We start from the raw sequence: 144,179 nt of genomic DNA, 5'->3' as shown, positions 1-144,179 counted from the left end.
AGTCAAAGGACCTGGGTATCAAGTGTTATAGTCAACAGTTGGTCCTAGACAATAAATAACCATACAAATAAATTTGGAATTAGTCTGCTACAAATAGTTTCCTTAGGTCACCTTTGGATTAAATCACTATGGTCAATACAGAACAATGCATGAAAGATATACTGGCCCCAACATTTATCAATTGGTACAAGAGAACACTACCTGAAACCAATAAGTCTCCATAAAGTCCATGAGACTTTCTTGTTTAATATACAATTTAACAATCACAATTTATAAAATACAGTTATATACAGAAGGTTTCAATATCAATATCGTGCACAGAAAAGAGTGAGAATAAGTGCTCATGTGATTGATCAAAGGGATCAATGAAGAAGAGTGAAAGATGATATATATACAAAAATGAGCCTGCCCTAACTCAAATGCTTGCAAAAAATGTAACTCTTTTTCACTGGCACATGAATGAAAAGTCCTCCCGTATTTCTTAATTTGCCCGATTGGCAAAGGAAAAGGGGGAAGGGGGGAAGGGGAAATTGCAGGTGCAGGCTCCAAGGGAAATATGTCGACGTTTCGACCCAGAACGAAATTGGCGGGTAATTGGATTCCTCAAATACGGGTCTTCATCAGGACGGGGCGGGGAAAGGGGGCGAAGGGTTTCTCAATGTGCACGACAATAATTTAACCCCAAGGTCGGTGGGCACCCTTGTATGCTGTGCCACCCGTGCGTCGTTGATCCGCACCCAAATGATTTCTCACTGTGCTGTGATTTAATTGCATTTGTAAAGCGCTGCTGTTACCAAAAAAGTATCCTGGCGCTAGGGTGAAGTGCCTACTGATGGACACTAGGAGAATGATTTATATCCTAAATTCAAACCTAATTGGTAAAAAGCCATTTTTTTAAGGCCTTTCTGAATGCCATCAAGTTGGTCAAATGTCTTAGATGCGGAGGGAGGGAGTTCCAGGCTATGGCTGCATTAGCAATAAAGCTTCTGCCGCCCCAATTGGCTTTCTTCGTCCGGGGTGTAACAACCAATTTGGCATCCGAAGACCGGAGTGTTCTTTTAGGTGAGTACCATTGAAAGTGTTGTTTTAGGAATTTTGGTCGTATTCCATGCAATGCTTTGAAGACCAGACACAAGGCCTTAAACTTGGTACGCTTCCTCATCGGAAGCCAGTGTAGCCTTCTGATTTCACCTGTGATTGATGCATATTTAGGCGTTCCGGAAAGAAGTCTGGTGGCTGCGTTCTGGAGAATCTGTAATTTATTCATTAGGCCTTCTTGTAACTTGAGGTAGAGGCTGTTACAATAGTCTAATTTAGACATCACTAATGCAGTTACTACCATTTGTTGTGCTTCTTTAGGAATTAGTGGCATGATTTTTTTGCAGGCTTTTTTCGAGCTACGGAAGCCGATTTATTTGCTACCGCTGTGGCTGTCTCAGCCAATGAATTCCCTGCAACGTGAACGCCATCACGCTGATGACTCAGTGAGTGTGTCACGTGAGTCTTTGGTAGTTCTTTTTGTAAAAGAGCTATTTGTTCCCAAAGCAGTTTTTGCTTTATTGTTGCACCTGTGTCATCTTTGTAACCGTTTTGAATCCATGTCTGCAAATCGTTGTTGTATGATTTGACGCAGTAATATGAATCGGACACTATAAGTGTCGGGAATTCGCGATCCGCATTATCTAGCGCCATTTTCAATGCTATTATTTCAGTCTGTTGTTCTGAATTAGTTTCTACTGAGTGTGTTTTTGTTAATAGAGGTCTTAGTTTACCTCCGCGCCACACTTCTTTTGTAATCTCACATGTTGGGTTGTATGCTTGCTCTCCCCAAACGGAGGGTTGAGCATGTCCGTCTGTATAGATTACACAAGCGTATTGTCGTAAGGGCAGAATGTCGATAGGCAGAGGGAATGTTCTTTCATATTCTAGATTTTTCAATTCCTTTAGTTCTGGATCAAAGTAGTAGTATACTTTGTCCGTTGTGATTGAATTCACCCATTGTATCCATTCCGGATTCAATGTTGTTGTTGGTAAATTACAAGGTGTTGTTAATGCCTCAAAGGCTGATTCTGCTGTTCTGACTATGATACGTCTACCGTCCGCTTGATCTTTTTCTCTAGCTATTGCGGTTTGAACTGCATGAACCATGTTTTCTTTAATGCTGAATTTCTTTTCAGCTTCTGTGTACAAGTGTGATTTGAATGCAATTGGTACCTTTTCTCCCTCATTAGAGGTCAGGTATGTGAATCCGCATCTTCCTGGGATGACTCGAATCACAAGATTGCGTGTGTTATCACGTGTTTCTAATTTTGTTTTAATTAACATGTCTGTTTGTAAGGATCTCAAAATTTCTGTGTGTATTTGAGTCCAATTGGTTCTTTTAAAATCTGGTTTTATTAGATCATAAAGGGGTTTGACCCTTTCTGCGTAATTTGCAATGTATGTTCTTCCGAAATTTAGGAAGCCTAGAATTGACTGTAGGTTTTTTAGTGTTCTAGGTGCTTGGAGTACCGCACATTTCTCTAGGAAATTGTCAGCCAGGCTTTTGCCTTCACTTGATAATTCGTATCCTAAGAACAGGACTGTTAGATGGGCAATTCTGGATTTTTTTAAGTTGAATTTGTAACCCTCTGCTGCGAACCCAAGTATTATGGTGTTCACTCTCTTCAAGTGAGTATCCAAGTCATCATCTGTTAAGTATATGTCGTCGACATAAGATAATGCTTCGTCATCATATGTTTGTAGTAATTCTGTTACTCTCGCTGAGAATACCCCTGGGCTATTCTTGTACCCCTGGGCTAACCGACAGAATTGTTTTTGAGTGCCATTTATTGAGAATGCAGACAAATATCTGCTCTCTGGTGCTATGTTTTGACAAAAGAATCCATTAGAGATGTCTAATGTTGTTTTGTATTTTTTGCGCACTATGTTATTCATTAGTGCAGCACTATGCGAGTTTTGCACTGCAAACGTTTTGCAACATGAGTTAATGTGTCGGTAATCCAAAACTAGACGATATGAATTGTCTGGTTTGGAGACCGGAAACAAAGGGTTGTTCATTTGTGAGGTGCAAGTTTCAATCACCCCCTGGTATTCTAGTTGATCTAGGATTTCTTTTACCTGTTTTTTAGCTTCTTGCTTAATTGGGTACTGTCTTTGTGCAGTAGGTTGTGATTTTAACTGGATTTTGTGAGGAGGAGAGTCCTCATCCCATCCTACATGATTTTTATATAAAGCAGGAGCTTGAGCTACTGCCCACTTTCTGGCAAGTGTGTATTTTTTATGAATTGGGATATGATTTGAGAAGGCAGGCATAATTATTTCTTCGCCATGAGGGCACTCCCTGACAAACTCTGGTGGCCAGTCTTTTTCAGCTAGAAGGATGTCATAGCCCTTGGAGAGATTATCCCAAAATAGTCCCCTTATTTTTCTAGTCTTATCCCCTTCTATACGTAAAGTTATTTCATATATTTTGTGAGGTTTGCTAACTCTGGTGTCTGCAGTTTCCACTTGAAGATATTCATTCGTGTCCACTGTCTCCAGATGATTCATAAGGACTTTGCGAGCTATGCTCACTTCTGCTGCGCTGTCTAGCATTGTCTGAGCCCATTCTCCGTTTTTCAGTTGTGTCCTCAGTATTCTCAGCATTGTTAACTACCTTGATACTGGCTACCTTCTTTTTTGGAAATTGTAATTTCTTTTTTAGATGAGCAGGTTCCTTGTCTTTGGACTTGGTGTGCTCTTCTCTTTGTTCTGATCGTCCTCTTCTTTCCGATTTCTGCGAGGAAGTCTGAAAAGATTGAGAGGGACGTGTATCAATGTCTTGATATCTATCAGGCTTCTTTATATTATCCCTATTTCTAAGGTTATATCTTTTCCCAGAGGGGTCACTTTGGGGTGACCTGTGTCTTTGGTTTGGAGATTTTTCTCTCCGCCTAGGAGACCTTCCTCTGGACTGGAATTTCTTTTCTTTAGGATTGGATTGTTTGTTTCCATCCCAGCTCTTTTTTTGTGATGTTGAATTATTATTAAAAAATATTTTTTCGGGACTTTCAATCAGTTGTGGTTTTACTGGTATTCCACCTAAACTATCTCTACCTAGTTCCTCATAGGATTTTTCTATAATTCTGGCAATTTCAGCTGGTTGGTCTGCTATATCTGTCTCCTTTAACCTCTGGCGGATCGCCACATTTGCTGCTTCTCCCTTTATGTTGGCTAATAATATAGCCGAGACCTGCTTGAAGTCTTTTAGTAATTTCATACCAAGAGTTAAAGCGGGTTCTGGACCGTATTCGTCTTGAATTTGTTTTAGCACATCTGGTATTACCGAAATGGATGGAACACCGTGCGTTTTTGTGTAGATGGAAGCAAAGACTGTACCCCAAGTGTCACAGTCCTCCACGTGTGGTGCGATTCCCATTGGAAGACAGATAGTCAGAATCCTGTGTTTTTCTAACGGGGTGGTGTCTGGAAACACCGCCTCTATTTGGGTGATTTTTTGTGCTAACCAGAATGGTATTTGTTCCCGTTTAGCTGGTACCTTACCTAGGCAGGATTGTATGTTCTGTGGTGTAATTTTATTTGTGTTCCCCTGATGAGGGGTCAGCTGTGGAATTTTAATTGCTGGTTGAATTGTTGAAGTCCGCATCACATATTGGACTAATTGTCTATGTAGTTTTATTAATTGTTTTAGCTGTGTTAAAAGGTTTGCTGCAGACATCCCATCGATGTCTGGATGTGGTGTGTATCCGGCTAGAACCGGCCACGTTGCTCCTGGTCTACCTAGTGGACCGAGCCTGGTGATGTGATTATTATGTTTTAGGGCGCCATTAAATAAGAGCAGATGCTCTTGAAATTTAAGTGGTACTTCCACCTCCTCGAAAGGAGTGTGCTCATTAGGAGGGTCCTCTGTTTTGTAATAGTGGAAGTACTTTGTTACAGCATTTGCTGCTGGAAAATGTATCCATGAATAATATACCTCTGTCTGCCGATATTCGTGTGCCTCAATCACGAATATGACTGTGCCACCTCTAGGTGTCAGTCCATTTTCTATAAGTTTTAAAGTTATAGATTTCCTCTTGATGACCGGGATTAGTATTATATCCGGGTCTGTGTCTAGCAGTGCATTATCAGCTGCTGCGAGTTCAGTTGCTATCCTAACTGTCTCTCTTTCTTCATCACTGTCTACCATTTTACCGACAGGAAGGTTATTTAGTTTGTTTGCAGATCAGGTTTCTTATGGAAACAAAGATTAGATGCACAATATTTTGGAACAGTGTATCCTTCAACGTTGACTAAACCAAGGACCATACATAGGAGTTTCCTCCTGCGAGGTCTGGCGGATATTACCTTTTACCCACTCCAGACGTCTTTGGAGTATTATGGGAAAAAAGGGGTCTGAGTGAAAAAGCACGACTGAGTTACTCTAAATGTCTTACGTTAGTTTTATCGCCCTTCCAAACGCGTTGGGCGCCATGTAGTGTAGTTCCTATTATCCCAATAGGCTCTGCGCATTGGAATAATACCTTCAATAGTATAGGCCTAGACCAGACGTTAACTAGGTCTACTACTGTCGATATTAGACTTAAAGTTTTGGGTTTTGCCAGCTAGCTCAGAGTTCACTAGAAACTTTCTCGAATAGGCAAGGAGGAGTTGAACCTCCCTGGATAGACAAGAAGGGATTTAGTTTCTGACAACCATAGAACATGACAACTTTGCTCTCCCCTAATCAAGAGTGTATCTCTAGAGTCGTGTGAAAACAAAAGACGACTTATTTTACTCAGTCAGTACGTGCATTCTTAGTCTCACCAGATTGTAGAGAAAAGGAAGAGACGGGCGTGTTCAATAAAAGATGTTATTTATTGATCAGTCTCTTTTCTCATACAAGAGAAATGGATCGATATTATTGCAATATTTATGGTTAAGTAAAGTGCATACAATAAAAGCAGAAGTATAAAATAATACTGTAAAAACATTGGTATGGTTTCTAAGCCATATGAAGGTTTAAAATGAATAAAATGAATACATACACATTTACATTTGACTAATCGTACTCAACTGGTGTTTCTAACTACGCCTACCCCGTGTACCTGACCTAAGCCTAATACGTGGGCGGGAGTAGAAAGTTACAGTTTAAGTTAAGTTTGTTTTGCCAAGTGACTGACTAAAGAATTCTCTGCAAGGGGTTATTCAGTTCTGTACCTGGAATCTAGGATGAATGAGGGATGGTATCTCTCGTCTCTGGTCTCGATATTCCAGGCTGCCTGCGAGGGCTACCCGGAAGCGCCGGAGCTGGATTTCTCGGCAGGAGAAAGCAGCGTCTCGTTCTCAGCGCGTCAGGAAGGCGGGGCTGCGCCAGCGGGGTCTGCTCTGCTCTGGGCTTCGGCAAGTCTGGCTGCTCCAATCTCGTCACCACCGCGTGTGTTTGCATAGGGCAATATCGGTAATATTTATACCTTTAAGGTGCCGAGATTGACGTAAGGATGGACATAGATACGTCAATAAGGATGTCATACGACCTGGTCGTTAGCACATTCTTTTGCTGAAGTTCTCGGTGAAATCAAAACAATGGCCGCAGGGTTTTTCCCAGGTCTGTCATAGGTTTGATTTGTTTTGAGAACTCCGTATGCCTTATCAGGGGCTGGAGGAATATCGCTTGTCTAATTAGATGGCAAGCGTTATGACCTAATCAGATAACACGTTCCTGTGCCGTAGTGTGGCTTTATCAGATAACGGTTCCTGCATCATGGGGGTTTTCTGCCTCATGGGATGGCTGCTAGTTAACTTGTTAACCAGAATAGGGTCAGGAATAGGGGGATCGATACAGAACCTATAGGAATACATCACAGAACGAGGTAGAGGATGCCACTGAGTTCACCTGGTCCTTGAAACTAAGAGTGTCATCGATCCAAATTCCCAGGTTTTTCACCTTCCTGGTCGGAACTGGCAGTAGTCCTAGTGAGTTCGGCCAGCAGTCGGGTGTCCAGAAAGCTGGGTTGTTCCCAAATAGCACAACCTTGGTCTTATTGGAATTTAACTTCAAGCAGTTTTGTGCATCCAGTTTCCTATTCCGTACATGCAGTCATGAAATTTGGCCGCAGTGTCTTGTGGTCTTTCTGGTTGAATGGTTACGACGATTTGGGTGTCATCAGCGTATGATGTTAAATTAAAACCGTAGGATTCAATGAGGGGTGCAAGAGAGGACACATAAACGGTAAAGAGTGTCGGGCTCAATGAAGACCCCTGCAGGACTCCACATGGTAGTGAGAAGGTATCCGCCTCAAATTTGTCTAGTTTAACAGTTTAGGTTCTTTCCAAGAGAAAGGATTTTAGAAGTTTTTGGGCATTGCCCTTAACTCCTATCTCATATCTATGACCCGTTTGATTTCACAAAAGAACTGACACAGATGGAGTGATGATAGTATCTACTAGCTGTAGGGCCCATGGGTTGCTTCTCATTCCGACTAGCAAAAGATGATCTGGTTTTGTTCCTATTCTTACTCTATGTGTGTAGGTTGGGAGGCCTAATTATGGTAGTATATATATATACATATATTTATTACACTCCAAGTTTAGCAAATTAGGTTACGAAGGTGTCCTGGAGTACAGTGCATTTCATTAAAGTTAGATCCTGAGAGAAGGATGGAGAAAAAGGTATCATGCATCTAAGTACTTGCCTGAATGTAATGAGGGAAGCATGAATGTTTCCTGGCTAGATAAGAAAATGAAATGTAGGGTTTCCAAAGGTTCAACATCACTGAGTACTCCAGGTCTCTCCATTAGCAGAATGTTTCTCATGAGCAAATAACGTGTGTATTCAGTTGAATCAATTAGACTTATATGAGTGAAATGTCATTATTTGAATATGTATCCGGATATTTGCATATAATCAAGTAGAACAATATTATTTCATACATGTTATCCAACAGTATAAAGTTGATCTAGACCTTAGGCCTCAATTTTTATTTTCCTCGTGAATTCTCCTTGGCTTTCAGTGAAATGATTGATTAAATGAAAAATGGTTTTGTGCACGGTAGTGGTGATCTCACCCCTCTGTAGGCAATGGAATGTCAACTTGTTGATAGAGAGAATATTCGAAGACTGAACTGCTTTAGTTAGCTACATCATGCTAAAAGGGCCATTCTGAGGGATAAAAATTAGGTTTTCTCATATATACCGGAGTGTTAGACATGTATATTGTGTTAGCATGATGTATCTATATCCTCTGTATTTCACATGTATATAACATAATCCACATATGATTTAGTTGGTAGGAAAAGGGTTATCCTTCTTCAGTTTGTCCCATTAATGGAGTAGGCCGGGAAATAGACAGACGCCATCTTGCTGTGATCACGTGTTACTCTCCAGCAGCTGTCAGTTCCCAGTTCATGCGAGTGTTTGAGAGCAGATGAAAGTAAACTGTTCTCCTACTCTCCGGAGACTCAAGGTTGAATCTGGCTTTAGGTGTGATAAGCACATTCCTGGAGGCTCCGTGCCTACACTCCCGGGTACCAAGACGAAAGGGAGTCACCCTTCCTGGCCTCCCCAGTAATAGATAGCTATGCCTCTGTTCCTATCCTAGCTGTGCCATATATGGTCCCTTCCTGGAGCTAAGGCGCCAAGTGGTGCTTTTCCATTCACGGTGACATCATATGTTGATCTGAAAGTATATCTGTTCTGTTCTGACTGTAAGTCTTCAGTTTTCTCCGCGCACCGGATGCATGAGGGCAGAGAGGCTCCCCTATAGAGTATTTTGCTTAATAAATGATTGAACCTTCTTCACTGCCAACTGACTGATTATTCAGTAATGAAATGTGGGCTGTTGGTGGTAGGTAAAGCCCTTTATGTTATTTTTGCAGTACTTCACATGTGTGGTGACAAACACTTTGGAATCCTACCCCCCTACCAGTCCTGGTGGCGGGGGTAGAATTCCACCCTTCTGGAGGGAGAAGACATGTGCGCACTTACCTAACCGTTAATAGATTAAAAGAGCCCCAGCATCACAAAATGGATGCTGCAGTCACAGACACGAGTCTGACCTCCTGCTGCTGGACGAAACTCTGGCAGGGGAGGCCTGCATAATAGGTTTCCTGTCACAGGGAGGTGTAACCATCTCCCCAGACAGGCTTTAGTGTATTGGGGCTGGGTGGGTGCATTCAGTGAATGCTTTTCAGACAGTGCTGGGGGCACACATGGTGTCCCTGTGTATAACCCAGTTCAAACCGGTATCAGGGGCACTCAGCCCTTGCTCTCGCGCGAAACTGGACAAAGGGAAAGGGGTGTAACCACTTCCCCCCTGGATCCACCCACAGGTGGGTCCCTAGAGTAAGTCCAACCCCTACATATAATATAAGTATAGGAACCCAGTCCCTAGGGCTTTAGATTACCCTGGACGAAATTCTGCATGCAACAGATATCCTGGAACATCGACATTCTATTTCGACTAGAAGACGGAAGAATCTCCCTTGGGGTCAATGAGTGACTCCCCTGTTCAAACAGGCACCAAAGAAGCATCTTGCCCATCTGCATTTCCAAGGATTTGCGACACTGGACACGGACTTCCAAACATCTCAGAGGCCGACACGAGAACCCAGCAAAGTTGAGACTCACAGCCATCACGAGAGACGTGGGACCGGAACTCCTGGACACTGGGCACATTTGCAAGTGCATCGACTTCCTGAGCTTTCCCAAAGTTGTGAATTGGGCTACTCGTAGTCCAAGCCCCGTGCACCAAAATTGTGGGCCTACCGTCCACGAGTGTTCCGTGGGCCAGCTTCTAGCATTTTCGCTCGAGGCTCCTTTGTGATCCCTGGTCCGTCGACTGGTGGGTTCCGACAAAGGTAACTCTTCTGTTTCCTGGGCTTTCCTGGTTGCTCCAGACGTGCCCTGACTCCCTTATAAAGGGTGAGTCCCTCAGACCTTGCTAGTCTGCACCGAAGCCAATCTCTGCTTTCTGCGTGGGTTGCTGTTGCCAAGGCTTGTTGGAATCTGACACTGCAGCACTCGACATCCTTCGTGGGACAGCTGGAATCCAGCTCCCGGTCATCGTCGACGACTCCTGGTCCTCGTGGCTGAAGAGTCAAGTTTCACCTTCTTCACCTGAAATCACCCGACATTGGTTGGGCATCATCTCCTCGCCTTCCTGGTCACTTTCTAGTGACCCGGACTCTGTCCCCTCTGTTTTCAGGTTCTTCATGACTCCGATCCAGGCTTGGATCTATCCGGACACTTTCGACTTGGTCGCCTGCAGCACTTTTCCGCAGCTCGCCATTGAAAATGATGACGAAACCCAACACCAAAAGACACCTATGCACCTGGCTTCCATGGGTGAGGTAACTCGAATACTCCGGTGCTCCTGTGGGTATTGACTCTAGAGCTGCCTAGTTCTAAAGGGGTTTGCTCCAAGTCCTCTTCTAAGTGTCCTTCCTTTGTAATTATCCAACCACAACTATCCCAATAGAAGTAAATGGTGATTCGTGTCTGTGTTTAGACACTGCACGCATCCCCCGTGGGACCCCTGTGTCACTACCTTTGGTGGTTCCTGGTGGCCCCAGCAGTTCTACAGGCTCTAGGCCCTGTATCTATGTCAGTCAAGGTTCTTATACCACTTTCTTAGTATATGGTTTGTGAGGCCCCTAGGGCTAAACATATACTGTGCTAATTTACGGTTTGCTCAATAAGTTTAACTGATGTACTTTTGCCTCTAGCCTCATAAAGAGACTAGAGGGATGTGTTTAGAATAAATACATATGTTTTATATATATACATGGTGTGGTTCTCCGTTCCTTTGGTCATTCACGAGATTATAGAATGGTAAAACAAACTGCTTTACATTCCTTCAAGACTTAGCCTGAAGGCTGCTCTCCACAGCTACCACTATTATTATTATTGTCGGATTTGTAATGCGCATGGCTGCCCCAGCAACGGGCGTCCCAGTGCAACCAAAGACTCAAGGCTGTTACATGTTGAAGGGGATTTAGGCCGGGAAAAGCCAGGTCTTTATGGCTTTGCGAAAGGCAAGATGATTCTGAGTCCCTCTGGTTGAGGCAGGAAGTGAATACCATAGTCTGGCCGCAAGCACTCTAAAAGAGCAGCCACCAGCTCTGGCTCTTAAAAATCGGGGAACACACTCCAGCCCTTGATCAGCTGAGCGTAAAGAACGTTGAGGAACATAGAGAGCTAATAGGTCAGCCAATCCCGAAGGTGCTTGCTGAGTTATAATCCTGTGGGCCACACATAGTATCTTGAACTAAACTCTTTTCCCCACTGGCAACCAATGGAGTTTGGGTAGAAATGTAGACCCAGAACAGGATTTAGGGAGTGCCAATGAGAATACGGGCTGCTGTTTCTGTATTCTCTGCAAACGTCGAGTGCTGAACTTATTGGCGCCTAAATAAGGAGAGTTGCCGTAGTCCAATCTAGATAAGATTGTAGCCAGCACAATGGTCTGACGAATTTTAGAATCAAAGAAGCCAAGTAGAGGTTTTAGTCCTCGCAGGCACCAAAACAGGTCCATGCTACTGACTTTGATTGGGTATCAAAGGAGAGACCACTGTCAAACCAAACACCGAGATTCTTAACTGCCTCTTTCAGCGCGGGTGCTTGTTTTAGTTGATCTGGCCTTTATTGCTCAGACCACATATCGTGGTCCCTCCCAAACAGTAGAATTTCAGACTTACTGGCATTCAGCTGTAAATAGTTTGAAGCCATCCAGTCCGCAATCACCATCAAGTCCTCCTTAAATTTCACACGGTTGTGGTTACATTTATTTGAAAAGGCGATAACCAATTGGGTGTTGTCGGCGTACGACACCAAGGACAACCCTCTACTTTTAGCCACCGCAGCTAGAGGTTGAATATATACGTTAAAAAGTAAGGGGCTCAAAACTGAGCCTTGTGGCACCCCCTGTTGCAAGGCATAAACCAGAGAGCGAAAAGGGGGCACCATGATCTGGAAAGATCTACCCTCCAAAAAGAAACGCAGCCAGGCCAAGGCCGATCCCCTAATTCCTATTTCCTGGAGGCAATTTAAAAGTATCACGTGGGAGACAGTGTCGAAGGTGGAACTTAAGTCCAAAAGAACCAAGGCTGCAGAGTTTTCGACATCAAGTTTACCACAGATTTCTTCCGTCACTGCCAACAGAGCTGATTCGGCACTGTGGCGGGACCTGAAACCGTTTTGCGAGGAGTCTACCATATACTTTCTCTCAATAAACTCAGTAAGGATGGTATTTTCGTGAGATTCTACTGTTTTAGCAAGAAAGGGCAGTTGAGAAATAGGACGATAGTTACCCAGCTCTGCTGGGTCCAGGGACGGTTTCTTCAGAAGGGGTATGACTTTGGCGCGCTTCCACGCAGATGGTACGGACGCAGTGATTAGAGATAGATTGACCAAATCCCCGCTCACTGGCGCAATAGGAGTGTCATACAGACGGAAGTGAGCAGGTGTCAAAGGGTCAGCTGGGGAGCCTGATTTAATTTTCAGACAGAGGGACTGAAAATCAGAGAGGGACAGTAAGGGGAAAGATGAGAGGAGACCGACCCCAGTGGATCCAGTATTCCGGTGCCTTTCCATAGGGGTCGTGATGCCAGTGGCCAGAAGGAGACTCTTATATATCTTCTTCAACTTGTTCACAAAATAACGGGCCAAGTCATCACACTGAGGATTAGAGATGATAGCAGAGTCCACCTTCAACCCCGAGCTCTTCATAACCTTGAGCAGGGTGAAGATGGTTTTAGAGGGGTTATTACTCGCCGAGATTTTTTCCGCTATAAACTCTGCTCTGGCTCTCCGGGCCAGGTTATGATAGAGTGCGCCTCCAGGCGCGCTGCAGTTGTTTGCAGTGGTGTTTAGCTTTCTATATAGGTTGTCTTTAAACCTACCATCAATAAGGGTCGTTTGGACTGGTGCAAGGTGCCCACTAGAATAGTGGACAGCATATGCCAGGCCAACTTCTCACACCCCTCACATGTTCATAATACACAATGGGCTCCACCCAATGGGGAAGGTGTTCACCCTTTTGTCCACTCTTGGTCCACTTTGCCTCTTTTGTTTATGGAGCTGCGTGGGCTCCACCTGGACACAGTGCTGAATGCCCAAAGACAAGACAATACATCAGCATTAAATAATGCCGTGCCCGCCACCCTGACGTGACAAAGCTTCCTTGTGCCTCCAGAGTGAGTAAGTGCTCATCAAGCACATGCACAGCTGCATTCCCTCGAGTTTCAGATAATTAGTGCCTGCATCTGAGATCCATTATGAAAGCAGCTTGGTAGAGTTTACTGTCTGTTAATAGTTAGTGACGTAACCCCCATTGTGCTACTTAACACCAGCTACCTCTGACTACAATGAGCATGGCACTGACAAAGTGAGATGCTATTGAACACCCTAATTTTCCACAATACACATCTGCCTGAGCTCTCCAAGTCACTTACTGGGCTGCAGCCGAACATCAAGTAGATAATATGGTCTGAGACAGTCTGGAAGGTCACCATTACCTTCCTCCTCTGTCTTCCTCGTCACAGTCACCCAGGATCACTATGTGTTTGGGGTAAAGCATTCACCCATAGTATAATTCCCCACCCAACATGGCAGCCTGCCTGGAAATACCTGTCACCTTACCTATAAGGGTGGGGCAACGCCAGACAATATCCTGTTTTTCTCTGTGTCCTGGCTGGAACACCCATCGAAGTACACTACTGACATTTGGATGCGGTAGTGAGTATGTTTTGTGTTCTTTGTTTTGTGGGACTGCTATAGCGTCTAAATGTTTTCCTTTTTTGTATCTGTGTTTCTGGACCACCGCTCCTGCACTTAGCGATTGGGAGCAGCAGTGTGTTGTGCTCGTTTTCACCTATACTCCTACGCTGGGCAACTGGGAGCGGTGGTAGTGTGTTGTTTTGTCTTAGGGCCACTCCTGCGCTTTAGCGGTCAGAAATGGGAGTCACTGCTTTATTTGTGTGTCTCAACTCCTGCGCCGAGTGATGGGGGTTGGGGGCTAGAGGGCATGTGTTACATGGCCTGTGCTGGCTGCCACTATTTGTTTTGGCTTACCTGGGTGATGGTGTCATCTTTGCTGGGTTTAGGGCTTGTGCCTGCTGGCTCTCCAATGTGGCTATTTTCCTTGGGAAGTTATGAGCTCTGGATTTTCGTCTTTGATCTGCCGAGTAACATGGTCAGTGCGGGTTGCTTGATAATGGTGTCTCTCGATGGTATTTGAAGAAGTTGTTCTTCCTCCACCTCAGCAGTTGATTTCTTGTTTGCAGCCATGGAGGGTTAACACTCTGAGAAGCGTAAGCATCATTCTTCTGGGTCTGAGTCAGATCCTGCTTCCTCCCATCAGCCTGTAGGCATGGATCCTGATACCTTTCAGCCCATGATCAATAAGGTGGTGGAATCTGGTTTGTGGCCCAGGAGGGCCCCATGCCTAATGTTCCTGGGGTTTCTTCCCCACCTGACCAGAGAATTGAAGGAGGTGATGACCCACTTAAAGGACATTTTGGCCTTTCCAACTGTGGGTCCTCTGGATGAGGAAGACGATTTTTTCTCTCAATACCTCTGGTAGGAGCCTGATGCTCTTCTCATCTATAAGGCCATCCGGGTCTTTTATCCAGGGAATGGTTCGATGTCGAGAAGACTGGATTCCCTTGGTTCCTCGCAAATAAGTACTGTCTTCATAATTTTCTGGCTGAGTTCCCCCCACAGGTGAAGGTGGACTCTCTGATGACAGTTCTGGTTTCAAGTGGTGTCATCATCTCGGAGAACGCCTCGCCTGGCAAATCTGCTTGCTGGTTCAGAAGGCGTCTGGATGTTTATGCCCTGTACCGCATTTCAAGACCATGAATACCTATTTGCCTTACTCGAAATTTAAGATGGTGAGTATGCAAAACATTCCGCCCCTTATTTCTCCTGGGGCCCTTCTGACATCCTCAGACCTTTTGGATGCTTATTTCCATATCTCTATGCATCCTCTTTTCCAGAGGTATTTGCGGCATTATTTCCAATTTTGTGTTCTCCCCTTTGGTTTGGCCTACGCCCCTAGGGTGTTCAGTGAGTATGTTTTGTGTTCTTTGTTTTGTGGGACTGCTATAGCGTCTAAATGTTTTCCTTTTTTGTATCTGTTTTTCTGGACCACCGCTCCTGCACTTAGCGATTGGGAGCAGCAGTGTGTTGTGCTCTTTTTCACCTCTACTCCTACGCTGGGCAACTGGGAGCGGTGGTAGTGTGTTGTTTTGTCTTAGGGCCACTCCTGCGCTTTAGCGGTCAGAAATGGGAGTCACTGCTTTATTTGTGTGTCTCAACTCCTGCGCCGAGTGATGGGGGTTGGGGGCTAGAGGGCATGTGTTACATGGCCTGTGCTGGCTGCCACTCATTGTTTTGGCTTACCTGGGTGATGGTGTCATCTTTGCTGGGTTTAGGGCTTGCGCCTGCTGGCTCTCCAATGTGGCTATTTTTCTTGGGAAGTTATGAGCTCTGGATTTTCGTCTTTGATCTGCCGAGTAACAGGGTCAGGTTCAGAAGGCGTCTGGAGGTTTATGCCCTGTCCCGCATTTCAAGACCATGAATACCTATTTGCCTTACTCGAAATTTAAGATGGTGAGTATGCAAAACATTCCGCCCCTTATTTCTCCTGGGGCCCTTCTGACATCCTCAGACCTTTTGGATGCTTATTTCCATATCTCTATGCATCCTCTTTTCCAGAGGTATTTGCGGCATTATTTCCAATTTTGTGTTCTCCCCTTTGGTTTGGCCTACGCCCCTAGGGTGTTCACGAAGGTCCTGGCTCCCCTCGTGGGTCTGTTGCATGCACCAGGGGTTTCCCTACCTGGATGACTGGCTAACAGGGCCGGACTGACTACCGGGCAGTTTGGAATGCTGCCGAGCTGGGGGCTGATTTCTCAGAGGTGGGGGCTGATTTAGTTCATGGAAACCTGCGTGTGCTTTGAAATAATTAATGCAAAACGAATTTCGTTTAGCACACGCAGGTCTCCATGAACGAAATCACCCCCCAGCTCAGCAGCATTCCAAACTGCCCGGTAGCCTTGCTGGCTAATTTCTTCCTCATCTTTCCTTAAGTCTCTGGAGGATGTGGCATTAGTGCTGATTTGCCTGGAGTTCCATGGGCTCCTTATGAATGTTAGCAGGTCCCACCTCATCCCGTCTCAGGAACTTCAGTTCTTCTGCACTCTCTTCAATGTACGGTTAGTGATGGTGTTTCTTCTGCTGGCTCGCCAGCTTCTGCTCAGGTCCCTCCTATCTGCTCAGTCGGCGTCTGCCAGGGACTGGTTACTGGTTTCCTTTTCCTGGTTCCTTGGGCTCCCAGGCACCTCTTCCATCTGGTGTATCACCTTCTGTCTCACTGGAAGCCAAGGTCTCAGGATTAGGATACCACAGTTCCAGTGACTTCCCCATTTCGCTCCACCTGCAGTGGTATTTGTTTCCAGTGAACCTGGCAAAGTGGGTGCCCTTGGATTATCCTGTACCCTGTTCCCTGACAAACAATGCAAGCATTTGGGTTTGGGGGCCACCCTTGCACTCCTATATTCTCAGGGTCCTTGGACTCCTGCGGAGAGCTGGATATCTTCGAATTGAAAATAACTGGCTGCAGCATTCCAAGCTCTTCTGCACATTGCCCCTCTTCTCGAGGAAAAGTGGATTCGAGTCCAAACAGACAATCTGGTGGCACAAGCCGCTTTAAATAATTTGGGGGGACTTGTTCTCCGCTTTTGACTCTCCTAACCAATCAGATTGGTGCTTGGGCGGAAACCAGCCTGTTTGGTCTGATGACGATCTATCATCTGTGGAGGGAACATTGGCGTGCAGATCAGCTGGGTTGCCTTCTCCCTTCCTTGTTTCTCTGTACCTGTCTCCTTGGGTTTTTCGGGAGATATTAGAGGGGTTCGGGAGACCTTGGTTGGATCTCTTTACTTTTGCTCAGGAAGCTCTTCTGTTGAGATTTTGCACCCTTCTTCTTTGCAGGGAGGCATGGGGATGGACATCCTGAGTTTCCATTTACCTCTGGATCTTCTTTTTACCTTTCCACTTCTCATCAGGTTGTTGTTGAAGATCACAAGGGAAGGGGTGGTGGTACTGTTGGCCGTCCTGTTTTGGCCTCACCAGCCTTGGTATCCCCTCCTGCTCAGTTTGGCCATTGTTCCTCCTTATAGGTTTCTGCGGTCCCCATTCTCTGCTCCGCTTTCCTCACCTGTCTCACTAGGTGCTCAATCAGCTAGCGTTGGGGTTTGGATATTGAAAGGCAAGGGCGAGTCACTTTGGGTGTTCTTCGGAGGTGGCACTTTCCATTCGGAATTCTAGGAAAGTCAGTACTCTGCGGCACTGGAAGAATTTCTCTGGTTGGTATTCTTCGAGAGGGTTTGTCCCTGACTCTTGTGAGGTTCTTTTCTTGAGTTCCTCCTGAATGGTTTCTTAATGAGACTATTGGTTTCTACACTCGGTAGCCAGTGGGCATCCATTATGACTATCAGGGGGGCCTCTCTCCCCTCTTTTGAGTCCTTGGCTTCTCGCCTTCTTCACAGTTTCTTTCTTCGGTGGCCAGTGTTGGCTTCTCCTGTGCCCCAGTGGGATCTCCCTCTGGTCCTTCAGGCCTTGAAAGACTCCCTGTTTCAGCCCCTCCCTTCTGTGTCTCTGGAATGTCTGGCTCTGAAGGTGTGCTTCCTGGTGACTTTCACCTCAGGGAGGCATTTGTGGGAGATTAGCGCCTTGCTTTGTCAACCCTCCCTTCTTGCACTTTTTTCCTGACAAAGTGGTCCTTTGTCCTGACCTGGCCTTTCTTCCCATGGTGTCTTCTCCACCAGGGTTGTGGCTTCCTTCCGGGCTTCTTTTAAGGACGTCTCCTTGAAGGATCTTCGTGCGGCTGCACCTTGGTTCTCCCCTCATGTCTTCATCTCCCATTATAAATTGCGGAAGGGGAGGTGTTTTCTAGGGATTTTGGCTCCATTGTTCTTGCTGCTGTTCACCTATTGTGCTTGCCAGCGAATACATTTTCTTGGCATCCTTGTGATTGTTGGTTTTCTTTTTGTTTCGTCTGTCACTTGGGTATACACACCTGGGTGACTGTTACGAGGAAGACGGAGTTGGAAGGTAATGACTCAATTACTTACTGGTAATTTTCATTACTCGAGTCATAGTTTTCCTTGTCACAGTCATGTTCCCTCCCTCCCACCCTTTGGAGTTGGGGGATGAACAAAATTGAAAACTGGTCTTTCTGGTCACTACTCTGTGAGTATTACAGGATACGGTCTGGGGTTACCCCACCTTTATCGGTAGGTGACAGGTACTTACTGTCAGGCTGCCATGTTGGGTGCTTGATCTACCAATCTCAGATCGCTTCTCCGATGCAAATTTTGCACTTCAACTGTGATTCATTTTGAGATTATTTTTGTGTTGCCAATGAGGTACTAATCCATCATAATGTCAAAATGGCACTTAGTCGGATTCTTAGAATGCTTGCTTCATTAAAATGAATATGATAGGGATTTGGTTTGTGAATCCTTGTGAAATAAATTTGGACTTTCAATATACAGTTTGTACATTTCAAATAGGTGTTTATTTTCGCAAAGCCTTTGGTATTTCAAATTGCAGTCTTTTCAACTATAAACCATTCATACAATCATTAATTTTTGCAGGGTCACTGCCAGCTAACCTGCTACCTTGATATGAAAGCCTTCCAAAAACATTCTTTGCTGCTCACAAACAAATATTTTTTTGTGGTTCAAATTACAAGTAAATGTTTACTATGGTGGTTGATATTTTATATACATTCCAAATATAATTCAGAACTTTGCAGGTGATCCACAGGATTTTTAACAAAGTAACTATATTTTTCTGAATTCAGCCCTACAATTAAGGGTATTTTTGGTACGCAGGAGTGATTTGTCGGGTGTTTGCGATTGCCAACAAGTTTTTCGGAGCCGTTCAGGAGCGCCAGGCGATTTGATAGCTGGCCTCAAGGTCCCAGAAGATTTTGTGGTCGTCAACACATTTTTCGGTGCACCAGCAACTTTTGGTTGGATGTTTTCTGATGTACGTGACCGCAAACACACTGGACCTACAGCAGCTGCAATCTGGGGAAGATTCTCTCCTTGAGAAGCATCTGAAATCTTCCTGAAATGACAATTTGGAGTTAAAAACCTCCTTAAATGGACATTTGGGATTGTTTTTTTGTGAGCAGTTAAAAAAAATAAAACATAGTCTCCATCTTCCTGTCCAGCAGGCTCCCCCCAGTGTCCATCTCCTGGTCACTTTTCATTTCGATTTAGAGCTGGAAGGATGACTCTGTGTGTGTGCTGCTTCTACCATTGTATTTAAGGACTTCGGGGCATATTTACAATAAGTGGCGCATCCCTGCATATCAGCAGGGATGCGCCACTTATTGTGCGCCATGCCTCCGCCACCATGGATGCGCCGCATTTACAATGCGGCGCACCATGGGGCAAAAACGGCATAGATGCGTGACGCATCTGTGCCGTAAAAGTGACGCATTGCTGGAGTTTTGTCGCAAGCGTGACGCAGCTCCAGCAATGCTCTGGGGGGCCCTATCTTGTTAATGCTGCGTCAATCCTTACGCCTGCTTCAAGCAGGCGCAGGGTTTTGACGCAGCATGGGCCCCAAAGTGACTGAGTGAAATCTTGTAGATTTCACTCAGCCACTTTTAGAAGGCGTTCCTGCGCCGGAACGCCCCTCCCTGCGCAGGAACGCCTCCTTCTGGCGCAGGGCTTTACAACGTGACGCATCTCCCAGATGCATCACGTTGTAAATACCCCGCACCATATCGCATCTTTTGCGCCGCCGCTGCGTCACAAAAGTGATGCAACGTCGGCGTAAAAGACACGCAAGGGGCTTGTAAATCTGCCCCTTTGTATTTGAGATTTCACAAGTAAGGGCCTAATTACGATGCCAGGTGGACTTAGGTCCGCCCAACATTGTTTAGGCACTGGGACCGACCAACCTCCTGTCGGTGGTCCCGACCGAGCAATTAGGATGTGACTGAACACTGGTCAGTCGTACTCGTATTCTTTACATTGGGAGTATGCAATTCGATTGGAATGCATTCTCTCATTGGAAACTGGTGAGGTGCAGTTAATCACCTCAAGGTGCCTGCCACAGTGTGCAGTAACCAACTAGGGGGGCACCATAGGTGCCCCTACGGCCACCATCTGGAGTCCTTACACCAATGGGGGCCCCTAAAGTCAACTTTAGCCATCCTTTCTGAGTCAGAAAGGCCGGCACAGAAAGGCTGTAGGAATCCGACTTCGTAATCCCTCGGGCAGAGCTACCCTTGGGATTACTGAACTCATTCTGACAGGCGGACGGGCTCACCGAGCCCGTCGGAAGCCAGTTGGAATGACCGTCAGATTCCTTTCCGACCTACACCATCCTAATGGGTCGGTCAGAAAGAAATCCGACCTGCTGGTTACAATGCAGTAGGAACAGCTCTGACCGATGGTTGGAGCCGTTTCCTAAAGCAATATAATTTGCCCCTTAGTTGAAAAACTGGTGTTTGTTTGATTGGGGCCACGCTCCTGCATTTATTTGTATTTTTAATTGATTTTTCAAATGTATTGGTGTGGATGGTCTGTAGTTTCAGTAGGGGCCTAGTTATTTCTTTGCAAGTAATTTTTCTTCTTTTATAAAGGAAACATTTTGCATAGTTCACTACATTTTCTCTATGTTTTTTAATAAATGTGTAATATTGATTTAATCCTCTATGTGGTCTAGTCTGCCAATGGGCCTTGCAGCCAGTAGGCCAAGTGCTAATCATGGGTGCATGAAACAACTATTTTTGTGGTGTCCGTTGAATTTAAACATAATTTATGCCATGGATGGCATTGGATTAAAATGCAAAATGTGTTTGTTTTTTTGTGGTATTTTTAGTTTTTTTCCTGCAAGCAGTGTATAGGTGGGGTAATGCCTTTGGAGTATGTGTTGCTGAATTATTGCTTTGTTCTCTGTGTTACCAACCATGCCTCCTTTGCGTGGCCAGTGTGTAAGTGTGTTTGCCATAAGCCACCGCTTTTCTTTGCTCCCATGTGGCCAGGGGCCATTTTGTATAGACAGTGTCCATGGACCTGCATGTGTTCTTTGTTTTCCAGGTCTCCTGTTTGTAGTTGCTTGTGACCATGTGGCTGGCAGCCATTTTGTGTGGGCTGCAAGTGTGCTTTTGCCACAGGCCTGCATGCATTCTTTGTTGTGGCCGTGTCTCCTTGCTTGCTGTTTGAACATGTGATTGATGGCCATTTTGTGTAGGCAGCCAGTGCGCTTTTGCCATAAGCCTGCATGTGGTCTTTGTTGAGCAGGCCTCCTGCTTTTTTGTCATTACCATGTGGATGGTGGCCATTTTGCGTAGGCAGTCTGTGTGCTTTTGCCATAGGCTTCCGTGTGTTCTTTGTTGTGGCCATGCTTTCTTACTGGTTGTTTTTCTGACCATGTGACTGGTGGCCATTTTGTGGAAGCAGACTGCGTGCTTTTGCCCCAGGCCTGCATGCAGTCTTTGTTTTGGCCTTGCCTCCTTGCTTGCTGTTTGAGCATGTGGTTGGTGGCCATTTCGTGTAGACAGCCAGTGCGCCATTGCCATACACTTGCATGTGGTCTTTGTTTGCCAGGCCTCGTGCTTATTGTTGTGCCAATGTGTATGGCGGCAATTTTATGTAACCGGCCAATGTGCTTTGCCATTGGCCTGCATGTGTTCTTTGTTCTTGCCATGCCTTCCTACTAGTGGTTTTTCTGACCGTGTGGCTGGCAGCCATTTTCTGTAGGCAGTCTGTGCGCTTTTGCCATAGGCCTGCATGTGTTCTTTGTTGTGGCCATGCCTTCCTACTGGTTGTTATTCTGACCATGTGGCTGGTGGCCATTTTGCATAGGCAGTCTGTGTGCTTTTGCCATAGGCCTGCATATGTTCTTTGTTTGTGGCCATACCTTCTTGCTGGTTGTTGTTTTTTAGCATGTATTTTTTCTTCTTTTGTTAAAGAAAAATCTTGCAAAGTTTACTACATTTCTCCATGTTTTTGAAACAAATTGATATATTCTTTTAATTCACTATATGGCGTAGTCTGCCAATCGAATGGGCCTTCCAGCCAGTAGGACCAGTGCTAGCCATGGGTGCATGTAAAACAACTGTCTCTGTGGTGCCTGTTAAATTGAAACATCCTTTAGGCCATGGATGGCTTTGGATTAAAATACAAAAAGTGTTTTTTGTGTTATTTCTCTTTTTTTCTACAAACAGTGTATAGGTGGGGTAATGCCTTTAGAGGATGTGTGTTGTTGTAAACATTTTTAGCCCTGTTGATTTTCGTTTTTTTGGCATTGTTGAATTATTCAATGCTGTGTTCTTTCTGTCTTAACATGCCTCCTGTGTGTGTTTGCCATAGGCCAACATTTGCCTTTGTTTCCCATGCCATGTGGCCAGGGGCCATTTTGTATAGTTAGTGCCTCTAGGCCTGCATGTGTTCTTTGTTTTCCAGGAGTCCTGCTTCTTGTTGCCATGTGGCAGGCAGCTTGTTTGCAAAGGGAGTCAGTGTTCATTAGCCATGGGCCTGCATATGTTCTTTGTTTGTGCCCATTCCTTTTTCCTGGTTGTTGTTGTGACCATGTGGCTGTAGGCCATTTTGTCTAGCCAGCCAGTGGGCCCTTCCCCATAGGCCTGCATGTGTTCTTCTTAGTTTGTTCCCCATGCCTTCTTGCTTGTTGTTGTGACCATGTGGATGGTGGCCATTTTGTGTAGCTAGCCAGTGTGATTTTGCCACAGGCCTGCATGTGTTTTCTTTGTTCCCAATGCCTTCTTGTTTAGTGTTGTTGTGGTTGTTGATGACCATGTGGCAATGGCAGGCAGCAATTTTGTGTGACCAGCCAGTGTGGCCCTTTGCCATATACTTGCATGGATGGTTGGGCAATGAAATAGCAGTTTAATAAATGATTATTATATCTTTGAGAATAATTTCACTTATTTATATTTTTTATTTTATTTTTTTAAGTTTTATTTTATTAAGTTTTTTTTTATTTGTTAATGTTTATATTTTTTATTTTTGTAGTTTTGTTTGTAATTGTTTAATTGTTATTTTTTTATATTACTGTTATTTTTAGATTTTTTTGATAATTTTTTTAACCATTTTCATATTATCTGGCATCAATGAATCAATGCCATGTCTACTATAGGTGCATAGTAGCATTCATAGTCTAAGGATTATTCCATTGTCATTTTTCAGCTGCACCTTCCTGAGTGCCACATCCCACATGATGCACGTAAAGCAAACGGTAACACATGTATGTTGTTTTTGTTCTTTCTTATGCTTCCTGAGTGCACACCAGTAAAAGATTATCTTGGTGTGGTTTTCAGTTGAACAATTGGCTATAATGTGTTGCTAATTATGTATAATAACTTAAGTAGCCAGTGACCAGACACTTAATTATAATATTTGTTTGAACTACTAAATAAACTGCAACAATGCCACATTTCACTGATGTTCGTATTGCTTCTTTGCTTTTAGATCCACAAGAGAAAACATCACCCACCGTGCAGCCAGACAAAAGGCCTGTGCACAATGTGACGTATGACCCACACATCACAGCCAACTCTCCAACTTGTGAAGCTAAGTGCCACTGCTAACAGACAGCTTCAAAATGGTCCCAAAGAAAGGTGCTATCAAGAAATTGGTCAGTGAGAAGAAGAAGGAGCTTACCACCACTAGTATGTCAACAAAGACATTTTTCAGGAAAAAATAACTGGCTTCCACACTGGCCTCCGGGAACAAGCTGTAAGTAGCACCCCCACATCAGTGGACCCACCCCAACCTAGGCCCAAGCCCCTGTCTGTCACAGAGGCAGCCAGTCTAATCAAAGCAACACCAATGAGCTATGATGTTGAAATTGACATCTCTTTTGCAGAGTAGTACTCAATTGTTGCAGAAAACTCAGAGCAGTGAACAACAACAGCCTGTGTTTAGTGCACTGCATCAACATCATTGTACAGCACTTTCTCTAAAAAGAAGACCAAGTAAGCAACTTACTGTACACCTGCAGAATAATCTACACTCATTTCAGCCATTTATTCAAAGCCCAGAAACAGCTGAGGGTCATTCATCGTGATAATAGAATACCAGTCAAAGCAGTCATACGGGAGGTAATTTGACTTATTACATGTTTGAACGTCTGTTTGAGCAGTACAGACTAATAAATGAATATCTCATGCAAAAAGGGGAATCAACTACGAAAGGCATTATCATCATCAAATCCCTGACAGTGATGCTGACTTCATTTGAGGTGTTCACATGGGAAGCCAGAAAGGAGCACTGTACCATGGGCCAAGCTATACCGTTGCTGCACATGCTACAGGAACAGCAAAGGGAGGTGTCTGCAACGTACGCAGGCCCAGAGGGAAAAACGATGCATATGAGTTGGTAAGGAGTTTAGGGCCATATGTATCAAGGTACACATTTGCGATTCTGAAATAGCGATTTTTTAGAAATCGCTTTTTTAGAATCGCAAATTTGGATGTATGTACAAATTCGCAATTTTTTTGTGATTTCCTAGTATTCCTTAATTGAGAATAGCAAATTGTGAATCACAATTAAGGAATACTTTCCCATTCATTTCTATGGGCCAGGAGGCCCATTGGAATGAAAGGGAATTTATTCTCAATTTGCGATTCGCAATTTGAGAATCGCAAATTGAGAATAATTTGAAGGGTGCAGGGTTGTCCAAAGGACACACTGTTGCACCCCTGAAATAAGCATGGGTGCACATGTGGCGCACACACATGCCCTAAGGGCATGTTTGTGCGTCACATGGCATTTTTAAAAATGCAAAAATGTGCATTTTTCAAGGAATTCGCAAATTACCACCAAGTGGTGGTAATTTGCAATTCCTTAAGGACAATTAGCATTTTTTTTTGTTTCATACATTGTATTTAAGGAATCGCAAAATGTACGATTCTTTAAATGCAATTGCAAAATTTGTGATTCCTTGTTTTGCACCAGATTTCCCTTAATACTTACCATTTGGCAAATTCGCATTCGCAAACGCAGAAATTCTGCAAATTTCGGTGTTTGCGAACGCGAATTTGCTTGATACATATGGCCCAAAGTCTTTTGCTTATCTGTTAATGCAAGTGTGCAAAGAGACATTGTGTCATCCAAACATTACATCTGTGCCTCAATTGTTGCTCCACGGTATAAAGCATTACTGTCCACTTTCATTACTTTTTCAGACAGGGATGTTGCAAAATACAAAACAAGGATAGCTGAGCAAGCCAGTGAGCTAGAAAAAGAACAGCCGGGAATTAGAGGCCTACTTCTCCAGGGCACAAGTTCTGCAGGGCAGCCTTCATGTTCAGACCCTGAGGGCAGTGCTGTTGGATCAGAGCAGCCAAAACCAACAACAAGAACACCAGCAAGAACAGGAGCATCAGCCCCAAAATAATGGTTTCTACTGGCAGGGCTAAAGTCTAATGCAGAGGCAAAAGCAAAAGAGGTCAAGCAAGGTCGAGCACCAGTGACCATTGAGCGGATGTTCTAGGCCTAGCCGCATGACCCAACAGAGGTCTACCTTGATTGAAACCCATTGGTGTATAGGTATGGGAAGAGGCGCCAATGGCCTGTGCTCTTCAGGTTGGCAATAAACTATCTGGCTTGCTGGGTAGTCAGTGTCCTCACTGAGCGCGTTTTCAGTGTTGCTGGCACCGTTGTATCAGTGGGAAGGACCTGTCTGTGGCCCCAAAACCTTGAGAGATTAACCGTGATTAAAATGAATCAGCACTTTATGCCACCAGAATACTCCATACTTGAAGTATGACAGGAGGAAGATGAGGAAGACTTGATCATGGAAGTAGTGTGTTAGATGACCTACTTCAGGGCAAACCACCTGAGTTTGAGGATGAGCTCAACTTCCCTGACTACTAGGCCTGGGCCAACAACCATAGAACATTCTCTATCTATCACTAATCTGCTTTGATGCATCCCCAAACATATATATGGGAACTTTATTTAATTTTATTTGTTTGTGTCTGGTTGACTAATTCAGCCCCACCATCTTATACTTAGACACATTTTACTGCTGGATTGGAGTTGCAAAGGTGTGCAGAAAAGATGCTCCCCCACCCATTTCCCTCAAGGACATTGGAGATACAAACAAATCTGTGCCAGCCTCCAACCCTGGGCAGTGACTATCTATCCTTCACTAGTTTATTATTTCCCTAGCTGGACTAGCCCACATATTTGATTTAGAATGGCCACTGCCTGTTTTGTGAACAATAGATCAGCAATGTACCACGGTGACCACGCCTAAATTAGAAGAACAGGTAAATGGCATGCATTGAAAGCTGAGTGATTGTTGTTTGCATGTGTGTTGACATGATTCATGTGATGGCAGACAGTGACACTGTGTGTTTGTTTATCTGTAACTATTACACTTAAATGTGTTTGTGATGATTTACAATGTTGGTGGCCTACCAATGGCTAAGCAATTTTTCCCTGAAGGTGATTGTTTCCTTCCCATTTGAGAGTTAGCGAGATTTGTTCACCTGGTCCATTCCACTCCACACTGCTTTGTTTTCTGCTGTATACTCCTCAAAGGGTCAGACCCGACAAGTCCCTTTAGAATAGATAACACAAATACAAATCTAGCCTACACAAAAATGATTCAATGTTTCTCTTGTTGTGCATCAACAGTATTGTACTACAGGTCAATCAATTGCCTTTGAGTTGGCAAGTACAGAGTTGGACACGTTACTCAGAGTCTTGAGGATCAGGGATGATGGAAGAACTCAGGTTGTGAGCATGACTACTCCGAGAACTGCCACCAGAAGAAGGACGTTTTCAACTTCACTAAACCCAACTGATTTGGTGTTGACTTTAAAGTGGCCTACCCAATACTGTGGAGTGGAGGTGAGTGGTGACGGCAGTGCATTGATTTTACTTGATTTGGAAAATTCAATATTGATCGGTGTGTGTGCTCAGTGCAGCCTGGCTCATATTTTAAGCTAAGTGGTGGTTGAGTGGGGCCCTGTTGTTGAAGTTAACTGGTTATATATTATTGTTATGATTCATGTTGATAAATGGATAATCATGACAGTTGCAAGTTTGATCAGTCTATGTGGCCAGTTTTGTGTGATTTTGGTTGTTGTAAAATTGTCCTAACTTAATTGTTCACACACCAGGCATATAATGAATGAGTGCAAAAAGGAGGTTTCTTGTTTCTTCTCTCTTGCACTGCCTCTGAGTCTTCTCAGTAAACTCCTTATGAAGTTTAACTTATTTCTTTTTACTTGATTCTACAATATCATTTTTGTTTTTCAATCTGCAGGCACTCTTACCCTGCACCCAACTGGAATGCAATATTACACTCAAGCTTACATTACCGGACTGCATCTGATAGGCACCCAAGATTGACAGACAGTCCAAGAATAATGCAGGTGCAACTCCCAATTTGGCAATACAGTATCATTTTTTCTTTTAACCCGTTCCTTGGTGGCCGACGGGAGCATTCCCTCCCTGGTGCTGCGCATGACTGTTGGCCGACGCAGCCCCGCACACCCTTCAGAACGCCTGCACTGCGGCGGAATTTTCACCACAGTAAATAGGTTAATAATCATTAGATCTGTGTGAGTTGTCTGCTTGCCTCCTACATAATGTGTAATATATTTGCAATCTTTCAAAGCTCAGCAACATGGAACAATTAGATATATAATGTAACTTGGGTCTCTCTTGGGGCAGACAGACAATTTGGTTTGCTTTACCAGTAGTCATACCTTAATTTCCTTTTCCTCCCATAACAGATTTTTGAAGGTTGGCTGCTCATTACCCAGATGAATGTTGTCCTTGGTAGGGTTTGACTTTGTCAAACCTTTCCTCAAATCGTCTATCCCATTCATTCATCAAACCCCTAACCCTCTTCCATCCAGGCTGTGTGATATATTGAGGTATGACTTAATAATTTACACAATTAATTGATCACACACTTTCTGGGGCGGATGCGGTGAAAGCAACACCGACTCAGTGCAGGATCTTCAGCTCTAAGTATAGCCCACACTGGGCATACTTACCCACTCTCAAATAAAAACAGTGTTCGATATTTTCCAGAGGAACATCATTGCCAGCATCATAATTCTTGCACTGTGTTGCGTCAAAGCTTGCCCTTGTCCACTTTGGAGTTCATACCCACTTCATTTCGTAACTTTTAGCTCACCATTGTTCTGAATAATAAAGTTTAATATTGCTTATTATATTTTCTATATTGTCTCTCTTCTTGTGTATTAGTAGTCTAGTCTGGTGACTGTCTCAATTTTTTTTACAGCTAGCATATAATAATATATAACAGGTATTCACTCAGTTTTTATTTCACCTTAGTCCCCTGCAATGAATGGTCCTTACCTTATAGTTTGAGTTTACCTAGGAAGGAGTGATACCTAGCTTCTGCTGTCTTCAATGTTTAGTGCACTAGCGTGCTACTACTACCACCAGCAGGGGCCTATGGGAAACCATGAGCCTTTGCTTCATCTATTCAGGTAAGAGAACTGTGGTTCATCATTATATATATATATATATATCCATAGGGAAATCGCAACATTCTATTGGGAATAACTTTGGCGCCGGTTGAGGAATCTTCCTGAGATTTTCCTTAACTTTGCCTCGTGGCGCTCCGGTCCTTCCCTGAAAGTTTGGGGGGATTCGTCAAGCGGGGGCCGAGATAAAAGGGGGGTCCCAAAACGTGTTTTCCCCATGTTCATTTCCATACGGCGGTTGGACTCACTTTTAGCCCGAACGGCTGAATGGTTTTCCACCAAACTTGGCAAAATTGTAGGGACTGGTAGCCCGATGTGCCTTTGCTATGTCTCAAGATATGTGCTCCAGTGGTTTTTACGAAAATTAACTTTGAAAAAATATATATTGGGCTACATTGGGCTATATATATGTTAGAGCCCAAATGTAGCCCAATGTAGCCCAATGTAGCTCAATGTAGCCTAATGTAGCCCGAAGATGGCCACGAGAGACAAAAAAAACCAAATGTAGCCCAAATATCAGCCAGATGTAGCCCAACTATAGCCCAATGACAGAATGTCCCAGAGTGTTCTAAAGAACAACTAGAGCGCTAACAGTCTTACTTATGACAAAAGTATGGCACACCTGAAGTCATCTTGATTGGAATAAAGTGTTAACACTTAAAACATTTAATTTGCAAAGGAACAAAATGAGGGGGTTCATTTTGCCATAGAAATTATGATTAGTGCTGAAGAAAGAAAAATTAGGGCACATTTTGAGTGACTTCTCAAATCCTCTTATATTTCATTAAAAAAATTCTGATATGCAGTGTCCCAAGATGGCCACCAGAGACAAAAGAGCCTGTGCTTAAAACCTCTGTTAGCAAAGCAGGCATTTGAGATTTAAAAAACTTTTTAATATATAAAAACGTTATCCGCTAATAGAATTAACATTTAAAAAACCTTGCGAATTAAATGAAAAAACCATAGGTTTCAGGCCTTATATCGTTAGGAATTAGCATTTAAAAAACCTTGCGAATTCACTGAAAAAACCATAGGTTTCAGGCCTTATATAGTTAGGAATTAGCATTTAAAAAAACCTTGCAAATTCACAGAAAAAAACATAGGTTTCAGGCCTTATATAGTTAGGAATTAGCATTTAAAAAACCTTTGAAATTCACTGAAAAAACCATAGGTTTCAGGAGTTATATAGTTAGGAATTAGCTTTGTCACGTGGATGATGTCATCAGTGATGTCATCAGTGATGTCATTTGAGATGTCATCAGTGATGTCACTGACCATGTCATGAATGATCTAATATGTGACATCATCAGCAGTGGATTGCGGGTGCGCGAAATATAGTTAGTACAACTAACTATATAGGAGCAATTTCAATGGTTTTGTATGAGTAAAATGTCCAGCTAACTATAACACCACTAAAACTTATAGTTTTTTGAGTGAATTTCAAAGGTTTTTTAAAAGCTAATTCCTAACTATATAACTCCTGGGTTTGTGACATGGAAATGGGTTTGTGACATGGAAATTAAGGACAGAATAGAAAGTGATCACAACCCCCTCTGTGTGTCTCACACATGGTGGCAGTCTGACCATTCTGATCCGAGGGCAAGTGATGGTATGCCCCCTGATATCTCAAACGATATGCGTAGATTAAAGTGGCCACGTGTTTTGATAAATGAAGCCTCTATGGACTACATTAGTTCTGAGGTAGATAATGCTCTTGCCGCCATGGAACTAGTAAGTTCTACAGTCCCTGGATCTAGGGCAATCACTGATATACACAATAACCTCTTTGCTCTTTTGAGACCACATTTTATGAGAGCATCAAGGGGAAATGTCTCAGCTCCACCTAAACCAGCTAGGTGGTTTAACCAACAGTGTAGAGCAGCTAGATTAACCTTGGGTAACGCTATTAGAAATAAGGACAGGGCAGCAATTAGGGCAGCAAGGAAGCAATATAACCTAAATATTACTACGGCAAAAAAAATATATGACGAAAAGTTTTGGGCTGATTTAAAGGAGGCCTCTGGAGCCAAGGACTCAAGGCTTTTTTGGAAGATAGTGAAGTGGGGTAGAGGGGGCATCCCAAGCAAACCAGACAATAACGTCCCAGAGTCTGATTGGGTGAACTATTTTAGGCCCCAATATGCAGAGACAAATGAGAAGGTGGTGGGGGAAGTAATTCCGGTTGTATTCTCTAGAGATAATCTCTTTTCCACTAAAGATGTTGAACTTGCAATAGATTCTGCACAAGGGGGTAGGGCCCCGGGTATAGATGGGATACCTTCGGATGTTTTTAAACACGATAAAAAAAGGTGGGTTAGGTACGTGTTCTTGTTGGGGAACGCCATTGCAAAAGGCGCGATAGTCCCAGACCAATGGAAGGGAGCCATAATTATACCGATATGTAAAAAAGGAGATCGATTCCTTCCTGCTAATTATAGGCCAATAAGCTTGATTGCCACTATCCAAAAAGTGATTGGTAAGATGGTGGCAAACAGACTTATGGAATGGGTGGACGAAACTAACTCTCTTTCCCCTTTCCAGGCAGGCTTTCGTAGGGCCACCAGCACTGTTGACCAGGTGTTCCGTTTTACTATGTTGCGGTGGTGCACGGTATTTCTTGGTAGGGGCAGCCTGTATGTCGCCTTCGTCGACTTGCGGGCTGCATTTGACTTGGTCCCCAGATGCAAGCTTTGGTCGGTTTTAAATAAAATAGGCATTCCAGCAGAATTGCTCACAATAATAATGAGGTTGCACGAGAGCAATTTTGCCAAAGTCCAGTGGGGGTTGGATGGCCAATCTTCTATTGATTTCCCGGTAGAACGAGGGGTTCGCCAGGGTTGTGCAATGGCCCCCTTGCTTTTTACATTATATATTAATGGGATAGTTGGCAGGATCCAGGATGCCAGTGTGGATGCTCCTTCGTTAGCGGGCCTCAGGGTTCCGATCCTGATGTTCGCTGACGACACGTTAATTATGTCTAAGACTCCCGCTGGGCTACAGCGTGCCTTGGATATTTTTGATGAGTTCTGTCTGGAACATGGTCTTGAAGTAAATGTAGGCAAGACCAAGTTGATGGTTTTTTCCCGAGGGTGTAAACCTCGCCCTAGGATATACATGAATAACATCGTGCTTGATTTAGTTAGTGAGTTCACCTATTTAGGAGTACAAATAGCTACCAAACAGGGTTGGTCCCGTCACATAGAATAAGCAGTTCTGAAACACCTTCAAATTTCGGGGGCTCTACGGGCGGAGCATAAGAAATCTAAAACGAAGCCCATAAAACCTGTCCTTGCTGTATATGATGCTAAAGCATTAGGCTCGGTTCTATATGGGGCAGAGCTGTGGGGCCATGAGAAGCTAGCCTCCTTACAGATAGCAGAGAACAGGTTTCTCAGGGGAATCACGGGACTTCCCCAGAGTACCCCACTAATCCCCCTTAGTATTGATCTTGGGAGAAGAACTGTTAGTGATCGATCCCGATTGCGTCCCATCCTATATTGGAGACGACTTTGGTGCACTCCTGAGATTAGGCACTATGCGGATGGTTTTCTGGCAGTTATTAAATTAGACACCTTCCATAAAATACCATGGTTGAAAAGCTTAAGGGTTGTGCTAGTCGAACTGGGTCTTTCCAACTTATGGAACAACGCAGCGGGGGAAGTTTTCCCAAGCAAAAGTGTACTTAAAACCTTATATTGGGACTGGATAGATGGTAGGCTATGGAGGGGGGTTAAATCTGACTCAATGGGTGGTCGCTTTCTGGAGATCAAAATGTGTCCAGTGTTAGAAGAGTATTGGGATAGTATTACTGTCCCAATGGACAGGAAATAGTTTTTCCAGTTAAGATCTGGCTCCCTCCCCCTGAGATATTTAACAGACAGGTGGAAGAGTATGAACACCCTGTGCTGCCCAGCATGTGGTGCAGCCAACAAAAGTGTGGGTCACTTCCTATTTGCTTGTATCGCCTACGTCATACCAAGAAGGGTTTGGTTAGTCCCAGTTTGCAAAAACCTTGGCACAAATAGTGCTGTTGAGGCACTTAGAATCATCTGCACCACCACAGAGGATCCTATCGTCATGGGCATAGCTAAATATCTAGGGTGGGCCTGGTCCATTAGTCGGAAAGCACTTTCCATTAATTTGATCTGATAATTGGTTTATAGTGTGTTATCTCCACTGTTTTTTACAAAGCGTGCATAACTGATTTATATAATGTATTTTGCCAAAATGTAAGTAAATTATTAATTGTGTTGTTTTAATATGTATGTTATGCTTTCATGAGTATGCAACTCGAATAAAGCTTTGTGTGACTCCGTTAGGAATTAGCATTTAAGAAACCTTTGAAATTCACTGAAAAAACCATAGGTTCAGGCCTTATATAGTTAGGAATTAGCATTTAAAAAAAACTTGCAAATTCACTGAAAAAAACCATAGGTTTCAGGCCTTATATAGTTAGGAATTAGCATTTAAAAAACCTTGCAAATTCACTGAAAAAACCATAGGTTTCAGGCCTTATATAGTTAGGAATTAGCATTTAAAAAACCTTTGAAATTCACTGAAAAAACCATACTTTTCAGGAGTTATATAGTTAGGAATTAGCTTTGTCACGTGGATGATGTCATCAGTGATGTCATCAGTGATATCATTTGAGATGTCATCAGTGATGTCACTGACCATGTCATGAATGATCTAATATGTGACATCATCAGCAGTGGATTGCGGGTGCGCGAAATATAGTTAGTACAACTAACTATATAGGAGCAATTTCAATGGTTTTGTATGAGTAAAATGTCCAGCTAACTATAACACCACTAAAACTTATAGTTTTTTGAGTGAATTTCAAAGGTTTTTTAAAAGCTAATTCCTAACTATATAACTCCTGAAACCTATGGTTTTTTCAGTGAATATATATATATATATATATATATATATATATATATATATATATATATATATATATATATATATATATATATATATATATATATATATATATATATATATATATATATATATATATATATATTACCAACTGGCGGTCGCCAGTAGGTAGTTATAGTTAGGATTGGCTACCATAGGAAATCCGCAACATTCTATTGGGAATAACTCTAACGCCGCTTGAGGAATTTGTGTGTAATTTTCCAGAATTTTGGCCTGCTCCGCTGCGCTCCTTCCCTGAAAGTTTCGGGGGGATTCGTGAAGTGGGGGCTGAGAAAAAAGGGGGGTCCCATAACGTGTTTTCCCCATGTTAATTTCCATAGGACGGTCTGACAAGTCTACAGCCCGACCCGCTGAATGGAATTACGCCAAACTTGGCAAAATTGTAGGGACTGGTACGCAGATGTGCCTTTGCTATATTTGCTGAAAATTGCTCCAGTGTTTTTTTTTTAAATTAACTTCAAAAACACATATATATCTATAAGCGCTCTCCGAGCGCTCACAGGTGCGCGTACCGGGGAACGCACCCGGCGCGCTACGAGACTGCGCGAGCGGAAAGCTGATTGGCTGTCGGGTGTCCATCAACATTCTAAACAGTCCGGAGAGTCCGCCATCTTGTGTCTCGGTAGAATCGAGACACAAGAGGTGAAAAAGAAGGGGGGAAATAATTAAAAGGGGGCAGAGTAGACACCCCCTGAACCCCTAGGTTTTTCTGAGGGGGGTCTAGAAGGACCCTGAAGGGAAAAAAAACTTCTTTTTTTAAAATTTTCGCGGGGTAAGCACTGGGTGCGCTCCCAGGTGCGCTCTCTGGTACGCGCACCCTGAGCGCACCACGGGGAAAAACAGTGTAAAAAAATAGAGTAAAATAATAATGTAGAGTGTTTAGAGGTAAGTTAGCTCTGAAAAGAGCTGTTGTGTTAAGTGGGTGTTTTTTGTACCTACAAGTAGGTACCAATGCAGAGTCTTATATTCAAGAGGAAAACTCTATTCCCCTCATCTGTAAAATGCACACCATCTCTCCTATAGATGTCTTGCATGTTATAACGCAAGTTGTTGTGATAAATGGAACCCATACCATAGTCTCTGAGGTAAGCAGAAACAGATTTATTCACATGTTTCCTTGCTTTCTCAATCTGTGGACAAAATTGGTTGGACCAGTTCCATTTTGCCTTTGGCATATATTAGAAAATACCAAGGCAGTTTTTGGAAAAAGGGACATCAATTGCCCAAAGATGTCCTTTAAAAGCATTTCCAGACCTACACCAGTCAAAGTGCCTAAGTCATTTCCACCACAGTGCACTATTAAAAGGTCATGGTCTGGTAAATGCATACCGGATTTTACCAATGGTATCAATCTGTGACTCCTCAATCCTCTCTGTCCAATCCATAGAATGTCCACATTTGGTAAATCAAGATTGTAAATACCTCTGTTAGCTGCGTATTTTTGACTCCAGTGGACATAGCTATGACCCACAAACCAGACTTTTGTCATTGTGAAGGTAGATGTGCTTCAAGTCAGGTGAGTTGTGGAAATGAAATGGCAGTTTGATTATGAAAAAAAGTGGTTGTGAATCAGTGCAGTTGAATAACCATAAATGATTGGAGCTTTTTTAAAAATCTCCACTGAAAATTAGGGTGCATGCTTTTTTTTTGTAGGAAGTCATTTCAATGGTTGAGAACAGTCATTTAAAGAAACATTGCATTTCATTAGCTAGTATATTGAGAGGTCAAACAGCCTTGAAGGATTTTTTTGCAACATAGTATGATGAACTTGTGAACTGTGTGCTGGTTTAAGAGGGAGTTACCATGGTTACAGGGTAAATGAGCACTGGGGGATGGGTGAATGTTATGTGAGTTTCAAAGGCTTGAAATGTACAACCAATTAAAATGTGCAGTTTGGTTTTGAATTTGTGTGGGAACAATTTTTATTGGCTATGTACAAGAATATGGGTCTGAAATGAGAAAGAATCTGTGCCATTATTGAAAGGCTCCAGTGAAGGTAGCATTATTCAGAGATTCTGCTTAAGAATATCTGTTGACTGTGACTGACACTGTTTTACATCTTCCAAAGCATTTTTAAAGGTGAGTAATGATTGTTTTAAAAAAGATAGAGAGCTTAAAGATTTTTGACAAGTATCATAGTGAGTGTCTGTGTGAATTAAGGAATTATATTTTTACCTTTTTCCACAATGTTAGCTGTGTGTTTATAAGGTAGTCTTCTTTATAAATAGTTTTTTATGCTTGGATTCAATGCTGGTTTAGAAATTGTGTAATGGTTTCATTGGACTTGTAAATATGCTTCTTTTTTTTGAAGTGCCTTGTGCAACCTTTAGCATGGGTGGAAGCAGTGAATGTATGGTGAGGGATATGAATACCAGATAGAAAACCATATGAAATGGTATGCGAGATGCATAAAGTATTTCAGTAATGGGTGCAAGCAGAAAATGCATGCAGAATAATAAAATTGGCACCCAGAGAAGAATATGAAATGCTGTGAGAGATGTTAAAGCTTTTTTTAATGGCACAAATTGAGATATAATATACAACAAAACAGAAGCATATTTACAAGCTGCGTGCGCAATCTTTGACATAGCTGTGTGTTTATAAGGTAGACTTCTTTATAAATTGTTTTTTATGCTTGGATTCAATGCTGGTTTAGAAATTGTGTAATGGTTTTATTGGACTTGTAAATATGCTCCTTTTTTTTGAAGCGCCTTGTGCAACCTTTAGTATGGGTGGAAGCAGTGAATGTATGGAGAGGGATAGGAATAGCAGATAGAAAACCATATGAAATGGTGTGGGAGATGCATAAAGTATTTCAGTAATGGTATCAATTGAGATGGAATATAAGATAAAGAGGGGCATATTTACAAGACTCTTGCGCAATGTTTCACATGGGTGCAAGCAGAAAATGCATGCAGAATAATAAAATTGGCACCCAGACAAGAATATGAAATGCCATGAGAGATGTTTAAAGGTTTCTTTTAATGGCATACATTAAGGTAGAATATACAAAAAAAGAGAAGCATATTTACAAGCTGCGTGCGCAATCTTTGACATAGCTGTGTGTTTATAAGGTAGACTTCTTTATAAATTGTTTTTTATGCTTGGATTCAATGCTGGTTTAGAAATTGTGTAATGGTTTTATTGGACTTGTAAATATGTTCCTTTTTTTGAAGCGCCTTGTGCAACCTTCAGTATGGGTGGAAGCAGTGAATGTATGGAGAGGGATAGGAATAGCAGATAGAAAACCATATGAAATGGTGTGGGAGATGCATAAAGTATTTCAGTAATGGTATCAATTGAGATGGAATATAAGATAAAGAGGGGCATATTTACAAGACTCTTGCGCAATGTTTCACATGGGTGCTAGCAGAAAATGCATGCAGAATAATAAAATTGGCACCCAGACAAGAATATGAAATGCCGTGAGAGATGTTTAAAGGTTTCTTTTAATGGCATAAATTGAGATAGAATATACAAAAAAAGAGAAGCATATTTACAAGCTGCGTGCACAATCTTTGACATAGCTGTGTGTTTAAAAGGTAGACTTCTTTATAAATTGTTTTTTATGCTTGGATTCAATGCTGGTTTAGAAATTGTGTAATGGTTTCATTGGACTTGTAAAAATGCTCCTTTTTTTGAAGCGCCTTGTGCAACCTTTAGCATGGGTGGAAGCAGTGAATGTATGGAGAGGGATAGGAATAGCAGATAGAAAACTATATGAAATGGTGTGGGAGATGCTTAAAGTATTTCAGTAATGGTATCAATTGAGATGGAATATAAGATAAAGAGGAGCATATTTACAAGACTCTTGCGCAATTTATAAAGAAATCTAGCTTATAAACACACAGCTATGTCAAAGATTGCGCACGCAGCTTGTAATGCTGGTCCAGAGATATGTTTAAAGGTTTCTTTTAATGGCAAATTTATAAATAAAAAAATTAAAAAAGATAAAAAATGCAATAGATCTCGCCCTCGGTGTCACACATACTGTTGGCAGAGACAATCATGGTACATTATATCTAAAATCCTATTAATCTGCCTAAGATCACACTGTAAGTGAAGCTTGATTCACCCATCATTGCAATCTTAGGCAGAGTCACACAGACTGTTGGCAGAGACACACATGGTACATTATATCTAACATTTTGATCATGTGCCTAAGATCACACTGTGACTGAAGCTTGATTCACCCCTTACTGTGATTTTAGGGAGAGTCACACATACTGTCGGCAGGGACAGACATGGTACATTATATCTAAAATCTTATTAATCTGCCTAAGATCACACTGTAAGTGAAGCTTGATTCACCCATCATTGTAATCTTAGGCAGAGTCACACATACTGTTGGCAGAGACAGACATGGTACATTATATCTAATATTGCGCACACGGCTTGTCAATATGCCAATGAAACCATTACATTATCTCTGGACCAGCATTAATGTCAAAGATTGCGCACGCAGCTTGTAAATATGCCTGTCTTTTTTTGTATATTCTATCTCAATTTATGCCATTAAAAAAATCCTTTGAACATCTCTCACGGCATTTCATATTCTTGTCTGGGTGCCAATTTTATTATTCTGCATGCATTTTCTGCTTGCACCCATGTGAAACATAGCATCAAGAAGGCATTCAGATGTGTCACACATATTTCTAAAATCCTATTAATCTGCCTAAGATCACACTGTGAGTGAAGCTTGATATAATGACCAACTAGAATGCTAACATTCAGAATTTATGGCAAATGTGTGACATATCTGAATGCCTTCTTGATGGAACCAAAGTAAACAAGCATTGAAAATGCAATAGATCTCGCCCTCGGTGTCATACATACTGTTGGCAGAGACAGACATGGTACATTATATCTAAAATCCTACTAATCTGCCTAAGATCACACTGTAAGTGAAGCTTGATTCACCCATCATTGTAATCTTAGGCAGAGTCACACATACTGTTGGCAGAGACACACATGGTACATTATATTTAAAATCCTATTAATGTGCCTAAGATCAAACTGTGACTGAAGCTTGATATAATGAGCAACTAGAGTGCTAACATTTAGATTTTATGGCAAATGTGTGACACATCTGAATGCCTTCTTGATGGAGCCAAAGTAAACAAGCATTGAAAATGCAATATATTTGGTGTAATGTTAGGCACATGCCACCATATTACATGTAATCTACCATCTCTTTCTCTGCAAGCAGTATGTGTGTCTTTTCTTATATTATTTCAAAGTATGTACAGGCCAAAAACAGACCCCCTATATATAAACAAGACATAAAAAATAATTAGTTCATCGTTTTTGACAGAAAAGAAAGCACATGTAATGTAAATGAGCTTTTGTTCTATACTAGTGTTGATATTGTTTACTTATTGTAATTGATGTGTAATATGTTTGTAGTGGTCTATAATATGTTATTTTTTTCTTTACAACAGATTATAATCATCTATACAAACAAACTAAAAGATGCCTTCTAAAGAAAGAAGAGAAAAAATTCATAAAAGAAAATTAAGGACTAAGGGAAAAGAAAATCAACAACCAACCAAAATAAAATCTTCGGAGAAAAAGAAAAATGCTCCTGGTAAGCAAACTAAAAATGTTCTCAGGAAGTTATTGAAATGGCAAGAAAACATTTTTTTTTTTAGAAAGAACAATGAAATACCTGTAATTTCGAAGAAAACAGGATGTCCTTCTAAAAATGTTAGATCTGTTCAAGGAGATGACATTTTGCATACCAAACGAAGAAGCAAGCAATTTTCTGAAATACGTAGACGAATGTTTTACAACAGAATAGTAACAAATTTATTAAAAAATGTAAAACGGTATACGAAAAAGACTGCTTTTTACAAGAAAAAAAACATAGTTAAGATCGTGGAAGAAGCATTTAAAGTGAAAAATAAATTGTTTTGTTTAGTAATGAATATAATTCATACACTTGATAAGATAATCAATGTGTTCAAATCAAAATGTAAGTGGAGGAGAGTAATTAATCGAACTAATTTCTGTGATGTTTTTTCTGGAGAATGAAAGCATAGTTCAAGTTCCGAGCCATTTTTGAATGAAGAAAGTTACTTTCAAGATAATGATTTGGTGCATGCAGTTGACACCAGTGGTCGAGGTGAAGGACGGTTGTCCGGTTGAAAAAGAAGAGATTGTGCCTAGAAATACAGAAGAGGTGTTAGCTGATGAAGTTTTAGGGAGATGTCCTAAGGCTCCAGTATATACATGGAATTGTAGTAGTATTTGTAGTGTCCGACAGGAATCAATTGCTTTGTTTTGCAATTTCTTACGGACATATACTAAAAAAAGTGTGAAACAAAAAATGAAAATTTGACAAGAGTTAGATCCTTGTAGAGTGAGAGAAAAAACAGGTTTGCAAGGGCATTCACTGGCTTGTCTTTCAAGAAAAGTATGTCAGAGTGCTTTTCACCATTTTAGGATGTTAGCAGTGCATCATAATAAAGTGAGGAAATTAGTGAGAAGGTTGTACTATGCAAAAGGTCCAGCACTTAAACTAAAACAGTTAAACCGTCCTCTTTTGCATGGAACTGAATTAGATGTCAAAAACATTTGTGATGAAATTGAGTTTTGTTACTTTGGTGAAAAAGAGGTCAGTGCAGAAATTGATACAGTAATAGAAGGTAATGTAGAAGAGAATGTAGAAATTTTAAGTACAGAAAAATTTGAAAATGAAATTATAAAGTTTATGGTCAATTCGAGTGAAAGGCCTACTTTTTCTTGTGTTTGTTGTCGATGAACTCATTATAAGCATCAGACTAGATTAGTTGATTTATATGTAAAAAGCGAAAAGATAAATAATAATGAGTGGAAGGATTTTGCAACTTATTTGTTGGTTGAAAATTGTTTTGATTTGGGCTCTGATCAACGTATTTGTACATATTGCTATAATAAATTAAATGAAAACAGAATGCCTGCTAGAGCTGTTCATATTAATATGGAGTTGGTAGACATTCCTTCTGAATTGATGGATTTAAATACCTATGAGTCTATTCTGATTCAATGTGTGCATCCTTTTCAGGCTATTGTTCGCATGGAGCCTATGACAGGGAAATTGCCTCCTTCAGATTTACAGAGAGGATTAAAGGGAAGAGTTGTTTATTTGCCTCTAGATTTTAAGAAAAATATTGATACAATTGGTGTCGAAAAAGTAGAAGAGGTACCTCTGGTTATTCTAGTTAATGGTGTTCCGACATAAAGTAAGAAAATCTGGCAAGAATTAGTGGATGTTAGGAAAGTCAAAAAGGCAACGTTGTATCTGGTAAAAAATAATCAGTACTATAAAAATGTGTATGTGGGAGAAGAGGAAACAACTGTACAAGCCTACACTGATGTCTCTACTAGGCAAATTGGAAAAGTTGATGTCTCTAGAAGTGAAGAAATTTACGAACATTATAGTGTTCATCCATTGCATTCTAAAGAAGTAATGGGCAATGATATTGAATTGTTTCAGATGAAAAAAGCCAAAGGAAGTCCCATTAGTGTATGGGAAGAAAGTTTAGAAGCTCGTTGTTTTCCACAGTTATTTCCAACAGGTGAAGGTGGACGATATGATGACCGGCCTGTTCAAATTCCTGCCTCTGAATACTGGACTTCAAGATTATATGCAGAAGATCCAAGGTTTCGTCAATGCATTCCATATTTGTTTCATCTACTGTTTGAGAGTGACTTGTCTGGACTTTCCTATGCAGTAAACCATATACTGAAAAGTGGAGCACATCTACAAAATGTTTCGGCAAGGGATTTTATGGATAAAGTCAAACTGCAAGACAGTGTTTTGGAATCTCAGCTAATTAATCTCATGGCATGTCAGCGTGGTACTAACGAGTATTGGTACCGTCGTCATGGGGAATTGAAATGTATGCTAAGAAACTTAGGAACTCCTACATGGTTCCTCACTCTTAGCTGTGCTGAGAATGCTTGGGAAGACTTACTTGAATTTCTACGAGAGGCAAATAAAAACATTCAAAATATTGAATACAAGACACCTGGAGAACTGTGCTCTTCGGATCCAGTTAATGTATGCAGGTATTTCAATCATAGGTTTGAAGCTATGATGTCTTTTATTACAAACAAAAAAAATCCTCCGCTTGGAGAGGTGTCGGATTTCTTTTGGAGAAAGGAGTATCAAGCAAGAGGTGCTCCTCATATACATATGCTGCTATGGATTAAAGAGGCACCTACATTTGGAACAGATTCGGATGAGAAAGTGGTGTTCCGAAAAGTACAGAAGAAAACAATTTAAGACACCAAGTTTTACGCTTTCAAAGTCATCGTTGTGGGAAATACTGTTGTCTAAAATACAAATCCAAGGACAAATTCTATACGAAATGTCGTTTTGTATTTCCACGTTCAGTAACATTGAAAGGAAGAGTGAACAATGTTATGTCTTCTCTGCGACATACTGTGACAAGGAAATCACCCAAAAATACATACAACCTAAGAAGAAATGAGGAATCCAAATTTATAAATGACCACAACCCAGTCATTTTGTCCATGTGGAATGCTATCATGGATATTCAATATGTGGCTGACAACTCTATTGCTGTGGCTCGATATGTGACGTCTGACATCACAAAATCAAAAAAACGGAACTGAAGGAAATGTAGGAGGAAATTTCACATGAAAAGAGTCTAAGCAAGAAATTATACAGTTACAGTCTAAAGATGCTTTTGCATTGAGAAATTGGAGCGTATGAAGGTTCTGATCGGTTGTCATCAGCAAGTCTATATGCCAAATCTAGAACCATCATTTGGGTGAGTCTAGGTCTTGCTGCAACACGAAACCGAGTTTTGAAATCTGTACAAGAAATAGAGTGTTTGGCGGAGAAAGAACCAGACAGTACAGATATTTTGAAGACAAACATGTTGGATACATACTATACAAATAGAAGTACTCACCTTGAGAACGCTTGTCTCTATGAAGTTCTGCAAACCTACATTTTTAAAAATAACGTCACAGAAGACATCAATAAAGGTGTATATGCTGTAATTGGATGTGAAGGCTGTCTAGTAAAACAAAGAAAAGGCCATTTGATTAATCATCGAAAATTGAGTTGTGATTCTCCAGACAAAAGGGAATTTTATTACTTAGCTCTTTTGCAACTCTTTAAGCCTTGGCGTAGAGAAGAGGAACTACTTGGAGATTTTCTTACTTATGAAGATTCGTTCAATGCAAGCAAGGATACGATAGAATGTCCTGTTTTTTTAAATTATCTGCAAATGTTGAACGAGGAAATACAGCAAGAAGCTACAATTTCAGCAGAGATTGCTAGAGACAGTTCTCAAGATAGTCAGAGTTCTGCTTCATTGAGTCAGGATCCACTAGGAGGACCAATTATACAAAATGAAGCTGCCACTGCCATGGATGAAGTTAAAAGAGTCATGGAACAAGCTCAGGAGGATGGAGTTGACTTAGAAGATTTGGAAAAAGAACTAAACGTTGAGCAGAGACAAATATATGATCAAGTCACACAACAAATTGAGCATGGTTTATTTCATGAGAAACAAGAGTGCTCATGTACATCATTTGTACCTATCCGACTGTATGTGAGTGGAGAAGCAGGAACTGGGAAATGTTTCCTGATTAAAACGATTGCAACATATTTGCAGAAAACAACGGAGTCATCGCTCTCTTGTGTTGTTACTGCTCCAACTGGGTTGGCAGCACACAACATTAAAGGGATTACTTTACATCGCTTATTGATGCTGCCAGTGGAGCATGATAACAAATTACAATACCACAAGCTATCTGGAGAAGCTTGTTGTGAAGTTTCAAGAGTCCTAAAGAAAATGAAACTTCTTATCATTGATGAAGTAAGCATGGTATCAAATGTAATGCTTGCTTTTGTGCATTTAAGAATGCAAGAAACTCTTAAAACAGACTATGATGTGTTATTTGGAGGCAAACACATCATTGTTTTTGGAGATCTACTGCAACTAACTCCAGTGAAAGGACAGCCAGTGTTTAAAATGCTTACGCATGAAGATACCAGGAAGTGCTTAGGAAGCATTGGAAATGTTAACATATGGCTAAATTTCAAATATGCAGAACTACTTCAAAATATGCGACAGGCAAAGGATGAAGATTATAAAAATATTCTACAAGATGTAAGAATTGGGAAACTAACTGAATATGGCAAAGAAGCTTTACATGGACGATTAATTTCAAATTTGTTTCCAAAGGAAAATATTCTCACTGAGAATATTTTTAAGAAAATTCCTGAAAACAAATCTGTCATATGCTTGATGCCAACTCTGCAAGAATGTTCAATCTTCAACACCAAAACGTTAAAGTTGGAAAATCAAGAAATTGTGAAACTGGAAGCTATTGATAAAATAGAACATGAAGGAGCAACTATTATTTTGTCAGAAAAGTTGAAATCAAAATTAGATTCTTTAGAGAAGACAATATCTAAAACTGCTGGTATGGAAAAGACTCTGTATGCCTCTTTAAATTGTCGTATAATTTTACGACGTAATTTACATGTGGAAAGAGGTTTAGTAAATGGAGCAATGGGTCATGTTGTGGATTTTGTGACTTACCGAAATAGAGATGGAATTGAAATTATAAAAATTTAATTTGATGGTATTGAAGAAGTACAACAAATCAGTCGTTGTTCTGCTCGTTTTTTGCTAGTGAAAGATTTATAGGTGCGCAGAAAACAGTTTCCTGTTTCTTTGGCATATGCAGTAAGTATTCATAAATCTCAAGGTTTAAGTGTTGATAGTGCTTTGGTCAATATTGGAAATTCTGTGTTCAAGGAGGGAATCGCATATGTTGCTTTATCTCGAGTCAGAACTTTATCTAGATTGTACTTGATTGATTTTGATGAGACAAAGAGTAATGCAGATCTAAATTGTGTAAAAGAATATAATAGGTTAAGAAGAGAGTATGCTCCAAATTTACCTCAATATCCTCTGTTTGAAAAGCGTGTGGTAGGCTGAAAAAGAAGAAATTAGACAAATTGTTGTGAAGTTGTAGCAAAAAGAAAAAAGTAGATGAAACAGTAATTGTAAGCAGAAGGGAAATGGATTCAGTTAAAGATGTTGTTGGATTTCAATTTGAAAATAGTTCTGGTGTCAACTGCTATGCTAATGTAGTGGTTAATGTTTTTTTTTCTCCAAACTGTAAAAGAACAGATTGCTGAAAATCGTGATCAAACACTTTGTTGTTTATTAAATTCTGTATTAGAGAAATGTAGCAGTGATAGAACAAAAATACAAAGTGTTTCTGAAATTTGAAAGGTTTTAGACATATGTTCTGGCTTAAATCAATTTTCACAGAATATTCAGCAAGATTGTCAGGAATTTCTAATGTATATGCTTGTTGTTTTGCAAGATGAAGGAGTAGATGTAGAAAATCTTTTTGGCCTTTCTCATAAATGGCAACATGACTGTGACAATTGCTCCTTTTCAAGTAGTACTACAGTAGACACTGAAAGATTTATATATTTGACTTTACCAGACTGCAAATCAGTGTCTTTTAATAATCTAGTTAGAGCAGCAAATCAAAACATGGTCTGTAGTCAATGTAAATCTGAAATGCTGTCAACTTTATTTTTAATAAGATATGGACAGTATGTTATTTTAATGTTCCAACGATGTAGACCTGATGGAACTAAATTGACAACATTAATTAAAAATTTTGTGGCTTCTCAATTATCAATTTCAGGAAGAACCTTTACAACTGCAGCAATTATTTACCAAGATGGTCCTTCAACAACATCAGGACATTACACATGTTATTTTAAATGTCAAAAAGGTTGGAAGCTCTGTACTGATACTCAATTGACTTTCAAACAACGTTTGCCTTCTGACTTACTAAATTCTTACCTAGTGTTCATACAACCGAATTTTTAGGGAAGGTAATTGGCCTATGAAGATTGCAGCAGTTAATATAACTTAGTTTGCTCTTCAAAATTACTTTCTGAATGAGAGTGATGAAGATAATAAAAAACATGTAGTTCTCATATAGTGTGTGCTGTGAGTATTATAGAAATTATTTATAAAAAGTAAGGTAGAGGTGGAAGTAAAACTCTTGTTTCATAATGTAAAAGATGTTGGAGCTTTTCTTTCAGAAAGTCGGGTAAATGAGACATTAAGAATACTCTGGACTAATTTCCATAGAAAAGGACTTTCCATATACTATTTGGCCTCGTGGAAAAGTGGATGGATCAAAAGTGAGTTTAGATATGGTTTTTAAAATTTTACATTATTTAAGAAATTATTCAATGGGTTTTTTAAACACAATCATTTTGATTGTGTTTTTTTTGCCCGCTGTTATATGATGAGTACTATTGAAGTCACTGTTTTAAGTGAAATTCAATATATTCTGAGAACAGCAAAAATAAACCATTTAACATGATGTTGAAATTATTATTAAATATATATTACTTTCCCATTCTTTTATGCTCACTCACCTATTTCCACCCTCTATCACTCCTCTTAACTCACCCTCACTGGCCTTTTTTCACTCTCCCTCACCTCCCTTCCCATATTCCACTTTCCTCACTTATTCTTATTAACCACTCCTTCACTGCCCTTTCCCTCTCTCCCATTCACTACTTTCCAGCTGTCAGTCACTCTACTTCACTCCCCTTCCCGTTGTTTTCTTTCTTTGTTTCCTCAATAATTCCCCTTCTCTCACTCACCTTATTACACTTCACTCACTCCTTCTCTCACTTCCTCTGTCCTCTCACAGCCTCACTCCCTTTCCCTCACTCCCTGTCTCTTAGCTTCAGTCTTTCGATCCGGTTACTCTCTCACTCCTCTTCCATCACCCACACTCCCTTACTTACCTTACTTTGTCTCTTGTATTCTAAAATATATATTATATATAATCTATTTTTTTTGTCTTTCACAGATATACATTTTAATGGAAATATGATATTAAATGTACATTACTTATAAGGTAAGTTTAATGTACAATATTTATTTTCACTATACTGTTTTCCATAACCTCACCACTCTTCTTTGATACTCCCACACCTCTGTTCCCTTATTGCGCTTGCCTCACTTATTCTGAATCCCCACGTTTACTCTCTTTTTTCAAATTATTCTCTTACACTCACATTCTTTCAGGCCTTCTCCTTTATTTTCTTTCCTCTCTCTTCTCTTACTTCATTGTTTTATTTTTTGCCTTCTTTTACTCTCCTTACTCCACTTCACTTACTCCTTCTCTTTCTTTCTCTGTCTTCTTGCTTCTACACTCCCCTTCCCTCAATCTCTTTCTGTTAGCCTCATTCTCTCCATCCCCATAGTCTCTCACTTCTCTTCTGTCACGCTCACTGCCTATAACTCAGCTATACTCCAACACTCACCTTCTGTCAGACCTTCTCCTTTAGTTTGCTTCCTCTCTCTTTCCTTCCTTTACTCCTTCACTCTTTTCTCTTCCCTTACTTTCTTATTCCACTGTACTAACTTCTTCTCTTACTCCTTCTGTCCTCTTATTTGTACACTCCTCTTCCCTCATTCTTTCTCTGTTAGCCTCATTCTCTCTGTCCTCTTAGTCTCTCACTCCTTTTCTATCATGCTCACTCCCTAAAACTCAGCCATACTCCTACACTCACCTTCTTTCAGACCTTCTCCTTTACTTTCCTTCCTCTCTTTTCCCATACTTCACTCCTTCACCCTTTTCCCTTCCCTTACTCCTCTTTCTGCAGTTCAGTAACTGCTTCTGTCAATCCCTCTGTCCTCTAACTTACTCACACCTCTTTTCTCACTCTCTCTGTGTTACCCCCATTCTCTCCGTCCTCTTAGTCTCTCACTCCTCCTCTATCATGCTCACTCCCTATTACTGAGCCATACTCTCACACTCATCTTCTTTCAGACCTTCTCCTTTACTTTCCTTCCTCTTTCTTCCCATCCTTCGCTCTTTCACTGTTTTCCTTTCCCTCACTCTCCTTAATCGACTTCACTAATTCCTTGTCTTACTCCCTCTATCCTCTTACTTCTACACTCCCCTTACCTCATTCTCTCTCTGTTAGCCTCATTCTATCCGTATCTTTAGTCTCTCACTCCTCTTCTGTGACGCTCACTCCCTATAACTTAGTAATACTCACACACTCACCTTCTTTCAATCCCCCTACTTCACTTCCCTTCCCCTCTCGTCCCTTTTTTTGCTCCCTCACTCATTTTCCTTTCCTCTCTCACTAAAATTAGGACTGGGGATGGCAGCGGTGGTTCTCTAATGCCCAAACAACGATCATAATACTTTGATCCCCGTAACAAAGTAGGGCATCACAATGTTTGCATTTGATGAAGGCCTCATTAAAAACAGGCTGAATATTTGGGATCAGCTGCTCTGGTCGCCCCCTCACCGATGCAGTTGTTCCTTCAGTTGAAGTAGAGGCACCATCTCTTGGAGCCTGTCGTGCCAGAGCCCTGACACTCTCCCGGGCATACTTCTGGTGGTGCCTCCTCTGGACGTGCCGAATCATAGTTGGATTACCAAAACTGTACTTCCTTGTGGGGTCTCCTCTGGAAAGTACAATATGGCAGATATTGCACTCCACCTTTGGAGCATTACATTTCACTGTCTTCTGAAAATACAAAAAATGGTGGCGATAGTGTACATTAGAGAGAGACAGTGAGAGAAAGAAGGCATGAGATGAAGAAGAGATGTGAAATGCACATTGGAGAAAATATAGTGGGAGAAGGGAAGTAACTGTGAGTAAACTTACTATGTAACACAGAAATGTTGCACTCTATACTATAAGTCTCACTTTATACCACAATCATTTCACTACTATCTCATAAATTACAAATAGAATAATAAAAAATGTCTCAAATAATTTATAATTTCTAAATATAAATTTATTCTTCAGAATTTTCATAATTTTGAAGAACTTCTAACATTAACTGATCAGGAATCTCCTCATCAGAAGTCTCCATACATGACTCCTGGAACTAAATATAGTCCAAACATTCGATTAATTCAGCATCCAAAGTCTCATCATTAAAATCCTCCATTCCATCTCCTCCCAAAAAAAGGTCTTCTTCATGGATAGTGTTATCAACAGAATCAAAAGACCTCAATAAAACTCGCCTCAACAAAAGTCGCAGAAATTTCAAAATTAATATCAACGGTGTCCTCATTCAGATCCATATTCTTTTCAAATTTCTTGCTGTAAATTGCAGGAAAAAAAATCACTTTAATTTATCGTTTTTAATAATAGATAATATAAAACTAGCTTTATCAAGTATTAAATTCCCCTTACAAATTAACAACTCACCTTTTAGAAAGCAGTAGAAGAGTTAGTACTGTGTAAATTTCACACCAGAAATAGAACACCAAAAATTCCTCACAAATGTACCTCAAAGAGTACTATCAAAAATGGCTGTGTTTCCCTCTCATTTTTCATGTATATTCATGTAGAAAACCAATGAAACTTCATCACACACGAATTCAAAACCAAAAAAACATTTTAATTGGTTGTAAATTTCAAAAGCTAATTGGCTCTTGGGTGTCTGTAAACATTCTAAATGGTCTGCATAGTCTGCCATCTTGTGACTCTGAAGAACAGAGACACAAGAGGTGAAAAATAAAAGTGAAAAACGTTGATAGGGGGCAGGGTAGAGACACCCTACCCCCCTTATGTTTTATCAGGGGGGCCTAGGAGGACTCCGAAGGGCAAAAAAATGTTTGTTTTTTTTTTTTAAATTTCGCGGAGTAAGCTCAGGGTGCGCGCACATGGGCGCTTACTGGTACGCGTACCCTGAGCGCACCACGGGGAAAAACAGTGTAAAAAATTAGAGTGAAAAAATAATTTTAAGTGCTTAGAGTGCTGTTCCCTTTCTCCGGTTCCCTCACTACCCTTCATTCCCTATCCTTCATTCCCCTTCCCCTTACTTTCATCCCCCAGTCACCTTCTCTTAGTACCTCTGCTTCAATCCTGTTCCCCTCTGTTCCCTTCCTTCACTCCCTCACTCATTGCCCTTCCCTCACTCACCTTACTCTGCTTCACTCACTCCTTCTGTCACTCCCTCTGTCCTGTCACATCCTCATTCTCCTTCCCTCACTCCCGCTGTCTTAGCCTCACTCCCTCTGTCCCCTCACTCTTTTAGGGGCAGATTTATGAGGCCCTTGCGCCTCCTTGCGCCGCAATTGCGTCACTTAATGTGACGCAACGGCGGCGCAAACAATGCGCCCTATTTACAACGTGACGCATCTAGGAGATGCGTCACGTTGGAAAGCCCTGCGCCATAAGGAGGCGTTCCTGCGCAGGGGGGGGGCATTCCTGCACAGGAACGCCTCCTAAAAGTGGCTGAGTGAAATCTATGAGATTTCACTCAGTCACTTTCTACGTCAATTCCTTACGCCTGCTTGAAGCAGGCGTAAGGGTGACGCACCATGCATTGAAGAGGTGGCCCCTGTGCATTGCAGGAGTCATGTCGCACTTGCGACATGACTCCTGCAATGCGCCGCCCGTACGCCGAGAGATACGTCACGCATCTTCACTGCCTTGCACAATGGTGCACCGCATTGTAAATGCGGCACACCATGGGTGGCGGAGCAGTGGCGCACTGTGGCGCACATTAACTGGCGCATCCCTGGGGATGTGCCAGTTAACATAAATCTGCCCCTTAGTCCCCTTTCCTCATGCTCACTCCCTTTAACTCTCCCACACTCCCTTACTTACGTTTCTTTGCATACATTACACCTGACGCAGGTATAATGTGGTGCAGGGGTTTACAAAGTGACGCATCTACCTAGCTGCGTCACTTTGTAAATATGACTCAACAAGGTGTATTTTTTACAGCACTGGTGCGTCACAAAAAGTGACGCACCGGTGGCGTAAAAGTGACGCAAGGCCTCATAAATGAGGCCTTCCGTCTTCTACTCATGCGTCGTATTTAATGTATGACGTATTATGTCACAAGGAGTTACAGATACGTCAGTATTTCTGACGTATCTGTAAGCGCAAAAGTGATGCATTGCTGGAGTGTGTCACAAAAGTGACGCAACTCCAGCAATGCATCCTTTCACATGGGGCCAGCCCCATGTGAAAGGGCCTGCGTCAATCTTACGCCTTCTGTGAGGCAGGCGCAAGATTTTGACACAATGGTGTCCTAAAAGTGACGCAGTGAAATCTCATAGATTTGACTGCGCCACTTCTACGACCCTTCTTTGCGTCAATACGCCCCCTTTGCATACATTACACCTGGCGCAGGTATAATGTGGCGCAGGGGTTTACAAAGTGACGCATCTACCTAGATGCGTCACTTTGTAAATATGACTCAACAAGGTGCATTTTTTACACCACTGGTGCGTCACAAAAAGTGACGCACCGGTTGCGTAAAAGTAACGCATGGCCTCATAAAAGACGCCTTCAGTCTTCTACTCTTACTTTTTCTTTTACTTTCTCTGTTTCTTCACTGCCTTACTCACCTTGTCTCACACTCAATTGTCTTTATCCAGTCTGTATCTCCACTCTTTCCTAAACATCACTGCTCTTTTCTTACCCTTCCACACCACTGTTCTTTTACTACATTTTCTTCACTTATCCACATTCCCCATGTTCACTCTCCTTCTCCTCACTCTCCTTCCCCACACTCACCTTCTTTCAGTCCCCCTACTTCACTTCCCTTCCCCTCTCGTCCCTTTCTTTGCTTTCTCACTCATTTTCCTCTCTTCTCTCACTGCACTCCACTTCAGTTACTCTTTTTCATTTTTTTAAGAATACAGCTCTTTGATGAGAATTGGAGGTAGTTCTGAAAAGAACTTTTTTTTCTTCTTTTTTCCTTTTTTTGAACAAAAACAAAAACAGGGAATGGGAAACTGCTCAACAGGAGCAAAAAAAATAATCAAAATTAGGGCTGGGGACGGCAGCGGCGGTTCTCTAATGCCTGAACCATGAGCATAACACTTTGTTCCCCATAACAAAGTAGTTGATCACATTGTCTGCATTTAATTGTGGCTTCATTAAAAGCAGGCTGAATATTAGGAATCAGCTCTTCAGGTCGCCCCCTCACCGATGTAGTTGGTCCTCCAGTTGAAGTAGAGGCACCATCCCTGGGAGCCTCTCGTGCCAGAGCCCTGACACTCTCCCGGGCATAGTTCTGGGGATGCCTTCTCTGCACGTGGCGAATCATGGTAGAATTACCAAAACTGTACTTCCCTGTGGGGTCTCCTCTGGAAAGTACAGTGTGGCAGATCTTACATTCCACCTTTGGAGCATTTACTTTCTTACGTCCCTCAGGTATATCAAAAAATTTCCAGATAAAATGCTCCTTAACTCTAGGCTGAGGAACCTCTTCATCTATAAATCCATCTGTGTCATCACTGCTGCTGGATGCTCTGGCAGCCATGATAATCCAACAAAGATTAAGCAGCAAAAAGACAGGTCTTGCAGTCACAAAAATTAAAGAAGAAGTGAAGGAAATGGGTGGGGATTTCATTCTTTGTAAAAAAAAACTGTTAGCAACCAATAAAAAGGGTTATTTTAAGGTCACATGACTTGACGCGCTTACGCTGCGTGCACCGGAGTGCTTCCGGGGGCGCTTACGCGGCGCGAACGTAGGCGCTTCCGGGGGCGCTTACGCGGCGCGCCTGAGTGACGTTTTCATAGCTTTACGGAAATGCAAAATCATTTTCATTTCGTAAATCAAAAATACTGCTTTTATAAGTATGGTACTAAATGTCTTGCATTATTATTTACTTTTCATACATATTTTTTTTTACGAACGCAGAAATAGCGCTCTCGTGCGCTCTCGGGAGAGCCTACAGGTGCGCGCACCCTGAGCGCTCCAAGACAAAATGGTACCGGTAAGCTTACCGGTGCGCGCACCCTGAGCGAACCAGGAAAAAAAATATATATATATACATTGAACAAATAATTTAAACGTTATAGTTAGGAATTAGTTTTTAAAAAACCTTTGAAATTCACTAAAAAAACCATAGGTTTCACAATCGTTATAGTTAGGAATTAGCATTTAAAAAACCTTTGAAATTCACTGAAAAAAACATAGGTTTCAAATCAGGTATAGTTAGCTGAACATTTCACTCATACAAAACCATTGAAATTCCCACGTTATAGTTAGTTGGACTCACTATAACTCGCGCGCCCCCAATCCACTGCTGATGATGTCACATATTACATCATTCATGACATGGTCAGTGACATCACTGATGACATCACTGATGACATCTCAAATGACTTCACAGATGACATCACTGCTGACATCTCAAATGACATCACTGATGATATCACTGATGACATGATCCAGTAAATGTGTGTTCCTGTAAATTAAAAATTAAAAATGTGTGAAACCTATGGTTTTTTCAGTGAATTTGAAAGGTTTTCTAAATGCTTATTCCTAACTATAACGAGTGTAAAACCTATAGTTTTTTCAGTGAATATATATATATATAACCTACTGGCGGTTGCCAGTAGGTAGTTATAGTTAGGACCTAGTTTCCATAGGAAATCCACAACATTCTATTTGGAATAACTTTGGCGCCGGTGGACGAATCTTCGTGAATTTCTCCAAGAAAATGGCCTGCTCAGTTGGGGGTGATTTGTCACGTGGGGGCTGAGAAAAAAGGGGGGTTCCAAAACGTGCTTTCCCCATGCAATTTTCCATAGGGACCTTTAGCCAGGGCTACAGCCTGAACGGCTGAACGGAATTACACAAAATTAGGCAGAGAGGTAGAATTCTGTTCGCAGATTGTGCTTTTTATTAAATGGTGTAAATCCGTTCAGTAGTTTCTGAGAAAATTGCAAGTAAAATCATAGCGATATCTAGAGACAGAGTTCAGCACGCGTACGGAAATCTGTTTCAATTACGAGCTGCATGCTGATTGGCTGTGAACTGTCTGTCAACACTCGAAACCAGGAATGGTTGGCGGCCATCTTGTGCCTCGCTAGAACCGAGTCACAAGAAAACAGTAAAACAAAGTTCAGAAATAAGGGAAGGGCCTAGGGTAGAGACATTCCGACCCTCTAGCCTCAGTGGGTCGTACATGGATGTTTAGGCTCTATTTTTTATTTTTTAAAGAAAAATCGCGGCGTACGGGTATGGAAATACATACAATTACGAGCAGGAGCTGTATGCTGATTGGCTGTCAATACTCCAAACCAGGAATTGTTGGCAGCCATGTTGTTTGTCGGGAGAGCGGAGTCAGACGAAAACAGTAAAACAAAGTTGAGAAACATGGAAACGGGCCTATAGTCTTGGTCAGGGGGAGGTATATGAATCTTTACGCTCAATTTTAATTTTTATTTAAAAATGGCGGGGTACTCGTGCAGTACCTGTACGCGGTGGAAAAGGTGAAAACAAAGAAGAAGTCCGTTTTATTCATTAGGTCCCGGGGGGGAAATTACGGGGGCAATTTTTCTGCATAATGGGGGCTTGAAAGGTGCCCCGAGCACTGGGGAATGGCACTCCTCTGGTTTTAATTTTGAAGTATGTGGGGTGTTATGGCACTACTCCCTGCAGTCTTGCTGAGCGGCACCCCTCGGGTCTTTTTAAAAAAAAAAGAAATATGTTTTGTGCTCTCTCTCTCTCTCCCCCGTACACGTCGCGGGGAACGCCACCTTTCTGGGGCAGTAATATGTAAAAGGACCTTCCAGCTCCGGGTACCTGCATTGTCTGTAGTTTTTTTTATTAATGTTGGGAGGGTGGGCTTGATAATATGTCCTTGTAAATTCCCATAGAAGCCTATGTTCTGGTGTTAACATGGGCTTCTATGGGAAATAACAAGGCCGTATTATCAAGCTCATTATTGCAGTTTTATCGGCAGTTTCCTGTCAATAAAACGGTGATAATTTTAACACCGGTCCTTGATAATAAGCACGTAAGTTTACTGGTCAAAAAAAGAGCAATGAGCCATATTATCAACAAAAGGCGATACATTATCGTCGCTTTTATCGGCAGGAAACTGCCGATAAAGCAGCGATAATGGGCTTGATAATATGCCCTTGTGAATAACCATAGGAGCCCAGGTTAACACCAGAACCTGGGCTGCTATGGGAAGTTACAAGGGCCTATTATCAAGCACATTATCGCCGCTTTATCGGCAGTTTCCCGTCGATAAAAGCAGCGATAATGTATCGCCTTTTGTTGATAATATGCTCCTTCATTTCTATGATAGTATGTAAAGCTTTCCTTTTTTTTGGCGTAGCAGTTGTACTCTCTTCGCATGTTCAGCGTCGTTTCGAAGCCCACGTTTTCTTTTTCTTCAAGTTCAACAAGCAAACCTTTCTTTATATCAGTTAGTAAATCTGTCGCTTTCTTTTCCCGGTTCGTGTGTGTCATCCGCTGCTGTACTTTTGTACAGTATTAATAGTCATATTTTTTATGTATTACGTACTCCGTCCACCACCATTTTAGTAGTTTCTCACCGTTGTTTTTATTATATCTGTTAGCTAGAACTCAGTAGTTTCAATCCTAGTCTTGAATATCTTACTATAGTATTTCAACATTATTTTTATTGTGGGCTGTCATACCCCTCCCCAACAAAATAAAAGAAGTATGTCGTTTTTTTAATTAACTTTTATTAAACAATAAATATAAACGAAACTCAATTATAACTATATTAGAACTTGAAAAATAACTTTAACATTGTTATAAACAAATTGTGAAATGGTGTCCGATTGGTAATCTGCAAAAGAAAAAAAAAGAAAATTAGAGTTTAGAATTATGTAGATGTGAGTAAATGTTTTTTTACAGGGAATCCAAGGACACCATCCCTGTGGCAATTGTAGTAGCTGCCACCTTACGAAAAAAAGCCTGGCTCTCACCTTTAGAAATGGAAGCAAGTGGGAACAACGCAATTTTACAAATTGCAACAGTAAGAACGTGGTGTACCTCATTACTTGTCCCTGCGGGTTAGAATACGTGGGCATGACCACCAGACCTGTAAAAGTGAGGATTAACGAACATAAGAGTAATGTGAGATGTAGAAAATCCACAACGAAGATGGCAGCACATTACCTGGAGAGGCAGCACTGTGTCAATGAGCTACTTTGGACCATTATTGAACAGTTACCCTCTGAAACAGGCCTTTTTTGAAAAGGAACAAAGATGGGTTTTCCGCTTGGGCAAAGACACAGAAGGCCTCAATGATGCCATACCATGGGGCCAACTGCGATAACATAATAACCTTCATAAGGTACCTGTGAACCTATGTGACCCTCTGCATCCTCTGTCTCACAGATCTGATGAGTCTGTTCTTCTTCCATTAATACCATGATCACTGGTATTTGGCTTAGGTTCATGTTAAAATAGCCATATTGCACAATGACCAGCTGACATTGGCTTTTTCCTACTCTCCATAACCATTTGCTTAATTAATAGCACTCACAGGTGCTTCTTGGGCAGTAGTCTTTATTATGTACCTTTACTTTCACATTTATGCCTATAAAAACCTTTAATTTCTTTTCACAACCGGAACGCTCAAATTTCTGATCATGCTGAATGGAGCGTTTCACCAGTACTACAATAACTAACTTGCCGATCCATGGTACCAACCGCGCATGTGCAACAGCATAGTCTTTGACCAGGGCGCTTGCGCAATAGAATGCCGTTTTCTGAGCATGCGCCAGAAACGAACACTGTTCAATGGCGCGTTACCGGCGAACGATAAGTATAACAGCCCATGTTTGGGCGTACATCCGCCTTCAATCAACCCGCTAATTGGTAATTTACAGGATACACCAGGGTATATAAAGCACAAGCCCTCCCCACAACGGCACTACCATCGGAGCTGCGTTGAGGGGAAAAGGGCAGATCGTCTCCTGCAAAACCGTGAGTTACCAGCATATCAGACATAAAGGAAGGGTTGCCAGTGAATATAAGTAGGGGATCCTAAACAAGGTTTTCTCATGCCCACAGATAGTTTAAATTTAAGTTTAAGTTTAAAAATTTGTATAGCGCACTACTCACCCAGAGGGTCTCAAGGCGCTTGAGGGAGGGGGTACATTACTTATCTATTATCCAAGTTTTTAGTTGTTTTCTGAAGGAGAGGTGGTTCTGTGTAAGGCGGAGGTGGGTGGGGAGAGAATTCCAGGTCTTGGCCGCTAAGTAGGAGAAGGATCTTCCCCCCATGGTGGATCTTTGGATGCGTGGAATTGCGGCGAGGGCTTGATTGGACGATCTTAGTTGGCGGGTGAGGGTGTAAAAGGACAGGCGCGTGTTGAGGAATTCGGGACCTAGGTCGTAGAGGGCTTTGTGTGCGTGGGTGAGGAGGCGGAACGTTATTCTCTTGTTGACGGGGAGCCAGTGGAGGTCTTTCAGGTGACCGGAAATGTGAGCTTGGCGGGGGATGTCTAGGAGGAGTCTGGCCGAGGCGTTTTGGATGCGTTGGAGTTTTTTCTGTAGTTTGGCTGTGGTTCCGGCGTAAAGGGTGATTCCGTAGTCCAGTCGGCTTGTGACCAGTGCATGGGTGACCGTCTTTCTTGTTTCGGTGGGGAACCGAGGGAAGATTTTTTTGAGCATACGTAGGATGTTGAAGCAAGATGATGAGACGCCGTTGACTTGTCTGGTCATCGAGAGGGAGGAGTCCAGGATGAAGCCCAGGTTGCGTGCGTGGTCCGTCGGTATGGGTGCGGTTCCCAGGGCCGGTGGCCACCATGAGTCGTCCCAGGCGGAGGGGGATGATCCTAAGATGAGGACTTCCGTTTTGTCCGAGTTCAGTTTTAAACAGCTGTTCTTCATCCATTCGGCTACTTCTTTCATCCCTTCGTGTAGGTTGGTTTTGGCGGTGTTTGGGTCTTTGGTGAGGGAGAGGATCAACTGGGTGTCGTCCGCGTAGGAGATGATGTTGAGGTTCTGTTGGCGCGCGATGGATGCGAGGGGACTCATGTATACGTTGAAGAGGGTGGGACTCAGTGATGATCCTTGTGGTACGCCGCAGATGACTTTGGTGGCTTCTGATCTAAAAGGGGGGAGGCGGACTCTCTGCGTTCTTCCGGCGAGGAACGAGATGATCTAGTCCAGTGCTTTTTCTTGTACTCCGACGTTGCTGAGGCGTTGTATAAGGGTGCTATGACAGACTGTGTTGAAGGCTGCGGAGAGGTCAAGTAGGATGAAGGCAGCTGTTTCTCCGTTGTCCAGTAGAGTTCGAATGTCGTCTGTTGCTGCGATGAGGGCGGTCTTGGTGCTGTGTTTGGCTCTGAAGCCGGACTGTGAAGGGTCGAGGGCTTTGTTGGATTCGAGGAAGGCGGCGAGCTGATTGTTGACGGCTTTTTCGATGACTTTTGCAGGGAATGGGAGGAGCGAGATGGGGCGGTAGCTCTTAAGTTCAGTAGGGTCTGCTGTGGGTTTCTTCAGGAGGGCGCTGAGTTTGGCATGTTTCCAGCTTTCCGGGAAGGTAGCGGAGTTGAGGGAGCAGTTGATGACGTCTCGGAGATGGGGTGCGATAATGGAGTCAGCTTTGTTGAAAATGTGGTGGGGGCATGGGTCGGTTGGCGATCCTGAGTGGATGGTGTTCATCAGGCGGATGGTGTCTTCAGTGGTGATTGGGTTCCAGGCGCAAAGGTTGTTGGAGGGGGGTTTTAGTTCGGAGGTGGGTGGGGTGGACTGGTTTCCAAAGCTGTTATGTATATCAGCGATTTTGTTGTGGAAGAACGAGGCTAGAGAGTCGTAGAGGTCTTGGGAGGGAGTGATGTCGTTGGTGCCGGCGGTGGGGTTGGTAAACTCTTTGACGATGTTGAATAGTTCCTTGCTGTTGTGGGCGTTGTTGTTGAGTCGATCCTTGAATGCTGATTTCTTGGTGGATCGGATCAGTTGGTGGTGTTTGCGGGTGGCGTTCTTGAGGGTGGCCAGGTTGTCAGTGGTTGGGTTTTTTCGCCAGGCTTTCTCGAGGGTGCGACAGATCTTCTTGGATTTCTTAAGGTCATCATTGAACCAGGGGGCTTTTTTGCTACCTTGCTTGGTTTGATTGTTTTCCAAGGGTGCTAATTCCTCAGCACTGTGGGTGATCCATTGTGTGAGGTTGGTGGCTGCTTAGTTTGGGTCCGATGAATTGGCAGGAGGGTTTTGGTGGAGTGATGTGAAGAGCTGGTCGGTGGTGATTTTGTTCCAGTTTCTGCGGGGAATTGGTTGTGGGTGGTTGTGGGTCGTAGTCTTTTTGTAGTTGAAGTGAACGCAGCTGTGGTCCGTCCAATGGAGAGCTGTGGTGTGATTGAAGGAGATGTGCTTGCTGGAGGTGAAGATTGGGTCGAGCGTGTGCCCGGCATAGTGGGTGGGGGTGTCAACAAGTTGTTTGAGTCCGAGATTGGCGAGGTTGTCCAGAAGGGTGGTGGTGTTGCTGTCGTTGTTCTTTTCCAGGTGGAAGTTTAGGTCTCCCAGTAGAATGTAGTCCTCGGAGGGAGGGCGTGCGGGCTGATGAAGTCAGTGATGTCTTCGCTGAATTGTGTGCGGGGTCCTGGTGGCCTGTAGAGGAGGGTGCCTCTGAGTGTGGACTTGGGGTCGGTGTGGATCTGGAAGTGAAGGTGTTCGGCGGCTGCGAGGTTATCGTCGGAACTGGTCGTGATACGGATGGTGTTCTTGTGGACAATGGCGATACCTCCTCCTGTTTGGTTGATGCGGTCTTTTCGGATGATCTTGTAGCCGTCCGGGATGGCTATGGCGACGTCGGGCGCTGATGAGGCGTTCATCCAGGTTTCTGTAAGAAAGGCGACGTCCGGCGATGTGGTGTCGAGTAGGTTCGAAAGTTCAATGGCGTGTCTGTGGACCGAGCGGGTGTTGAGCAGGATGCACTTCAGGTGGTTGTTGTCGGAGCTCAGTTTGGAGTCTGTAGATTTGGTGTGGGTCCTGATGCAGTCGAACTTGCAGGAGTGGCAGGTGAAGGGTCCATGGGTGTGTCCTGGGGCGGCTTGGTAGCAGTTTGGGAGTCGGCCGGGGTTAAGTGCTGAGAGGGTTGCGGCTTCGTACGTTATGCGGGTGGAGTGAGGTTTGCAGGGAATAGGGGGTCTGGCGCTGGGCGCGGTCCAGGCGCGGACGGGCGTAGACGGACTTACCTTTGGCGCGCCTTCGGCGCGCATGGGGTGCATCCGCTGCGCGTGGACGCTGCGCGTCTGTTGCTCTGACATATGTAGATAGTGGAGGGGCGGAGCGAGGGAGGAGCAGCTGGGAGGCGGGAGTGGGGTGGAAGGACGGGCTGGGAGGCAAACAAACAACAAAATGGCAGCAGAGACGAAAGCGAAACAAGGCGAAATTGGGGCACAGTCTGGAAAGTCGCAATGATGTGGGCAGAGGCACCGGCACAATCTGGCAAAAATTATTAAACAAGCAGTGCAATCTAGCGCTACGATATAAATCTGGCACAAGTCAATAAGCAGTCAATGCGATATAGCGCTACGATATAAATCTGGCACAAGTCAATATGCAGGCAATGTGAGCAATGCACAGAATGCTTAGATTTAGCAGTGAGCAGTCAAGCGCTACGATACCGGGGAGCGTGGGGAGCGACTGCTTCTGCACGAGTCAGGACGGTCACAGCGTTAAGGCAGGCAGGACGTTCCTTGACTCTCTGTGGGAGGGAGGAGCAGCTGGGAGGCGGGAGCGGGGTGGAGGGACGGGCTGGGAGGCAAACAAACAACAAAATGGCAGCAGAGACAAAAGCGAAACAAGGCGAGATTGGGGCACAGTCTGGGAAGTCGCAATGATGTGGGCAGAGGCACCGGCACAATCTGGCAAAAATTATTAAACAAGCAGTACAATCTAGCGATACGATATAAATCTGGCACGAGTCAATAAGCAGTCAATGCGATATAGCGCTACGATATAAATCTGGCACAAGTCAATATGCAGGCAATGTGAGCAATGCACAGAATGCTTAGATTTAGCAGTGAGCAGTCAAGCGCTACGATACCGGGGAGCGTGGGAAGCGACCGCTTCTGCACGAGTCAGGACGGTCACAGATCACTGAACTTAGCATGATGGAACCCCCAATAATGCGCTAATGGCTCATGGGGCAATGTAACCTAAAACACTAAGTAAGACAATTTCTACCTTGTTGTTTTTCATCCACATACTCCATGGAACTTTTGGAACCATTACCAAATCCAACATGTGTGTTATGTATGTGTTTATATGTGTGTCCTTGTCCTTTTTTGTCACTTTTATCCACAGGGTGTACGATCTTTGGAGGAAATCTGCAAACCTATATATATGCTTATTCTATGTCCCTAAGGTCATTGACACCTATATGACAGTCACAACTGCATAATGAGTAAGGTATTGATTATGTCCTTCTCTCCTTCCAGGTCTTGATAAAAATGCCAAATGGGCGCAGAGACTACGTGTTGAACTACAATTTAGGTACATAACACCTATAGTTCACGTCACAATTTTTGTATAATACACTTTTACATCTACATCCATGTGAGTAAGGTGGGGATCTTTGAGCATTTCCCATCCTGAAGAAGGAGTTTCGCACTCCGAAACTTGTTCATGTCGACGCACAAAAGAGGTTAATGTACATAATTATAGACCAGTAACCTCACACTGCACCCTTTTTAATAATACCAGCCGGGGGCTTAATTAAAGTCTTTTTTACCCCACGAGCCAGGTATTTTTTAAGTATCACTTTCACCACTTCACCACTAACATTTAAGTACCCTACACGGATTCATACATAGTCCACAGAAAGTGCTCCCACGTAGTCGTCGGTCCTAGCACGCCGCATCCCGCAGAGGGGTGCCAAGACCCCGATGATGAAGCATGACACCAAGGGACCTGTTGGTGTGTGAGGGGTATTTAAACAACACCGTGTGCTCCCCACCATTGTAGGGACCACCACCACCTCGCAAGTGGATTCTATTCTGTGTAGCAAAGATGTGAGTAAATGAGCTGAAGCATTACGGGGCATACTATCAAGAACGGCGATAAAATTATCACCGTTTCAGCAGCAGGAAACTGCAGCTAAAGCAGCGATAATGGGCTTGATAATATGGTGTTGTGAATTCCCATAGCAGTCCAGGTTCTGGTGTTAACCTGGGCTACTATGGGAATTCACAAGGGCATATAATCAAGCCAATTATCGCCACTTTAGCTGCAGTTTCCTGCCGCTGAAACGGCGATAATTTTATCGCCGTTCTTGATACTATGCCCCTACAAGTTTTGGTAACTCTACGGTTTTGCGTGTGCAGTGTGACTCGTACATTCCAGTTCTGTTATAGTGTCCGTTCAAGTGGTGTCTATATGGAAGTGCCTACTGCATTACTGACGCCCGGTATGGCGACTTATTTCTAATGCATTCCTATGAAGGCTTTGTAGATCTAGGCCTCTGTGCTTACCGTTGTATAAACTTTGCGGGTAAACATTTCAGGCAGTTGGTGTCACAACTTATTCTGAACAATTCTTCTACACGTCTACACGTCGAAGACAGCAGTGTCTAAGTTTAAGAGAGGAAGAGAAATGATGTCACAGAGAGTGAGAGAGAGAGAAAACAACATTAAAACTGTGTCGCAGAGTCTGGAATGTAGATTTTTTCTTGAAAAGTGAGATGTAGATTTACTAGCTCCTTGCATCACTTTACCCATGTTAAAAGTGACTCAAAAGTGGTGTAACAAGGTTGTGGATCTGTTTGTCAGACTGTTGTAACGTATCTGTTGTCAGTGCTCAGAAGTAATTATATATTTTACAGAGAAGCTGCTGTACACAACGTACTCTGGGCCATAATATCAAGCCTGGGCGACAAAATTATTGCCACTTTATTGGCAGGAAAGTGTCGCTAAAGTGGCGATAATGGGTTTGATAATATGCTCCATGGAATTCCAATCGAAGCTCATGTTAGATGTCCTTCACATCTAACATGAGCTTCGATTGGAATTCAATAGAGCATATTATCAAACCTATTATGGCCACTTTAGCGGCTGTTTGCTGCCGATTAAGTGGCGATAATTTTGTTGCCAAGGTTTAATAATATGGTCCTCTCTACTATCATAAATAAAAGTTACACTACAGTTTTACGAGTGCAGTGTACCTGGTATATTTCAGTTGTTATAGTGCCTCGTTCAAGTGGTGTTTATATGGAAGTGCCTACTTCGTTACTGATGCCCGTTATGGCGACTGATTTCTAATGCATTGCTATGAAGGCTTTGTAGATCTAGGCTGCTGTGCTTACCTTGTATAAAGAGTGCGGCCACCAGAGTTCACCATTCGACTTGAACTCTGCTTCTATACGTCAAAGTATATTCAATAATTTGCAGAGAATTCCATTGCTGTTGCTCGATAGGCCGTGGTTGCTTCTGAAGGATGTTTGCTGAAGGAAACAAAAGGACGTTTTGATTAGTCATTGTAAACTGAGTTGCGTAACTACTATCAAAAGTGAATTTTAATGTGGGTTCTTATTATTTCGTAGTTAGACTGTTGCAGCTCCAGCAAACAAAGGAAGATGAATAAGTTAGTAAGTTAATAGAGGTCTGGGACGGCCTCGTGACGCAGATAAAAAAATACTATCATGGACGCACAATTAATAATAATAGAGGCCTAAGCACGTGGCGTAGTATAGAAATACGACACAGAAATGGATGCACACACAATTTTTAAGATTAGAGGTGTATAGGACCTCGTGACTTATAAAGAAATATTTCAATTAGGTAAGTACAATTTAAAACCATTGAGGGGTAGGAAAGCCATATGAAGGATAAAAAAAATAGCAATATTCATATACAATTTACAGTGGAGGCTGATGTTGTGACGTCTTGTCTTACCTTTGCTTCTGTCGTCTTTTGTCGTGTCTTGAAAGGCTGCGGTTTCGCTGAGTCTGTCTGTCACCGCAGCAGAGGCAGGCAAAAGAGAGCGTGCTCACGGCAGTGCCCGCATTATATAGGAACCGCGGGGGCCGTCATTGGTAGCGTTTTCGCGGTCTGTAAGAATGATGGCTCTGGGGGACATGCCATTGGGCAATGTATTGGTTTCCAGGCTAAATGATAGCAAGCATGCTAGGTGGTGGCATTTGTGTAGTGCGGGCGGGCGTGCACCGCGCATGTGCAAGTATGAGTGTGTGCACTAACAATTAACAACAGAGAGAGATGGGGGCGGTGTTATCATGCGCAGAGGCCGGCCCAGAATCGGATCTGCAATGAGTCAGCACTTCTAATCATTCTCCTTAGCGCGCCCTGAGCTCTGATTTGTCACTGAGAGGTTGATCGCACCATAGTTTGTACTGCTTATCATACTCAGCGTGTACCCGCGCATACGGTACAAATATGCTTTGACGTTACGCGTCACATTAAAGCTTCCGTGTGACATCATGTACGGCGTTCTGTACGCGAAAGGGGGCAATTTTTCTACTTGGTTTAAAACATGTATGTATTTAATGTACATACTAAGGGCAGACATTTGGGATAACTATGAATTTTTTCAATCATATATTACTTTTAAAAAGAATGACACAAATCGCGGTAGAACATCATGCGTATTCGTATTGAAAGAGCTGCACAAGCGCATCATAAGCGTATGCAAAGCCATGTGACTTTAAAAGTAGAGATTTGATTGGTTCATAACTTTTCCTATTGCGACTGTTGAAAGCTCCGTCCCATTATAATTACTCGACTTTGACTTTCTAAGAAGAAGCATTTGTTCTGAGAATCTTCTCAAATAGAAGGAAGATCACCATAATAGGAGCAATGGTGTCATCTTCCAGCAGTTCTTCAGAGGGAGATTTAATTCCTGAAGAACCTCCAAAGAAGAGGAAAGAAGCTCTAATTTGGAAGTTGTTCACTTTTCCAGAAGGTCAAAAAAAAGGTTAATGCTCCAAAAGTAACCTGTAAAATTTGCCAAACAACTCTTTCAAGGGGTGATCCATGTAAAACAATACTCCTTTGGCACAGCAAATATGGTGCAACACGTGAAGAACTTGCACCCCAAGAACTTTGCTTGAGCTGCAAGTCGGAGTTGTACGAGAACCCACCTGATGCTACACCAAGCACATCAACTGCAGCAGCAGCATTTTCAGCAAGCAGTCCACACCCACATATTGATTCTGACTTTGCTAAAGTTAAAATTCTATGCATTTATTGCGATAAACTTTTGTGTTATGGGGAACATTCTATAGACTTGATGAAACGCAGGATGCAGGATCATTCCTGTCCTCGACATTAGTTGTTCTTTTTTTCATTCTTCTTGTTTCTTTGTTGAGAAAACACAAAAAAAATGCAAACGAAAAAAACAGTTCTTTTTAGAACTACCTTCACTGGTCAAAGAAAGAACTATATTTCTATGGTAGTGTGTAAAAGTTTGTTAGAATGAATGTGTAGTTCATAAATGAATGAATGAATATGTTACTAGTGTATGGAGAATGTGAAAGTGCAGAACTATAAGGAACTGGTACTGCATAAATATTTAAGGTGTTTATCTATAGTATACTGTAGTATGTCCGAAGCACTTGAATGTATCATATGTACATAAATATGTTACAAGTGTATGCTTCAATTTGCGCTGCTGGAGAAAGTGCCTGGGTGAATTTGTAAGTGTTAGGGGCGGATTTACAATCCCCTTGTGCCTCTTTTACACAGCCGTTGCGTCATTTTTGTGACACAGTGGTGGTGCAAAAGATGTGCCATGGTGTGTGCTATTAACAATGTGATGCATCTGGAGGGTGTATTACATTGTAAAGCGCTGCGCCAGAAGAGGCTTTGTTGTGCAGAAGGGGGTGCAGCAAGGCCTCGTAAAAGTGACTGAGTGAAATGTATAACATTTTATTCAGTGAGTTTTGAGCTTATGCTGCGTCAAAACCTTGCACGTGCTTGAAGCAGGTGTAAGGATTGATACAGCATTGTGAGCATAGGGCCCCAAGAGAATTGCTGGAGCTGTGTTACACTTGCAACCAACGTCAAGCAATAATTCATCCAAAAATTACTTTGCAATTTAGTTTTCTTAATATTTTATAATAAGAATATGAAATATATTCTAAAACATAAAAGAAATATAAATATTTATATTAAAAATATAAGAAATTAGTATAAAAAGAAAAACATAATAATTAATACATTTATGAATTATCATTTACAAAACCTTTGAAATTCACTGAAAAAACCATAGGTTTCACACTCGTTATAGTTAGGAATTAGCATTTAAAAAAACTTTAAAATTCACTGAAAAAACCATAGGTTTCACACCAGTTATAGTTAGCTGAACATGTTACTCATTCAAAACCATTGAAATTCCGACGTTATAGTTAGTTGGACTCACTATAACTCGCGCGCCCGCAATCCACTGCTGATATTGTCACATATTACATCATTCATGACATGGTCAGTGACATCACGGATGACATCACTGATGACATCTCAAAGGACATCACTGATGACATCATCCATGTGATAATACAATGCACCTCCTCACACTCTAATTTAACCTTTGATACACCCAGTGTTAAATACAAACGACCATTCCTGAAATTATTGACACACCAATACCCGTAACTACATACGCACTCACTGATTCCTAGGTCTACACACACATCCACTCATTCACTCATACAATCACTCATACATACAGTCACTCATCAATAGAACACTATCATATCCACTCATACACCTATACAGACACTCACACGCTGACACTCATCCACAAAGTTACTCACACACCTAGTCAGTTATGCAAAGAATCAATCACACTCCCATTTCCTCAACTACACAGTTATACACACTAAACCTTACTTATTCAAACATATACTAACACATACTTACTCTCTTTTACAATCACTGATACAAGTACACATTGATCCATACAGTCACTTACGCAATCACAGGCTCTCATGTTTAGTCATTTAGATATGCCAACTCTCACATGCACTGTGTTTTACATATGCACTTACTTGGACATGGAGCACTGAGATAGCTATTCACTCACCAACACACCCATGCAGACAGTCAACCACCCATACAGCTCTTTCCACATGCACTATTGAACCCATATACCAAGTGAATCAACTGCTCACACATATATGCACAGAGTCGCACACTCCCAGCCACCCACACACACACACACTCACCCTTACATACAAATACTTGGACAACCAATCAATAACCCATATAGCCACTCATATAGCTACTGATCAACACATGCAGCAGCTTACACAACAACAGACATAATGATGCACACATTCAGACAGTTTAGTCACTAACCCATGCATTCAGTAAGACACATTTAATCTCCCACTCATACAGTCAGTCATACACCTACTAAATCCATTATCCAAACACTCATACATACACTCATTCTACAATATGTTAAACATATTTTTAATTTTTAATTTACAGGAACACACATTTACTGGATGATGTCATCAGTGATGTCATTTGAGATGTCATCAGTGATGTCATCAGTGATGTCACTGACCATGTCATGAATGATGTAATATGTGACATCATCAGCAGTGGATTGCGGGCGCGTGAGTTAAAGTCCAACTAACTATAACGTGCGAATTTCAATGGTTTTGTATGAGTAAAATGTTCAGCTAACTATAACTGGTGTGAAACCTATGGTTTTTTCAGTGAATTTGAAAGGTTTTTTAAATGCTAATTCCTAACTATAACGAGTGTGAAACCTATGTTTTTTTTCAGTGAATATATATATATATATAACCTACTGGCCGTTGCCAGTAGGTAGTTATAGTTAGGACCTAGTTTCCATAGGAAATCCACAACATTCTATTTGGAGTAACTTTGGCGCCGGTGGACGAATCTTTGTGAATTTCTCCAAGAAAATGGCCTGCTCAGTTGGGGGTGATTCGTCAAGTGGGGGCTGAGAAAAAAGGGGGGTCCCAAAACGTGTTTTCCCCATGCAATTTTCCATAGGGACCTTTAGCCAGGGCTACAGCCTGAACGGCTGAACGGAATTACACAAAATTTGGCAGAGAGGTAGACTCTGTCCGCAGATTGTGCTTTTTATTCAATGGTGCAAATCCGTTCAGTAGTTTCTGAGAAAATTGCAAGTAAAATCATAGCGATATCTAGAGACAGAGTTCAGCACGCGTACGGAAATCTGTTCAATTACGAGCTGCATGTGAACTGTCTGTCAACACTCGAAACCAGGAAGTGTTGGCGGCCATCTTGTGCCTCGCTAGAACCGAGTCACAAGAAAACAGTAAAACAAAGTTCAGAAATAAGGGAAGGGGTAGGGTAGAGACATTCTGACCTTCTATCCTCAGTGGGTCGTACATGGATGTTTAGGCTCTATTTTTTTTTTTTTAAAGAAAAATCGCGGCGTACGGGTATGGAAATACATACAATTATGAGCAGGAGCTGCATGCTGATTGGCTGTCAATATTCCAAACCAGGAAGTGTTGGCAGCCATGTTGTTTGTCGGGAGAGCAGAGTCAGAAGAAAACAGTAAAACAAAGTTGAGAAACATGGAAACGGGGCAGGGTAGAAACATTCTGAGCCTATAGTCTTGGTCAGGGGGAGGTATATGGATCTTTAGGCTCAATTATTATTTTATTTTAAAAAATGTCGGGGTACTCGTGCAGTACTTGTACGCGGTGGAAAAGGTGAAAAGAAAGAAGAAGTCTGTTTTATTCATTAGGTCCCGGGGGGGCAATTACGGGGGCAATTTTTCTGCATAATGGGGGCTTGTAAGGTGCCCCGAGCACTGGGGAATGGCACTCCTCTGGCTTTAATTTTGAAGTATGTGGGGGGTTATGGCCCTACTCCCCGCAGTCTTGCTGAGCGGCACCCCTCGGATCTTTTTTTAAAAAAAGAATATGTTTTGAGCTCTCTCTCTCTCTCCCCCCGTACACGTCGCGGGGAACGCCACCTTTCTGGGGCAGTAATATGTAAAAGGACCTTCCAGCTCCGGGTACCTGCATTGTCTGTAGTTTTTTTATTAATGTTGGAAGGGTGGGCTTGCTAATATGTCCTTGTAAATTCCCATAGAAGCCTATATTCTGGTGTTAACATGGGCTTCTATGGGAAATAACAAGGCCGTGTTATCAAGCTCATTATCGCAGTTTTATCGGCAGTTTCCTGTCAATAAAACGGTCATAATTTTAACACCGGTCCTTGATAATAAGCACGTAAGTTTACTGGTCATAAAAAGAGCAATGAGCCATATTATCAACAAAAGACGATACATTATCGTCGCTTTTATCGTCAGGAAACTGCCGATAAAGCGGCGATAATGGGCTTGATAATATGCCCTTGTGAATAACCATAGGAGCCCAGGTTTACACCAGAACCTGGGCTGCTATGGGAAGTTACAAGGGCCTATTATCAAGCACATTATCGTCGCTTTATCGGCAGTTTCCCGTCGATAAAAGCGGTGATAATGTATCGCCTTTTGTTGATAAAATGCTCCTTCATTTCTATGATAGTATTTAAAGCTTTCCTTTTTTTTGGTGTAGCAGTTGTACTCTTTGCATGCTCTGCGTCGTTTCGAAGCCCACGTTTTCTTTTTCTTCAAGTTCAACAAGCAAACCTTTCTTTATATCAGTTAGTAAATCTGTCGCTTTCTTTTCCCGGTTCGTGTGTGTAATCCGCTGCTGTACTTTTGTACAGTATTAATAGTCATATTTTTTATATATTTATTTGAAAGGTAGTGCCGAGGCACAAAACATTGATTACGTACTCCGTCCACCGCCATTTTAGTAGTTTCTCACCGTTGTTTTTATTATATCTGTTAGCTAGAACTCAGTAGTTTTCAATCCTAGTCTTGAATATCTTACTATAGTACTATACATATAAATGCCTATACATTTATTTCAACATTATTTGTATTGGGGGCTGTCATACCCCTCCCCCACAAAATAAAAGAAGTATGTCGTTTTTTTTAATTAACTTTTATTAAACAATAAATATAAACGAAACTCAATTATAACTATATTAGAACTTGAAAAATAACTTAAACTTTGTTATAAACAAATTCGAAATGGTGTCCGATTGATAATCTGCAAAAGAAAAAAGAAAATTAGAGTTTAGAATTATGTAGATGTGAGTAAATGTTTTTTTACAGTGAATCCAAGGACACCCTCCCTGTGGCAATTGTAGTAGCTGCTACCTTACGAAAAAAAGCCTGGCTCTCACCTTTAGAAATGGAAGCAAGTGGGAACAACGCAATTTTACAAATTGCAACAGTAAGAACGTGGTGAACCTCATTACTTGTCCCTGCGGGTTAGAATACGTGGGCATGACCACCAGGCCCGTAAAAGTGAGGATTAACGAACATAAGAGTAATGTGAGATGTAGAAAATCCACAACAAAGATGGCAGCACATTACCTGGAGAGGCAGCACTGTGTCAATGAGCTACTTTGGACCATTATTGAACAGTTACCCTCTGAAACAGGCCTTTTTGAAAAGGAACAAAGATGGGTTTTCCCCTTGGGCACAGACACAGAAGGCCTCAATGATGCCATACCATGGGGCCAACTGCGATAACATAATAACCTTCATAAGGTACCTGTGAACCTATGTGACCCTCTGCATCCTCTGTCTCACAGATCTGATGAGTCTGTTCTTCTTCCATAAATACCATGATCACTGGTATTTGGCTTAGGTTCATGTTAAAATAGCCATATTGCACAATGACCAGCTGACATTGGCTTTTTCCTACTCTCCATAGCCATTTGCTTAATTAATAGCACTCACAGGTGCTTCTTGGGCAGTAGTCTTTATTATGTACCTTTACTTTCACATTTATGCCTATTAAAACCTTTAATTTCTTTTCACAACCGGAACGCTCAAATTTCTGATCATGCTGAATGGAGCGTTTCACCAGTACTACAATAACTAACGTGCCGATCCACGGTACCAACCGTGCATGTGCAACAGCATAGTCTTTGACCAGGGCGCTTGCGCAATAGAACGCCATTTTCTGAGCATGCGCCAGAAACGAACACTGTTCAATGGTGCGTTATCGGCGAATGATAAGTATAACAGCCCATGTTTGGGCGTACATCCGCCTTCAATCAACCCGCTAATTGGTAATTTACAGGATACACCAGGGTATATAAAGCACAAGCCCTCCCCACAATGGCACAACCATCGGAGCTGCGTTGAGGGGAAGAGGGCAGATCGTCTCCTGCAAAACGCTGAGTTACCAGCATATCAGACATAAAGGAAAGGTTACCAGTGAATATAAGTAGGGGATCCTAAACAAAATTTTCTCATGCCCACAGATCACTGAACTTAGCATGATGGAACCCCCAATAATGCGCTGATTGGCTCATGAGGCAATGTAACCTAAAACACTAAGTAAGACAATTTCTACCTTGTTGGTTTTCATCCACATACTCCATGGAACTTTTGGAACCATTACCAAATCCAACATGTGTGTTATGTATGTGTTTATATGTGTGTCCTTGTCCTTTTTTGTCACTTTTATCCACAGGGTGTACGATATTTGGAGGAAATCTGCAAACCTATATATATGCTTATTCTTTGTCCTTAAGGTCATTGACACCTATATGACAGTCACAACTGCATAATGAGAAAGGTATTGATTATGTCCTTCTCTCCCTCCAGGTCTTGATAAAAACACCAAATGGGCGCAGAGACTACGTGTTGAACTACAATTTAGGTACATAACACCAATAGTTCACGTCACAATTTGTGTATAATACACTTTTACATCTACCACCATGTGAGTAAGGTGGGGATCTTTGTGCATTTCCCATCCTGAAGAAGGAGTTTCGCACTCCGAAACATGTTCATGTCGACGCACAAAAGAGGTTAATGTACATAATTATACACCAGTAATGTCACACTGCACCCTTTTTAATAATACCAGCCGGGGGCTTAATTAAAGTCTTTTTTACCCCACGAGCCAGGTATTTTTTAAGTATCACTTTCACCACTTCACCACTAACATTTAAGTACCCTACACGCATTCACACATAGTCCACAGAAAGTGCTCCCACGTAGTCGTCGGTCGTAGCATGCCGCATCCCGCAGAGGGGTGCGAAGACCCCGATGATGAAGCATCACACCAAGGGGCCTGTTGGTGTGTGAGGGGTATTTAAACAACACTGTGTGCTCCCCACCATTGTAGGGACCACCACCACCTCCCAAGTGGATTCTATTCTGTGTAGCAAAGATGTGAGTAAATGAGCTGAAGCATTACGGGGCATATTATCAAGAACGGCGATAAAATTATCACCGTTTCAGCGGCAGGAAACTGCAGCTAAAGCGGCGGTAATGGGCTTGATAATATGGTGTTGTGAATTCCCATAGCAGTCCAGGTTCTGGTGTTAACCTGGGCTACTATGGGAATTCACAAGGGCATATAATCAAGCCAATTATCGCCGCTTTAGCTGCAGTTTCCTGCCGCTGAAACGGCGATAATTTTATCGCCGTTCTTGATACTATGCCCCTACAAGTTTTGGTAACTCTACGGTTTTGCGTGTGCAGTGTGACTCATACATTCCAGTTCTGTTATAGTGCCGCATTCAAGTGGTGTCTATATGGAAGTGCCTACTGCATTACTGACGCCCGGTATGGCGACTTATTTCTAATGCATTCCTATGAAGGCTTTGTAGATCTAGGCCTCTGTGCTTACCGTTGTATAAACTTTGCGGGTAAACATTTCAGGCAGTTGGTGTCACAACTTATTCTGAACAATACTTCTACACGTCTACACGTCCAAGACAGCAGTGTCTAAGTTCAAGAGAGGAAGAGAAATGATGTCACAGAGAGTGAGAGAGAGAGAAAACAACATTAAAACTGTGTTGCAGAGTCTGGAATTGAGATTTTTTCTTGAAAAGTGAGATGTAGATTTACTAGCTCCTTGCATCACTTTACCCATGTTAAAAGTCACTCAAAAGTGGCGTAATAAGGTTGTGGATCTGTTTGTCAGACTGTTCTAACGTATCTGTTGTCAGTGCTCAGAGGTAATTATAGATTTTACAGAGAAGCTGCTGTACACTACGCACTCTGGGCCATAATATCAAGCCTGGGCGACAAAATGATCGCCACTTTATTGGCAGGAAAGTGTAGCTAAAGTGGCGATAATGGGTTTGATAATATGCTCAATGGAATTCCAATCGAAGCTCATGTTAGATGTCCTTCACATCTAACATGAGCTTCGATTGGAATTCAATAGAGCATATTATCAAACCTATTATGGCCACTTTAGCGGCAGTTTGCTGCCGATTAAATGGCAATAATTTTGTTGCCAAGGTTTGATAATATGGTCCTCTCTACTATCATAAATAAAAGTTACACTACAGTTTTAAGAGTGCAGTGTACCTGGTATATTTCAGTTGTTATAGTGCCTCGTTCAAGTGGTGTTTATATGGAAGTGCCTACTTCGTTACTGATGCCCGTGTTGGCGACTGATTTCTAATGCATTGCTATGAAGGCTTTGTAGATCTAGGCTACTGTGCTTACCTTGTATAAAGAGTGCGGCCACCAGAGTTCACCATTCGACTTGAACTCTGCTTCTATACGTCAAAGTATATGCAATAATTTGCAGAGAATTCCATTGCTGTTGCTCGAAAGGCCGTGGTTGCTTCTGAAGGATGTTTGCTGAAGGAAACAAAAGGACGTTTTGATTAGTCATTGTAAACTGAGTTGCGTAACTACTATCAAAAGTGAATTTTAATGTGGGTTCTTAATATTTCGTAGTTAGACTGTTGCAGCTCCAGCAAACAATGGAAGATGAATAAGTTAATAAGTTAATAGAGGCCTGGGACGGCCTCGTGACGCAGAAAAAAAAACTACTATCATGGACGCACAATTAATAATAATAGAGGCCTAAGCACGTGGCGTAGTACAGAAATACAACACAGAAATGTATGCACACACAATTTTTGAGATTAGAGGTGTATAGGACCTCGTGACTTATAAAGAAATATTTCAGCCTGATGCTACACCAAGCACATCAACTGCGGCAGCAGCATTTTCAGCAAGCAGTCCACACCCACATATTGATTCTGACTTTGCTAAAGTTAAAATTCTTCTGCATTTGTTGCGATAAACTTTTGTGTTATGGGGAACATTCTATAGACTTGATGAAACGCAGGATGCAGGATCATTCCTGTCCTCGACATTAGTTGTTCTTTTTTTCATTCTTTGTTCTGCTTGGAATTTGTTGAGAAAACACAAAAAAAATACAAAAGAAAAAAAACAGTTCTATTTAGAACTACCTTCACTGGTCAAAGAAAGAACTATATTTCTATGGTAGTGTGTAAAAGTTTGTTAGAATGAATGTGTAGTTCATAAATGAATGAATGAATATGTTACTAGTGTATGGAGAATGTGAAAGTGCAGAACTGTAAGGAACTGCTACTGCATAAATCTGTAAGGTATTTATCTATAGTATACTGTAGTATGTCCGAAGCACTTGAATGTATCATATGTACATAAATATGTTACAAGTGTATGCTTCAATTTGCGCTGCTGGTGAAAGTGCCTGGGTGAATTTGTATGTGTTAGGGGCAGATTTACAATCCCCTTGTGCCTCTTTTACACAGCCGTTGCGTCCCTTTTGTGACACAGTGGTGGTGCAAAAGATGTGCCATGGTGTGTGCTAATAACAATGTGATGCATCTGGAGGGTGTATTACATTGTAAAGCGCTGCGCCAGATGAGGCTTTGTGGTGCAGAAGGGGGTGCAGCATGGCCTCGTAAAAGTGACTGAGTGAAATGTATAACATTTTATTCAGTGAGTTTTGAGCTTATGCTGCGTCAAAACCTTGCACGTGCTTGAAGCAGGTGTAAGGATTGATACAGCATTGTGAGCATAGGGCCCCAAGAGAATTGCTGGAGCTGTGTTACACTTGCAACCAACGTCAAGCAATAATTCATCCAAAAATTACTTTGCAATTTAGTTTTCTTAATATTTTATAATAAGAATATGAAATATATTCTAAAACATAAAATAAATATAAATATTTATATTAAAAATATAAGAAATTAGTATAAAAAGAAAGACATAATAATTAATACATTTTTGAATTATCATTTACAAATCCTTTGAAATTAACTGAAAAAACCATAGGTTTCACACACGTTATAGTTAGGAATTAGCATTTAAAAAACCTTGCAAATTCATTGAAAAAACCATAGGTTTTACACACGTTATAGTTAGGAATTAGCATTTAAAAAACTATGCAAATTCATTGAAAAAACCATAGGTTTCACACGTTATAGTTAGCTGAACATTTCTCTCATGCAAAACCTTTGAAATTCCTCCGTTTTTAAACACTAATTCCTAACTATAACATGTGTGAAAGCTATGTTTTTTTCAAGGAGTTTACAAGGTTTTTTAAATGCTAATTCCTAACTATAACGTGTGTGAAACCTATGGTTTTTTCAGTGAATATATATAATGGATAATCACCCTCCCACACCTTAGGGGGCCAATATAGTTGCAGACTGCAGAGACTAGGAGGAGAGAGTAGTAGGACAAGGGAGGGTTCAGCATAAATGAAATAATGTAATAAATGAAATGAAATACCAGCATTTGTAAAGCGCATAGCTACCTCCGAAGAGATGTATTGTCGCTAGGGGCTGTTGGGAAGATTAAGCGAGCTATTGGTCAGAGTCACATGGTGCTGGGCTAACCTGCCACCGGTGCTGGGGATCAAACCATGAACCCCATGGTCTGAAGTCAGGCCGCTGAACAACACCTCTTCCATAACTAATTTGTTGTTACCTAACAATAAAATTGAAACCCACAACTGGCCCACCCCTCTCCCTATCCCCAACCAATGTTCCAAAAGAAGGTTGTGTTCACAGTAACTGAAGAAAGTTCCAAAATGAAATCGTCCTTTAAAAAACCCATCCCTGCTCCCAAATTCTCACCCTCTCCTCAAAAAGTCCCACCCACCAAAAAAGGATTAAAAAAAGGTAGAAGAGGGCACTAATAGCTGGCTAGGAGCTTTATGTCCCCCTCCATCCGTTCCTGCCTGGATAACATACGTGCCAGCCTATGAACAATGCAGCGCTGAAATGCACACTACAATTCGGTTACAGTACCTTCTATCAAAAATATCAGGTTGGGCATTTGTTGGTGTCAATTTTTGAAAAGCCTCAAGACAAATGTAAATGTATGTGTCTTGTAAAGCGCACTGCTGCCCTGAGGCGTCGTGGCGCTGTAGACCGCTGGGGAACCCGTCCTGGCTATTCCTGTGAGATGGTCCCTACTGGGTATCTCCAAGGTGAAACCAGGCATCCCCGGCGAATGTGGGGGGCCGTTGTAGAGATGAGGCAAGCTAATGCCCAGAGTTGCCGAGTGTGATCAATGGTTAGAGTAGGCACCGAGGCGAGAATTATCGAGTCCGCTGACCCTGGTCCACGACCCTGCCGCGTCGGGAATTGAACCCTGGTCCCAGGCCGTTCTCTGCTTCCGAGTCTGCCGCCTCTAACCAGTGAGCCACACCACTCCACCCAACCAATAACTTTTTGGAGTAGCAGAGCTATTGATGATTCTGAGTTTTTGAAAATAAATAAAAGGGTGGAAAACTGAACATATATATTGGTTGGCAACTGCAATAGGGCTGTCCTCCTCATACTTCCTTCCAGCCTTAGTGCATGATCATCACCAACTGCTGCTATCGCGTACACAACTTTGGGGGCAGGGTGTCCGGCATGACCATTGCCACTCTCTCATTTTACTGATTGAACATGAGCAAGTTAAATAAAGCCTTTTCATCTCAACAAACAAGTGTAGAATACCTTACGTGGACATGCAATCTTGAAAGCAGAGTAGTAGTATGTGACCAATGAGTTCTCTGAGGGATGTATGACGGTAAGACGCATGGTTTTACCACGCGTACCATTACAACGCGGTTTTTACAACGCAAGTCGTTACCACAACTTGCGTTGTAGGGGTGCGGACTTCCGAATTTTTTAATTTACTATTCCAAAACCAGCCTACGTACAGTAGGGAAGGTGTTGGATAGTAAATTAAATTATTCCTTGTCCTGTTGCGCCCTCCAGCGCAAGTCGTGGTTACGACTTGCGTTCTAAAAACCACGTTGTAACGGTATGCGGAGTAAAATCCGCGTGGTAAAGGCTGTTCTCCTCTCTGAGTCTTACAGTACCACCACTTAGGCAGTTCACAATATATATATAAGGGACATTGAAAGATGACTGTCAAAGCAGAAGAAAAAAAGAAAGCTACAGACAGACTAGTACAGAGACAGCTTGAAGTAAAATAAAGAAACTTGAAATATAGAAAATAGGTAAGTAGGATAATGCAATAGATAAAAAGGGCTAGGAATGTTTTGGGGAACGGGTAGGAATAATTCAAAATAAGGAGCGGTAAAAGTTAGGGAAATAAATATTAATGTTAACAACAGGAAGACTTTCTGGGGCCAGCAGAGCCATCGGCCGAGGAACTTTAGGACTGAGTGGTACCTCCAGCTCCCTCACCAGTCTCAGCCCTCTTCCTGCCCATGGATGCTGATATGACATAAATACAAAAAAAAGATTGGTAGAAATAATCTATCCCAAAATATTTTTGGGCGGGAAAAGGTAATTGCAATAACATTGAACTTTTTTAAATAAGATGGACTAGTAGCATCGCAGACAGTCCCATTCCAAATTTCCTAACGATGTTCCAAATTTACTAAACTAGAATATGGAATTACTAATAAATTGAAACAAATGATGTTTGCTTCTCATCTCATTCACAATCTCTCAACCCCCTTTGATGGGCCAATTCACTTAGGGGCCTATGTCCGCTCGCCTCCGTAACGGAGCGCGGGACCGCCCGCCAATGCTGCGGCGGTCCTGCCATGCACATTAGGATGCGCCCGCCAGTGTGTGCCTTTTCCATTGCAGGTGGATCTGTTAGCTGCAGACCCGCTCGCAATGGAGAAGGACTGTTCATGGCACTGCCATGCACTACATGGCAGGCACCACGTGGTGCCAGCCACGTAGTGCATGGCAATGAGGGGAGGTACCATAGGTACCCCCCATGTGCACCCCCCACCCCTCTTCACCCTGGGGGCCTGCAATGGGCCCCCAAAGCAAAGACTGTATGCCTTTCCACGGCAGCAACATCGCTGTGGAAAGGCCATTGACCACCAGCATTCTAATATGGATGTCGGTGTCTTTCAGACACCGCCACCATATGCAGGCACGGTCTTTCCATCCGCCGTGGACCCCCCAGTCATCATAATATGGCAAGGGTCTTTGCTGTGTGGATGGCAGGGGCGATCTGCCTGTCATCCTAAAGGGCCCCTTAGTTTGCATTTTTCTTTCAATGCATAGATGGATGCATGCATACATATTACTGGGATATTGATTTAAACTGTATGAGCTACAAAAAAATAAAGGCTCTAAGAAGTGAGAGGACGAGCTAAATCACTAATAATAAATAAAATTGAGGGTAAAAAAAGTTTGATAAGAGAGGGATTACACAGATTAAGAAAGGATGAAAAAGTAGGCCACGCCACCACAAACGGAATGAAAAACAAGATGGCCGCACCCATGAGAATCGCGTGGTGCAGTTCACACAAGATTACCTTGCGAGAACACACTGTGTGTAAACATCACTTGAATGGGCGTGACAAGGAACTCCGCCCAAGCGCGGAAATCTGTGTAGCGGGGCAGAGGTTTCTTACAATGTGAACTCCACCCAGGCCTACTCACCATACCCGACTGAACTCACCTGCCCATGTAGTTACTAGATAATACATTTATTAGCGGGATAACACACCAAGCATCCCCGCTGAAGCTACGCCCCTGGATCTAAGTAATCTGATATTGAATAGATGACATTGTTGGGTTGTGTGTCTCTGCTGTTCCAGTACTCAATTTGTCAAAATCTATGTGATACAATTTGTTTTTCCAATTCTGTTAAAGCAACATGCATATTATGCGGCATTAGGTCTTTAATCGAGGACAACAGCATTATCCTGTAATCTCCTTGTCTCTAGAGGAAGTTGATTAATCCGTTCAAATAAATCATACGACTTCCACAGGATGTAATTCCATGTATGCGAATTAGGTATGAGCTGCTATCCAATCAGGCTGAAAGAATATTCAGAGTATGCTTATTAATTCAGGTTATGCTTCATTTACCTTCATAAATGTACTGCTCTGAAAGAATAGAATTGGAAATAACAAAGGCACATCTATAATTAGTACAGCAGGTGCAGTGGCCCTGGGTCCTAGATTGTGAGTGGCTCAGTTCACCTCAATTACAGTTCTGTTTCGTCTGCCTACCTGATGGACCTTTTTCTGTGCTTGTATTAGAATCAATGATACCCTTGCAGCAACATTGGAAAATGACACTGTAGCCTTATTGTCTGAGCAGCAGTCTAAGTGCATTGGGAGAGGTTGCAGCCTTACGGCTAGAGCCGTCGACCTCGAAGTTAGGGAGCCGGCTTCGAGTCTTGGCAACAACGCTCAACATCCTGTGATTCTGGGCAAATCGATGAATCTCCCTGTGCCTAACAGAAATGAATGTGTCCATCTGTATTGAAACTGGTGCTCTTTTAAAACGCTCTGATACCCGATTTCTCGGGTCTAGTTCACTCTATATAAAACTCTACAAAATAAAAATAAAAATTAAAGAACATATAGGAAATGTGAAGCTTCATGCAATGGGGGCTGGGTCAGTGAGTGTGGGGGAGGGATCAAAGGTGTGACTAAAGAAACAAAATATTCTGTAAGCTTTTTGGTTTTTCACCTTCAGATGGCTAATTTTAAAATAACGTGCAGCTTAAATCAGAAATAAATGTAAAAAGTTAAGTTAATTAGTGGGAAATGAACCATAGTACATAATGAAAAATCTATTAGTGAATTCACTGCAATGTCTCTATGTAATGAGAAAGCCTCAGAATTAAATCTTGCTTGGCGCAGTGGAGAATAGAGACGTGGATAGTTTAGTACTACAAGGTCCCAACCTGTGGCAGGAAGCACTGTGATATCTAAGTCATTATTTCAAACTTGCATTACACACAGTCTAAGCTAGACAGCCACAAAATGCACAAAACGTTTAAGATAAAATTGCCATTTCAAAATATAAATTTTAGTAATATCCAGACTGTAAGTAATGCAACTTTTGTTTTAACTGTCTCTTAAAAGCACGCCCTTCACAGCTCAGCTGGGAAATCTCGTACACTACCATTCAAAAAGAATAAATCTGTCACCACAAAGGTTCAAGTGATTCCATCAACTAAAGAAAGTACCTGCTCCCAAGGTCCTTTTACATTTTCAGATTAACCAGCTGCACACATTTGCATTTCTTTCCGGCAAGCAAGCACCCTTTCAAGAAGGCTTGTTTATTGTTAAGCTGCCTGCCCACCTTTGGTTTCACAGCACTGCAGACTCCCTGAATGACACTTCAGCTGAAGCATTTAAATTATCTGGATTACCCATCTTGGGTTGGTTGTCTTTTCACAATAAGTAGGGGAACGAGTTTTCGGAAATTAAAAGGCACATTGTGAACCTCCTATCTGGTCCGCTTCGACCTCTGCATCTGAGACTCTCACATGGCACACTGTTGATGCTATCACACCAATCTATTACAAAGTTATATATGTTAACCCTTTACTTATCTGACTGAGTATGTATATGTGCAGGATTCTTTCAGTTTAGCTAAACAAACATTGTTTAACTTAGAATATCCTTCACATGTTTAGCAGAATTGAATAAGGATGGCTAGATCAGAACAAGTGGTTGTGTCACGTTCTCTTATCAGAGGGATTATGAGCATTGCATTTTGATAGACAGAGATCTGTCCCTTGAATACCGGAAAACATACATATACAAAGCTGCTTTCTACTCACTTTGGCTGTTCCAAAGGATTTCCCCATACTTGGGTTGCCTACAAGGTGTGTCAGTGGTAGTTGCCCATCATAAATTGCAGTTGGACTATGCTAGCTGGAGCTGCTGAATTATCTGTTGCATCCCTTATATATGGTTTAGGGTGAAGCAACCAGCTTGCTGATAGGGGTCGATCATAATGAAAGTTTTTCCCCATTTGTCAACTGCATTAACTGCATGTGAATCCGATTAAATAAGGCTCTGTTTCTAGTCTAAGGGACCAACCATCAGGCCTGTCCACCTTTGAGTCAAAAAACCTCATGTGGGTCAAGACGGTCCTCAGCTTCATTCAGACACTTCTCCCTAAGTTTGCATTGGTGCTGCTCTGTGCTCCATCCTTGATCATAATAGGTTCAGGTAGCAGTTTATGATGTTTTCTATACCAAAGTAGTGACTTCTTGTGCTTGTTACATGAGATGTAACATACAATAGAAGCACAGGAAAATATTCCCTAGCCCTTCAAGTTAATTGCCAGGATTGGACTACAGAGGCAAAGTGCAATCATAACTGCCTCCAGCTCTTCCCTAGCCATGCTGTTAGAAATGGGATTTCTGTTTGGCTAGGGAATGCGCCTAAGCCCGGCAGAAACCACCACTCTAGTAAGGGCAAGTGAGTTACACGCTGAAGATAATACCTGCTCACCCCATTGGTAGCTTGGCACGAGTAGTCAGGCTTTTCCCAGAGGCAATGTGTAAAGCGTTTGCGCAACACACTTACAAAGCAGAGCCATACTAAATAAAATAAACTTTATTGTATAGTTAATAAAAACCATTACAAAAAGTAGAAAAAGAAACAGCCATTTAAAATGAATGATCAACGAGCCTTTTTTTTTTTGTAGGGGGGGGGTAAATAAACTCTATTGTATAGTTAAAAAAAACCATTACAGAGCCATACTAGGCACACCACAAAACAAACTCCACACAAGGTTATATAAAAAAAATAGCCTTTGTACTACTAATAAAACACATTAGAGCATAATCACATACATACACTGTGCCACCTGGCAATAGGTATCACTTTACAGAGGATTATACACATTACAGGGCCAATTGGGCCACTGTCATGACCATTAGCCCACACCCGTAATGAGGAATAAGCACAACCAGTAACTACTGATGTAACACTGCACTCAGCATAAATGCTTTAGGCATAAACTTGGTAATGATACTTCGTATAACACATTACACAAAACATCCTCAGCTCAAGGTACCACAGTATTATACATAAAAAGGGTAGACCTAATGGTACTGGGACCTCGGTAATTGATAGTACAATTTAGAAAGGTCCCAGTAAACTAAGACTGACTAGGTATTGTATAAAGCATTACAAACGCATCAGAATAGAGATACTCCACAACAAAAATAGGGGTAAACGTTGTTTGCAACGCAGTGTTTACACCTCACGACCTTTACCACGTTGCCATTACAACGCAAGTCGTTACTACGACTTGCGCTGGATGGCGCTGTTGATTAAGGAATATTGTAATTTTATATTCCAACACCTTCCCTACTGTTACGTGGACTGGTGTTGGAATATAAAATTATAATATTCCTCATTCCGCGCCCTCCAACGACTTGCTTTGTGTTGTAATAACCGCGTTGTTAAGTACCGCGATCTAAAAGATCACGTTGTACTGACATACATCCAAAATAGGTAGCAAATGGTATTTAATCACACTGCTGCATAGAAAAGCTGCATTATACACATGTCAAATTTCAAAATCAATAAAAAACTGCTGTTTTGTTGTGGAGTATTGGTATTCTGATGCGTTTGTAATGCTTTATACAATGCCTAGTCAGTCTTAGTTTACTGGGACCGTTCCATATTGTACTACCAATTACCATTCTACAAGGTACCACAGTAAGCACCTGCCATGGTGTACACCTCCGTAGTAATGTCTCTGGCCATGTGGCATCAAAATGCAACTCCCGGTACTCCTGGGCATATGGAAAGCACACTAAGCCCATAACCAGGGCTCCCGGGCTACACCCCGCCTATCCCTGGAATGCAGTCATTTTGGGGAGAACCTTTCTCCTTTGGGACCCAGGGTGCATCCGTCGAGGTCCCCCCATGTTCCTGGTAACCTAGAATGACCTGGTGCTCAGTGCACAAAATCCAAGGCAGGGTGCAACACACACCCTGTCCTGACAGCTGACGAGTGCCTCTGGTGCTCAGCGCACCCTGCGTGGTGCGGAGGCTACTTCACCCCATCTCACCTGGGATCCTCCTGCACATATGCCAGGCCACTGCCGAAGCAGGAGTTTCCCGGTTTCCCGGCTTCACAACAGTGTGGTGGGCATGGGAGCCTCTCTCTGGTCTCTGCTGGCCAGAATTACACAGCGGCCGCTGCCCGCGACCGTGCAGCGCAGTGGCAGAATAGAGACCGCCTGACCTGGTTGCCTCGCTCGTCTCCTCCCGTGCCGGCTGCCCGGACCAACACTGTACCAAAAGAGGAGACTCGCTGCTGGCTACACACGGAGCGATATCTCCTTCGTCTCTGGCTCCTTGCCTCTTGGAGTTTCCCGGCCTAGGGAATTGGCAGGGCTCTTCTTGTCCTCCCGGGAGCCCCGCCACAGCCAGGCACAGTTGCGGCCTGACTTCCCGTACCCTCATAGGCTTCCGCTTGTGGGCCCTGCGTTGTGTAATGGTCCACACCTCTGGGCGGGTCAGTTTTCCAGCACGTTTGAAATGTGCTTGGCTTGGAGATAACGAAAAGGTCCAGGACTCCGCCTGCACTCAGCTTCAAGGCTCTTCACAAGGGGAACACCCCACCTGCATCCAGAGCGCTGCCCCACAGGTTGGGGATAGAGTCCCTTCTCAGTTCAGGTAGCCCAGTCAGGCCAGCACATCAGGGCTCACCATGGCAGCAGCTCCATACCCACAAGTAGGGAGCCCCAGATGGCGGTTCCTCTTGCCAGTCCAGCAGCCTGACGTCAACTAGTTCTAAGTCAGCACCAACAGCACACTTTACATAGGGTCACAGCCCCAATATTTATGCCCACCAGTAACTTTTAATTTACTGGACCGGGTATATGAGATACCACTTTACTAGAGACTGATAGGTAAATTAAACGGGTGTAGACCAATTATACCATGTTTTACCATAGAGAGCACCTGCACTTTACACTGGATGGCATTGATAAAGTGCCCAGAGTCCTAAAATCACCAACACCAGGTCCGAACAAATACCAGGAGGAAGGCAATAAGTTCAGGGATGACCCTGCAAATAGGTCCAAGTCCAACACATGCCTACTGGCCTTATCTAGTTTCTCTGGAGGTTACAATTAGATGGAGTTTGGAGTAGTCCAGATCTTTCACCCTCACTGCGATCGCTCCTCCCACTGCAACAACAAAAGTAAACAAACCAGGAGTTGTGGATGGAAAGGAGAGGGATGATGATTTCACCTAGTCCCTCCTGTTGGAATCGCCACTTCGTAGTTTATTTCATCCAGCTCCTTCGTTTTACAATGCTTTTCTGTCCATGAGAAGCACAGTGAGAGAAATGTTTCTGTGCACCATGAAGGAACCAGACACAGTTTAGATTTTTTTTTTAACCTAACAAAACATCCAAACAGTTTTTGTCTCTTTCTGGGGCACAGACAAACAATTCCTTGCTTCTGCAATGAGCCAGACACTTTTGGATTTTTATTTGAGGTACGAAAAATACATACAAAGCCTGGCTCCTTTTTTGGGGCAGATACTCACAATTCTGTGCTCCACCAAGATGTTCTTTGAATTTTGTCTGGGGCTAAGACATTTATAGTCAATATAAGCAGTTGAGTTATTTTTAGGGAGGACTGAGAGCCCCACTGAAATAATAAACATAACACTTGCCAAGGAGAACCACAAAAGATGCTAAATAAACCTGTGTATATCCCTGTGGTAGCTTGCCACAAATGCAGTTAGGATAAGCTTAGGGGCAATGTGGAAAGTATTTATGCAGCACTCAAGCAGCAATAATGTAAAAAGACTACACAAGAAAAATATGCCATACCCATTTTGAAACAAATAAAATGACACCTAACTTACAAAAATTGAATCTGTAGAACTGGAGTTATGAATTAAAAATATGTCAGCTTAAAATATTACCAGAAAGCACAAACGTGCCACTCACAGTTATCTGGCCGCACTGGACCGGGTCAAAGTCACAAGTTCAGGCTGACTGTGATAAAGTGCGGATCAGACACAGGGACCAGGGTTGTCCCGGGTAAGAGTTTATCTTCTTCCTTAGTCCAAGTCCACTTGGGAATCCTCAGCCAGAACTTCACTTTAGTGGGAAGAACAAGGCGATCGTTGTGGGTGTGAGGAGAAGGTCGCTACTGGAGCTTAACTTTGTTGGGAAATGCAGGTGGTCGCTGTAGACATGAAGAGCAGTTTATCATCAGAGCTTTGTATTTCCAGGACACTCAGGCAGTCTTTGCTGATACACAGTGTACGCTCGTGGTCGCAAAGTGCCCAAAACATCTAGATTTTCACCTGCAGTTCAGTCTTTGCAGGTTTCAAGTAAGAGGAGTATACTCTGAATGCATCCAGTGGTCCAGGAATTGCTGGGGCAACTCTTAAGGATAGGAACCACTCCAACTGAGGCCAGCTGCAGGGCTCAGGCAGATTGAGTTGGTGGGAGTCAGCTGGGCTATTGCAGGGGAGGCCCATGTAAACTTGTTTTGTCACTAGCTCAAACAGGTTAGACAAATGACCCTTGGAGTCACTTATGCAAATTCTTGGTTAAAACAAGCAGTTCCAGTCTTCCTTCTTCAGACAGCAGGGCAGTCCTTCTTCTGAATCTTCCACAGGTGTATGAGTGTTCTTATTAGAGGTTATGAGAGTGCCATTCTTTTACTCAGTGCCAGCTTAGGCATGATTGTTCCTCTCTTTGTCTAACCCAAAGCTGATTCTGGGCAGTTCTTCCACTGCCCCTGGGTTTGGCACCAAATTGTCTATGGTAACAACGGGCAGGCAGGCCCAGGTGTCAGCTGCATTTTCCAATATCAGAGCAGGCAGCCTCAAAAGTCAAGATGGGAGTGGTAAAAGTCCTGAACCTACCCTTAGAAGCTCAGGAAGGATTGAGTATAACCCTCCTGCTCAGGGCAGGAACACCCTGCTTCACACACAAGGCCTTTTGTTACCTGTACGGAAAGAATACACATCACACCTCAAGCGAGCCATTTCAGTCATGTTATCCTGGACACTGGCAGAAAGGACCAATTGGTTTAGGCAGACAAATGCCAATGTTTTAAAAAGATCTTTTGACTGGGTGTGAGTGTTTGATTGATTCAGATGCTCCGTCCATCACCACCCCCTTTTGTACCACTTTTGGCCGCCATAAGTGTGGCAGGGTATGCTCAGACGTGAGTCCCTTGCTCACTTTGCCACTGGATTCAAGCAAGCCGGGCTGAAGACGGCTGGAATGCCAGAAACTGGTCCTCGGAAGCTTGTTTCCGGTCCAGGGAAGACATGGGTTGGCAGTTTGGGCTGGACTGTTCCCATGAGGCACAGGGTCAGACTGATTTGTCTGAACTGGGGTGGCAGAGTGGGCTAAAGAACGGTGATGGATTAAACCCAGATCTTTTGACTGGGTGTGAGTGTTTGATTGATTCAGATGCTCCGTCCATCACCACCCCCTTTTGTACCGCAATGTTTTAAAAAGTGGCATTTTCAGAATTGTGAATTAAAATCTGGTTTTACCATTAAAGAGTATTTTAAATTACAATTCACATGAGTGAAAGATATATTTCTCTATCTGTACCCAAATTGCAGTGTAATAGGATGATCCGGTGTTCGTCTATGGGAGACACAGTGCCACAGTGAAAAATTACTTTTCACTATCAGAATATATAAAACTGAAACACACATGTCCTTCTCTTTAAATATCATGCATCCTGCCCTATGAGCATACCTTAGGAGTGAGTTATAAGTATTAAAAAGGAAGGTTTAGGCCAAGCAAAGGGTTTGTTTTGAAAGATTGAAATGGTAGTTAAAAACTGCACTATAGGCTGCAGTGGCAGTCCTGGTACTTGTTTTACAGTGCCACTTTAGTGGATGTCACAATCTGTGCTGTAGCCGACTAGTGGAATTTAATTCACTGGCCCTGGGTGCATGTACTACAATTTACTAGCGACTTAAAAGTAAATTAAATAATCCAGTCCGGTGTATACCAACTTTACCTTGTTTAATAAAGAGCACACACATTTAACTTTAGCGTGACTAAAGTGTGCAGAGTCTTAAAGGCCAACAAAAACAATGTTAGCAAAAAAGGCAAAAATCCAGGGTGACCCTACAGAAATGGCGTGGTCTAATAGACATCATCTGGCTCCTTGCTGCTTCACAGACAATCAGCAGAGAAAAATGGCTAATGGATATTTTTGGGGGACAGACACCCAATTCTCCTTGGCTGAGAAATATTGCAAGAGGCAGTGGCTATATGTCTGTGATCCAGAAAGTACTAGACACAGTTTGGATTTGTTTCTTAGGCTAAGAAAAAAAAATGCCTGGCTTTTTGCTGAGACACAGCCACATAATCTTGTACTCCAGAAAGGAGCTAATATTTGTCTTTAATGTTAAGAAATGTATAGGGTTGCCAGGGTTTCCATAGTGCCGGCCAAACCCGGACCCAAATACTACTGTTGTCCCTCATGGAAGTTTCTCCATGAAAAACATTTCATAGTATTGAGGGTGTAGATCCCAGTTTATCCCCATGGAAACCCTGCCAATGTCTAATACTCCCTCCCTTCAGATACCTTCTGGAGCACAGATATGAGTTGGTCAAGCATTGGCAGAGAAAGACTGAGGGATGTACCACAGTTGAAAACCTGATAAAGGTCATCTTCAGTGTGGCTTTCCAACCAGCTTATCAAGGTGAGGGAGCAGTGGCACCTAGCAATTCAAATCTCGGGATTTAAATATGTTGAAAATATATGGCTTTGCTTGCTTTTCAAACAGTGCAGGTGTAATATCAGCAAGAAAAGTACTGGTATCCTTAACAAGCATTTTGCTTTCAGTTGCTTTTGAAATATTCCAAATGAACTGCACCCACTTTATCGCCTGTAAAGTTTAAGCACCCCAAAACAATAGAAAGTCTGTACATGACCGTTATTCCCTTGCTCAGGAGACCAAGAAGCCCTTGGCAGGTATATGTTCCTGCATGAAAGACATTGTAAAGAGTTGCCTTGTTTTGGAAAAATAGTAAAAATCTGACAAATGCCATGTTCAGCGCATTTTTCTGGCCAGCCAATGAGAATGAGGGTCGGCTTTGTAAATGGTGCCACTAGATTTTGAAGATGATGCAGGATGGCAATGGGAACCAGTGGAATTCCATCAGAAGAGGGGTAATGTGATCATGTTTCTTTAGGCCCCAATGCTCTGTTCAGTGCATTCTCCTGAACAATCAATCAGTGCAAGAGAAATATGGTACCCAGTTATTGAAACCAAAGGAGGTGTATATGTTTGGAAATATATTGGTGTGGCATTTCTCTATGGGGCCTGGGGCTGTTACCTGTAACTAAAAGAAAAGTACCTTAATACTGCATTTTAGTTTCATTTCCTTGCCAAGGTTCCAGAATGCACTGTACCCTGATGCTTGCCTATGGGCACCCTAAACCCATAGAACACCATACATATCTAGTAAACCAGTGTGCAGGGGACCAGATATGAATCACATGTTGGCAGAGATGTGCTTTTAAGTGAAAGAGCTTGTGGGAATGACCATAGTTTGGAAATGTTGCAAACAATTTGACAAATGTCATATTCAATATTATTTTACTAAGGTTTGGCAATCAGCAATGGAAACTTTAGAATGTGTAGATTTAAAACATATATGGTTGTGGCATGCTTACATATGGTCAAGGAGTGATATTTATGACCAAAAGAGAGAGGTCTGGCTTGCATTGCTGTAATGTTGAGGTAGTACACAATTAAAAATATTTAGGGCCTCATTTATGAAAAGTGACACATCGCTGCGTGAAAACAGCGATGCGTCACTTTTCATTGCACCCTCCTTGCGACACAAAGAATGCATCATATTTGCAGTATGTCGCATCATGTCACAAGGAGTTACAGATACGTCAGTATTTCTGACGTATCTGTATGCTCAAAAATGACGCATTGCTGGAGTGTGTCACAAAAGTGACGCAACTCTAGCAATGAGCCATTACACATGGGCAAGTCCCATGTGAAATGTGCCTGCATCAGTCTTAAGCCTGCCATGAGGCAGACGTAAGATATTGACACATTTGCGTCCAAGAAGTGGCGCAGTGAAATCTTATAGATTTCACGGCGTCACTTCTATGACCCTCACTTGCGTCAGATCGCCTTACTGCATACATTATACCTGGCGCAGGTGGTGTAGGTGTTTACAAGGTGACACATCTACCTAGATGCGTCACTTTGTAAATATGGTGCAACAAGGCACATTTTTTATGCCACTGGTGCGTCACAAAAAGTGACGCACCGGCAACGCAAAAGTGACACAAGGACTCATAAATAAGCCCTTAGTGTTTATACTTTCCATATTGCCTTAAGTTTGAAAAATTTCATTAAATGAATGGTAGTCCGTCGCTTCAAATGATGGCTCTGAGGGGGGCCATGTAGAGGTTGAAGAGGGTGGGGCTAAGGGAGGAGCCATGGGGTACTGCGCAGCTGATCTCTGTAGGTTCTGAGAGGAATGGGGTAGTGTGGCTCAATGAGTTTGGTCGATGAGGAAGGAGTGGATCCAGTCCAGTGCCTTGTCATGGATGCAGGTGTTCTGGAGTGTCGTAATTAGGGTGCAGTGGAAGACGCTGAGAGGTCAAGTAGGATGAGGGCTGCGGTCTCACCCCCATCAAGGAAGGAGCGGATGTCATCGGTGGAGATGAAGAGTGCAGCCTCTGTGCTGTGGTTGCTTCAGAAACTGGAGTGGGAGGTGTCCAAGACATGGTTCACGGAGTGTTGGGTGCTGATGGCATAAAACCCTCAGAAGAAAATAAGGTGCAATGTTGCCTGGGCAGAAAATGAGTCACAACTAAAGGGGCCATGAATTTGACAAGGGGTGTGCATAACTCTTTTAATTCTGTGTAGCACAATCATGCGGTAGTAACAAAACAATTCTGCGAGATTATGTGGGATTACACAAGAAGATAAATTCTGCATTTAGCACTATTTCTTAGCCATGTAAAATGGAAGCTAGGATGCATTTTATGCAAATGGCGCTAATTTGAATAGAACATGAATATCGAGTATGAGCAGCCACACGCACTCGCTAAATTTGCTCTTGTGGTTGGATTTTCCCCCAATTTATTCTTGGCATTTAGTGCTATTATCCTTTTGCAAAATGCACCCACTAGGTAGGTGCAAAGAGGATGCATGCTTATCCTAAGAAATAGCCCTAAATGAAGCTGTACACGAAATGTGCGCTTGCAGTAGGGTTTTCTCTGTCAAAGAGTAACGTGAAATTACCAAATTTACTTCAATTACTCCAGTGTAATTGCAATTCCACCCAGGCCTACTTTTTTTTACCTGGTGCCAACTCCTTGGCCGCAGTGTACCAAATTTAATCTGAACTTTGCTAAAAGGTAACTGTGATTTGTGCTTGGCACTGCAGTCAAATATTGTTCCATGAAAGGTAAACTTTCAATGTGTGTGAGTTTGCACAGAGGGTTTATTTAATTCATGAATTTCTCTTTTGTCCCTTTGGTGTGAGAGGAGGTCTGATTTCCAACTACAGTCCTGGTTATCACAAAGTTCCAGATGCCAAAGCACTTCATAAACAACTAACATAATTCAACCAGGGAACACTCTGCACCCCATCAATGTTCATACAATCCATCAAAATGGGTCTATTAAGCTCAGTTTCACTACTAACCCTGACAGAGAGCTATCTGAGTAGGGGGACAAAGGGCACGGACACCAGAAATATATCTTAAACCTAATTCTTTTATGAGCTATATATCCAAGGATGCTCTCATAAGAGACAGTAAACATCTTGCACATTTTTTCTCAGCAGATTGTAATGCAGAGGTATCCGCATAGCGTCAAATATTACTACTGTATGGAAATGCTAAAACACATTTAGCTTGATAGATCTTCAACATAGCTTTCAATGGCTTGTTCTCCAGTCTGGAGGAAAAGTCAAAAATATCAGAAACAAATCTTACTAATAGTTGGTTTTTGTGTGTCAAGCATGGACCATGACCCTTTATCGTCAAATAGCACACCCATTAAGGGAACGCCGAGACCCTACTAATTTCATGTCCTTAAATAAAATGTCTACTTGGTTTTATTGATTTAGGGCCAGCTACCATTAAGTGTGATTTCCTAAAGATAGTAAAGAGGTCCAGGAAGTTCATGAAAGTAACAATAAATTTAAGTAGGTGGTTGAGGCCAAGAGATGTTTTTGTAATCAATACAGCCCATCAGCTTAAAGATGTGTTGGAATGAGTCTTGCATCCACACAAGGCCAATTCTTGGCATCTCTTAGAAGGGTAGTTTCCAGTTGGTTAATATACAGAGTAAATAGGAAAGGGACAATATGCGCCCCTCTCTGACTACCCTCTTGGTCCCAAAGTCCCAGTGTGATGGCTGTCTGGACTGTATCTCAGTGAGTTATACATATCTTCATGCAAGTCTCTTAAAAAATAAACAGTTTCCCTATATAAATCAATATTAACCAGAGTTTAGCTCTATTGACTCTTTCAAATCAGATGTAAGGTCCATAAAGAACGAGTGTAAACTACCCCGTCTGGCCACAAAATATTCATTTTAAGCAGGTATTATTTTAAACACTGGCCAAGCATAGTCTGACTGGACCAAAATCCATAATTCAAATCAGTATTTACATGATTATCTTGTGTAAGCCTATTTAAAACCACTCTACTGACCACCTTTATTACTGAATTAATAAGCTAGATAGACCAATAGCAGCAAGCATCAATCTTGCCTCGTTTTTTAAGAACTGGAATGATGATTGAGCACGGCCAGGAAAGATGTATTTATTCTCTAACAGAAACATTTAAAATGTTGGTATATAAAGGGTCCCATAGATTAAAACCCATGTCATACAAGTAGGAGGGAACCTCATCAAAGCTAAGTGCTTTAATGTTATTTAACCATGTAAGAACTTCAGGGACCTCCCCCACCTAACAAATGATATTCAAAGTGCCCCGCATAAGAACTAAATCAGGCTGCGGTGATGGTAAGTCTACTTATGTAAACCCCTTCAAAATGGTTTATCCAACTCTCCAGGAAAATATGAGAGTGTTATACTCAGGCAGAGCAAACATTTGGGCAATTCCCTATCTCCCAAAATAGCGAACTGTGAGGGATCCTGCAAGCCTGAGTAAAATGATCCCACATTTTCTCTCTTTAGCACTTTTCCTCTCCTTTACAGCTGCTTTGTATTTTTATAAGCAGACCACTACAGTATCTCTTACCCTAGGTGTTAACCTCAGAACTTTAAGTAGTTCCCTGTGTGCCCCAGGGCACTTATTAACAAAGCATCTGCACTTAGGGAAAGAAGAGTTGGAACGATGACAAGGTAAATCAATTTGAAACTTGTTACAGGTCGTCTTGGAAGCTGCTAATATTGCAGCATTAGCTGATTCCTCGGAAATACATATTTTGAACTCCGGAGCACAAAAAGTAATCAGATTGATACGCAGACCTCCGGAATTACTTTAGACCCTTTTAATCTATGACCATGATCAGAAAGTGCTATGTTTCTGGTAACAAGCTTGACAGAAGTCTTAATGCCAATTGTCTTTTCCTGCATGGTGAGAGACTTAAAGAATTAAGATTGCTGAAACTACTCCAAATAACCTTAAAGTACTTATATAAAGGGGCATGTCTGCCTGAAATAAATATACCATCAATGACAGTTGATGGCCCTCTCCTAATAAAAGTTTGACTTCAAGCTTGAGGCAATCACACCAACCTCATCTAAAGAAAATCCCAATTTAAATTCCCCTTGGGCAGTGTGTTCCATGTGAAGAAAACCACCAACTTCTCTGTCACACAATGATCTATGTATACATCTCAACTCCTTTCATAGATGTTTATTAAACTCACCCAGGAAAACCAAATGGGTAATGGGTAAATTCATATCTAAATGGCTCGAGGAAGGCAATTAATGCTACCAAATGCTCAGAGAGCCTCTGGTTAGATATAGGGTTAGAAAAATTGGCAAACAAAAGTCTAAGCCACTCGTAAAAACATCATAAGATCATCAATAAATAGTGCGAACCAGTATCAAGCATGGTTCGTTTACAATTCAGTTTAAGCAGGACAAGTGTAATTAAACCACCTATAGCTGGACCTGTTGTAACAGGAATCGCCAGGGCAAAAGAAGATCTATAACCTTCCACAATGAAAGAATAACGAACTGCCTATGTTTCCTGAAAACAAACAATGGTAAAACTTTGAATGAAATTAAACTATAAACTGTTATTTTCCTTGCTGCCCAATCCAGAGATGTTCCAACTTAAAAATTTCTGCGCGATGGAAGCTGCCCCAGATTCTTTTATAACACCACTTTCACCAACGGTCATATTTATGCCATTTGCTGCTCTGCCCTGTATCACAGGAAAAGGGCAGGAATGCTCTAAATGTATCCAATATGGTGCATTCCTGTTCTTTTCCCTCATGCTGGTGCCATTTTGAAAACCTAGTGCCAACACAGGGACCCATGCGCATTGGTGCAAGGGTGCCCGCATGGCATGCAGGATTGTTTTGGTGTAGGTAGGGGCACCTTCTCGCAAAAAAACAATCCTGAGAGGATTTTTCTTCTGTCTGTGTGTGCTGCAGATGGCAGCACACATAGAAAGAGTAAAACATGAGGAGAATTTCTCCTCGTTATTCCTCTCCTTGGAAGGTGTATCATTTTAATTCATTCCCAGGTTTACATGTTCTTGTAAATCTGGGAATCCATCAAAATCCATGGATGTTATGTGGGTACAATCATGCAACACCCATGGAAATTCCTCCCCGGTGCTTAGAAATCAATACAGTTAATTGAGCTGCGTTACATTACTCAAGATTCATGAAGTCATGCAGGCCCACGCAAAGTGGCCTTACGTGGCTTAATAAATCTCATTTTACATTTGCGTCACTCTTGCAATGTGTTGTGTAGGGCAAGAGCGATGCAAAGGGGCTCATAAATATGTGCTTAGGCATTCCTAGTATTAGAGACATTTTTATCCAGTATTAAGTAGCTCAAAACTATTTAATATAGGAATATTAAAATGTGCTGCAACTCCAGAAGATGGTTGCAAGGTGGGCACCGGTGGAGTCCTAAATATTTAAGGCAATCTGCGATGGTAGGAATAGCCAAGTGGCCACACCTTTATGGGTGAGTGAGCATTGTGGGCACACATGAGCTATGAAAGTAGCCTACCTCCTACCACCGGCTTGTCAAAATTAATCACTACGCAGTCTCCCTAACAGGTCTTTCAACCCCGCCTGTTACAGGGAGATATTTCTGGGCAGCTTAATTTGTACTGGTTTGCTGCGCCTAAAGTGAGAAAAGACACATGTAAGCGATAGGAATGGAATCAGGTTTGTTTGCACTTTATTACATGAAAACCACTCCCAAAATTAAGTGTAAAGAAAACACTTTAATAATGCAGTAATGAAATGCTGTGTGTTAGCAAAGACAGCATGAAACACAATGCACGCTAAAAGTCTCACACAAGCATTTAATGGAATACTTCAATGCAATAATAAGAGAAGAATAGCATTCTGGTATATATGAAAGGAGAAAACTTTAAAGAAATATATCTTTTGATAAATGCAGAGAAAATCATACATTTAAATTAAACATGGAGCAAAATACATTGAAACAAATGCCAAGAGAAATGCTATGTAGAAATACATTCGCAAATAGTCAGTATTTATGACAGAATTCTATAAAGAGCACTTCGATCGATCGGGGAGAACCCACACATGTGACTCACGAACACAGGCTTGGTAATCCAACGAGTGGACAGTGGGCGGATGTTTTTATAGTGGTTTAATGCAGAACAGTTAGACTGCAAGTACACAAATCCTGTCTCTATTTAGACATTGTTTATCGACATCATTTAGCATCATTTCTCCGAATCCATAAAAAAGCGGAACAAATTAGAAGATTGCAGATGATATTGGCAGACCATGTAGCTGTCTTAATTTTCGATATGGCAAGCTAGCGAAAACAATTATGATAAATTGAAAAATTAGAAGATGTGAAAATGGCCTGTTGCCGCACACTTTTCTTTCACATTACAAAGTTCCATGTTTTTGTGGTTTTTGCGGGTAAGCGCAGTGCAAGCTAGGGACATCAGGGGAGAGGGGATTTTTGGCCTGTTGTTGACGAAGAAGAACAGAAGCTGTTGGCACAATGAGGGAGTGGGGGCATGGAGGATCTGCGCCTCGCTGAGGAGATGTGTTGTGAGAGAGACAGTTTGGGCCTAGCATAGAAAAAGAACAGCTGGGACAGTTTGATCCATTTAACAGATTGGCAGGTGGAGCCTATATGGGGGTGTCATGTTTCTTATGTGGCAAGGTGGGCCTATTGTGTTCTATATGGTGACTCAGGACCCTGCTTCACGCCCAATCCAATCAACATTTCTCACCATATTGATGAGGTGAAATAAAATGGAGACCCCGCCAACCCGCCATTTGCACCAGTGCACAATCTTATTTTTCAATCAATCAATCAATCAGTGACACTTATAGAGCGCGCTACATACCCGTAGGGTCTCAAGGCGCTGGGGGGTGGGGGGGGGGGAGGGGGTGCCGCTACTGCTCGAACAGCCACCTGCTGTGTACTTTCACGAACACCAACCTACAGTGGTGGTACATTCACCAGAATGACAACATACAGGGTAACCTCTGGGAACAGATTTTCTCTATTTAAAGATGGTTGAGACCTGGGGCAAATATAAGGAACCTCACAGAGGTAGGCCTTTCTTGTGAGTGAGAAGGATTAATAGTGGGATTTTGGGCCAGATCATTAGAAGTAATAATAGGAAAAACATCTCCCAGATAGGGAGAGTGCAAGTTGCTTCCCACTACTCAGAGGATTTGGGGGCTGGGACACTTCCCCAAAATGTCTCCCAGCCAGCTCCTTTGTGACCTCCACACTGTGTAATCGTTCTAAAGATAGGTAAAAACGTATTCATGACATCACTTCCAGTTTAAAGACCCAGAGGGGTAACTTCACTCAGGCCCGCAATGGCCTTTTCGATCATGGGTATTCTAGAGTTAATGGCTTTAATAGGCAATGACTAGGGAAGCACTTAACGCCAGAAATATGCAATCAGGTATCTACAGGGTTTGCTCCAATATATCACCCTCAAGGTACTGACTGAAATCATATAGTTTGTATCGGTGCACAAAGAGAGCATAGAGGCACATGCATTTAAGCAGCTAACACCAATACTTTAAAAAACAAATAGGTGAGCTAGACCCCATATTTGCATTGTTAATGAATCGAAATTTGCCTAGCCTTCTATCGGTAAGTTTCAATTCTATTAAGGACACGGAGGCGAGGATCATGCTTTTCCTTCTTCGCTCTTTAACCAATGAACAAAACACAGCAGCCAGAAAAGCACCAAAATTAGCTCTAAATCCCAGAACAAGGATAAAGCTTAAAATAAATCGAAGAAAAAACACTCGGATTTGCATAATAAACTACAAATCCCATCAGTCCATAAAGAATAGTGCACAGAGTAGTCCTTTGCCAGTGTCTATGACAGGTATGTAGGACGTCTCTCCTGTGACCATTTCCTCTTCCTTTGCGCGAGTCACGCTATGATCCTACTGGTCTTGTTTTGAACCATCATTTCCTGGTAGAAAAAATACAACAGCGTAAGCGGTGTACCAAAATACGTCACACGCTCCAAGCTAATCTGACATTACCATTTCAAAATTATTGAACAGATTAGTAGAAACCTAACTACTTACTGTAGTACGGGTGGGATCGCTTCCGGAGGTGACCTGGGAGGGATAATCCTCGCCTCAGTGTCCTTAATAGAATTGAAAATTACCATTACAAGGCTAGGCAAATTTCGATCCTATGTCAGGACCGAAGGCTTCAGATTATGCTAGTTTAAAGCTTACTCACCAATAAATGTGCAATGCCCACCACAGACTTAAAATAAAACCTTTTGAAAGTGGAATCCGAGGACCAATCCGCAGCCCGCATCAAGTCCTCCAAACGGGCTCCCAACGAGAAAGCCTTAGAAGCCATGGCCACCCTAGCCGAGTGGGCTCTGAACATTTTTGTATTGATACCTGCTTCTTGCATGATCCACCTCACCCACCTGGCAATGGTGGGGGATGAGACAGCTTTGTGTGGCTTTTGCAAAGCAATAAGCAATTGCCGTTCACCCGGGGGGCGAAGTTCAAGAGTCAACTCCTCAGATGCCTTCAGGCACTGAACCACACACACTTTGGGAGCATCCACAAAAGCTGGTTAAAAAATCGCCCTTGACGCGCATTTTGTGAAGGTCTATCCTTGCGGAGAAAAAACTCTCACCGAGATTTCCAAAGCCCGTACGTCGGAAACCCGCCAATAGGACACCAGACACAAAAGCATTGCCAACTTTGCCGATAGTTCCTTCAAAGAAAGATACCTATTAGGTTGCCATGACAAAAAAAGATTCAAGACAAGATTGACATTACAGAGAACCGAGTAACGCAGTTCTGGGGGCAAGGAAAGGCAGATGCCCCTCAGTAGCCTACAAACGAAAGGATGTTCTCCGACTGGCGCTCTACTGGATGGTGAGCTGCCGAAATCACCGAACGCATCACGGTATTAGTATGATAGGCTAGGCCGGTAGAAGCCGATTCTGCCAAAAAATTCAGCACTGGAACGACGCCTGCGACCAGGGGATCCAAGTCCCATCGAAGACACCAAGGGGTCCATTTATTCCAGGTGGAGCAATAACGTTTCGCAGCACTGACTGCCCAGGCCTTTGAGTGGAAATCCTCAGCCGATCTTGAAAGACCTGGGAGCTACCAACGTCGCCTGAAAGCTGCCATGCCATGAGGCGGAGAGAACTCTGCGCTACCAGATGATGGTGATCCCCGTCTACGTTTAGAAGAAGACGCGGAAACCTGGGGAGTAGGATTGGAGAATCCCAAGAAAGTTCCAGAAGAACCAAAACAGAAACCAAACTTGAGATCTCCAGAAGGGTGACACCATCACCACCTCTGCCTCCTGATGGTGAAGTTGGCCGCCGCCCTCAACACCATCAAAAAAGGAGGCCCTTTCCTGACTCCAATCCTGGAGAAAAGCGTCCGTGGCCTCCGCAAGAGGATCCGGCCTCCAGCTGAAGAACCGCGGGAGCTGGTGGTCTAACCGCGATGCAAAGAGTTCCACAGAGAACAGACCCCAAAGACCGTCCAGCCAGCAGAAGAACTGAATGTCCAGTTTCCACTGACTGGAGTCCTGCAGGTGCCGGGAGTGTCAATCCGCCAACTGGTTGGCCTGGCCCGGCAAGTACTCCGCTGTCACGAAAACATGGTGAGCCAGGCAATAGTCCCCAAAAAATCTTGCCAAGTCTGCTAGGGCTTTGGACCGAGGACCGCCCAGGAGGTTGATATATCGAACCGCTGAGACATTGTCCATTCAAAGTAGAACACATGACCGAACTGAATCCTTAGTCCAGCAGCACACTGCGAAAGACCCTGCTAGCAGCTCCAAGCAGTTTATGTGCAACTCCTGCTCCGCGGACGACCAGGCGCCGCCTGTGGAGAAATCCTCACAACGGGCGCCCCAACCCACTCTGCTGGCGTCGGACTCTATCACCAGGTCTGGGACCGCACCGAAAATCGCTTGGCCATTCCAGGCCTCCATATGGACAAGCCACCAGGCCATCTCTTCCTTCACCTCGTCCGAGACATTGGAGGGCCCGATAATGGAGGGGACCTAGGAAGATTGCCTGGATGGAAGATGAAAGCAGCCCCACCACCCGGGCAATCTGGCGGAGAGAGGTGTGTAACTTCAAGATCGTCTGACCCAACATGTGGCAAATCTTTCCCACCTTCTGGGATGGTAGGCTTAAGCTGGACTGAACCGAGTCCACGGCAAACCCCTGGGATGGAGCAAGGACGGACTTGTCCATGTTGATAATGAACCCCATTCCCTGAAGTAGGGAAACCGTCTGTTGAAGCTGAAGTCCCAATTTCCTGGGACATTGGGCCATCAACAGAATGTCGTCTAAGTAGACAATCATCCGAATACTCTGGCCTCTCAAGAACTCCACCGCCGGATGGAGTAGCTTGGTCAAGCACCAAGGCGCCGAGGAAAGTCCGAATGGAAGGGTGGTGAACTCAAACACCTGTCCCTTCCAGAGGAACTGGAGAAACCCGCGATGCGGGGGTGGATGGGTACCACCAAGTACGCATCCTTGCGGTCCAAACGAACCATCTATATACTTTGGGAGCAGCACGTTCCGAAGTAGATGGATACCCTCCATCTTAAAATGACGGTAAATCAACCAACCGTTGAATTCTTTGAGGTTGATTACCGGTCGTTTGCCCCCATCGGTTTTGTCTACCAGAAAAAGGTTGCTGAAAAAACCATCAGGATGGCGAACTTATCAGCAAATGGCCCCCTTGCGAAGCAAGTCAGAGACCTCTTCGTCGACCAGCTGCGCGTCAGTCAGTGAGAAAACAATAGTACATGGAGGCACCATCTGGTGGGGCCGATCATAAAACTCTATGTGAAAACCGCAGATTGTCTCTAAGACCCATGCGTCTTCTGCCGTAATCGTGGCCCAAGCCTCCGGAAAAAGAGCTAGTCACCCCCCACGTTTGAATTGTTGATGCCAGAAGAGTTCTTGAATCCACCTCGACCTCTGAAGTGCTGGCCTCTGGTGGGGTAGAAGTTGTTGTAATTCGCTGAGGTGTTATATTGACCTCGCCCGGAGCCTTGACCCTTATTGGCAAACTGCTGACCGCCACAGCCGGTCGCACGGCCCCACCGCGACCGGTCCCTCGAGAGAAATGTTGTTGGAAAACTTTCTTAATGCTCGACTGGGCTCTATCAAGGGACGTAAAGGTCGAAACAAATTTCCCCAGCTCCTCTATAAAGGGCTCTTCAAAGAGACCCCCTTGGGCCACTGCCCCCGCCTCCGAGGAGGCCAAATCCCCCAGCTGTGGGTCTAATTGGATCAGAAGCAATCGCCGACGTTCTGTCGAGAGGGCGCAACTGGCGTTCCCTAGAAAGAGGACCACCCTTTGCGACCAGTTCGTCAGGACGTCGGGGAAGATGGCGGCACCTGTCACCTCCGCCTCCTCCGCCATGGCCATGTTATGGGTCCTATTGCATCCAACAACTTATCCTGGCATGAGCGCCAGGAGCGATCAATGCCCCTGCGAGGATCTTTAACGAATTTCGCAAGGAAGGTGGCCATCTTCTGGTCCATCTCCGGCGTAAGGGCCACTTTTCCCCCCAAGGTGGGCCTAGGGCACTCCCCGCGTAGACAGCTTTTTGCTTCTTTCTCCAGGGGGTTGCGGAGGCGTCCCACTACAAACATTGCCACTTTGTCCCCCGGGGTCCAAGCCGTTGAACGCGGATGCATGATGTCATCCTGGTCCAGCAAGCCCGAACTATCCTGGGGCAAATCTGCAGCAGAGCCAGACGGGCGCCAAGAACGCACTGACCCATCATCATCATCCGAGTCTACTGGGGACATCCCACCAGGGGAAGAGGGTGCAGTGCCCCCTGACCCAGAGGGACCCTGGGCCGGTGCGGGCGCAGGGGTGGTGCGGTAGCCTTAGCCAAAAAAGCGTCACGTAAGTGCTCAAAGGCATCCCTGTCCACACCCTGCGTCCCCACCAGAAACCCCTTCCCAACACACTTTCTTTGGGGCTGAGGGACCATCCCCTGCGGAGGTAGGGGGGTTCCCAGAAGTCCCTAAATGGACCAGTGCCAATTTCTCACATTCCTGGACAATGCGTGCGGACAAGCATTTCTCCATGGGGCCTACCACTTCCTTGACGCAGCGATATATTGAACTGTCAACTGCATTGTAAAACTCATCATCCTTTAGATATTGATGAGTTTCTTCCTCCTCGAAATACTCCTCCTGATCCATCATGGGCGCTACCACCAATCACAACCCTGGCACCAGAAGGACTGGGACACTGTAAGGGGGCTCTGGATCAGAGCTGTTGGGGGACCATAGCACTCTTTAGCCATACCACGGCCTGAAAAGTTTTTGTACCGGTTGAAAACCGGAAATTATAGGCCAGCACCCACCCCTCAGTGCACTGACCCTCCTCATGACCGGGTCTTTGCCGCCTCCCTACGTGCTGTACAATGCAGAAAAACAAGGGGCAAACTTCTGCAAATTACTCCCGCTACGAGCCAACAACTCGCAGTGCTGAAAATCACCCTCAGGCCTCAAACGCGGTCCAGAGCCGTAACACGGACCCCGCAGGGCGTTATAACAAGATGTCGGGCAAAAGTACAGACCCAGGGACCATGAGCGTTCAGGTAAGGTGGCAGGGGAGGCTCCGGCATGTCATTTTCCTCAGCACGGTTCTCCGTGTGTGGAGAAACCGCGCTGGGGACCAACGAGACCCTCTGGCTCCTCTAGCGGCCAAAATAGGCGCCGCAACACTGGGGAAAATCGCATGAGGAATGGCGAGCGTCCCCACAATCTAGAGGGCTCTGAAAGGCAAAACCATAAGCAACAATGTGCAAACACAGTTACAGAGCCCCTATACAAGCAGACAGCACTTGATCCATAACATTAGGAACAAACCCAATAAATAATCTAAGAGAAGGGAAAAAACTACTTAACTGGTTGCGAAGCAGCGAAGAAAGAGGATATGGGCACAGGAGGGACTTCCCACATACCTGTCTTGGACACTGGCGAAGGACTACTCTGTGCACTATTCTTGGACTGATGGGATTTGTAGTTTATTATGCAAATCCGAGTATTTTTTCTTTGATGTATTTTAAGCTTTATCCTTGTTCTGGGATTTAGAGCTTATGTTGGTGCTTTTCTGGCAGCTGTGTTTTGTTCATTGATTAAAGAGCGAAGAAGGAAAAGCATAATCCGAAGCCCCCGGTCCTGACATAGAATCTTCATATAGGGACAGATGTACGAAAATACAATTTTGCATTTCCTAAATAGTGTGATCGCATGAGTGTGCTACATGTTACTTTGAAAAATCCATTTTCTCAGCATTTTCAGAAATTGCACATGGTTACCCTTGACTTGGATTCGAATGTAATAGCTGTTCCTAAATGCACAGTTTGCATTTGAAAAATGCTTACGCCCACATGCATCAAGGGATTTTGGAGTCGCAAACGGTGCGAATCGGTAAATTCGGCCGTTTGCGATCCCAAAATCACTTTTTGGGATGCATCATAATTTTTTTCAAAAATCGCAATTTTTTGCGAGTTCTAGAAATGCGATTGCATTTAAGGAATCGCATTTTTGCGGTTCCTTAAATGCAATGCATGAAATTTAAAAAAAATGCAAAAAAGAAAATAGGAGGTGCAAATTAACACGAGGTTGACCCTCGTGTTAATTTGCGAAATCTTTCAAAAATGCTCAAAAAAGCATTTTTGAAAGTGTCATGTTCCACACACACATGTCCTTTGGACATGTGTGTGTGAAACTTGCACTTAAAAAAACATTTCTAGGGTGCAGGGGGGGGTCCTTTGGACCCCCCTCAGCACCCTTGAAATGCATCAACAAATTGCGATTCGCAAAATAAAAATTGCAAAAAGGCATGGATTCCTATGGGCCTCTAGGCCCATAGGAATCAATGTAATGCCGTTCCTTAATTGCGATTCGCAATTAAGGAATCGCAAATACCGAAAATTAAGAAATCCTAAAAACTTTAAAGATTTCTTGATGCATAGGATTTTGCAATTCCTAAATTGCGATTCCTTAATTTTCGCAATTTAGGAATCGCAAAATCCTATAATGATGCATGTGGCCGTTAGTACATGTGCTTAGAGAATCGCAAATTGCAATTCCCTATTTGTAGTCACAATTTTATGTAGTTGTACAAAATTGTGATTACCTACAATATACTCCCAAAGCCTTTCATACATCTTGAAAGGCTATTTTGCATTCACAAACAATCACATGTGACTCCCACAGTTTGCGAATACAAAATAGGTGGATACATGTGGCCCTTTGTACATAGGAAAAGGCTGTTTTGCATTTTTGCGATTCAGCCAGTTAAGAAATACAAAAGGCATTGGTAAATGTGGCCCATAGGAACATATTTATTTCTCCTCCTTCCCTTCCCCTCCCCTATTTTCTCTGGTGATATAAATTATATCTTGAAGTTCATAAGATGCATTGAAAGGATATGCTAATTAAAAAGCTTTTATGGTTTTATGGAGCATCTTTAAATTTTATTCCTGTTAAATACTTAAAAAGAATACAAAATATTTTGCATCCTATTTTTATCGCTCTGGCAATGTGAGAGTTGGGCTTTCTCATTTTGTTTGCCCCTATCTATTACTGCCATAATTCAGTAAGCAGAGACAACATAAGTCATATCTTTTATTAGGCTAGGGAATGTGATAAAATTGAAAATTTCATAATATATATGCCGTGTCATCTGGTGAAATAACATTTTGAAAGCTCGAAGTTATTTGCAGAGAACGCATTTAGGTGAGTTTCTTATGCAATGCAATGAAAAACAAAAACCGAAAGCCCTAATTCTAATTACTGCGATTGTTCATTTGTATGTGCATGCTAAGTGCATAACATTATGTGCATATGTTTATGTGCATGTAGATTTATGAATGTGTTATGTGCCAAGCTGAAAAATTACTGACTGAAAGAAAAACTACTCTAATAGATAAGAAGTGGAATTTCAAATATATGTGTAGGTTATTTTCTAGATATTGCTTTAGGAATAAAGCTATGAAACTTTGTTCCTGCTAGTAAACCACTGGGTTTCCAAATATGATTGTGTGGGATCACTTGACAAGTATTTATGCTTTATTCATGCTTGTTGGTATTAGGTGGGATAAACATATTTAAATTAGTAAATGGCTTAGTGGCCTCACGTGGTAACAACACGTCAGACTTTACTTAATGGTCACAAGCTCCTAAGCAGCCTCTCCTTGTAAATTCACTTACCTCGTTCTCTAAAAATGTAATTAGCAGATTTCGCTGTCCATTACAAGAAGGTGCAGTAGTGAATAATGCTTTACCCCTTTCCTACAAACTGATGGACTTTTTTAGGGATTGATAGGCAGTGAGGAAAGCCATAAGTCAGTGGTCCACCTGCCCTAATAGTAAACCCACTCCATTTAGAGGTCAGGGGACTGGAGGGTTCTATGGTGGAGCCTCAACCGGATCTACTGATGGCACCCATTGACCCAGCTGTTCATGTGCCACAAGATCGTTGGGTCATAGCGGCAGTTGTCTCACCCTTTTGAGGGCGAGGAGCCATCATTGATTTTCCCAGCCTGTGTCCACCATGTGAGGCATGGCAGACACGGGCAGGGGCAGAAAACTCCTTGAATTTTAGGGGAAGTTGTTTGTTTGTTTCTCTGTTGTTTTTGGGAAAATACAAACACTTTGGAAATGTGTCTTCTAGAAACAAAAAGATTGCCAATATGACACAGTAAACATGGCACCTACTCAATAATTCTGCAGGGATGTTAGGGGAGACATTGTAGCAGTCGTTTTCCTCACAGCACCTCTAGAGATTCCCATGGCCTTGCAAGAAGGCATGCACTGCTTAGAGCCATATATACTAAGACTGCCCAGCTGCTATTGCCATCTCTTATGCGGGTGCACTAACAAACTTTGTGTGATGCACAACCTTGTACCACCGTGTAGAGGTGAGTGTGTGCACACATGCAATAAGGTTTTCATGAGGAATAAACATTTTTGACTTTGTTGACACCAACTTCAGGGCGGCACTCATATTAAATGCAACGCCTAGCCTGGCTATCATAGAAGATTGTGCTTTGTGTCAAAATCTATGGGTTTTTGTGGTGATCTACTCTTGTCTCCCTTTGATGCAAAATGATGCAAAGCCGCACAACAACTGAATTTGCGCACTGAGAAAAAGGCACCTTTCGAATGATAAACACCTCATGAGCTGGATAGTAAACATCTTTCTGACACCTTGCAGTACTTTGCATCGATTTGCGCCAGTGGAAAGCTTTAGTAAAGGTAAGGCACTATTTGCAATTCAATACAGGAGTTGTAACTATGCAAACCTCCTCACACAAGCCCGTTCAAACCCCAAGTGTCACCCAAGCAGGAAGCGTTTCAACTCGAAATGCTGCAATTCGAGAGATCAACCAAATCTGATATTATTCAAGAAAACATGAAAGACCACCCTCTTCACATAGCCCTTCCCATCTCACCATGCAGCCTCCAGAAATTCGACCCACCTTTGAAATAGGACACGTCCCTTTAAGTACAATTCAACTAACGACACAAAAACAGGCCACCCTGGTTCAAGGACAAGCGGGAGAGGAGTGTTCTCTTTTATAGGACAAATTCCCTCACCCACCCGTGGGTGGCATGCTTCATTATCCGGAACCTCCTCGCACTGCAAGACTGGTCGCAGTGCGGGCTACAACCCCCTCACTTACTCCCTCGCTACGGCCACACAGCCGTAATGTACAGGACTTCTAGCGGAGGTTGAGTTGCCACTAGCTTCCCCCACAAGTTGGGGACGCCACTGAACATCAGCCCACCACGATTGATGCACTAATTAATCAGTTGTCTGTATCCTTTCCACACCTACCGAAGTTGGTACGGTGTCTAGTTTTCACACACTTTTCTCTTTATTTGGTCATGAAGAAAGCCACGGCACCTCTGCGGAGGGCACCAAGACTGAAACATGTCGACCCTATGACCACACCGAACCATGCAAGGTTGAATTTTCTAGGCATGGCTCGCACGGTAAACAGTCATAATATCGATTCCAAAATATAGAATGGACATAATATCGATTCCAAAATATAGAATGGACAAAATATCGAATGGACACAATATAGTGGTTAAAAATATCGAATTTAAGGTAAGTAATATCGATTTTCAAAATATAGAAGTCAAAATATCGAAGTATACAATATAGGCATTAAATATAGTGATTTTTTAATAATCTTAAATTTTTTTAAAGTGTTTTGTATGTTAGTATATGTGTGAAAAGTGTATATTAATTTTTGTAATGTATGTTTCATGTATTTTAAGTAATGAATTTTATGTTATTTAATTTTTGCGTAATTTAATTCTGTAGCGGGTTGTGGGTTTATAGGGGAATAGGGTGGGAAGTAATTTAAATATATCAAATTAAATATTAATTTTTAGCAATTATTATAAATTTTTTATTAAATTTTGCTTTTTAGTTCTGTAGCGGGTTGTGGGTTTATAGGGGAATAGGGTGGGAAGTAATTTAATTGTAATTAATTAAATATTTTTATTTATTTATTGGTATTCATTTTGAATTTATTGTTATTTTTTATTTGGTAATTAATTTTTATTAATTGCCAATTAATTTGTATTAATTGATTAATTGTTAATTATGTTAATTTTCTAAATTTATTTTCTGTAGCGGGTTGTGGGTTTATAGGGGAATAGGGTGGGAAGTAATTTAATTGTAATTAAGTAAATATTTTTTTCATTTATTGGTATTGATTTTAAATTTATTGTTAATTATTTTTTATTTGGTAATTAATTTCTATTAATTGGCAATTAATTTTTATTAATTGGTAATTATTTTGTATTAATGAAATATTTGATAATCATGATAATTGTATTAATGTATTTTCTGTAGTGGGATGTGGGTTTATAGGGGAATAGGGTGGGAAGTAATGTAATTGTAATTAATTACATATTAAAAATCCTTTTTGTGTATTGATAATTAATTTACTGTTAATTTTTAATTGGTATTAATTTTTATTATTAATTAGTTTTTGTTATTGAAAATTAATGAGTTGTTAAATTAATTATGAATAGGTTATTAATTTTTAATAACTAATATGTAGTTGTATTTCTAATTAATTATTACATAATATTAAATTGGTTATTAATTTCAATTAATGTTTTATTGGTATTGATATTTAATTTATTTTTAATAATATATTAAATCATTACTTTCCCTACTGTTAAACTCACTGGAGTGGGAATAGTAATTTTCACCCTCCCGCTATCCAACGCTTTCCCTACTGTTACACTCACTGGAGTGGGAATAGTATTTTGTACCCCTACGCTATCCAATGCTTTCCCTACTGTTGCACTCTCTGGAGTGGGAATAGTAATTTTTACCCCTACGCTTTCCAAAGCTTTCCCTACTGTTGCACTATCTGGAGTGGGAATTGTAATTTTCACACTCCCGCTATCCAACGCTTTCCCTACTGTTGCACTCTCTGGAGTGGGAATAGTATTTTGTACCCCTACGCTATCCAACGCTTTCCCTACTGTTGCACTCTCTGGAGTTGGAATAGTAATTTTTACCCCTACGCTATCCAATGCTTTCCCTACTGTTGTACTCTCTGGAGTGGAAATAGTAATTTTTACCCTTCCAATATCCAACGCTTTCCCTACTGTTGCACTCTCTGGAGTGGGAATAGTAATTTTTACCCCTACGCTATCCAACACTTTCCCTACTGTTTCACGCTCTGGAGTTGGAATAGTAATTTTTACCCTCCCGCTATCCAACGCTTTCCCTACTGTTGCACTCTCTGGAGTGGGAATAGTAATTTTTACCCTTATGCTATCCAACGCTTTCCCAACTGTTGCACTCACTGGAGTGGGAATAGTATTTTTTACTCCTATGCTATCCAACACTTTCCCTACTGTTGCACTCTCTGGAGTGGGAATAGTAATTTTTACCCCTACGCGATCCAACGCTTTACCTACTGTTGCACTCTCTGGAGTGGGAATAGTATTTTTTACCCCTACGCTATCCAACGCTTTCCCTACTGTTGCACTCACTGGAGTGGGAATAGTATTTTTTACCCTCCCGCTATCCAACGCTTTCCCTACTGTTGCACTCTCTGGAGTGGGAATAGTAATTTTTACCCTTACGCTATCCAACGCTTTCCCTACTGTTGCACTCACTGGAGTGGGAAGAGTATTTTTAACCCCACGCTATCCAACGCTTTCCCTACTGTTGCACTCTCTGGAGTGGGAATAGTATTTTTTACCCCTACGCTATCCAACGCTTTCCCTACTGTTGCACTCACTGGAGTGGGAATAGTATTTTGTACCCCTACGCTATCCAACGCTTTCCCTACTGTTGCACTCACTGGAGTGGTAATATTAAATGTTACCCTCCTGCTATCCTACGGTAAAATATTGAACATTTTTTATTAATAACTTAAATTAATTATATCTTAATTTTAAGGTTATTTGAGTATTTTTAAGTATGTTTTAGTTAATTATATTTATTATTTCATTAATTTTAAATTACTTCTAAGACATTTAAAAAAATTCGATATTTTGACTGACTATATTTTTTACAGACTATATTTTGGATTCGATATTTTTGTACTTACCTGTTTGTAGATTGGAATTCGATATTTTGGCATTCTATATTTTGGTGACTATATTTTGGTAAGTCTATATTTTGTCATTCTATATTATGTCAGTGATCCGGCTCGCACACCAATTTTATCCCTGACCCCTGGGTGTTCCATTAAAATTGAGTTTTAACATACTAGGGAGTTAGTTTTAACTTCACAACACTATCTTCACAGACTTCCTCCACACCCGGCTCATCTGAAGGTTTTAGTATACCTCTTGTCCCCTACAACTAAACCATACCTGAGCTAATCCATCACAGTGAGGGGGTTGTAGCCTGCACTGTGACCAGGCTTGCACTGCGAGGAGTTCCCGATGATGAAGCATGCCACCCACGGGTGGGTGAGGTAATTCGTTCTATGAAAAGGAACCCCCCCCATACTCCTCTCCCGCTTATCCTTGACCCCGGGTGGCCTGTTTTTGTGTTGTTAGATTACATTAGAGGGGGGAGGTCGACCCCTGGTGGTCGGTAAATCTCCTTAAGCATCCTGTGTGTATACAAGTGCAATTCAACTGTCACCAAAAATGGGTCTGGAACGTTTGTGTGAGATCCTCAATCCTCTCATGAAGTGTTCTTTTCATTGCACAGAAACTGTTTGGTTAGCTCAAGAACTGCCTTTAACCACATAAATGCTACAGCAATTCATCCTCTGTGCTGCAGATCCTTGAAATACATTGTTCATGACGAGCTCAGCTCGTCATAAGCACACAAGCAGTGTACTGCATGATGAGCTGAGCTCGTCATGAGCATGGAAGGGGTTAACAGGCTTATCTGGACTACGATGTGACTTTCTCTTCAAAACTAATAAATCCATTAATATTGGTGAGATGCAGTGAGGGGACATGCAAGGTACAGGCCTTTGTTAGTGCTAGACCCATTTTTCTGACTTCTATTTTATCCATCAGGCCTTTGTTAGTGCTAGACCCATTTTTCGGACTTTCACTTTCTCAATTTTTTATCTGAATCCATCCTACCCCACTAAATCAACACAAGGGAGTCCTATATTTCTGCACTTTGGCATGCTGAAATGCCTTGAGCGCATGCATGATTATATACCTAGTTTGATTTTACTATTCAATGGCAGTCACCCTTAAAAATGGAATTTTAAATTCTGTACAAAGTATGATCTGTCACAAAAAAACAGAATGGATGTATTACAACTAGTAAGCCAGAAAATTCTGGATTACTGAAGTGCAATATCATCAAAATTTACCACTGGCTGTTATGGATTTCGAACTCACTTGATTCTTTTTTAGCATTCGCTTTCAACACACAATCTAACTTTGCTTGTTTGACTACAATTGTTGGCACAATTTCATAAAAAACACATACACCAATATAAAATTAATACATTTAGCCACTAGATTAATCAGCTAAAATTGTGAAAGTGAAAAAAAATTATGAATTTCACTCAAAAGAAAAAAAGTAGATACGTCACGCAAATATCATGCAGTTCTCCACACAGTACTCTTCACTTAGCTACTTAATTATTCTTAGGTATTCTTGATCTTCTTTTCAGCACAAAGAGCCAGGGCTGTAATACAGGTCTGCACTGCATAAGCGTTTCCCATGAAAATCTGAAGCATAGACACTAATCTAGGGTCAGTACTCAAGCTTAGGCAGCAGTCTTACGAGTCCGCCATATGGTGGAGACAAAAACTGAAAAAAGATCTGAAAATGTCCTTAGGATTAAGGAACACGATCCCCCTAACTTCCTTGAATTCTTTCAGTGTTGCTTCCTTGGTCTAACCTATTAAGTACAAAAAGTGGTCTGCAACTAAGGTAACTACCGTTTCATGGAAAAAGGGATAAACACTATAAAAATGTTAAAAAACATGTTGAGAGAATGGCTCAGTCAAATTTAAATAATTAACCACACCATTTAAATAATTAACCACACCATCCATAGTTGTAATGAGAACATTGGCTTGAGCTGTCGCTCTCACTGGATTAGCATGTTTCTACAGGATTTTATCTGTCCTTATTATGTTTTCTACAGGTGCTCTGTTTTTTAAAATTAGGATCCAAGTATTGCATTAGCATGAATGTAAATTCCTGGTAATATTCATCATAAATTAAACATACGAATAATAAATATAGCTATAAATACATTTTTCATTTTATGTAACCTAATAACAGCTTACAGTAAGCAGTTATCAACAAGATACATAAACTATAAATACTATAAATATAATTGACTTAAAAAGCAGATACAAAAATAGCTCCTAAAGAGCATAACAACGAGATGAGGGAGAAAAGCTCAAATAAATTAATCAAACTCTTTCAAACTAATCCTGCTTCTTCAGATAAAAAATATTCCCACCAGAGTTTTTCAAGTTTCTTCACTCCCCCAGTTTGTATTGCATATAGCTGTTCTCTGGTTCTAACCCTCCTCAACTTCTGTAGCCAGCCCTTCATTATGTTGATCACCTGAGTTCCCCTATTTTGAAGTAAAAGGGACCGAGATACTGCTGTTGCTATATATACTAATTTTACGCATTTGTTAGACAGGCCCAATGCCGGAACATACCCCAAATTTCTCAGCCAAGTGGATGAAGTCAAATTTACCCTCCATTCACTTACAAGATACTGAAATATTTCAGTCGAGAATCCCTGAATAGATGAGCAATGACTGATTACATACATCAATTGGCCGGGGACTGACCTATACATCGGAAACAATTGCCTGGCAGGCTGGGATTAATGTGTGTTAAAAAAGCAGAAGTTCTGTATAGAAGCCATTTAGAAGAAAAAAATTTCAACGTCAATTAGCCCCCCCATAGCACACTAAAGTTCAGTATATTACCTTCCACATCTTATTTGTCATTTTCAAACCTTCATATTTGTCCCATATATGTATAGCTTTTTGGGCGGGGCCTTTTCTAGCGGAGAGCATTCTTTTCCATTGCCCTGGCTTTTCTATTACCCCATCATCCATTAGAGCAAAAAGTTGCTCTCTACTACTGAGGGTCTTGCTGCGATCTAGAGCAACCAATATTTTATTGAGAATTCTAAATGAGCCCGAAAGAAAAAAGTATTTCTGTATACACTGTCAGACTTCGGCTCAATTTTGCCATCTCTCCCCCAGCAGGAATTTCAATATTTTCCAACTTCCCTCTTTTCCCCTCTTTTGAACAATTTCAGGTGCAAGCTTCACCCCCGGTTTAATGTCTAGAATAGGCAGGGGTGTTGCTGCATTGATCTGGGGAATGGAACGATTCAAAAGAACCACTTCAACCTCTTATTGCAAAATCTTTTGGGTAGTTTAACAGATTTTAGCACGTCCAGAATATAAAACTCTTTAAAAATCAACTGCATAAATGTATTCATAAAAAAAATCTGGTACAACTTTGAATTAAACCTAGACATATATTGTGCAAAGTAGGCAAAGTATTAATGTTTAAGATTAGGTGGCGTCAACACTCCATCCTCCCACTGTATGTATAAAGTGCTTAGTGCAATTCTGGCCAATTTTGCTTGCCAGGTAAATGATGAAAACATAGGCTGTACAGATTTAAAAAAGAGGCAGATAAAACACACAGAATAGCAGAGAACATGGCATTGAATAAGGGAAGGATTGACATTTTAATCAGTAAAACTCTCCTAAGATAGTAAACAGGAGAGAACACCACTGGGAAAATAGATTTTTAACTTTTAAAAGGAGGGGAGTAAAATTAAGGTCCTACAAACCCTCAATCTTTGATGAGAACCTTATGCCTAGAAACCACTTCAGTTGGGTGTTAACACATAAAACCCTGCCCGAGTGTAAAACATCTGGATTACAACCACACAGTATTAGTTCTGTCTTCGTCTTGTTCATTTTATACCCACAAAAGCTTGTTGTATTGAGCAAAATTCTCAAGAGCTTTTTCTTGGGTCTCCTTCCGACTATCCAAGATTGCCATGATATCATCGGCATATAGTTTTATTTAATCCATCTGTGGAAGAGGGGACTTGATTCAGTTATTTCCTCAGATTTTCAAAGCTAGAGGCTCAATGAAGAAGGCAAGTAAAATAGGGGATAGCGGGCACCCCTACCTTGTGCAGCGCAACACCTTTTTTTGCCCCAGTTCTACTGAGTTGATGTCGATACCAGCCTAGGCTTTACAGTCCATAGTATATATAAGCTCCATGATCCGGGATGGAATACCAAATCTGGTCCAGATATTAAATAAAGTCTCCCAGACCACAAGGTCGAAATCTTTGCCGCATCTAACAGAAACACCAAATCTTGTATGTCATTTACTGTAAAGTAATCCAGAGCTTCTGCAAGATAGTGAGAATTTGTCCCTAACTTCTGGCCTACTATGAAGCCATTATAATGTGTACGGATCAATCCGGCGGCAATCGAGTTAAGTCTCTTGGCGTGCAACATTGTGATAATGTTATAATCTGCATTTAGTAATGTGACAGGACAATATGAGTTCGGATCCTCTGCATCCATACCTTTCTTCAAGAAACTTACAACATTCCATTTAAAAAACAGAAGGTGGCATCTGGTCACACTGCAGCATTATATTAGCGAGCGATAAAAGATAATTGGCTAATACATCTGAAAAAAACGAAAAATAATTCCCCTGGGAATCCATCCGGACCAAAAGCTTTAATGAACTCTATCAATTTCCCTTTCGTGAAGGGTCAAAAAAGTTTGGCCCTTTCTTCTCTAGTTAAAGTTGGAATGTTGCAGTCTGCTAAAAATCTACCCAGGGTGAGCACATCAATCATCTGAGTTTGAGAATATATATCAGTCTATAATGATCTAACTTAAATTCTCCCACCTTCTCTGATACCTTAATTGTAGGTTCCAGAGGTTGGGCATTTCAAAGCATTTAAACTATTCTTGGCTGCTTGTTCATGTGCCTGCCAGGCTAGGAATTTTCCAGTGCAGTTTCTTTCCTCATATACTTTTTGAGAATAGCCTCGACTCGGCGAGGCACATTTTGCATAATATGCTTCGCTCATTGCCTGTCTAGCAATGTTGATTGCTTTTTTATTAGCCCTAGATGAATTCTTCAGAAACCTGTCATAGCTGTGCTGTACGTTTTGTTCTAAAATTAGTTTTCGTTTTTTATCTTTTAAACTATTTTCTGCATCCTTGCTTATTACTCTCCCTCTAATGAATACCCTCATAGCATCCCCTACAATGGCTGGTAGTGCGGTCTTATCATTAATCATCGAAAATTCCCTTTTCTCCTCTTGCACCCATCCTTCCTCCAGTAGGTATGTTTTATTGAGCATCCAGCATCTGGGACCCATAGGGGGCTTACTCACTCCTATCTTGAGAGTAATCATTGCGTGGTCTGAAAACCCATTAGGTATAGTGGTTTGAGTTTTATAACCAAAGGCTCGGGGATTAAAAAAAGTCGATACAAAAAGAACTGAGAAGTCTCCCTGAAAAATAGGTGTATGTAATTTTTGTAGGCCTGGCTGCCCTCAAGCAAAACTAAACCAAGTGTTTCCTGAAAGTTCTTAATGATTCTGAAGGATTTTGGTTTTGTCTTTTTTTTCGTCATGAACGAGGAATTCACTTTTGGATTTCCCCCCTCCCAATGATCAATTCCCCTGGCTTTTGTAATAGTGATTGGAACAGGTCTTCATATGGTGTAAGCTTTGACCATACCAAGCAGCTCACCCAGAAACAGCGACCCTCTTTATTGCTGGCAATGTTGACCGCTTCAGCGCCCAACCCTTTTGACAAAAAAATAGCCGTGCCGCAATGGGCAGCTTATGAAGACAAAAACCCTCTATATGCGGACCTGTTTTTAAACACCAATATTGGTGCTGAGTTTTCAGGTAGAATCCAATCTTCTCTTTCCCATAGTTTCTTACCATTATTAAGGCCATTTGCATTTAATGAAACTACATTTAGGGAGTTACTCAAACTGATAGTCTATTCTAAAATAGGCTTTGAGACAAAATCTTGTCTCACCATCCCCTCACAGCCACAGACCAAAGTTACGCTGCCCGAATACCAGCCTTTCACACAAGTAAGGACTCGTTCCTACCCTTTAACCCCATCTTTATCTTGCAACAAGCTGATGAGGAGGGACATTCGGTGATTGGTCATCCCTTCAAACAAGGTTAACATTCCGCTCTACCTCCCTTACTGCGTAAACTAAATAAATGCATGCCTGGATCCATTTTGATCAAGCTTGCCACCCCAACCCTCCACCCAGCTTGTGCCCCCAATTCTAACTCCCTCTCCCCACCCTCCCCCAAGCTTCAGTGCCCCATCTCACTCAAACGTGATATGCTTCCCCACTCCAAAGAGTCTGGCACCCTGACCTTGTGCCAGGATCGATCAGCCTACCCCTACCCCTATGCCACACCAGGGTGCCAGAGTCAGAACAAGCAAGGGCCCACCCCAAAAAAGAAGAGAAAGAATAGGGAAGAAAAGAAGAACAATAAAAGCATAAAGAAAACCAAATAACATCTAAAGTGCGCAAGCGCTCGCACTAAAAACCACTAGCCATCCCATCTCTGGTCGAAAGCTGATTAGCTAAGGCTCATTGAACATTAAATAGCTATTGGAAACATAGTTAAGGACGTCACAGCCCTGAAAGCCAGTGTTCGATGCCAAGAGAGGAACAGAACAAAATGTAATGATCATATTTCCTAGTCTTGGATAGCCCAAATAGCCTGGAATCCAGTTTCTGATCACGGGATATTTTGTAACGGCTTATTCTACATTTGCTGTAATAGTTCCTGAATTTCAGACACATCGCAGAATACATGAAACCGCCCTTTTACTAACACCTTCAGTTTTGACTGCTGGGTGATAATTGCCTGGGCCCTCTGTGCTTTAAAAAATGAAGCACCTGGGGGCGTGGCTTGGATGGCAACGAAGGCAGTCGCCTAAGTTCGAGAGCTCCGCGACCCCGGGGAGAAGAACGGCGAGACAACCAGCGATAGCCCTCGGTCCTACACACGGAACAGACGGTAGTGTGGGGGAGTGTGCGGAGCGGCGGAGATGAGGAGCTGAAGTGTGCGACACAAAGATAAAGGCATTAAAAAGCCCATTTTCGAGGGGAGCGAAGGCAGTGAGAGCGAGCCCAAGATGGCGGGGCAATAAAAAAGGGACAAGGCGACGCCACAGCACTGAGAAGACCGCAAGACGCTCCCGGTGGGAAACACACGTGGTGGCACGGCAAAGAGCGAGGTGAAGTGGAGGCGCCCACGGAAGCACCGGAGAGCAAGGAGGTTGCGAGCGTACATAAGAGACACAAGAGGAGCGCAAAGGCAGAACGGTGGCGGCCATCTTACCTCACCCAGAAGCGCAACAAGAAGGCACAACACGGAGGTGAGGTAGCAGCCCAGCAGGTGCCCCCCGCCGGCTCTCGCACCAGGAAGGAAAGCTGCCGCGCGGAAGCACAAGAGCGGGCCAGCGGAGCAAGCGACCTTCCAGAGAGGGAGGTGCAGCGGAGCGGCAGTAAGGCGGGGCAGAAGAGCAGGGTAACCAGTGCTCGGTAGAAAAGAAGCACCAGCACGAGCAACGAGCAATAACCCCCCCCCCCCAGGAGGCACAAGCGAAGCATCGCCGGTTTAAGCCCACGTCCCAGCACACGTGGCGCCGGGGAGGCAGACGGCCTCAGAGAACCGGAATCCAACGGCGGCGGCCATCTTGGGAGGGGCGACAGGCACAGCGCTGCGAGCAAGCCAAGGAAAGAGAGAAGCGCAGCATCGTTGTCACCCCCCCACAAAGGCCTCGCGGGAACCGGGGTGTACCAGGGTGTACCAGAGGGGCGGCCGGTGATCAAAGCGTGGCTGTCCCGAAGAGGAGGCGAGAAAGGCGAGAAAGGCGGCGGCCATCTTGAGAGGGGCGGACCACACAATAGCGCGGGCACGCAACAACACGGAGATCGGAGACGCAGACTTGCAAGTAAGCTAACGCTAGCATCGCTGCAAGGTGGCGCTACCCACCCGACACTCAGGTGGCCCGCTGTAAGTGCACGCGCCGAACATCAGCCACCAAATAGGCAGAACCAAGGCCCACATAAGAAGGCGAACAAAGTGGCGGCCATCTTTGAAGGGAGGAGCATTACAACAGCACAACAGACAAACTCCACAGCGTGGAAAAGGAAGGCATAACAAAGCTGCAAAAACAACTGACAGAGACAGCAGGGACAAGGGCACAAGCACCCTCGGCGCCTCTCAGCCACAGTGCGACAACGAGCCAGAGAGCGACCCAACACCGGACCGCATCAACGTAGCTCCCTGGCCAGAGCGGAACATACCTAGCCGCCTCCCTAGGGGAGGAACAGGTTAGGCACAGCGAAGTGAGCGAAGCACAGGGGAGGCACAGCCAAACGAGTGGCGACAAATAGGTGGGAACGCTAGACCAAACCAGGGTCCAGCACCTGACTCAAAGTGGTAGCCCTGGCGTCCGGGAAAACCAGGACAAGGTCTATAAGGTGGCCAAGCAGGTTCACTTTCGGCAGCGCGGCAAAAGCAGACACGGTTACGACTGCCAAAACCACCCCACCAAAGGAAGCACAATATAACCTGCAGAAGAAAGAGAGACTGTCCATACACCAAGGAAGAAGAGGCCTAGAGACAATGAACGGCGATAATAAAAAAATTAGGAAAGACCTGGAATCACCGATCAAAATGAAAAACCTGCAAGGCACAGAGTCTGCGATGGACCAGCTCGTAAAAAAAATAACTGAAGCCAACGACCTAGCAAAGGCCACAAAGATCTCAATGGACAATGTCCAGCTAGAGCTCACAGCCATACGAGCAGACCAGAACAAAACGGCAAGCAGAGTAGCGGAGACAGAAAGAAGGATCAGCGACATAGAAGATAAATCAGGCATCATGGATAAAGACATTTGCTACATCTCCAAAGTCTCCAGTGAGTTGCAGAAAAGGCTCGCAGAGCAAGAAGACAAAAATCGAAGGGGGAACATCAGGATTCTAGGCATACCAGAAGATGAGGAAGAAGGTTTGGGCTCATGCGCAGCACTACTCGAAACACTGATACCCAAGCTGACAGGCATAAAATTCGAAAGAGCCTTGGAGATCGACAAGGCCTACAGGATCCCTGCCACAAAACAACTGCACATGAAAGGGCCTAGAACGATCATCTGCAAACCCCTAAGGTCGAGCCATACTGATGCGATCTTCGCCTTTGCCCGAAGAGGGCAAACCCCCATCTGGAAAGGAAAGAAGATAATCTTTACCCAAGACCTTTCAAGGAGCACAGTGGAAGCACGGAAAGGGTTCCTTGCGCTGAGAGACACTATGAAGAGAGCAAAGATAACGTTCAGCTTTGTCGGCCCAGCAAGAATGAGGATAACAGACGGGCAGGACACACGTATGTTCGATGACCCAGTGGAACTACGCAGATACCTCAGGAAGCCAGAGCTGGAGGAGATGGAACAAACAACGCCCGGGACAGCAAAAAGAAGAGCATCATCAGATAGCTCAGAGACGGAAGAGAAGGGGGCAGCAGGCGGCAAATAACACTACAAAGCGGAAGGCGAACAACAACTACCTCAAGGAAAGGACAAAAAGAACCGGAGAAAAGAACTACCTCAACAATGTGATTTTGGACATGTGTAGATACACTGAACTCTCCTACCCTGTTAAACCCGGCGGAACATGGACAACCACACAGAGAGAATAACAGGGCTTTGGACACCTGACAACCATATCCTTTGCCTAAAAGCGCAGCACGGGGACAAGGAGGGGGCGGGGATGTTTCTGACTTTTTAAGGAACCGGGGAAGCGGAGGGCGGGAACCGTTGCTGTTGCACGTTTACAGTACGTTGACAGGGGGGAGGGGGGAGGGAGGGCGGAGGGGGGGAGAGTGCTGCTGCATGGACAATCGGAGCCTGGCGGAAGTACACTTCTTTCTTTCTCTTCTCTCTCCTCTTTTCTATATCCGCATACATCACCTCATCCCATCCAACACCCCAGGGGGGGGCTTATGTGTGGTGGCTGCCAGCTAGCAAGCATAGAGCAAAGAGGCGACACATAACTGGTGCACGTAGGCATAGCGACACACATATCACACCATGATGTCACCCGACAATAGTAGCCAGGCACAGATAGCCTCAGACATAAAGATAGTGTCACTTAACGTCAAAGGGCTCAACCACCCCGTCAAGCGACGAAAAACACTAGACTACCTAAACAAACTGAAGGCGGATATATACGTCCTTCAAGAAACTAGAGTGTCCTTAGAGGACGCGAACAGGATGAAAGCCAGCTGGATAAGCGAAGTACTATGCTCACCGGCAGTCAACAAAAAGGGAGGGGTCATCACCCTAATCAGTAAGAAAGGGAAGTTCCAGGTTAACGACAACACAACAGACACCATGGGAAGGAGGCTGATCACATCAATCAATAGAGGCGACGAGAGAGTACACATAGCCAATATATACGGGCCAAACACGGGGGACAAAAACTTCTGGGAGGATCTAGAAACTGAACTTAGCAAGGTCCCACTGGGCGAACTACTAATCGTGGCAGGGGACATGAACCAGGCGATGGACAATGCCACAGACAGACACCCACATAGACCTAGCCATACCTCACAAGAACAGCACATACTTAAAAACCTATGCGCCAAACTCTCACTAGCGGACCCATGGCGGCTACAAAACCCGAGTGCCAGAGAATACACTTTCTACTCGCACCCCCACAACTCATACAGCAGGATAGACTACATACTCATGTCCAACACACACACACACCTGACTGATACGACGGAAATAGGACCCATCACAATTTCAGACCACGCACACATATCCCTTTCCCTGAGTGGCAAGCATAACGGAACACCGAGCAGGAGATGGCGCCTTAACAGTGACATACTCGAAAACCCTGCCAACATCACCGAAATAGAGGAAGCGATCAAAGAATATCTCCAATTTAATGACACAGCTGACACAGGGGCAGCGACACTATGGGATGCTAGAGGGAAACTCATAAACATCAAAGCACGCATGAACAGGGGCAGAAACAAGAAAATTAAGGAACTGGAGGAGCAGATCAAGGGGTTAGAAAGAAACCACACGGCCAACCTAACAGATAGGAACACACTCACAACGCTAACAAAGAAAAAATATGAGCTAAACAGAATCCTAAGCGAGAGAGCATCCACGTGGATCAACAAATACAAATCCATAAACTTATGCTCGGCCAATAAAGCAGGGAAGGCCTTAGCAGGCTACCTGAAAGCCAAGCAAAGGCAGCACTGCATCGCCACAATAACAGACGCAGACAACAAAACACACACAGCTAACAAACATATCCTCGAAACATTCAGGAAGTTCTACAAAGAACTATACACCGCGGACACATCGCTAGATGCGGACGGCGGAGCAAGCCTGCTGGAGAGCCTGGATCTACCCAGTATAAGCGACGAACAAAGAGAGGCCCTAGACCAAGACATAACTAAAGCGGAAGTTGGGATGGCCATAGACTCACTAAAACCTAACAAGGCCCCAGGACCGGATGGCTTCACAGCCACCTTCTATAATCAATTCCAACCGCTACTCAAGGACACACTTGTCAGAGTATTCCAAGCTTGTGCAGAAAAAGGCAATATGACAGACTCAATGGCGGAGGCAAACATTATTGTCATCCCCAAAGAAGGGAAAGACCCCCAATTCCCTCACAACTACAGGCCAATCTCTCTAATTAACGTGGACTGCAAAATCTACGCAAAAGTCATGGCTGCCAGACTAAATGCACTTCTCCCCGCTCTCATACACAAATCTCAGGTGGGCTACCTGGAAAACAGACTCTCGCAAGATAACACCAGACTGCTATGCCACCTAATCAACCGCACGGCCAACAGCGCGGAAAAGGCGGTCATGATCGCATTGGATGCGGAAAAGGCTTTCGACAGAGTCTCATGGCCCTTCCTCAACCAATGCATGCTCAAGTTTGGACTAGGCGAGAAGTACAGGGGTATGGTCATGTCCCTGTACAAAAACCCCCGGGCGCGAGTGGTGGTTAACGCAGCCACATCAGACACACTCATACTAGAGAGAGGGACAAGGCAAGGCTGCCCCCTATCACCGGGTCTATTCCTGCTCGCCCTGGAACCACTCCTCCACATGATCAGGTCAAATGCCCGGATCACGGGGGTGCGGATAGAGGGGCAAGCTTTCAAGCTAGCGGCATACGCAGACGATATTCTGATCACCACAAACAGCCCAGAAGAGTCAATTAAGGCACTCGTGCAAACAATAGAGGAGTATGCACATGTCTCAGGCTACAAGCTCAACAGGGAGAAATCCGAGTGCAAACCGATGAACTGCCACACCACCAAGGCTGTCCTGGGAACATCCGGCCTAGCATGGCAAACAAAACCCCTAAAATACCTAGGCCTCCTCTTTGGTAGGGACTTAAGAGCGACACTGGACCATAACGAGGAAGCGATGTTAAAAAAAATTAAGTCCAAGCTAGACACATGGGGCCCCAAATTCATAAGCTGGTGGGGAAGGATCGAAACAATAAAGATGATGGTCACCCCCATGCTAAACTACCTGCTCTCCATGCTGCCTCTCACACTCACATCCGAATTCCACAAACGCCTAGACAAAAGCATCAACATGTTCCTCTGGGGAGGGAAAAAACCAAGAATGAGCCTAGCGAAACTCAGACTCAGAAAAGAACAAGGCGGACTGAACCTCACAAACTACAAAGCCTTCCAGAAGGCATCCCTGGCCAAACAGGGTCTACACTGGATTGCCCCCACACCAGACTACATGCCGGTGTGGCTGGACCTGGAAAGATGTATTCTGGGTGGCGCAGACCCAATTATGGCCCTCACGGCCCACAAGCACCCAGAAGCCAAAAACGCAATAATTCACAACACAAAGATAGCGCTGTTAAGAGTAGACAGGGAAATGGCAGTGAGTATCAAAGGCACCAAATGGGAATCTCTGTGGCATAACACCAGAGTCACATACAAAGGGAAAACACTAGACAGCAAGGTATGGCGAAGCAGAGGCATCACTACGCCTTCGCAACTAGAGGCAGGGAACAACCCACTCTCCTACACGGCACTACAGCAGACAACCTCCCTACCGAACAAGGAGTTCTACGAATTCCTCAAAATAAAAGCAGCTGGCACCAAAGCAGGACTAACGAAACAAACACCCACCATCATACAATACTCGCAAAACTTAAACAAGACGGGCCACCAAACAGCACAAATCTACAAGCTAATCACACCACGCACCACAACCCTAAACAACAAGACGCTGGCATTCTGGGAGGAGACCATACAGAGACAGCTGAACGAAGTAGAAAGAGCCAAACTATGGACGACAGCGTCAAAAAACAAAATCACACCACAGCTAGCACAAACCAAATATTGGCTACTCCACAGGTTGCACTGGACACCAGCGAAACTAGGGAGGGTTGGAGCCAGTGATAGCAGCACATGTTGGAACTGCCAGAGGGCCACGGGAGATCTATCTCACATGCTATACGAGTGCACCAAAGTCAAAGCTTTCTGGGGCAAGGTCTATAACGTCATAGACACAATAACGGGAAGTAAGATACAAAGAGGACTAGCCGGGGTAGCCACTGCCTTCCTAGCAACAGAACTCCAGTCCAAAGAAGTACGAGACCTGGTCGATGTACTTCTAACGGCTGCAGTGAAAACGATTTTGGGTAACTGGAAGGACACCAGCAAAGCCACTTTCAAGCGCTGGTTCAACTGGGTAACCTTCCTCCGGGGGGCAGATAATATCACCGCCAAGCAAAAGGCGGCAAATCATACGGCCAAGGAGAACATGTGGGAAGCTCTCGACGCATACTTGGAACGATAACCCCCCCCCCCCTCTCTTTTCTTTCTCTCTTCCTTTTCCTCTCTCAGGCCCCGCCAGGCCGCAATCTTGCAAGACCAGTACAAGTATTAAGAATGTTTTTTCTATGGATATGTAAAATTTATTTTCAATAAAAATATTTTGAAATAAAAAAAAAAAAATTAAGCACCTTCACAAATTCTTTCCTCCTCTTAGCTGCTGAGGTGGACATGTCAGAGAATATGCAACAGAGAGGAATTTCAGGTGTACTTACCTGTTTCTGCTTGCTAGCATTGGATAGTACTAGCTCCTTCACCGGATAGTCTTCAAAATTCACAAGTTTGTCCGAGTATATTATACATTGAATTCAGGGGGCTGAAGTGCTAGCACTCGGTAGGCTCTTGTAAGTGTAAGATCTCCAGAATATTCAGGGAGAACATGTGTTTTTATTAAGGTATTTGACCACTGCAGTGTTTGCTGTCCCTCAATCCCTTTCAGAACCCCAACGATGCCCACATTTGTGCATTTCAAATGATTTTCTAGTTCCTCCAAGTTATACTCAAGTGAGGATTTCTGTTTCTGGAAGGTAGTCGTATTTTCCTGCAGACTAGATACATGATGCTCTAACCATGAGATCCTTACTTCAGCTTCGTTTAACTTCTCCGGGATCTGAGCAACTTTCTGCTCGATCGTAGAGAGTCTTGCATGTAAAGCTGCACTTTTGATGGCTTGTGAGGCTTTCAAGTCCCTTATTTCCTCCAGGATGAGAATTAACATAGTGTTGGCATCTCATTGCATCATGGGTGGGAGATCCCCCTGCAGTGTCTCATTGCTTGGGAAAACTAAGTCCTGTTGCATCTTTCCACATCCTAGGCCCTCCTTCTCAGTATCTAATAAACCCAGGGTCATTTCTGACTTAGTAGGAGACGCCAAGGGGTGAAATAGCATCTGATTGCACCCCAGGGAGAAAGAAGAGGGTGATTGCTGGGTCCACAAAGGTTGCGGGGGTTGTGGCTTCTCAGACAAATCAGCCCGGAGCATGCACCTGTCCTCAGACCTGGTTTAACCTTCATAAAGAGGGGGTATTCCATGACTTCTTTAGCTTTTACCAAAGTATCCTATGGTTTGGGGTTAACCTCCACTGAGTTTGGCGTTGGGATCTGAGTAGGTGGAACAAACACAATTTCAGGACTACTGTCACCCTTAATGGAGCTCATAGACACTACCTCCGTAGCCCCCTCCTGATAATGTTGGTCCTCACTGATACTCGCGCCTTCTTCGCTGTCTTTAATGTTACTAGGGATGGTGTCGTTTTTATGGGCTGATGAGGTGCAGTTCCCTCATGGTGTAGCTTGCCCCACTAATTTTTTAACCGTTTGGGTTGGGCAGATGCATCAAAATGGGTTGTAGTTGTAGAGTCATAGACCTTAAAATGGCTTCGCCATATTTTTTCCCACCACTGTGCCAGTCCAGCAACTTGTTAGGCTCCCTTATTTATTCACAATATTGCAGTGTTCTGGCAGCCCCCAAAACAAAAGAAGATACTATTGTGGCCCTACCCAGTGGCCCTCTACATGGTTGCACCACCAACCCCTGCAGACAACCAAGCAGAGCGTGTGAGAGAAACCTGGGGGCCATAGCAAAAGAGAAGTTGATCTTCTCAGCAGCCTAGACACCGCTGATCATCCAAAATGCAGAGGAGGAGAACAGGTATGTCCATCCATGCAGCCTGACCCACAGGAGTATCAGGTCAGGAGGAGAGCAGCCCCCGTGGCGCCCTAAGTCACATGAGAGCCGTAAAATTGCCTCCCTTCAAGTCCACAGGAGCTCCATGCATCTGTCTGCTGGCCGCCACCTATTGTGACCCTGATAATTGCCCCAACTTTCTGGCTGTCTAATTGAAGCCAAAAACCAGCAGCCGGAAGCAAACAGCCACCATTCAGCGTGGAATTGGCACGTCACATCCTGATGTCCTGACCGGGCAAGAAGGGAGGAGCGTTAGCGCCTCGGTCGTCGTTTGTCATCCTTCAGGTGCTCTTCAAAACCATATGATATCATAGAGGGACCACTTTACCAGGATGCAAATAGAATTTACTAAATTCTTTTTTTGACTAGATTTTGAACTTTTTCGGGGACAATTGACACCGCATGGCTAAATAAGGCTGGCTTTTCAGCACTTGTAGACAAACATTCTCCTGTTGATGTCCCAGACAGTTCAAAATGTTCAAGCTTTGGTTCTTCAGTGTCCCTTTATAAATTTTCTTTGAATATTTTGTGGTAGTACTTTAATTCAAGATTCTGTTTTTTTAATTTGATTTGTATTTTACATTTTATATTATTTTAATTGAATTTCTTTTCAAATGTTTAAGGGCCTGATTAGAGTTTGGAGGAAGGGTTACTCAATCAGAAATGAGAGGGAAATCCCGTCTGCCGCATTACAAGTCTAATATATTCTATAGAACCACTAATACAGTAGATGAGATCTCCATCACATTTGTGACTGAGTAACCCATTCGCCAAACTCTAAATCGGGCCGTAAGTCTTTTCATTCAATAAGATAACTTCCTCATAAAGTCTTAAGCTCAGCCAGCATGACCTATGGATGAAGTAAGCTTTCTATAGGTAACTTTTATTTACCTTTCTTGAGCTTTTTTGCCAGAGTAATGTGGAGATTTATTTAGACTACATATGCCATTCTCTAACTGTTAGTTTCCTTCAACTATTTCAGGGGGGGTCTTAACAATGAAACTCTTGCCAAAGATAAAGGTTTTCCCCAATTTTCAGCCCTAAAATGGCATGGCAAATGTCAACAAAAACCTGAGTACGATGCTTCCCCCTGAGGGAGACAATATACTTAGGGCCAGATGTATCAAGACTTTTACCTGTCGCAAACGGGCCAATTCACAGAATCAGCCCATTTGCAAACTGTATAAAGCCTTTTGGGATGTATCATCCCAAAAGGCATTTGCAAAATAGGGAATTGCAATTTTTGCGATTCCCTATTTTCCAAATGCATTTGCGATTCCCTAAATGCAATGCAGGAAGCAGTTACAAATTGCAACCTTGCTTTATGGAATTGCAAATTACCACCAACTTCAAGTTGGTGGTAATTTGCAAATTCCTGGAAAAATTCACATTTTTGCATTTTCTAAATTCCATGTGATGCACACACATGCCCTTAGGGCATTTATGTGCGCTACATGTGCACGCTTACCTTTTTTGTGAGTGCATCAGGGTGGCCTTTTGGCCCCCTATCACCCTTGTAATCGCAAATTGCGAATGTCTTCCCATTCATTCCTATGGACCTCAAGCACATAGGAATTAATGGAAAGGCATTCCTTAATAGCGAACCACAATTTGTGATTCGCTATTAAGGAATATGTAGGAATCGCGATTTTTTTTGCGAAACCTACATTCATTGCATTTTGTGATTCCATATTAGTGAATTGGTAAAATGCGCTATTATGGACTCGCAAAATTCATGTTGCTACGTCTGGCCCTTAGCTCCTCTGGGCCTTTGGGGGCTCTGCTAAATACTGCAACACTATTTGGTTAATCCTTTACTAGAACAAAGCTGTCAGTGATCCCTACCTGCTGGAAAGACATTAGACACTTCCCATCCATTTGGCAAATGGTATGAACAGAAATCTTATATAAATCCCCTATTGGATAACAGTATGTTTTTTTTTTTTTTTTTAGAATTTTGTAAAGCACAAACTTGACCCAAGACATCAGGTATCAGAGCGCTTTACATGAGCACCAGTTTCATTACATGAGGACATATTCATTTTTTAGGCACCAGGAGATTAAGTGATTTGCCCAAAATCACAGGATGTTGACCTTTGTTGCCGAGACTCGAACCTGGTTCCTCCGCTTCGAGGTCAACCGCTCTAGCCGTAAGGCTACATCCTCTCCACATGTTTGATTTCATGTGAAACAGGGGTAGATAATCCACCATAGGAACAGAAAGAGAGAATGTTAAGGATTTAAAAAATACAAGGTTTTCAGCTGCTGTTGTATTTTCTAATATCCCATAGCATTTTAAACAATTGATTCATTGAATATAGTAGCTTGGTACATCGAATAGAAAAGGTATTGCTTTCAATATCATGGTATGACAGTAACATAAATTAAATGTATTTATATTAGGTCTACAAAAGCATTGTGGTATCTTCAGTTAGTATGTGTACACTTCCCTATCCATTATTCTTGTTTTCTTCTCCTACTTCTGTTTATATCAGTTCTAGAATATTTATATATGAAAAGGAAGCTGGTGTTTCTAGCTGGAGATGAGCTGATTGCCCGGCAGTGGCTGGGGTGTCTCTTCATTTAAGCTTAATCTCGGAGTCTCTGATCTTCTGTTTTGTGAGAATCCACACTGGCAACGAGTGATGTAGAACTCTGTGATCAAGACACCTAACAGCCCTGATCATTTAAAGGAGGAATGCCCTAACTACTTTGGGCCCGATTCCGATCTGGGTCAGAAAGCTCTCCGACCGAGCCAGATCGGGAGTGTATTCCGACCGAGCCGGACTCCTGCAGTCTGACCGAGCGAGTACGATGCGGCCGCATGCTGCCGGACTCGGTTCGGTCGGACTCCCATGGAAGTCAATGGGAGCCGGTCGTACGACACGTACATGGGCTCCCATTGACTGAATGGGTACGTCTCGCACTAAGGCGCCCCCTACAGTGGGTACGCATCGGTGCCATCATCACCATACATGCCTGTGTTGGGGAGACCCTTGGGTCTCCCCATGTGTCCGAGTCGTAAGGCTGCGGGTGACAGGGGTCCGACGCGGACCCATAAAGGCAACGTCCGGGATGTTTTGCGAGCCGGAAACTTTGGCTTGAACTGGCTGTCCGACTCGTGCATTGTACTGGCTCAGTCATAAATTGCATCCATTGCACAGCTCGGTTTGCTTATGGACGAGATGTACGGAGCTTTTCGGACCCGGAAATGGTGAATTTCGTGTTGCTCGCATCGTACTTGCTCGCTCGTACAGCTGTACGAGTCGGGCCGAAAACACGCGTACGGCTCGTACTTTTTCCGGACGGTTTGCGTTCGGTGCCCTTCCGAGCGAGATGGGAATCGGGCCCTTTATGTGAGAGTTGTTTATCTGTGGTAAATACCCAGTCAGTATTGACTTTAAGACACCATGATGCAGTGTGGTCCTATCAAGTTTTGAATGGAGCGATCAAAGAACTGTGTTACAATTAGTATGGGATCCCTGGTCTCCAACCATACTAGACAGAAGGTGAAAGGCTACTGGCTCATATTTTATTGGGTAACATTCACATTTCCACAGAGGAGATTACTGAATCTGTATGCTACAGGAACTGCTCACCTTCGGATTACAGTGGGACTGACATTTAAACTCCATGTTTAACTCTGAGGTCTTGTACATTTATGCAGGAGTCAGTGTGAACATTGTCAGTGGCAGAGCCCTTTCGCATTAGACAGTGTGAGCATACCGAACAGAAATGTTCCATGCCTGGTTTTACTCGTGGGTACCTACCAGTGGAGTACTTGTGGAGGGCATGGCTTCTCTCATTAGCTGTTTTTCTGTGATCCTCACAGATGGAAGTGTGGAAAGAGTGTCCTGATATCCAAATGAATTATAAGGCCATCTCAATTTCACAATTTGAAAAGCCTCCGTGATCACTGTGAAAAATGCACACTGGAATACACACTGCAAACTATTTGGAAACAATAATATCTTTGTTGTTATTACTCAAAACTCTAAAATGATCCACATAGCATTTAAGTGGTGGAAACAGCTCAGTTTTACTCAGTGGTCCACACACTACTGCTCTTTGTGGATCTGACTCAAATATATGTATGTATTTAATGTATCCAGAAAGAGAAACATGAGTTGACATTGTAACAACATGGTGATCCACACACCTTCTTATTTTTAGTTTTAATGGATCCAGCTCAATTTATATGGCTACTCACACTACTGTTCTTTACTAATCTCTACCATATTGTTAATATGTGACAGGCCATGTAAAACATCAATCCGCTTCTGTTTTTGCTATCTCAGCCTGATGAGCCATAAATTGCGCTGGGTAAAATGGGGAAAAGTGTTATAAAATTATGCAGTTGTATTGTAGTAATTGCAATTTTATTTATATAGTGCATACTACCCCTGATGAGGCTTCAAAGTGTGTTTGGGTGAGTACCACACTACTCCGGAACCCTTAAAGTATTCGTGGTGAATTAGTATAGGATAAAAAAGTTAATTTGAAAGGTGGAATGCAAATCTGTTAGTTAATTGATGCTAGAAGAGGGAAGAGTCTAGTATGTGTTTATTCAGGAGATCATAGTAGTAAGATGAGGTTTAGGGTGAGTAAGAGGAGAGGTAGAGGAGGGAAACGTCTCTAGAAATGGATTAGGGAGATCCTAATAGTAAAATAAGTAGAGAGAGAAGAGGGATCTATGATGGGAGAAGTTAGAAAGGGTTGTTAGTAAAATGAGGTTTGAGGTGATCCAAGAAGGAAGGGATAGAGGAAAGAAGAGTCTAGAAAGGGTCATTTTGGGGATCATAGTCATAGAATGAGGTTTGGTGTGAGTCAGAGAGCAAAGGATATTTTAAGAGAGGTATAGCGTGAAACATTGGATAGTGAATTGGAGAGAGGCAAAACATTTTTCTTTATTTTTTACATTAGGAGTAAAGTAGTAAATATAGATACATAGGTACTTAGAGGGTATACATGTATAATGAAGGTAATATGTCAATATGTAAATTGTATTTCATTAACTCAGACATTCAAGTGTTGCTGCACTTTAAGCCAATTGAGTTGTGTATTTCTTAACGGTATATTTTAACTATTTTTTTCAATAGTGAAGCACTTATAGATAAAATTGTAATTAAAATATTTACATATTGTGATAAATAAAACAAAGACACAAAAGCGTTTTCTGTGGTGGTGCAGTCTCGTATGGCTGGACCACCATAATACCTCTCCATGTCTTGTCCCAATCTCGAGACGCACTCCCATGCAGACTTGAAATTATTAGCCAGAGGTCTGGCATTTGACTTGAGAGCAAGCTGCCCCTGACGCATTTCAGACCCTCCTGGCCCTTGATCACAGGTTTCAGATTGGCTAAAGCACTTTCTCCTCAGGTTCTGTTTCCTGCATGCTAATTATATTTACTGCCCAAAGGTAGGCTTTTTTAGTAAGTCAAGTAATATTTCCACTGCATGCTGGGACACGTAGTTCAAAGGAGTCCATTATTTCCCTCAAGTGGGTGTGTGTCGCCAACTAGAAATTATTTCTCATTAAAACACTCCAGTAGTCCTCTCACAATCAATTGCCAGATGTATTGTTTTGCTAATCTGCTGTTCCATATGATGTGGCTCCGCTTGCTCCAGAGCCAACGGACCCACACTTGCATTTTCGGTGGTGTTCACAACGCAATGCCTTTACAATGCAACCTTTACGACAAAGGTACACTTAATTCGCATGATTTTACAACGCATGGTATTTCTATGCATATGTAGGTACAACTCATGCTTTACAATGCATTGGTAAGGATAGTATGGTAAGTTTTTGCTATAATTTTTAGAATATGGATGTTAAAAAATGCAAGTTATATTCATTTATAAAACATTAAAAAAATTATAGTTCATTATTTTTATATATTAATATTGGTAATAAATAGTTAATATGTTTGTTAATAATATTAATTTATTTAGCGAACAGTTAGTTATGAGTACATTAATGCTCAGGTATTAATATTAATGCTACTGTTGTAATTAATACGGAAATATTGATAGTATTACTTTTAATATTATAGTATAAAAAATGAATACCCAGATATTAATTTTGCTGGTAAATATATTGATTTCAAGATAATAATTTAAATTTTAAGGTGTAGGATAATTTTGTTTAGTAAATGAATACTCAGGTATTAATATTCATGTTACTCTTATAATTAATATGGAGATATTTATAGCAATATGTGTTATTAATTATGATATATAAAATAACCAGCTATTAATTATGCAGGTAAATATTTCATTTTGATGACAATAATTAATTACTTTTGTATATAGTTTATTCATGTTTTAATAATTTTCATAAGTATTTCTTAGTAGTGTAAGCAGTTATTATTGTTAAAAGTAAATTGTGAATAATATTATGTATCTTTCAATGTAAGGTATATATAAATAAATATTAAAATGTAAAAAAATTATTTATATATTTAAATATTTACATAAGATTTCTTTTCCATATTTAATTTAGAATAAACATTAATAAACATTTACAAAGAAATAGAAAACAGGTAATTTTTTTTTCAAAAGCATTTATTGGTATTTAATATTTTTTGAAAAGTTGTAATAAATTCTGAAAAAATTATAAACAAATCCAGTATATATTAATATATGTTATAAAAATATCTGTGCATTTTAATAAGTATAGTAACATTTTATAATAAATTTTTTAATACGTTTCCTACACTTTTCCATTGTTTTCGATGAGAGAAACTGTTTTTTTTCATTTTTACAGAAATATATGACGTCAATGGGTAGACATGATTTTCATCATTACGGAGATCATCGCTGGAGAGAACAGAAGCAAGGGAGAGCTGCATTAAGGTAAGATACATTTACTTTGTTAAAATACATAGGGGGTCATTAGTATGGTGGGCGAGCACTGGGAAACGGGAACGCCCGTAAGGGTGTGGCGGTCCCGCACATCCCATTAGGATGCGCCAGCCACACTGGTGGGCGCATCCCACATTTGTAACATTGCGGCGGAAATTACCCCCTCCCCCTCAATGCCACAAAAGCATGTTGTGCCTTTCAATGCATGACTTGACAGGCACCACGCTGTGCCTGCCATGTTGAACATTGAAATGCAGGGAGGTACCATAGGAACCCCCATGTGCACCCCCCAGAATCCCTGGGGGTCCGCCACGGGCCCCCAATGTCGAAGACCACATGCATACTAACATGGATGGCGGTGTCTACCAGACCATGCATACATACAATTTGGGGAGGGTTCAAGGGGCAGTTTAACGACCAAGCACAGTAATTATCCCCCTAAGAGCTTATGAAAAAACAACAAATAACTGTGGGTCTCAAATGAAACTATGTGTGTGAAAACTAGCCGTCTCTCTGCTACAAGAAGGCAGACTACTGGACAGGAAACCACTGTGAAAAATGTCCATCAGTTACACAATACGTACCACCCAGTACATCATTTGTTCTACTTCACAGTAGGTAGCCCAATGTCTATCTCCAGATATAGTTAAAGGAGACAAATGACTGGTGGATGTTGTTATTGTTGTAACTGTAAGCAGTGCATGAGTGATTTAGTGAAAAATAGTGAAGAAGTGTTCAGAATAAAATTGGATAAGGCATGCAATGTAAACTTTATTCTGGAGCCATGCCCTTCCAAATATAAAACCAATAAGGTGCAATGTAGTCAGATGTTTCAAACAAATAACTTCTGACTGGGTTATCTGGTCGACATGTTTCTGCGGACTTACACGGTCAATGATAGTACCTGCCGCTTCCTCAGGACCCATAGACTAAATTGCTACTGCTTATGTGTGAAAGAACTAAATGAAATTAAATTGTCAATAGGACATCCGTGAACATTAATGCTGAAAGTCACTTGTTCACTTACAGTTTTCCTCCTTTGGTATAGAAGTCCATTAATAAATTCGCCAGGATATCCACACATAGATAAAAATAAACAAAATGCAATAACACAATCGTTAGTAAAGGTTATAATTTAGACATTGCTATCATGTAAATATTCGCATAAAAGGTATATTGACCTAAGTATGCCCTCCAATGTTCATACATAACATAGGACTCACCTCAATTTATGAGGGGAAAGGCCTCGCCTCACCTGGCAAACAGCTCAGGGACATGAAGCACCGCTCTGCGTTGTAAAAAATATATTTTAGAGTTTAGGAAGAAGACACGTGACTATTCAAAGGTGCACACCTCACTCTCAATAGAATGTATATTACTTGTTTTTATTTTTATTTTATGTATCCAAATTGTTCCATTGCTCATTTACTTAAGTTGCTATCATTCCACAGCGTTCCGTTAGCTGACCACATCAGCGCATTAGTCGAACAGGTCTATAAAGAGTAACACTTGTAACTTGTTCTTTTAAATCAGTGCTTCCTCTCGTTTAGCAGACCTACCCTGTCTCATCCCGGACATGGTTGCACCCCGGTTTCACGATACGAGCGGCATATTTAACACGACCGCCTTTCATGTACTTGTATCACGCTTGCATTTTTTGGGGGGGTTAAAATAAGTCTGTCTTATCGCCACACACCCTTACCTGTCCGTCGGTACTTCTAACAGCCTGCCGTGCTGTTCGGGGAGGTACCGCGGATCAGGTCGGGTGCTTCCTTATTGTTTTGCATGCTGTCCCGATTGGTCCACTGCGCTGTTATTGAACTACCTAGAAACCTGGGAAATGTAGTTCCCTTATCGAGCACCTCACTGTTATGCGAAGCGCAACGATGAATGCGCCGCCCACCCTGCCTATTCATACGAAAGAGTCATGGGTAATATAATATAGAGATAAACGTATCCTCTGATAATACAATCACAAAACTATAAGGGCATTTGTGATGTTAGGTGAAATATATCTCTCTGCTCGAACGCTCATTTCTCCCTGAGCACATAAAGAGCATACCTCCCATTACCAATTATAGTGCGTGAGATTTTAAAAAACCGCAATCTAAATGGATGTTATCTCCCACCATGTATCTAAAGATTCCAAAAACAGCATTTTGTGATTAGATTAATAATCAACATTATTGTATTATGGAGAAGCAGGTTAACAATGGAGGCTTAGATCTATTGATTTTAGCATGTTTTCATAGACAAACTGATGTATTATGGGATATGTAGTCCTACCATGTATTCTACCTGTTAATAAAGTCCCAAATACATTCATTACTTTTAATACGACTCAAAGTCGCTACCTTCTACGTAACTACCTCAGATGTCATGTTGGTGGATGGCCATAAGATCCCCCCGTCACTTATGTACACTCTGCACTCTTCATTGTATGTATCTTTCATAGCTCCGGAGGATCCTACGGATAGCTACATGGTCTAAAGTGTCATCCACGGGATATCTTCATTCAATCCGGCCTTATCACAGTTAAGTCTGTACACCCATTTTTGTTCTATCTTGAAAAGGTGTCTTGATACATCTGTAATGTGTGCTGGTATTTTGGGCTGCTCCAACACTGTCCATTCAAAGTCTGTAGGTTTATAGCCCACTTGGATATAGTGATTTGTTAAGCGAGTCGCTTGTTTTTTGCACCTGATAGTGCTCTTATGCTCCGAGATCCTTAATTTAATTTTTCGAGTTGTCATACCGACATACCTAAGTTTGCACAGACACGTAATGAGGTAGATCAAATTGCTACTATTGCAATTTGTGAACCGTGTCTGTTCCCAGTTGCGACTTGTCCCTATATCTATGGACATTGTATGTTTAGTCTGGGGACATGCGGCACAGTTTCCACGCGGATGGTGCCCTGTTACAGGTGGCATGTCCCATAGTGTGCCTACTTAGTGTGGCTCTCCGGCTGTCGGTCTAGTATGAATCAATTGATCTCTCAGGTTAGTCGCTCTCTTGAACGCGAAAAGTGGCTGTTCCAAGGTATCTTTGCCAGTGTTCAAAATCTTCCAGTGCTTGCGTACTATGCGTTGGATAGCATTGGACCTAGTGCTGAAAGTGTTGACGCATGTAAGTCTGTCATTCTTCTCTTTGAGTACCGGTGGATCTAGTAGGGCTTCCCGGTTATTGTTTGCTGCCCTCTTCTTTGAGCGTTTTATCAGTTTCTTAGGGTAGCTCCTATCGCTCAGTTGTTGGGCTAGATCTTCAGAGTGTTTTTCGAAGTCTTCTTTGGATGAGCAGTTCCGATGTACTCGTAAGAACTGTCCATACGGTAGGTTGTCACGCAAGGACTTCGGATGGCAGCTGGTGTATTCTAACAAAGAGTTCCGAGCCATGGGCTTCTTATATAGCTCTGATTTGAGACCTTGTGGTGTTGGTGTTATCAAAAGATCTAGGAAAGCCAAAGAGTGATTGCTACTTTCCAATGTGAAGCGTAAAAAGTTATTACGGTTATTCAACCAGCTGTGAAAGGCCTGAAGGGAGATGTCATCACCTCGCCAGATCACAAGGATGTCATCGATGTATCTTTTCCACATTCGTATTGATGTCATATACGGATTGTCATTGTTGAGGACGTAGTCCTGTTCGAATTTGTGCATGTATAAATTCGCCAGGCTAGGAGCAAAAACGCTGCCCATGCTCGTCCCAGATGTTTGTAGGTAGCACTGGCCTTTAAACTCGAAAATGTTTTCTTTCATGGCTATTGTAGCCAGATTCATAATCAAAGAGACGGGGGTTATCGAATCCAGGTCTCGATCACCCAACAAGGTTTCTATCGCTTCTAAGGTTTCATTTTGGGGAATAGAGGTATACAATGACTCGACGTCAAAGGATACCAAAAGGTCCGTTGTGGGATCGAATTCCATGTCAGGCAAGAGTCTCAGTAGATCTTTTGTATCCTGCAAATAGGTAGGCATTAGTTTAACCATAGGTCTTAGAAAAAAATCAACGAATGTTGATAAGGGTTCTAATAGTGATCCAATGCCCGAAATAATCGGACGGCCAGGTGGAGGTCTCTGTACCTTATGGATCTTTGGTAAGATATAGAAGTATGGTCTCACAGGATGTAAAGTTGTCAGATAAGCTGCTTCTTTACTCGTTATCCACCCTTCGCCAGTGCCTCCTCTACGATGTGTCCAATGGTTATGGATAACCTTGGGGTTGGGTCTTCTGTCAATAGTTTGTATGAGCGGGTATCTCTTAGTTGGCGTAAGCATTCTTCTCTATATGTGGTTGTATCCATCACCACAGTCTTTGTCCGCTGGTTTGATCGTTATTGACTGATCTTTCATGAGTTCTTTCACAGCTTTCTGCTCTAATTTTGGAGTATTCATAAAAGGTTTGTGTATCTGGTGGAATAGCGCCTGTACATCATGTTGTACTGCCTCTTCGAAAGTGAGAACCTTAGCAGGCACCGTGCTTGCTAATGGACTAAAAGTGGATGGTTTTTTCAGTCCAGTATTTACAAAATTGGTGTCAATTTGGTCTTTCTTATCGAAGAAAAAACGGAGTCTCACGTTTCTGAAAAATTTCGACAACTCGATCTGTGTTTGGAACGGATCACCAACATTAGTCCCTACGAAACCGAGGCCTCTGTTCAGTACTTTCTCTTCTAAAGGTGTCAGGGTTCGTGAACTAAGATTCACTGTGAGGCTGGTCCCACACTTGTTCCTGCTTGTTCCTGAGGGATCTGTTTGCCACTCTGGAGTCCCATTCCTTGTTGGGGAACATTCCATTGTACTTGCCCCTGTGTCCGGCGTCTTCCGCGTGACCTCCCCCTGCCAAACCCTAAAAAAGGCACATTGGGGCCTGGTGGGAAGGGCCCTGGTCCGTAGGGTCTCATATTTTGAGGGAACTGTGGTGGGACTTGCATCCAAGGGTTAGGTGGCCACCAAGGGTTGAATTGCCCTTGGTTGTAATTTTGTGCCCCTCTATACCCACCACGGCCTCTACCTCTCTTGTTGGTTGTTGAATTATTGGAGGAGTCTGAGTCCGTAGAATTGTCTCCAGAAGAAGAGGTTCCATAGGTCGATCCTCCAGATCTGCCATTGCGATTGAATGGCGCTGGGACATAGTTGGCACTCGTGTATGGGTAGATCTTCTCTTTAGAGAATTTCGCTAGATCTTTTTTGTATTTCTCCAGTTTTGCAAATAAGATGTTGTCTTTGAACTCCTTGTTCGATTTGTTGTTCTCATCCTGTTGTTTCGTGAATAGTTTTCCCGTTATAGTTGCTTTTATTTGTCCTTTCCAACTGTTGGATCTCTATCATGATTACGTCTGCAGCTTTTTTTGCAGTCTTAATAATTAGGACCAACCAGTCTCTCGTACACTTCCAGGCAATTAAGTACCAGTCTTGAATGAAGTCCGGATCGTCCAGAAAAAGTCTTGGTGAATTCACGACAATCAGTCCTGACGGTGCACCATTCCCTCCAAGGTATTCAGCCATGGTGATTCCATGGACGCATGTGCGAGAGTGACTTTTCTTCAAGGTCAAGATCTTAGGCCAGCCATCCTGACTAATATTTACTGCCCAATGGTGGGCCTTTTTAGTAAGTCAAGTAATATTTCCACTGCATGCTGGGACACGTAGTTCAAAGGAGTCCATTATTTCCCTCAAGTGGGTGTGTGTCGCCAACTAGAAATTATTTCTCAATAAAACACTCCAGTAGTCCTCTCACAATCAATTGCCAGATGTATTGTTTTGCTAATCTGCTGTTCCATATGATGTGGCTCCGCTTGCTCCAGAGCCAACGGACCCACACTTGCATTTTCGGTGGTGTTTACAAAGCAATGCCTTTACAATGCAACCTTTACAACAAAGGTACACTTAATTTGCATGATTTTACAACGCATGGTCTTTCTATGCATATGTAGGTACAACTCATGCTTTACAATGCATTGGTAAGGATAGTATGGTAAGTTTTTGCTATAATTTTTAGAACATGGATGTTAAAAAATGCAAGTTATATTCATTTATAAAACATTAAAAAAATTATAGTTCATTATTTTTATATATTAATATTGGTAATAAATAGTTAATATGTTTGTTAATAATATTAATTTATTTAGCAAACAGTTAGTTATGAGTACATTAATGCTCAGGTATTAATATTAATGCTACTGTTGTAATTAATACGGAAATATTGATAGTATTACTTTTAATATTATAGTATAAACAATGAATACCCAGATATTAATTTTGCTGGTAAATATATTGATTTCAAGATAATAATTTAAATTTTAAGGTGTAGGATAATTTTGTTTAGTAAATGAATACTTAGGTATTAATATTCATGTTACTCTTATAATTAATATGGAGATATTTATAGCAATATGTGTTATTAATTATGATATATAAAATACCCAGCTATTAATTATGCAGGTAAATATTTCATTTTGATGACAATAATTAATTACTTTTGTATATAGTTTATTCATGTTTTAATAATTTTCATAAGTATTTCTTAGTAGTGTAAGCCGTTATTATTGTTAAAAGTAAATTGTGAATAATATTATGTATCTTTCAATGTAAGGTATATATAAATAAATATTAAAATGTAAAAAAATTATTTATATATTTAAATATTTACATAAGATTTCTTTTCCATATTTAATTTAGAATACACATTAATAAACATTTACAAAGAAATAGAAAACAGGTAAAAAAAAATTCAAAAGCATTTATTGGTATTTAATATTTTTGGAAAAGTTGTAAGAAATTCTGAAAAAATTATAAACAAATCCAGTATATATTAATATATGTTATAAAAATATCTGTGCATTTTAATAAGTATAGTAACATTTTATAATACATTTTTTAATACGTTTCTTACACTTTTCCATTGTTTTCGATGAGAGAAACTGTTTTTTTTTCCATTTTTACAGAAATATATGACGTCAATGCGTAGACATGATTTTCATCATTACGGAGATCATCGCTGGAGAGAACAGAAGCAAGGGAGAGCTGCATTAAGGTAAGATACATTTACTTTGTTAAAATACATAGGGGGTCATTAGTATGGTGGGCGAACACTGGGAAACGGGAACGCCCGTAAGGGTGTGGCAGTACCGCACGTCCCATTAGGATGCGCCAGCCACACTGGCGGGCGCATCCCACATTTGTAACATTGTGGCGGAAATGACCCCCTCCCCCGCAATGCCACAAAAGCATGTTGTGCCTTTCAATGCATGACTTGACAGGCACCACGCTGTGCCTGCCATGTTGAACATTGAAATGCAGGGAGGTACCATAGGTACCCCCATGTGCACCCCCCAGAATCCCTGGGGGTCCGCCACGGGCCCCCAATGTCGAAGACCACATGCATACTAACATGGATGGCGGTGTCTACCAGACACCGCCACCATATTAACAGCTTTTCTGCCCGGTTGGCAATCGGTCGGATTGCCTCCAAGCGGAAAACAAGCGGACGGTCTTTCCGTCCGCCGGGGTCCCCCCGCCATAGTAATATGGCAGGGGGAATTGGCATGCGGGCGGGCACAAATGTTGGGTGGATCACCACCGCCATGCGGGCAGTGGTGATCCGCCCAACATGCTAATGGGCCCCATAGTGTAGTGGTAATGTTTATTGTAAGGAGAGATGAAAGAGGTACATTTATTTACTAAATGTTTTTACGTATGTGTGCTGTGTTTTTACAAATTCTTTTCCGCCATTATATGTTGCAGTAGTCGGCCCACGTCTGGTCTGGTTTTTTTTAGAATACTTTTGTTTAGTTAAGTACTTGAGGGTATATATATTAAGCACTTAATTAAACAAAAGTGTTTGTAAATGTGTAACTTTTTTGTTTAGCAGTACGTTGTTTAATAAATAACAAATTTTTATTATATTCGCGGTTAGATGTATTTATACATTGTTTAAGCTGTAATATCGTTTGGATGTGCTAATACCCTATTTTGTACAGGATTTTGGGTCTAGATGGATTTCTTTTTTTACATTTGTGGCATTTTTTAATTTTAAAAACATACATACTTTTCAGGATTTTTTTCTTGGGTTTCCTTATTTTGGATTTCAAAGGATTTCAAAAAGTTGTTGGATTTGGATTACCATTGGACTGCATAGTTGGATTTTTTGCGTTTTTTTATATAAATAACAATATTTTCAGGATTTTTTTATTGGGTGCGTTTTTTTATATATGCACTGATTTTAGTGTGCATATTAATATCTTTTTCATCGGTTAATGGATTTTTCAAATGGATTATCTGTTATTTACTATGGATTAAAGAATAAAAGGACTCTTGGTGAAGTAATGGCTGGTATGTAAGTCCAAGGGTTGAAGATACAAAACTACTGAAGTTAAGAAGACCCGACTTTAATTTTGAAATTTAATATTAGTTGAATATGACCAATTGAATTAGTAGGAGTTGTTTTATGGTAAAAGAGACAAGTAAAAATACTGTGTTTTAAAAGTGTAGGATGTGTGCAAGATTATCAAGGTAGTCTGGAGTCATTGTCAATGAAAATTGTTGAATTAGACCCAATAGTCTTTCTGACATTTCCTTAGTTCTGTTAGAAATATGTAGGTTCAGACTACTGTTAATGATTGGGCCATTCTCATTTCTTGAAAACTTTGCTCCTTCTTTAAAATTTCCCAAAAATTATAGAAATTAGGAGGAGTTTTTCCAATTGCTTTGTTGAAGGAGTTTTGCCATCTCTTCATGGCATTGTTTGTTTTTGCTCTACCCTCTGAGCAGGTTGAGTAACAGTTCCACCAGTCCACATGGAAACGTGGTCTTCTTCTGTGACTCAACCTGCTTAGATGGCCAATCCATTTGTCTTCAAAATAATTTCGTAGCGGTGCCAATTTTTCTTCATTTGCTGTAAAATAATCTGATTCAGTAATTGAGGTGTAGTACTCGTCAACACTATCAAGAGGAACACAGCGAAGGGCTGTTGGTTTTTTAAGTTCAAAATGTAGTTTACTGTGTGATATATAATCCTCAATTAAGGATGTTTTTTGTAGTTTGCGCCAATATGCCTGAGAAAAGGGAAAGAAACATCCTTGAATATGGGTTTCTGAATAGGTTTGGAATTGTATTAATCATAGATATTTCAAAGTCAATTATTACTTTTCTAGGGCTTTGGTTAGATGTTTTAGATTTTATCACTGATAAAAATTCAGTGTATGTTGAGGATTGTTTATCAGGCAGTAAACTTTACATTAAGGGAATTATTGTATTGTTAATGTATGCATGAATAGTGTATATTTGGTTGAATGGATGGGGCGTGCTTTTAAACTTTCCATCCATCATCCAAATATCACTGTTTTCAAACCATACTAAATTTTGTTGTGTGCTGAATATTAGGATTCTCTTTTGAGGGTTTTCGTTATCATGCAATAGGAAAGGTTCATTAGAAGCAGTAACAGAGAATTCAGGTGGAACTATAATGTCAGAGTATGTTTGGGGTGTTACTCTTTGTGGGTTACGTGTCTGTTTTTGACATTGAAGTATTTGTTGTGATACCTCCCTTAAAAGTGAACCACAGGGTTCGTTGGATGTGGATGCAATATCTTTAATTTTATGTATTCTTTCTTTAACTTCAGTCTCCATTGCAGAGGCAGAGTGGTTATGGCCTGTGGTTTTTAAAACAGTGACACCAAGAGTAACCGCTCTGCCTGTGCAATGGGTTGAGCAATATTGCACACACCTCCAATGACATCTGGGGTCAGATAGTCTCTCCTTACAATAAACATACCCACTATGGTTCAGCAGCCTGTTCCCACTTTTGCTTTGGATGTATTTTGCTTCTTTGGATGGTGTTGCCATTTTTTTTCCTGTAAAGAGAAAAAAAAGATGCCATTTATTTTTTCATTTAGTGATATATACCTGTTTAGAGGGAAAATGACTGTGTTTATATGTTTTTTTTCACAGTTTACAATTTATGCATTTTCTATATCTTGTTATTGTTTTTAATTTGATGCATCTCTAGTTTTTGTTGTATTAGAACATAAATAATACTGCTTTATTGGGAGGAAGGAAAATTAATTAATTGTATAGGAAAATGAATCAATTTATATTACCTTTGAATTAGATGTTGCAATGTTCTTTCGTGTTGGGAAATTAGTTGTTGATGTCTGTGTTTCTGGAAGAAAAAATATTAGAGTTTTATTAGGTATCTCTAGTTTATTGGTGAAGTCTCCTAGTGAGAATAACATACTTGTTAAAATTAGTTGTTTTTTGTTTTTGTAATCTTACCTTTATAAAATAGTTTCAGTTGCTTATTCCTTTAATTTAATATTTTTTGTTGATTTGTGGTCTGAAAAAGATTACAGAAAATGAATGATCGTGTATTCAATTTTCTTTACATCATTTCTCTGAAATATAATAGCATTTGTTTGGTTAAGGAATAATACAATCATGTTTTATCATTATATAAAGTGAACTTTTTTAGGCTAAGACTTCCATTTGTGTTTATCTGTGAACATATCTTATTCAAGTATAATACATTTATTCAACTGTCATTTTTTTTGTTTTGTTGGAGAGAACATATTGTTTTCTGGAATATAATTTCTGTACGGGGGGGAGCTAGGTGGCGCCCATGCAGATGGCCGCACAAGCGTGAGGCTCCTGTAGTCAGGCAATGTATATCCTTAATTTATCCTGCTCACGGACTCCCCTGATGGACCTAAACACAGTCGAGGACAGATCTTGACACGCTGCAGCTTCGATACAAAATTCGGCCAGTTCGAGCTACTATTGCAGATGATACAACCTTGCTAAGCTTTCACCGAGTGAGCGGTCTGAGAGGAGTGGAACCGGTGGGTGGACTCGGCAAACACGCGAGCCCGTGGTGTCCCATGTGACGTCCAGGCCCCGTGACGCTGTTCACATCGTGGAGACTCTACAATTGCGGCTATATAAATACTCAGCCCATGGACCTGGATGCCTGCGCCATGACCCTGATTGCCGGAACTACTCTCGACGGGGATCTGAGGCGGAACCTCGGACCCGGAGTGGCGGTAGGTGCTGCATTGTGTGGGGTCCCTGCAGTGGATGCCCCAACCGACCCGGCTGCCGGCGCAGCTCATTTACAATATCCGGGTGTGACTCTCTTGGCCCGGACGCCACATGTAATGTAAATGGGGCCATCCCTGCTGACACGCCCGTAATTCAACGCTGAAAACAGCGAGGCATACTGCTCCCGCACTCGCGGTGGCTGCGCTTGTCGGGCTCTGCTGCCACGGCCTGCCTCTGCATTAGAAGACTGACTTGCCAGGGTAGAGCGAATAGTGCATTAGGTCGGGCGCTGCATGCTCCAGAGTGCCACATTGACAGCAACCTGCCAGCTCTTTGAATGCCATAATCAGACGCCATCTTGCAGCCAGGGACTGCCAGCCTCCATTTTGAGTGGCGAGGAGATAGATGTGCCTTCTCTCATAGACATCAGCACCTGCATGGGGCCATACACCCGCATAAGAGCAACCCTGTAGGAACAAAAATCACACTGTAGTAGCCTACTAGAGACAGATTTTTGCATCTCCTCACCAGTGCACTAGCGCAGACTGCGCGGTGCTTTGTTGTGGGTTTATTGAACGCAACCCAGTGCTCCACTCACGGACATGAGGCTGCACCAACTGCTTCACTAATGCACAGCAGAGACATTGTCCTCACGCCCTGGTTCCATCGCCACTAACGGGAGAACGGCCACAGAGTGGTTCCCATTCCTCATTCTTGTGGCACACATATCAGGGCTGCGGATACCCCCCAACTGAAGCTAAATTTTGAAACAGCGAAGCAAAGTGCCCAAAATCTACAAGATGATGAGGAAGGGGACAGGGGGGACGGTGCCCAGGGAGGTGCGCCATTGAAATCTGCCGAAATGCAAAGTATTTTTCAGGAGGTTCGGCAGGGGTTTGCCACCATAGTTGATAAAGTGGACAGAATGTCGAGGCGCATGGATGGCATTGCGCGCAAACTTGAAGGGCATGAGGATCGCCTCAAAGAAGCCGAACGTCGCATATCAGATACCGAAGATACAGCGTCTCGGGCCACGACGCAAATTGTCCAAATGGACAAACTGTTGAAACTCATTGCGGCAAAAAAATGCCTCAGAGTTACTCATCAGGGCAAGCAACATTTTTTCACGAAGCCCCAACAAGTAGACAAATTCTTGAAGCATTTGAAATGCAAGAGCCGCAACAACGGACCACAAACTTCGTCTCAACAATCCACCTCGATGGGTGCAGAAGATGACACACAATGAAGGATTCCCACATGAACAGTGTTTCTGTGTAGCGGTGTTAACACATTACCTGATTGACTGCTGGAACTGCGTTGCAGGACACACAAAACTGGTCATCTAGCAGACCGTTTTGAGCTCATCTTGATGGCATGCCAGATGCCCCCCGCCCAGGTCTGTGCCCCCCTATCCCACCTGGCATGGGCTAACAGGGCGAGGGATACCTGTGGCGTCACCTGGGAGTTTCCCCCAAAGGGCATTCCCCTCCTAAGGTTACCTGGGTGTTAACTGCAGCATATGTTTGGACCTTATTTTTCCCTACTTGTTGGGGTCATTTCTGGCAAGTTGGCGTTGCTTCAGTGGGAGGCGGGTGGGAAGTGTGGTTGTTGGCATATTTGGCATATTTGCAATACATTGGCGGGTGGGGGGGATTAAGGGAATGGGAGTTCAGGAGTTGTAATGACCCATATGCACAATACGTCTCACACATACTTAATTTGTTGAGTATACACGTTCTGGAGCGTGAACGGCCACAGAGCACGGATCAGGATAATGCGAAAAGAAATCATGGCACAGGAGGATAGAGCTACACTAAGAGTGCTGTCTTGGAATGTTGGGGCTTTGGGGATCCGAGGAAGCAGAGGAAGGTGCTAACGTATCTAGAGAGACAACGTTGGATCCGAGGGCCCAAAACCACTTTGCAAATAAATGGGCGGGATGCCGATTATTCTCTTCCTACTGCAAGTACGCATGTGGGACGGCAATATTATTTAAAAAACAAACTTGATTTGAGCTGGCAGGGGTGACAGAGGATACACAGGGCAGATATGGTATTGCATGGGGGAGACTGGGCAGGGACTCAATCACATTTGCAAACTATTATGGTCCTCACATGGACAGCCCAGAATGTTTTACTGACCTCTAGGGCAAAATCTTGACAGTTGGTTCCACCCACATAGTTTGGGGAGGGGATTTTAATGTTGCTTTCAGCCTCATCAGGATAGATCCAACGTGGCAGCACACCACTATACAAACGCACAGGAGGTATTGAAAGGCATAATGGAGGAGGGTGGACTGATAGATAGTTGGAGAAACATACATTCGCAGACACGGAAAGGTATGCACTTCACGTCACTTAGGGGGACGTGGGCAAGGATAGATTACTGTTTGCTGTCCAGGGGGTTGGTGGCTGCGGTACGAAGTGTGTTACATTTGACTAGAACATTCTTGGACCACTGTCCTAGGCCGAGTTGGAGACTGCAAGCCGCGGCTTTGTTGGATGCAGTTTTTCAAGCGGAATTGGGGAACGAAATCCAGGACTTCATTGCCAGGAATAAGGGATCTGTAGAGAGTGTAGTATTGATCTGGGAGGCTTTCAAAGTGACAAAAAGAGGGTTCTGCATTTCAAAGAGCTTCGGGGTACTAAAAGACATACAGCATACCTTACAAACACTAAAGCGAGACTTAAGGGGTTTGGAGAGACAAATGTGTGGTGGGGTGGTGGGGCAAGTGCAAAGAGATTTTCGAGAGAAATTATCAAAATATGAGGAAACTGCACAGAGAGAAGTGAAGTTCAGGGGACGCAATTGGATCGCTCAGAAATATGGGGAAGGGGAGAGGCTGGGTAAGGCATTGGCGGAAGTGACCAGACATCCCCGTTTAAACACCCACATACTGGAGATACAAGAACCAGGTGAACTAATATATCGGGATTCACCAGCCCCACTGGATGCATTTACTGCACACTACAGTACGTTATACACTACTCAGAGGAGTGGTTCGCCAGATCTAGACGATTTCACGGGGGAGGTAGCGCTGGGATGGCTCAGTGATACGCAGCGAGAATTTCTCTGTCTCCCATTTGAGTTTGATTAAATTAGAGAAGCAATAATGCAGCTGAACAA

The sequence above is a fragment of the Lissotriton helveticus genome, chromosome 10, assembly GCF_964261635.1.
Source record: "Lissotriton helveticus chromosome 10, aLisHel1.1, whole genome shotgun sequence".
Lineage (NCBI taxonomy): Eukaryota > Metazoa > Chordata > Amphibia > Caudata > Salamandridae > Lissotriton > Lissotriton helveticus.
This window is presented reverse-complemented; position numbering follows the sequence as displayed.